Genomic DNA, 136,617 nt, shown 5'->3' with positions numbered 1-136,617 from the left:
TCCCTTACATGAGGCTCATTCCAAGGCCCTGTAAGCAATTTTGAATGTACGATTGTGTATTGCTTTTTATTTAAAGAGGTCCTCCTTACCACTACTTCCACCTTCTCAATGGGATGAGCTTCAAGTTCCACAAAGCCTGGCTAATTCTCTGGGTAGCTTTGTTAGTTTGTTTTTACAGATGTGGAAATTGAGGCTCAGAGAGGTCAAGAATAACTTGCTGGAGGTCACAGCTAGAACTTGGTAGATCTGAACTCCCTGCTAGCCAGATTTTTTTTTTTTTTTTTTTTTTTTTTGTCTGAAGCCTACAGCTTGACTATTATACTACTTACCCTGAAAGTTTCTTAATGCTGGTCCTACCCTGAAAATTTCTTGTCCTGATCAACTGAAACACTTGCTGTGATTTGAGAGGCGTTATTCTTGTCTGGCACCATTACATGGCAGTATTCCTGGTCTGTGAAGTAGCAGGCTGCATCTGTGACCTGCTCATTCACAGCCTGAAATTCCACAATTTAAATTTATAATCTCAGATTTGAAGTCACAGGTGGAGCTCTGTGTTCCTGCTAGAGCATGATCAGTAAATAAGATTGTCAAGGAGCTTGCTATGTTTAGATATGAGCTAGTTCTTGCCCTCCTCTCCACATTGTGAGAAGAACACTGAGTTACCTTCAGACCTTTTGGAAAGGGGTGGCTGGAATATCAGTGTTTGGCCAGAGCTCTTCCCAGGCATTGTCAGTGAAAAGAAAGCTTGTAGGGTGGGACTCTAGACCCTAACCACCTGTCAGCAGGCAAGAGATCTTCTCCCAGGGTGGAGATACCCAAAATAAGCCCTTCTAATACGAGTGGTCCAGGCACCTGAAGCCCTGGGTTCCACCGTGGCTCTAACCATGAAGCTGTGACAACCCTTGGAAAGATATTGGTCCCCTTTGAGCTCCAGTTTCCCCTTTGCGAGACGGACACTAGTTTGTTGATGACTTTCGAAAGCATGAGGACCCCTAGGGCTTGGGTGGGGTGTTCGGTAATGCTGAGTTGCAGGCCGGCTTTTCTTGAGTGGGTCAGGCAACCTGTGAAAGGACAGCCTGCTCACTGGACAGCTCCAAAAAGGGTGGAGCAAATGGGATGTAAATAATGATAATGATCTCCTATGATCCTTTAGAGTAAACACAGAGCCTTGTTCCTTCCATGGCTTTATGGCAGTTTTGAAACGTGGGGAGTATCAAAGCATCTGAAGAGATAATAAAGAACAGAGACTCAGACTTGTTGAAGCAAAACAGATTCTTTGCTGTGGTATTTTTACCAAGTGAGGCCCTGAAATAGGATTAGTGTCCTTGTAGGAGACAGCAGAGCATTCTCCTCCCCACCTTCAGTAGCTATTAGATAAACTTGTTTCAGTAGCTATTAGATAAGCTATTAGATAATCCTTAGGTGATTCCGATACAGGCTGAAGTTTGAGTCCACTGTTCTATGCAGTGGGAATAACTGCTTCCTTTTTAATAGATTAGAGGACCAAGCCAGAGAGCTGGGAAATGATTTGCCTGAGGTAGTATAATCTGGTAGATATGATCACTAGTACTCTTTTGGGCTAGAAGTTGGAGACTCCACAGACAGAATGAAACCTCTACCCAGATGAAAATTCATCACCCTATCCTTGCTCCCCCAGGTATCTCCTCATAGTCTGTGGCTGGTGACTGTGACTCCTCTTACCCTCACATAAATAATAATGATAATAGCTACTCACATGTATTGAGTCTGTTCTATGTGCCAATCTCTAGATGAAGTGTGTTACATGAGGTAGGCACTATGATTACCCCCATTTTACAGATGAGGAAACTGAGGCTCAGAGGGGTTACCTCACTTGCCTAAGGTGACCCAGTGAGTACTAGTGGCATAGCTTTGATTGGATTCCAGGCCTCTTGGAATGTGCTCTGAAGCTGTAGTTGAGTTACCCCTGTGTTCCTCTGCTATGACTAGTGCATAGTAGAAACTCTGAAATAGTTGAAACCCCTTTCCTGTGCATAGTTCATGTCATCCAAGCCTGGGACTTTATGCATCAGTCAAATTTCCAAATAAATGTTAGGGACTGGTATAGATGGGCAAATTCTCATTTCTCTCTATAAAAACCTTTAAAATATCACCATTACAAAAAAAGAGACTATTTCAACCCCCTAAAGCTGGAATAACATAGTATCAGGATAAAGGACAATAGGGGTTTTTTTGTGTGCATGTTTTTTGAGACGGAGTCTCACTCCATTGCCCAGGCAGGAGGGCAAGGTGCGATCTTGGCTCATTGCAACCTCCACCTCCCGGGCTCAAGTGATCCTCCCACTTCAGTCTCCCAAGTAGCTGGGGCTACAGGTGCATGACACCATACCTGGCTAACTTTTGTAGTGATGGAGTTTTGCCACGTTGCTCAAGCTGGTCTTGAATTCCGGAGCCTGCCTTGGCCTCCCAAAGTGCTGGGATTAAAAGACAATATTTTTAATGCTAAAAATACTGCTCTCTTTTAGATGGCCACTACCCTGTGCCGTGATGTTTCTCAACTGTAAAATACTAATGAAGGTGTCTTTAGACAGTAGTGACGATTACATGAGAAAAGAAACAAGTACAATGCCTGGGTCATGGTCACTGCCCCAGAGAGGAAAGCCATTTTTATTATATCATTTTATTGCTGGAGGGAACTTGAAAGGTCATTTTGTTGACTCATACTGTCTCACCAATTGGGGAACTGAGGCCCAAATAGGAGAAGGAATACAGTGAGTAAACAGGGATTCAGTGACGAGACAGGGACTTTAACCCAGCCCAGGTTTCTTTTTTTTTTTTTTTTTAAGACAGAGTCTTGCTCTGTCGCCAGGCAGGAGTGCAGTGGTGTAATCTTGGCTCACTGCAACCTCCGCCTCCTGGGTTCAAGCGATTCTTCAGCCTCAGCCTCCCAAGTAGCTGAGACCACAGGCATGTGCCACCACGCCAGGCTAATTTTTCGTAGAGACAGCGTTTCACCATGTTGGCCAGGATGGTCTTGATTTCTTGACCTTGTGATCCATCCACCTCGGCCTCCCAAAGTGCTGGGATTACAGGCATGAGCCACAGCGCCCAGCCCAGCCCAGGTTTCTTGATTTCCAAGTTCTGTTGCTTTCACCACTTCCTAAGTGCCTAGAAACACAGTACAAATGGAAAGATTCACTAATTCAGGTAACGAACATTTACCAAATCCCTATCCTGTGCTGAGTGCCATCACCGGAAGTGGGGAGGAGGTGGTGAACAAGCAAGTACATGTGGCCCTGCCTGGTCTGCTAGATCTGTGTAACAAAATGCCAGGGGCTGGGAGGCTGAGATGAGATACTTATTTTCCCATCGTTCTGGAGGTTGAAAGTTCCAGATTAAGAGCTGGTGGGGTGAGTTTCTAGCTGTACCTGGCTTGCAGATACAGCCTTCTCTCTCTGTCGTCACATGGCTTCTCTGTGCATGGGGTAGGTGGGGAGGAGAATGCTCTGCTGTCTCCTACAAGGACACTAATCCTATTTCAGGGCCTCACCTTATGTCCTCATTTAACACTAATTACTTCCTTAGCAGCCGCATCTCTAAATACAGCCACACTGGGAGGTTAAGTTTGCAATTCAGGAATCTTAGGGGGAACACAGACATTCAGTGATGACTTTTCATTTGGCTCATAGTCTAGTGGAGGAGATAGCAGGTACCTAGTGAAGAACACAGCTTTGTAGGGAAAAGTGACAATAAAAGAGAAACAGATAACTGCAAATTGTGATAAATGCTGTTGAAGTCAAATAAGATAAAGAAATGACTCTAAATTTAAAACTTTTATTTGGGAAGGAAGAATTGCAGTTTGAGGTATATACACAAACTGGGTGGTCTTCTGTATGTAAAAAGAACAAAGAGAATGTTTTAGTTTTCATAAAAAGGAGAAATGTTATATATAGCTCTTTTAAAAAAGCTCATTGGTACTAGTAGAGTTCTGGGGCACTGGAAAGCTCTGACTGGTGAGTGATTGCAGTGGGCAAAACTATTCAGAGTTGTGCAGGTTGTTTCAGTAGCTATTAGATAAACTGGTTTCAGGTTACAGCATGCAGTTTCAGCAGCTAGGCTTGCAGAGAATTACATTCTTGGAGCAATGCTATCTGCCCTGAGTACTTTTTCCCCCTGGTTCTTCAACATTGATTTAATTGGTGATATGGTTTGGCTGTGTCCCCACCCAAATCACGTCTTCCCATAACCCTACGTGTTGTGGGAGGAACCTAGTGGGAGGTAATTGAATCATCGGGGTTGTTACCCTCATGCTGTTCTCATGATAGTGAGTTCTTACAAGATCTAATGGTTTTATAAGGGGCTTTTCCCACATTGCTTGGCGCTTCTCCTTGCTGCCGCCATGTGAAAAAGGACATGTTTACTTCCTCTTCTGCCATGATTGTAGTTTCGTGAGGCCTCCTTAGCCCTGCAGAATTGTGAGTCAACTAAACTTCTAGCCTTTATAAATTACCCAGTCTAGGGTATTTCTTCATAGCAGCATGAGAATGGCTAATACAGTTGGGTAGAACCTAATTTGTCTCATCAACTTTCACAAACATGATGCAATAATAGAAAATGATGGAGATGAGAGGGAAGAGGTGATTTAGATAAATTTGTCAGCGAAGAACTTTGAGGAAGTCTCTCCCCTTCAATTCTTGGTTCAGGAGCCAGCTGTGGGAATACTGATGAATGTAGGTGGGGGTGAGGAGTGAGTAGCATGTCCCAGAAGGCAGAGTGGTGGAGAATTTCAGGAGCTGAAAGAGGCCAGGGTGGCCTGAGGAGTTAAGTTAGTATAGGGAACGGAACCCAGATGAGGGCAGAAGCAGGCCAGGGCTGTGCAGGTCATGGGAAAGAGTTGGGCTGTGATTTGACATGTACTGGGAAGTCAGAGTGGCTTCGGAAGGATCTGTGTGAAGAATGGATGACAGAAGGGCAAGAGAGGAGGCAGACTAGCTAGTGAGGAGGCGATGGCTGACAAAGTGACAAACGGGGGCTTTGGTGGTTTAGGTGCTGGTAATGACAGAGAGAAGTGTATGTGTGTCTGCATGCATCTGTGTGCATTCACTCATGTGTGTTTGGGTGTGCAGCCAGTGCCCATGTGCACACGCATGTGTTTCTCTGTGCATTCATACAGGCACGTCTGTCTATGTGTGTGTGCCTGCAAGTCTTTATGAATGTGTACCTGTGCACACATATGTGTACATGCACGTGTCTGCGTGCCTGCATGTTTGTATATGTAGGTGTGTGGGGGGTGGGTATGGCCAGGTGCACACATGCGTGCTTGTGTGTGTGCAAGCACACAGGCATGAGAGAAACAATGACAGAGACAGAGACAGACACAGATGGAGAGCAACAGAGAGAGAAAGGCCCAGTCAACGATCTCTTAAGGAGTTTGCATGCAAATACTACATTAGATCTCATCTCCAAAGAGACATCTGACCTACCACAGCTTTGTAAAATTAAAAGCTATTTCTCAGAACCCCTAAGTGGCCTAATCACATATTCATGTATGTAGATATGGGCTGTGACCCATTTCTAGGTTTCTGAACTTGTTGGGGAGAGTGGATTGGGGATGAGGAGTGGTCAGTGGCATCACCAAGTAGCTTCTTCTGGTGAACGAGAATGGGGCCTCTCACTTGTTGCAGGTGTCACCTCAGGTCTTATGACCGAACTGAGTTTCATTTATCTGTTTGTTTTTTTTTTCAGCAGAAGCTAATAATGACAATGACAATTATTATCATCATCATCATACCATAATGAGAGCTACCATTTATTAAGCATTTTATGTTATACAATGCTCATAGCAATCCTTCATCCTCACCACCTCCATTCTCATCCAAGCCAGCATCATCTCTCACTTGGAAAACTAGCTTCCTAACTAGTTTCCTGGCCTCTCCACTTCCCTGTTTAAAATCTATTTCCTCACAATAGCAAGTGCTGACGTAACTTCCCTTCCTGAAACCTCCTCCTGCTCCAAATTGCCCTGAGAACATATCAGGATTCCTCACCACAACCCACAAGGTCCTGTATGACCCAGCTCCTGCCTGTCTTCCAGCTCATCTTGTTCACCCCTCTCCCTAGAGTCACGTGGACCTTTTTTCCTGCAATAAACTTTGTCCTTTGCCTCCTTGGATATTGCATTTGCTGCTCTCTGTGCCTGCACTTTTTATCCTCTGCTTTTTGTTATGCTAGTCTTAGGTCAAGATTTTTCTGCTCCAGCGACCTCCCTTGACCTTCCTATCTAAAGGAATCCCCTCTGCTTGCCTAGTCACGCTCAGTCATACCCCTGCTTTTTTCGTGTTGCTTTTCACAATTTGTATTTATCTTGATTATGTGTGTGTCCCCGCATTGTTGTTTATCTCTTCCCACTAGAAATTAAGCTCCGTGAAGGTGGGAAGTACTTGGTCACCTTCCCAATTCTTAGGCCTGGCTCATGGTAGGCTCTCAAAAAATATTCCATGAACCAATGTGTTATTGCTCCCATTTGACAGATGTGGAGTAAGCCTCAGAGGTCAAGTCCTTTCCTTTGCCTGCATTGGATTTGTTTGAGTGCTCTAACAAATTACCACAAAGTTAGTGCCATAAAAACAACATACAAATTTGTTCTTAGAGTTCTGAAGACGAGAAGCCCTAAATCAGTTTCAATGAACCAAAGTCAAGATGCCAGCAGGGCTATGCTTCCTCCAAAGGTATAGGGAGAATCTGTTTCCTGTGTTGTTCTTCTTCCCAGCTTCTAGAGCACTCTGTGCATCCCTTGGCTCATGGCTCCTTCCTCGATATTCCCGAAGTGTCTGCTCTCTCTGACTCTGCTTCTACCCCATGGTCTTCTTCTTTCTCGTCTGCAGTGAAATCTCCCTTTGTTTCCATCCTATAAAGATACTTGAGATTAAACATAAGGACGATCCAGGATAAAACTCCCATCTCAAGATCCTTAACTCAACCACATCTGCAAAGTTCTGTGTAAGGTAATATTTGCAGTTTCTGGGGATTAAGATGTGGATGTATTTGGGAATCATTATTCATCTTTCACAGTCTTCTTTCTTACCCCTAGTGATTCATATCCATCCCACATGTGAGATACATTGACCTCATGCTATAATAACATCTCCAAAAGTCTCAATCCGTTGTATAGTCAATTCAAGTCCCAAATCTTGTATAAATACTATCAGCTAAAAAGTCCCAGATCCCATCATCTAAATTACCTAAATCAGGTATGGATGAAACTAGAAATATAATTCATTCGAAAAAAAAATCTACTTCATGTGTTGATCTGTAAACTAGAAAACAAGTTTCTGTCTCTAAAATACAGCAGTGGGACAGGCATAGGATAACAGTTATAAATGTTCTCATTCCAAAAGGGAAAAAATAGAAGAAAGGATTCATCAGCCTCATGCAATTTAAAAATGCAACCAGACAACCCCATTAGGTTTCCAGGCCTGGGAATAATCCTCTGTGCCTTGAGGCTTCCTCTGGGCTCCAGGTTCTATTTTCAGATTCATCTTCCTTTTTCCTTGAAGGATGGCATGTATTTGGAGCTGAGTAGCTTTATCCACCTGTTTGTGCCTACAGGATTTTGAGGAATCCAACAATCTTCATTCATTTTGTCCTCTCTCTGTCCCTTTCAGTCCAAACTGAAGGTGTTTCTGCTGGTAAAACATTTCTCAAACCCTTGTGGGTCTCTCATGTATATCACATGGATTCACCTCATTGGATAAGAGGGTCCCACACAGATGCTTCCTGGAAAAGTCCATCTCTATTTCTGGTTTCTGCTGAGATGGCTGAAGGGATCCATGAGTCATACACTGGATCTCTTCAAAGAGCTCTCTGTGTGCATCAGTAGTTTGGTTTTTTGCTCCTTCCAACGTACTAGCAAAACTTAATTCAGCTGCAACCTTGGCTTTCTCTCCAGAGCACATTTTCCTGACAGTGAACCTTATGATTTTAGTGTCTTTGGCAATATGGATAGGCTGAGAATTTCTCAAATCATTAAGCCCTGGTTTCTTTTCCTTTTTCTTTTTCTTTTTTACACACAAATGATATGGAAGGCCTGGTTTCTTTTTAAGAGCTCTCTCAGTTGATCTCATTCCTCTCACATTTTACTCTAGGTAACAAGAAGAAACCAGGCTATAATTTCAACATTTTGCTTAGAAATCACCTCATCTAAATATCCAAGCTCATCACTTACAAGTTCTGCTTCCTAGAGAATTACAGGATACAATTTAGCTAAGTATATGGGTATGTGGGCATGTGAGAGAAAGATGTGTGTGGGCATGTGAGATAAAGAGAAAAACAAAACAAGTTATATTTCCATTTAAAAATATCACTGCAAATGTGTAAATCCAGTAAATGAACCTTTACACATTTGAAATTTTCTATCAGTACATCGTACCATAAAAATAAATACATTCTTCCCAGCCATACATAGTCAAATAGACATTCCTAGTTTTAAGACATTCCAATTATACCTATAATCTAACAAGCCACAAATAATCACATTTCTGCAATATGCCTTTTAACCAATTAGCTGCCATTTCTCTCATCTGAACATGCTACTTTAAAAGGTGTGTATTGAGAACAGTATAAGATGTACGTTTACTACGGCTAAATACTGTCATTATAGCAATGCAACATTTTCTGGCAAACCAGAGAAATGAATTGTTCACAAATTTAAAAATAAAGAATTTTTCACAGCAAAGCCTTGAGGCTATGATAGAACAGGGGTTGCGCGAAAGAAGAGTCAGAGGAAATGATGAAAAGCAAATAAGATGAAGGGACGTGAAGAGAAGTTAATTCGGTGGAAACTCATCTGTGGGAGGGGAGACTTAAGAAGAAAACTGTCCAAGTATGTTTAGAAAATTAGGCACACTGACTGCTAAAGGAAATTTTCATCACTCAACTCTTCAGTTAGAGGGCAATCCCTGCCCACAGCCTATTTAACATCATTTTTCATGCAGGGCTACTGAAAGCCAATTCTCAACGTGCGATTGGTCTTCACAGAGCCAAATTCTTCAGGGGCATCTGATGGTAGAGATTTCTTCTCTAGACATTACCAAAGGCATGTGATAGAAAGACAGTTTCCCCAAACAGAAGAAAATAAAATGCACAGGAAATATACCAAACTAAATATTAATGAGATGTAAATGAAATTAGATGTTGATGGAAATATTAGAATAAAAGCTTCGGGTGATATTAGTATGCATTATCAAACTTACTAAATTGCTTTGTGGGCAATTATGCCTGGCCTGGTTGAAGAAATAAAATACTTTCTGCCATCAGGTTAAATAATTAAAAGACATCATTACTGTTTTTATAGAACAAATACAAAATTCCCTAAAACGCTAATATAGTATGAAGATCATGAGAGAGGTGAATCCATCATTGTCTCTAAGCACGTATTTTTAAATAGTTGAAACTCATTTTCTTTGACATCTCCTTAATATCACAAAGTTTTTGCCTTTTGAATTCAACTCAGAAATACAGAAAGTGTAAGCTTTGGTTTATTGTTCATGTACCTTACGGATAAAATTTGTGTCTAATTCTGGCTTACATTTTTTGCCAGAGTCCTTTTTTTAAAAATTGCAGCAAATTTGGAACATATGGAAAACTAAGAAGGAAAAAAAAACTTACTTATAAGCCATCACTCAGAGATGAAAGTCTTACTTTCCAATCTTTACATATTTTTAAAACCATGATTAATGGTTGCTCCTTAATATTTTGTTGAATTAAAAAACAGAATTTGTCTAATACACAACTTAAAAATGTTTTGTAGCATCTTAACATCACCTTTGCAATGTAAGTATGCCCATCTCTGATGGTTGTCATAAAAGAAATTCTTACAATTGAATTTACAGAGTCAAAGCTGTGCATGTTTGAAAATACATTCCAAATTGCTCTCCAGAAAATGTGTACTAATTTACATGGTCTCTAGCAACATTTGAGCATGCTTTTTAACACCTTACTAGTTTGATTAATAAGATATTTTATATACTTATAGCTACTACAGCTCCAAACTAAATATATTTCCATCTACGCTTGGAATAGCAAATGAATCGCAAATGCCACCCCACGCCTCACAGAAGGAAATGTTTCTAATCAAGCACAAACAAAATCGTTTGCTGTTGACATGAGCTCGCCTTCCAAATCCTTCCCAAGATGATGGATTCCCTAGGCAGCCACTCGCAATTAGTATGAGTTGGTGCTAGGATGAAACCCTTCGCCATTCCTGGGATTTGAGTCCTCAGCACTTCTCACGTGAGCTGCTCGCTCTCCGATAGGAGATGAAGCTGTGAGTTCATGCAGCATGAACTGAGCTGCGTTCACCTGCTGCCTGAACAATCTTCTCCCAATAGACACCCCTTCCTTCACCTGAAAACCCAGACCCTCATGGGATTTCAGGTTTTTCACTGTGCCATCCATTCAGACCTGACCTCCTTGGCTGGCACTCCATGCCCAGATCTGTTTGTTGAGCTGACATTCCCCTGGCTCAGTTGCTATCACTACCGGTACTTGACCTTTCGGATAGCAATTAACTTTACCAGTTCACACTAAATATTATCTACAGTGAATGGCCTGATGTATTGATGTCTTAGAAAAGGATTCTAAGAACTCCCAGAAATAATAACTAATTACCAGTTCTCTAATGTTTAGCTCCTTATTGTGTGGATCTGGGAGATGTGAATACGGTAGGTGCCTAAGCTGTCCCTCATCTGTCTTAAGAACGGTCCTCTGCAGGGCTGCTCTCTATCCAGTCAGTCTGCCCTCTCTGGAACTCACTGTAAGGCCTATTTGTGTCTTCCTGCTTGAGGTATATCTCCTGGTTGAGACAGACAGACAGACACACATACAGGTATATATAGGCATATGACCATATTATGTGTGTTATACTAACTAAATGCATCTAACATATATCTGTAAGTGCTTATACACATGCATGCATAATTACCCAATTATGAAGCATCTGTAATGAATATCCTGATATTAACTTGCAGTTCTTTCTTGTAAAAATAGAAGAAAAAAAAATCCTGCAACTGTGAGGGCTTAGGGATTATGGCCCATGTCCTCTTTCTCACAGATGCTTGTGGTTCCACACCATCCTTTGGCTTCTCATCAGCTGTGAATCCCTTGAGGCTTTGCATGTCAGACGGTACTGCTAGCTGGTTCACACCAGTCTAAGACAGGTCACTTTCCTGTGTCAGTGGGAATACAGCTCTAGAGAAAGCATGTGACCTTTGTGCCTTTGACACCAGTCACTCTGCAACGTTGAGTATCTACACAGCAACATCTCTCTCAACGTTTTCACTGAATTCCTCAAGACTCTGGCTTTCTTAACTGCAAAATGTTTGGAAGCTTCTGCTTCGGCCATATCTCTTTCCCTTGTCCTAGAACTCCAGGAACCGGAGGGTGTGGAGGAGAGGTGTTTTTTTGTATAGCCTCACACTACTCACGGGGAGGCTGAGGCAGGAGAATCACTGTGTTTGCCCTGCTAATGCCACTGCTTCCTGCGGTTGAAGTTGGATCTGATGTTATCCACACACTTGTCAGCTCAGGATGACCCTACCAGACCATGTGGTCTCTCCAGGGAGGAAAGCCCCATCCCCCATCTCTTGAGATGTTCACCCTGAGGTCTCAACAGTTAAGCCCAGTTTCCTGGTCCTGGCAGCAGCTCCTTCTGGTTCTATGTAGAGCATTTCTCAGGGCAAAAGCGAGCCCTGGAAGGAGAGGCAGCATCAGACACCACGCCCCCACCGCACAGTGGTAATGCCAGCTTCTCTTTCCTCTCTAGTGACCATCCTCCAAGAAATAGAACATCTACTCTTTTAAATCCTCAAAAACTAAAGTAGTTGGCTGCACACTTGTTCAGAGTCAATTGAAACTGCTTGTGTTACTCTTCCCTTCTAAGAAAAAGCTATTCTCATCTCTAATAAGGGGTTTCAGTCTAGGTTACATATCAAGGATCTGGCATTCCCTCTGTAAATATAAGAAAAGTACAAATGTCACCTTTGGGAGGGTGTCTCTTAGGTCAGGCACCCCACTACATTAGCATGGTTAAAATTTAGTCTTTTGCATGCAAATGTAATGGTTTTTATTTTCTATTGTTTTAGATAATTCACTCCATATTTGTTGCCCCAAAATTTGTAAAATATGCATTGTTAGAAGGTCTGTGAAGATCTGCAGAGAAAACACACCCTGAAGAATTTCTTCTACACATCGCTGTGGTGCTGTTCCAAGAAGTGGTGTCTTTTAGTCTGTAACCTGTCTGACCTGCAGTGACATAAATAACTTCTTAGTTGCATAGCAGTTTTTCTCACTGGGTGTTTCTGAAAGCCACGTGCTATCAGATACCCACTCCCTGGCTGCAGGAACTGAGGTTACAGGTTGGAGCTTGGCCAGAATTGGTGTCTCATACCTGTAATCCCAACACTCTGGGAGGCCGAGGCGAGTAGATCACCTGAAGTCAGGAGTTCGAGATCAGCCTGGCCAACCTGGTGGTAGGCACTTGTAATCCCAGCTACTCGGGAGGCTGAGGCAGGAGAATCACTTGAACCTGGTAGGCGGAGGTTGCAGTGAGCCAAGATTGTGCCCCTGCACTCCAGCCTGGGCGACAGAGCGAGACTCTGTCTCGAAAAATAAATATGTAAATAAAAAGCTGCAGCTCATCGCTTTATTTTTTGTTTGTCTTTGTTGCATGGTGCTGCTGTTTGCTCTTTAAACACACCCTTCCCTCTTGCATATGGGCAGGAGATGAATAACCTATAACCAGGCAGTCGTTTCTGGGGTAGGGAAGCACTGGCTGGCAGACAGTAGACAGGCTCAGAGCTGGGCTGCAGTTAGCTGCTCTCTGCTCCAGAGCCAGCAGGAGGAATAAGGCCCTGCTATCTTCCTTCTGTTCCTTCCGCTGCCCTCCCCGCTCCTTGTGGGTGGCAGCAGGTATGAGGGAAAGAACTTTGGGAACAGCAAGCCAGTGATCCGCGCATTCCAAAACAGAGTTTCCGTTAGAATGCAGCCTCCTGACGCAGGTGCTGAAGTCCTAGGAATGATGGAAGCTCACTGTCTATTGAATAAAGTCATAATTGCATGCATCCCAAGGATTCTCATTTTACGGACAAACAAAAGTGTCTGCGGAGGCCTGCCTGTCTCTACACAGATGCTTCCTGGGGAATTTGCTTGGTATTTGAGGTGAAAAAAAAAAGAAAAAAGGAATCCCACAGAAGCTCTCTGTGCACAGATCTCCTAACAAACAAGACATGGCCAGGGAGCCTGGGTCGAAGGGGAGGCCCGCTCCTTCGGATGCCAGGACACAGTGAAGTGTGCCAGCCAAGATGTCAACTAATTGCTGTTAGGATCATAGCAATATTCTAATAATGTTAGGATCTAGGGTGGAACATTTCTTTTTTTTTTTTTTTTCATTGCATTTTAGGTTTTGGGGTACATGTGAAGAACATGCAAGATTGTTGCATAGGTACAGACATGGCAGTGTGATTTGCTGCCTTCCTTCCCCTCACCTATATCTGGCATTTCTCCCCATGCTATCTCTCCCCACCTCCCCGCCCCCCGTCCCTCCCCTATTTCCCCCCAACGGACCCCAGTGTGTAGTGCTCCCGTCCCTGTGTCCATTTGTTCTCAATGTTCAACACTCGCCTATGAGTGAGAACATACGGTGTTTGATTTTCTGTTCTTGTGTCAGTTTGCTGAGAATGATGGTTTCCAGGTTCATCCATGTCTAAGTAGTATAAAGCAGGCTGCCCTGCCATCTTGTGGCTAACACAGAGAAGAATTTCCTGTTCAAAGTGGATACAAACCTGATCTTTATGGTTTGAGTGTTGGTATTTCAAATGAAATTTCCGAAGAATCACAAGAGAGTGGCAGAGGCCTTTCACTTGGCCCAATTCAACCACCCTCATGGTGTTCATTGGACACACACCTGGAACTCGCAGTAAAAATTCATGAGACACATTCCCTTCATCAGAGTTGCTGATTCACATATTTCCGGTGCATGTAGTGCAATAGGTTTTGAAAAATGCAAACAAAAATGTGACCCCACTGCAAATAACAATTTCCTTCACCTCAGTAACTCCCCTTATGCGTTTGGCCATAAACTCTCACCCACCCCGTGGCAACACCGCTAACTACTGGCACATTTTGTTTCCTGTATGACTCCTCTAGAATTTTCTGAGTTGAATCATACAATATTTTCTCTTCACTTCCTGACTTCCTTCACTCAGCATGACATCTGTAAGATTTATCCATATTGCCATATCATAACTTAAACATTTTTACTGCCAAGTAATATTTCCTTGTAGAGATATATCACAATGAATCCTCATCAACTGAGGACATTTGAGTTGTTACAATTTGGGGCAAATATGAAAAAATCATTCTGAACATTTGCATATGAGCCTTTGTGAGGACATAGTTTTTTGTTTTTTTGTTTTTTTCATTTATGTTGGTAAATAGCTGTGAGGAAATTCACACGGTCATCTGAACATATACATGTGTGATAACTTTTAACAAAGCTGTCACATCTTTTTTCCAAGAGGTTATCTTATTTTATATTCTACCAGCAATGTGCAACTATTCCTGTTCCACCTTATCCATGCCAACACTTGGTACTAACAGTCCAAATCATTTTAGCTGATAAGTACGTGTCCTTTAATGTCTCACTGTCATTTTAATTTGGATTTCCCTGGTTAATAATGAGAAGCATCTTTTCATATGTGCATTGGCTGTATGTATATACTATATGTGTATATAGATAGATAGATATAAAATGTATATATATATGTACCTGCAATATTACCTTTTATGAGATTTGTTCAAATTGTTTGCCCATTATTGAATTTGCTAAATTTTCTTGTTATTATTGATTCGTTGGACTCGTTCACATATTGTGAATATTAGTCCTTTGTGAGATATCTGTGTTGAGAGTCTTCTCCTCTAAGTCTATAGATGGTCATTTTCTTTTAAAGACTTAGGATTATTATGTCATCTTGGGAACTGAATCCTTTGTCGTTAGGAAATGCTTGTTATTAACTCTAGCAACAATCCTTCTTTAAAAGTCTATTTTATCTTATATTAACATGGACACTCGCAGCTTTCTTTTTATAGTGTTTGCATGGCATGTTGTCTTCCCATGCCTGTGTATTTGAAGGGAGTCACTGGTAGATGACATTTGGTTGAGTCTTGTCTCTACTTTACGTCTTTCCGTTGGAATGTTTGGGTCATATGCATTTATTGGAATCTCCTTTTCAGTGTAGTCAGGTTTATACCGACCATCCTGCTATTGGTTTTATAATTGTCCCATGTGTTCTTTGTCGCTGTCTTGCTATTTTCTGTGCCTTTGTGGAATTTGTATATTTTACCTTTATGTTTTACATTTTTAGTGGTGTCTGTATGGAATATAATACACACCTTTCATAATCGCAGTCTACCTTCAGATGCTATGATGCCACTTCACTCATGGTGTAAAAGCACTTTAATGCAATGTACTTTCATTTCCCTCCTATTCTCTGGGCTCTTGTGCTTTTGAACTTCTGCAAATGTGATAAACTCCACCATATATTGCTATTATTTTTGCTTTATTAAACAGTCAGTTATCTCTTAAAGTGGAAAATACAGGAGAAAATAAAATGATTTTTACTTCACCAAACCATCACCATTTCCAGGGTTCTTTGTTCCTTTATGTAGAAGCAATTTCCATCTAGTGTCACTTTCTTGACCCAAAGAACTTCCTCCCACATTTCATGTGGTGCAGCTGAGCGATAATAAGTACGTTTGTTTTTGTTTTTCTGCAAAATCTTTACTTGAAAATATTTTTACTTCATACAGAATACAGATTGACAGGGTGATTTTTTCCCCAGCACTATCAGCATTTTTAAGATTCTCATTGTCTCCAGCTTGCATATTTTCTGCAGATAAGTCTGTAATGCTTCACATATTTGGTCCCCTGTCTATGTCCTTTTTCCACCAGCTCCTCATAAGATTTTCTCTTCCTCATTTATGTCAGATGGTGTTTTTAGCTTCATAAATCTGTGAATTTACAGATTTTCCTCATATTTTAACAAATTATTATCATTATTTCTTGGACTATCTTTTTTCCCCTCATTTCCTCTGATCCTTCAATTTTATGAATGTTAGACTGTTCACTACAATCGTCCCACACTAAGGTTCTATTAAGATTTTTCGTTTTAGTCTTTTTCTGTGTGTGCTTCTATTTCAATATTTTCTATTGCTTGCCATCAAGTTTACTAGCGTTTCATTTTGTTTACTGTGCTGTCATTTAATCCACTTTAGAAATAACATTGGGTTCCTTTTTATGCTTTTTATTTCTCTCCTCAGTGTTTTGCTTTAATTTTATGAACATGCTTGTAATATTTATAATACCTATTTTAAGGTCCTTGTCATTTCTGGACCTGTGTTGACTGGTTTTACTCTTCTAGTTCACTGTTTGTTGTTTCTTTACGTGCTGATGACATTATAGGATGCTGGACATTGTGAATGTTAACATTATTATGTGTTTGGTTTGTGTTTCCTCCCTTTTGGATGTGTTTTGTTTCCTCATTTGTTTGTTGTTATATTTTGTTCTGTTTTGTTTTATTTTAACAGACAATTGTAAATCCAGTTGATCCTCTGAAATTATATGATTCAGGAAAGTCAGTTCTAGAGTAGTCTTTACTTTTGGGCAATTTAGCCCTACTTCTAGGGTGTCACTGCTATATAAGTGGTTGCCAAAGGATTCAAAAGTGATTTACTCCAGCTGAGTGAGGTTTAGCTGTCTCCCGGCCCCATCCCTGCGTGGGATATAAGAACCACTCCCCTTTCAGCTCCCCAGCTGCTGCTCTTCATGTGGCTCCACAGAATCCCACACTACCCACGTGGGCAGATTGGCATTCAGCACAGGCTCAAAGAGTCCCTGAGGTACGTTCCTGGAGCTGGTTCTCTGCATAGCTCCCAACAATTCCGTACTGTATCCTGTCAATTTTGGCAACTTTTGACTCCCCACCAGTCACTGTGTCTTTAGCTCTGTAAAGTTACTGACCCGTGACAACCGTCTCTGCTCTAAGGAGCATCTTGCTGGTTTCTTTCTCTCAGGGAACATCATACCACACTGTTGTTGAATATCTGAAAGTAGTTATTTCATAATTCTGTCCAATTTTTTATAGCATAGGGGTAAATCTAACTCCAGATTATCCACCAATTGATAAAAATAGAATTTCCACAGAAGTTAGCTTTTAATATACAGTGAAAATCACTGTGTATTGACTCCCTGTGGCGCTGCAACAGATTTCCACAACCTTGGTTTAAAACAACAGAAAATTACTACCTCCTGGTTCTGGAAGCCAGAGTCTGACATGAAGGATCTGGCAAGTCTGTATTCCCAGCACAGGCTTCAAGAGGGATTCTGTTATTTGCCCCTTTGAGCTTCTGGGGCATATTGGCCTTCCTTGACTTGTACCTGCATCACATGGGGAAAGTTCTGAAAATAAGAACTTCCAGTAAGATTCCAGTCTAATGTCCTAATTTAAAAATATATGATTAGAAGCCCAAAAATATGAAGAAGACATTCTCATTTATAAAGCTGATGAAATGCATAGATTCCCAGACCATACCATCAGAAACTGATTCAGTAACTTTGGACTAAGAAGAGAGAATCTCAATTTTCCAAAATCCAGAAAAGACAGTGATGCAAGTAGCCAGTGAACCACTCTCAGAAACAGCATTCAAAGAACTCTCACTTGGTCAGCAAAGGTAACCAACCAAGTCCGCAAATCAAAGGAACATAATACAACCTCCAGCTAAAGAGCTTGTTAAACCTGCAAGCTTAGTACCAATTCTTCCGGATTTTGCTACATTTTTTGGACTCCAAGAGCAGAAAGTGATACAATATTCTCTATAAGACTTAATTCTAGCCTCCCTGGCGACATTATCACTAGTGTCTTTTTTTTTTTTTTTTTGAGACAGAGTTCCGCTCTTGTTACCCAGGCTGGAGTGCAATGGCGCGATCTCGGCTCACCGCAACCTCCGCCTCCTGGGCTCAGGCAATTCTCCTGCCTCAGCCTCCTGAGTAGCTGGGATTACAGGCACGTGCCACCATGCCCAGCTAATTTTTTGTATTTTTAGTAGAGACGGGGTTTCACCATGTTGACCAGGATGGTCTCGATCTCTTGACCTCGTGATCCACCCGCCTCGGCCTCCCAAAGTGCTGGGATTACAGGCTTGAGCCACCGCGCCCGGCCTATCACTAGTGTCTTTGCTTGACTTCCTGCTGAGATGGACCCCATCTTCTCTAAAGCAATTCTTCATCTACTGTGAATCTGCAAATGGTATTTTGAGAAGGAAAAGCAGAATGCTGTTTGTTTCTTTCTCTTTGCCCTCCCGTGCTGGCAGTCGTCCAGGCAAGGAGCCAAGAGGAGCAATGCTCACGAGGAACTCCATGCTTGATAACGGATGTTTGACGTGCCTCACTTTAGTCAAGATGCAACCTTTACAAACAGGCACTGAAGCAAGACACGTTTCAGGACAGCAGGGAGCTGACACACGCAGTCTCAGAGCCTCAGTGGGCTCGGGTACATACCCCTAAATCCTCATTTACCAGCCACTGAACCTCTCGGCCTTTCATTTTTTTATATATATTTAAAAGAGGGACACCAATACGTATAATTCATAGAACTGTTGTGAGATTGAGCTGGGATGAGTAGAACTCAAGAGGGTCTGCAAATAGTAAGTGCTTAATGGATGTTAACCTCTATTACCACCTGGGTGGGGTGCACCTCACAACTCAAGAAATGTGAATTCCCCAGGATCGAGCCACAGGCCATGGGAGGCAGGAGGTCACCTATCTTCCATGAGAATTGTATGTGACATATTCTAAAGGACATGGGATGCTCAAGGAATGGTGTGACTTTCCCAGGATTGAGCCACAGGCCATGGGAGGTAGGAGGTCACCCGAGTCCCAGCTGAGGCACTTTAGCAATGTGTTATTTTGTACCTTAAGGAAGGACCCAGTAGAAGGCTGCTGGCAGTTTTCTCAGGGGAGCATGTCAAGAATATCGCAGGTGCCTTAGCCAACTTGCATTTTAAAGCAATTAGAAAAGATGAGGTTGAGCGTGAGGAGGCAGGATAGCCTTCAATTAACTGGAAGATTGTCAGGTGCAAAGGAAGTAGACTTCTCTTCTTTTTTGCAAAGGAAGTAAACTTCTCTTCTTTTTTTGTTACCCAGGCTGGAGTGCAATGGCGCGATCTTGGCTCACCACAACCTCCGCCTCATGGGTTCAGGCAATTCTCCTGCCTCAGCCTCCTGAGTAGCTGGGATTACAGGCACGTGCCACCATGCCCAGCTGATTTTTTGTATTTTTAGTAGAGACGGGGTTTCACCATGTTGACCAGGATGGTCTCGATCTCTTGACCTCGTGATCCACCCACCTCAGCCTCCCAAAGTGCTGGGATTACAGGCTTGAGCCACCACGCCCGGCTGGAAGTAGACTTCTCTGTGTGGCTGCAAGCTTGGAACTAGTGCGTTGGAATAGAAATCATACAACAATAGGTTTCAGCCCAACTTTGGACAGAACTTCCTGGCAACTACAGCTGTCAACAAGTGGTCTGGGTTGAATCATGGTAGAATGTTATCCAATTCAGGAATGGTTTGTTGAATAAACATCTATTAGAAATGGTAAGTAAGGAATTTTGCATTGGCTGATGGGAGGCTGTGCCTGACTTCTGAGTCCAACCCCTAACATCCTTCATTTCACAAGCGTAATCCAGTTATGCAGGAGACTTAGGAAACAGCGTGGTCTGATACTTGGCTTTTTTAAGATAATGCAAAATAAAGCAGGTAAATGTTTTCTTAATGTATATCAATATACATATGAGTATGTTTGTGTACCTTAGTCATTCTGCATGTTAAAATGTTTGAATCTATTTTCATTTTAATGACGACTTACCATGCTCCAAGGTCATCCTTTTGAGCAAGAGTTCTAATTAGTGACTTAGACATCACAAAAAACCTAGACATTATCTGAATATACACAATTGCCAGCTAAGAATTTGGAAGTTGTTATTTCAAATAAATTCCTGATTTTCAGTCACAATCTGTTGCTCTTCACTGCAGAGGAAACGTCTAGCTCTGTCTGCCGTGGAAGGCGTCTTTGATAGTGGGTGAAGAATGCGGGAGAGGAGAAAGCTGTAGACAGGCAGGGGCATGCTTCTGTTTGGTTTGTCTCATCAAGCTTAGTTTCTCTTATGAGAATGGCATCAATTGTGGGCTTTTGTTTGGTAAGTGTTGCTTCTGGGGATTCTTCTTGCATTAGGAAATACATGTGATGGAGAAATGTTACTCTCCTCAACGCTGTTGCATTACAGTTGATGGAAAAATCAAAGATATGCATAGTTATGATGAGGATTCAGATGGATTCAGATCAGCTTTACAGAGGGCCAATCTGCAACTTAAATTACTAATTTTATGGATATATTAGCTCAGGAAATTTATTTTTTAGCACAGCATTTTATTGTTTTGCAGGGAATGAATATTTACAAAAATCCTGTCTACCATGTGTATAGTGCTATGGATCCAGAGGGCACTCCATTAGTAAGAGTTTGGTATTGGAGATTTCCTTTTCCTTCTAGTTCACTGTGGACATTCATAGATTTAAGCTCTCTTAAAAACCAAACAAACAGGAAACCTCTCACATTTACCTCTAATATGTTTAAGGTTAGGGAGGATCCAGGGATAAAATTTAACTTTTTGATCTTATATATTTACCATTTGCCTACTTGTCTGATGGCAAGCAGAGATAGTCAAAACAAAAACATAATTTCTTTACCAAGTGTTTTTTGTTTATTTTATTTATTTTATTTATTTTTTTGAGACAGAATCTCACTCTGTCACCAGGCTGGAGTGCAGTGGCACCATCTCAGCTCACTGTAACATCTGCCTCCTGGGTTCAAGCGATTCTCCTGCCTCAGCCTCCCAAATAGCTGGGACTACAGGTGTGCACCACCATGCCCAGCTAATTTCTGTATTTTTAGTAGAGATCGGGTTTCACCATGTTGGCCAGGATGGTCTCAATCTCTTGACCTCGTGATCCGCCCACCTCGGCCTCCCAAGGTGCTGGCATTACAGGCATGAGGCATTGCGTCTGGCCTATCCAGAGTTTTTAAGGAATGGAAGAACGGGCTGATTTATATTTTTTCCAATGTGTTTGCTTCTCTCTTCCTCTCTTTCCTTCTGTCTCTCATCCATGTGTGTATCATATATACACATATGTATATGTCTACATACATATGAGTGTGCATCCTATATACATCTATGCATGTGTTCTATGTATATTACATCGTTTTATATATATATATATATGTGTGTGTGTGTGTGTGTGTGTGTGTGTATACATCTAGCCACAGTGATATTTCTCTTTCTTTAGTTATTACTTTTTATGTCATAGTGTATAATTAAAATAGCAAATAGAGCTCCATGTAGGGAAGATGGCAACTTTCAGAAGCCCAGAAGAAAACTGAACACATAGTGTTAATTTAAAAATAAGACCAGTGCTTACGTAGAGCCAACTCTGCACAACATAAATAAACCATGTTGTAGAAGCCTCTGATTTAATTTTGCACAAACCAGGCTCATCTGAACAAAATGCCTATGGTATTAAATATGTAGAAGGATTATTTAAATTTTATTTTATTAAAAGTGATATTTCCGTTTCCTGCCATGTGAAAAGTAAGTTACCTGTTATGATTGGCCTGTCACTTCCTGAGTGAGTTTCTGTCTGATTCCTTCAGGTTAGAACAGGGTTGGAGGTTACTGTGCCATTGTGCTTAAAATCTTTTTTTTTTTTTTTTTTTAATTTTTTTATTTTTTTTTTTTTTTTTCCTTTTTTTTTTTTTTTTAATTGCATTTTAGGTTTTGGGGTACATGTGATGAACATGCAAGATTGTTGCATAGGTACACACATGGCAGTGTGCTTTGCTGCCTTCCGTCCCCTCACCTGTATCTGTCATTTCTCCCCATGCTATCTCTTCCCACCTCCCCACCCCCTGCCCCTCCCCCATTTCCCCCCAACAGACCCCAGTGTGTAGTGCTCCCCTCCCTGTGTCCATGTGTTCTCATTGTTCAACACCCGCCTATGAGCGAGAATATACGGTGTTTGATTTTCTGCTCTTGTGTCAGTTTGCTGAGAATGATGGTTTCCAGGTTCATCCATGTCCCTATAAAGGACGTGAACTCATTGTTTTTGATGGCTGCATAATATTCCATGGTGTATATGTACCACATTTTCCCTATCCAGTCTATCATCGTTGGGCATTTGGGTTGGTTCCAGGTCTTTGCTATTGTAAACAGTGCTGCAATGAACATTCGTGTGCACGTGTCCTTGTAGTAGAATGATTTATAATCCTTTGGATATATACCCAGTAATGGGATTGCTGGGTCAAATGGGATTTCTATTTTTAGGTCCTTGAGGAATCGCCACACTGTCTTCCACAATGGTTGAATTAATTTACATTCCCACCAACAGTGTAAAAGTGTTCCTATTTCTCCACATCCTCTCCAGCATCTGTTGTTTCCCGATTTTTTAATGATCGCCATTCTAACTGGTGTGAGATGGTATCTCAGTGTGGTTTTGATTTGCATTTCTCTGATGACCAGTGATGATGAGCATTTTTTCATATGTTTGTTGGCCTCCTGTATGTCTTCTTTTGTAAAGTGTCTGTTCATATCCTTTGCCCATTTTTGAATGGGCTTGTTTGTTTTTTTCTTGTAGATCTGCTTTAGTTCTTTGTAAATTCTGGATATCAGCCCCTTGTCAGATGGGTAGACTGCAAAAATTTTTTCCCATTCTGTTGGTTGCCGATTCACTCTACTGACTGTTTCTTTTGCCGTGCAGAAGCTGTGGAGTTTGATTAGGTCCCATTTGTCTATTTTGGCTTTTGTTGCCATTGCTTTTGGCGTTTTGGTCATGAAGTCCTTGCCTACACCTATGTCCTGAATGGTTTTGCCTAGATTTTCTTCTAAGGTTTTTATGGTATTAGGTCTGATGTTTAAGTCTTTAATCCATCTGGAGTTAATTTTGGTGTAAGGTGTCAGGAAGGGGTCCTGTTTCTGCTTTCTGCACATGGCTAGCCAGTTTTCCCAACACCATTTATTAAACAGGGAGTCCTTTCCCCATTGCTTGTTTTTGTCAGGTTTGTCGAAGATCAGATGGTTGTGGGTATGTTGTATTTCCTGTGAGGCCTCTGTTCTGTTCCATTGGTCTATATCTCTGTTTTGGTACCAGTACCATGCTGTTTTGATTACTGTAGCCTTGTAGTATAGTTTGAAGTCCGGTAGTGTGATGCCTCCCGCTTTGTTCTTTTTGCTTAGAATTGACTTGGCTATGCGGGCTCTCTTTTGGTTCCATATGAAGTTTAAGGTGTTTTTTTCCAGTTCTGTGAGGAAGGTCATTGGTAGCTTGATGGGAATAGCATTGAATCTGTAAATTACTTTGGGCAGTATGGCCATTTTCACGATGTTGATTCTTCCTAACCATGAACATGGAATGTTTCTCCATCTGTTTGTATCCTCTCTTATTTCGTTGAGCAATGGCTTGTAGTTCTCCTTGAAGAGGTCCTTTACGTTCCTTGTTAGTTGTATTCCTAGGTACTTTATTCTCTTTGTAGCAATTGTGAATGGCAGTTCGTTCTTGATTTGGCTCTCTTGAAGTCTATTACTGGTGTATAGGAATGCTTGTGATTTTTGCACGTTGATTTTGTATCCTGAGACTTTGCTGAAGTTGTTTATCAGTTTCAGGAGATTTTGGGCTGAGATGATGGGGTCTTCCAGATATACAATCATGTCATCTGCAAATAGAGACAATTTGATTTCCTCCTTTCCAATTTGGATACCCTTTATTTCTTTTTCTTGCCTGATTGCTCTGGCTAGAACTTCCAGTACTATATTGAATAGGAGTGGTGAGAGAGGGCATCCTTGTCTAGTGCCAGATTTCAAAGGGAATGCTTCCAGTTTTTGCCCATTCAGTATGATATTGGCTGTTGGTTTGTCGTAAATAGCTTTTATTGTTTTGAGATACGTTCCGTCAATACCTAGTTTATTGAGGGTTTTTAGCATAAAGGGTTGTTGAATTTTGTCAAAAGCCTTCTCTGCATCAATCGAGATAATCATGTGGTTTTTGTCTTTGGTTCTGTTTATGTGGTGAATTACGTTTATGGACTTGCGTATGTTGAACCAGCCTTGCATCCCCGGGATGAATCCTACTTGATCATGGTGGATGAGCTTTTTGATATGCTGTTGCAATCGGTTTGCCAGTATTTTACTGAAGATTTTTGCATCTATGTTCATCATGGATATTGGCCTGAAATTTTCTTTTCTTGTTGAGTCTCTGCCGGGTTTTGGTATCAGGATGATGTTTGTCTCGTAAAATGATTTGGGAAGGATTCCCTCTTTTTGGATTGTCTGGAATAGTTTCAGAAGGAATGGTATCAGCTCCTCCTTGTATGTCTGGTAGAATTCAGCTGTGAACCCATCTGGACCTGGGCTTTTTTTGGGTGGTAGGCTCTTTATTGCTGCCTCGACTTCAGACCATGTTATTGGTCTATTCAGGGTTTCGACTTCTTCCAGGTTTAGGCTTGGGAGGTTGCAGGTGTCCAGGAATTTATCCATTTCTTCCAGGTTTACTAGTTTATGTGCATAGAGTTGTTTGTAATAATCTCTGATGATGGTTTGGATTTCTGTGGAATCTGTGGTGATATCCCCTTTATCGTTTTTTATTGCATCAATTTGGTTATTCTCTCTTTTCTTTTTTATTAATCTGGCTAGTGGTCTGTCTATTTTGTTGATCTTTTCAAAAAACCAGCTCCTGGATTTATTGATTTTTTGAAGAGTTTTTTGTGTCTCTATTTCCTTCAGTTCTGCTCTGATCTTAGTTATTTCCTGTCTTCTGCTAGGTTTTGAGTTTTTTTGATCTTGCTCCTCTAGCTCTTTCAATTTTGATGATAGGGTGTCAATTTTCGATCTCTCCTTTCTTCTCATGTGGGCACTCATTGCTATATATTTTCCTCTAGAGACTGCTTTAAATGTGTCCCAGAGATTCTGGTATGTTGTGTCTTCGTTCTCATTGGTTTCGAAGAACATCTTTATTTCTGCCTTCATTTCATTGTTTATCCAGTCAACATTCAAGAGCAAGTTGTTCAGTTTCCATGAAGCTGTGCGATTCTGAGTTAGTTTCTGCATTCTGAGTTCTAACTCGATTGCACTGTGGTCTGAGAGACTGTTTGTTATGATTTCTGTTCTTTTGCATTTGCTGAGGAGTGATTTATTGCCAATTATGTGGTCAATTTTAGAGTAGGTGTGATGTGGTGCTGAGAAGAATGTATATTCTGTAGATTTGGGGTGGAGAGTTCTGTAAATGTCTATTAGGTTTGCTCGTTCCAGGTCTGTGTTCAGGTCCTGGATATCCTTGTTGATTTTCTGTCTGGTTGATCTGTCTAATATTGACAATGGGGTGTTAAAGTCTCCCACTATTATTGTGTGGGAGTCTAAGTCTCTTTGTAAGTCATTAAGAACTTGCCTTATGTATCTGGGTGCTCCTGTATTGGGTGCATATATATTTAGGATCGTTAGCTCTTCTTGTTGCAGTGATCCTTTTACCATTATGTAATGTCCTTCTTTGTCTCTTTTGATCTTTGTTGCTTTAAAGTCTATTTTATCAGAGATGAGAATTGCAACTCCTGCCTTTTTTTGCTCTCCATTTGCTTGGTAGATCTTCCTCCATCCCTTTATTTTGAGCCTTTGTGTATCCTTGCATGTAAGATGGGTTTCCTGGATACAGCACACTGATGGGTTTTGGCTTTTTATCCAATTTGCCAGTCTGTGTCTTTTGATTGGGGCATTTAGTCCATTGACATTTAGGGATAGTGTTGTTATGTGTGAATTTGATGCTGTCATTTTGATGCTACCTGGCTGTTTTGTTGGTTAGTTGATGCAGATTCTTGATTGTGTTGATGCTTTTTTACCATTTGGTGTGTTTTTGGAGTGGCTGGTACTGGTTGTTCCTTTATATGTGTAGAGCCTCTTTCAGGAGTTCGTGTAGAGCAGGTTTGGTGGTGATGAAATCTCTGAGTGCTTGCTTGTTCACAAAGGATTTTATTTTTCCTTCACTTATGAAGCTTAGTTTGACTGGATAGGAGATTCTGGGTTGAAAGTTCTTTTCTTTAAGGATGTTGAATATTGGCCCCCAATCTCTTCTGGCTTGTAGGGTTTCTGCTGAGAGATCTGCTGTGAGTCTAATGGGCTTCCCTTTGTGGGTAACCCGACCTTTCTCTCTGGCTGCCCTTAGCATTTTCTCTTTCATTTCAACCCTGGTGAATCTGACGATTATGTGCCTTGGGGTTGCTCTTCTTGAGGAATATCTTTGCGGTGTTCTCTGTATTTCCTGGATTTGAATATTGGTCTGCCTTGCTAGGTTAGGGAAGTTTTCCTGGATAATATCCTGAAGAGTATTTTCCAGCTTGGATTCATTCTCTTCATCACATTCAGGTACACCTATCAGACGTAGATTAGGTCTTTTCACATAGTCCCACATTTCTTGAAGATTTTGTTCATTCCTTTTTGCGCTTTTTTCTCTGTTCTTGCCTTCTCTTTTTATTTCATTGAGTTGGTCTTCGACCTCTGATATCCTTTCTTCTGCTTGGTCAATTCGGCTGTTGAAGCTTGTGCATGCTTCACGAAGTTCTCGTGTTGCGTTTTTCAGCTCCATCAATTCACTTATTCTCCTCTCTATGCTGTCCATTCTCGTCAGCAGTTCGTCCAATCTTTTTTCAAGGCTCCTATTTTCTTTGCGATGGGTTAGAACATGTTCTTTTAGCTCATTGTAGTTTCTTACTACCCATCTTCTGAAGTCTGATTCTGTCATTTCATCACCCTCCTTCTCCATCCGGTCTGGTTCCCTTGCTGGTGAGGAGTTGTGATCACTTTTAGGAGGAGAGGTGTTCTGGTTTCGGGAGTTTTCATCCTTTTTACGCTGGTTTCTACCCATTTTTGTGGGTTTATCCACCTGTTGTCTGTCTCTGTCCCAGGGAGTTGGAGCTTTATGAGTTTCCGTTGCACTACTGCCTTTTTTGATTTTTTTTTTTTTCAGGTCGGACCCGCCCAGCTAGCAGCACGCCTAGCCTCTGCCTGCCCGCAGGGGCTTTGCTGAGCTGCTGTGGGCTCCGCCCAGCTGCCCTGAGCTCTTCCCTGTAGTACTTTTTATATGGGCGTAGTTAGAACTGTCTGGGCAATGGTGGCCCCGCCTCTGTTATGGCGGACTCTCTCTGTTGTGGCAGGTTGCCTCGGCAACGGCGTGTTGCCTTGGCAACGGCAGCCTGCCTCCGTAGCGGTGGAGAGTCTCAGTAATGGCGGAAGCCCCTCCCCCACGGAGCCGGACCGTCCCGGTTCAGCTGTGCTTGGTTTGAAGGGCTCAACCCAGGAGGTTTCCAATTACTGTTTTTGTTTTCGTTGTTGTTGGGGGTGGAGGGGTGGGACCAACCGAGCCTGATCACCTGGCTCCCTGACTCAGAGTCTTTTCTTTTAAGTTGAACGACCCCGCGTTCCGGTCGCTTGTTGAAAAGGCGCCGGGATCTCCCGTGCTGCGACTCACGGAGTCGGCTCGAACCGCGGCGCCGGCTCCTGGCGGATTTTTTGCCTAGGAATCTCCTGGCCTGGCTCGCTATTTCAGATGAATGGGCTATTCTGCCGTCTCAAGGCTCTGCTCGCCAGCTAAGAGGGCTCCCAGACCAGTGGCTTTTGTACGGAGAACCGCAGCAACAGGGAGTGGTCACAGCAGCCGCGCGGGCGGAATCAGCCCCGCGGGGGCCAAAACAGCCGCACCGGCTGGGACTGCAACGCTGGCGACCCCTCTGCCTGGGTATCTCCTGGTCTGTGGGCAATAAGAGTTCGTCTGGAAATGCGGCGTCCACTCACCCTCTGCACTTTCACTGGGAGCTGAAGTCCTGAGCTGTTCTTAGGCGGCCATCTTGAAAGTCGCTTAAAATCTTTAAAGTATTAATATGCACCAGAAGTGACTACCTTATAATCTCTGTAGGAAGGGGTGCAGAGTATTACTTTTGTATTGTTCAAAACACTTACACTGTACAGTAATACTAGTCAACCAAAAAGCTGTATAGAAGAAACCACAGGTTTCTATGGAGTGTAATTGCAAACCTAATAAAAGGCAAACTACTCCTGGAACCTGACTGCAGTAAATGCCTAGCAATATAGAAAAAGTAAAAACCAGAAAGAGCAAATGGGAACACCAAGAATTGTGTGTCAAAATGTCTTCTACATACACTTGAATTAAATAATTCCTATCAGCTCAAAAGCAAACAGCAGTGCTCTGAAAAATTACATGGGGTGGAACCCTGCCCCTCCCTTGCTGTGGGAGGACTGTTCGGTTCCATGAATGAAGAGTAGTTTGCACATTATAAAAAATTAATTGCTAATCTTCTAACTCAGCCGCCTCCACAAACAAGATAGTATTGTGTTGCAGCCTCAGAAGTTAAATGCTTCCTCTCCCAAGTAATTACTACTCTTACTCTACCTTGCAGAGAGCCTCCTCCCACTGAAAACCAAATCCCAGAACCTGCCAGGAGGTGCTTGGCTCCCAGCAAAGGCAAGCAGGTCAGCCCTCAGCAGGCTGATAGGTCTGTCTTGCCAAAGTTCAGCTGGGAGCCATCAGGTCTGAAAGAGAAGCTATCAGCTGATGGGCTTCATGCCCACACATGTGCTGAGTTCTGCTCAGGGTAAATGGATAGCAGCTCCCAACAGATTCCTTTCAGTGCCAGCATTGGGCTAATCAGCTCACAAAGACGCAGGATCCAGCTGCATGGCACCATGTGGCCAGCCAGATGGATGGAGGTTATTGAGGGCAGAGCCCACCACGCTCCAGGATCAGCCAAGCATTCCAGCAACAAGGCCACAAATTCACTGGATGCCCTCGTGCCAGTCAGCCGCTCTCAGAACCCAGCTTAGTGCCCAGGGTTGTGAGGAAGAAAAAATGAGACACTGATTATCAATGGGCTTTGTAAACTAAACAGTGGCTCTATGGAGCAACCACCAGCATGAACAGTGCCATCCTGCCAGCAAAGTGAAGACCCTCTTGAGAACAGGGTCTGTCTTTAAACAAACTCTAGAGGCTCTTATAAGCCACCTGTTTCCAAACCAGAGAAAACATATGGCCTTCATTCCCACCAGCATCATTCACATGCAACAAGGCTGTCTCACTAAGCCCACGCAACACACCGCAGCCAGGATCTGCAGGCCAGGGACAAGGAATCCAAAAAGTATCACACCCCAGAAAACATGAGCTATTTATTTTTCTAGGGCCTAGGAGTGTGTGTGAATAAACTGCATGAGGTCGGCGGGGGGAGGGGCTAGACAAGTCCACCAGCAAGAAAGGGCACAGAGGCCAGGGAGACTCTCCATCCAATGCTCTGCCTGAGCCTTGGCAGCATCCACAGCTGATCAGCACCTACTGAAACCCTGGCAAAGTGCTGTTAATCAAAGCAGAGGAGATCCGCACATTCGGTGGAAACCTAATTCCCTCCCCAAGGACAAGGAGCTTTCCCTACTGCCCTGGGCAAGCCAGGAGCAACACCCAGCTGCCACTGAGGCCGGCACTCTTTGCTACAGCCCTCCAACCCAAAGGCCTAGCATGGACCCAAGACCCCATTCCACCCCGTGAGCTCCTAAGCCTGTCACTCCTAAACCACTCGGCATTTCTGCCAGACCTGCCTTCCAGTTCTTCCAGAGGGAAGAGGAAACCAGGAGGTTTCTCATGGCCTGACAGGTACCATGCACAGCCCCCTTGCTCCCAGGGACTGGGTTCTGATTTCCTACAGCCTGGTAGGTACTCTGCACAGCCCCCTGTCTCCCAGGGGCTGCGATCTGATTTCTTACAGCCTGGCAGTTACCGTGCAGTCCCCTTGCTTCGTGGGGCTGGCTTGGCCAATGCTCACCCCACCTGAACCCACCTCATAGTTCCTGGCACTGGTGCTGGCCGCTCTCTCCAGCTCCACTCGAGCCCTCTTGTGACTCAGCTCCATCTGCATCTTCTCCCACTCCACCTGGATGAGGTGGGACTTGGAACGGATCTGCTCTGCTCTTTCCTCCAACTGCGCAGGTCACACCCAAATAACAAAGAATCTTAGTGACTGTATCAAACAAGGTGAGTGACTCCATGCAACAGACACACTCCCTGAGCACCCGTTCCTGCAGGGCCCAGGCTAAGTCTTGATGTCGCCCAGCCACTGGGCCCCAGGCTGGGGAATGGGAGAGGGACAGGGAACAGGAAGGTGAAAAAGCCTGGGAGGAAGACATCTCTTGAGATGACCTAGAGCATATTAGTGAACTCAATGGCCTCGAATGCCACCTATTTATTTACCAGCCAATGGCTCTATGGGTCAGAAGTTCAGACATAGGTGGCTTCGTTCTCTGATCAGGGTCTCCCAGGCTAAAAATCAATGCAGTGAGCCAGGAAGTGTTCTCATGTGGAGCTGAGGATCCTCTCACAAGCTCACAGGGATGGAGAACAAGGTCTCCTTCCTTGCCAGCTGCCAGCCCAATACAGCCGTCAACTCGTAGAAGATACACACATCCCTTGCCATGTGGCCCTCTCCATCTCCAAAGTCAACCACGACCGATCTCCCTCGTCAAACCCTCTCCTGCCATGTCTCTGACTGCTCTGCCTCAGACATCTGGACTCAGACTTCAAGGGCTCACATGAGTAGATCAAGCCTACCCGGGTAATCTCTATCTTAAGGTCAATAGATCTGAGATCTTAATTATATCTGCAAAATCCCACAGCAACGATACCTAGTCAGTATTTGACTGAACATCTGAGAGACGGTAGAGAACGTGAGTGTGCACCAGGAGCCTGGAGTCTGGGGGCCTCTCAGAAGTGGGCCTACCACACACGGCTAGTGATTACAGGTCAGCTGAGTCTCAAAGGGCCCCAGAGACTTGCCAAACAGTTCCAGAGCCAGCCTTTGGGTACGACCTGCTTAGTTGGAGGAAAAGGCAGAGTCACCAACTCTTCATGTGGCCCAGAGCTTTGCAGGGCAGCAGCACAGCATCTCCCGGCACTTAAATGCAGAGTCTCAGGCTACACCCCAGAACTACTGAATCACAATCTTCTGTTTAGGTCGGGCGTGGTGGCTCATGCTTATAATCCCAGCACTTTGGGAGGTCAAGGCTGGTGGATCACTTGAGGCTAGGAGTTCAAGATCAGCATGGCCAACATGGGGAAACCCCATCTCTACTAAAAATACAAAAATTAGCTGGGTATGGTGGCACACACCTGCAGTCCCAGGTACCCGGGAGGCTGAGGCAGGAGAATCGCTTGAACCTGGGAGGTGGAGGCTGCAGTGAGCCAAGATCACACCACTGTACTCCAGCCTGGGTGACAGGGTAAGACTTCATCTCAAAAAAAAAAAAAAGGAATCTAGGCTGGGCATGGTGGCTCACGCCTGTAATCCCAGCACTTTGGGGGCAAGGGGGGTATAACACCTGAGGTCAGGAGTTTGAGACCAGCTTGGCCAACATGGTGAAACCCTGTTTCCCAAAACTACAAAAATTAGCCAGGCATGGTGGTGCATGAGATTACACCTGTAATCTCAGCTACTCAGGAGGCTGAGGTGAGAGAATCAGTTGAACCCAGGAGACAGAGGCTACAGTAAGCCAAGACTGCACCACTGCACTCTAGCCTGGATGACAGAGTGAGACCCTGTCTCCAAAATAAAAAAATAATCTTCTTTTTAAACACATTCTCAGGGCATTCACAAGCTCATGAAAGTTTGAGAAGCACCAGAGTAGAATGGTGGTTCCCAAAGGGGCCAGTTTTGCCCCTGGAACATCTGGCACTGTGTGGAGACACTTCTGATTATCACAGGGGGTGGTCGTATGTGTGTGCTGCTGGCTGACATCAGCGGGTGGAGGCCAGGGATGTTGCTAAACAGCCCACAATGCACAAGAAAGTCCTGAGGAAAAAGAATCACCCAGCCCAAATGTCAAGCATGCCAAGGCCAGGAAAGCCCAGGACGGCGAAGGGAAGTTTCTCCGTCTTCCCACCTGTGTTCTCTGGTGGCCCAGGCCCACACATTCTTTATACCTGTGTTACCGTGTTTCAATTCCCAACTGCTGCTGTTTGGGGGTTCCCAAGACTGTCCAAACTCAGCAGCCTTCCTGGTCTCATTTCTGAGCCTCTCCAGAAGGGCAGGCACCCTGCCTGCAGGGGGCACCACCAGCAGGCACTAGGAGTCCCAGACACACCTGATCCGTGTGCCACCTCTGCCTGGAGCTGACTACAACTGAGACAAGAACTGAAAGCTCGCCCTTACATTTAAATAAACACAGATACGTGAAAAGCAGACAGCACACATTCCCCCAGCCTGCTGTGTTCTCCAGGCCCTCCCTGCCACTCCAGGGCCTCAGCAGGAGAAAATGAACCATGACAGAAGTCCAGGAATGGGATGTGACAGGGGCCAGGGACCAAGGCTGGGCTCGTGGTCATCACTGCGCTAACCACCTCGCTCTGACTACCGCACTCCACCACTGATCCCCTCGCCGAGGAGGCCCTTATCAGTGTGGGCTCTGGGGGCCTCCCAGGTCCAAGTGAGATTCTAGAATCCCACAGCTTTGACAGGTAGGACAAGAGGTCAATGAAATTACAGCATTTCAGACCAGACTTGCCAATCTTTTTTTTTTTTTTTTTTTTTTTTTTTTAATAGGGAGTCTTGCTCTCTATTTCCCAGGCTGGAGTGCAGTGGCATGATCTCGGCTCACTGTAACCTCTGCCTCCCAGGTTCAAGCAATTCCCCTGCCTCAGCCTCTGGAGTAGCTGGGATTACAGGCATCCATGCCCACCTAATTTTTGTATTTTTAGTAGAGATGGGGTTTCACCATGTTGGCCAGGCTGGTCTCGAACTCCTGACCTCAAGTAATCCACCCACCTCAGCCTCCCAAAGTACTGGGATTACAGGCATGAGCCACTATACCCAGCTCAGAGTTAGCAACTTCTAATTTTGCCAGTGATGAAAAATAACTACCATCTATTACCGTAATTTCATAAAAGAGCATTTTAACAATAAAATATCTATATATATAAAAGACCTTATCTCAGAATAAAAAACAGTCCTCATCAAGAAAGGGCAGTGAGCAAGCTAAGATTCTAAAAAACACATGTTAATTCAATTATGCAACAAGACGAATGCACATACACACAACACAGTTTCACCAAATGCAGCAGGGCCTCGACTGGGCTCCGAAAGCAGCAGGAAGCCAGAGCCTCCTCTAACAGGGACAGGACTACAGAATGCTTCTGATGCCTGCAGCAGGGACTGCAAAAGAGGGCCCAGGCAGAGGAGCCTATAGAAACCTGTGCAGCCGCAGGGCCCAGGCAAGGCTGGAGACACCATTCCCCACCACTTCCCAACTGGGACTGGGCCCATCACTCTTTGGAACCTGAAGTCCTTCAGGATACCTGAGTCCTCTGCAGCCGTGTCTACAGTAAGCAATCCCAAGAACTTGTAATGAAGTAAAATACAACTATTTATAGAAGAAAACTATAAAAATCACCCCAAAATCTGCAAATGGCCCTCCACAGTCTGAGACCACAAAACACCCGGTCCTTCGGCTCACTGCCGTGGCTTTCTCTCTGAGCTCACCGGGCACTGTTTTCAACACAGCTTTCCCACGCAGTCCTGGTGCTCACACTCCCAGGCAGTTTGGGTTCTGTCCTCAATCAGACGAATGAACTGGCTTTCCGATCCTGTCACCAGAGTCTGTGGGTGCACTTGTGTGAACGCAATGCTGAACGCCAGGCCCACTCAGGCTAACAAGGCAGGCCTTTAAGCCATGATGGCTCAGGGCCCCAAACGGCCTCCAGCTACTGCCCCAAAATGAGGAGTGCCCACAGTGAGACCTGGAAGACGAGTAACTGGTCTCTGGGCTGAGCTAATACTGACCCACGTCAACTACAAAAGACTTGAGCGGGTCCTGCCTGGGCCTAGGGGTCTCCCCAGAGAAGACTCCCACCCAGGCACATGCCACTCACCTGCATGCTCTGCTGGTATTGCATCTGCAGAGAACCTGGGGCCAAGGTGGGAATATCCAGTCCAGATCCTCCCTCCACACGCTGAGAGATGAAGTTGTTCAAAGACCTCAGGGTGGATAAAACCGTGGTGTTTTCCCCTAGGTCTTCCATGGTTGCTTTCCTTCTGGAGGCGGACAAAGACTGGTCGGATACAGTCTTGCCACGTGCCATCAGCTGTGCAGTCAGGGGCCCTCTGGGCAGCCCCACTCCCCTAACGCACGTTGGAGCCCATGACACACCAGTGTCTGTAACCACATTCTTCAGAGGCAACTGGGAGCCGCGCTGCCAACTTACCAGACAAAAAATGAACACAAGAAAGCATCCCACCAGACCTCTGCCGCCAAGCCACCGACTAAGTGTCAACTGCACAGAAGGACAGCTGGTGCCCAGGAGGCGGTGCTCAGCACTCAGGTGACACGTTCCCCTCAAAGCACTGTAAGAAGATTCTCCAAAGAGACAGAGCCAACAGGACACAGAGACAGACACACGAGAGGGGCTTTATTAGGGAAACTGACTCACACAGTTAGGGAGACTGTCCCACAACAGGCCGTCTGCAAACCAGAACCCTAGGAGCCTGGCAGCGTGGCACAGTCCAAGTCTGAAGAGCCAGTGGAGCTGATGGTATAATTCTCAGTCCGAGGGACTGCCAGGACAAGTCCTGGGGACCAAAGGCCAGCAAGCCTGGAGTGCTGCTGTCAAGGAGAGGAGAGGAAAACTGCATCCCAGGCAGATGGACACATTTGCTTTTTCTCTGTCCTCTCCAGGACCTCAGGCTCTTGAATGATGCCCCCAACACTGAGGGTGGATCTTCCCCACCCGATCCACTCAGACTCCTAAGCACATCTCCTATGAAAACACCCTCACAGGCACACCCAAAAACAAAAACAATGCTTTCTCAAGTTTCTAGGAGTTCTTGAATCCAGCCAGTTGACACCTGAAATTAACTACTAGGAGCACTCACTATGTTGGTCAGGGTGGTCTCGAACTCCTGACCTCGTGATTCACCCACCTCGGCCTCCCAAAATGCTGGGATTACAGGTATGAACCACTGCACCTGGCCCCCTTTCTGAATTTTGAGGATCTTTACGGGTCTTCTTGTCTCCAGAGAACACCCCCACAACCATGGGAGGACAATTTCAGGTGGCCTACAGATGTTGGCCCCAAAACATATCTGCAGACATCCTGAGATTTCCACTGACTGTCAGTGAAAGAGCTCTCTCTGCCTCTGCCTAGACTGACTGGTGAAGTTTTATTTTCCTTGGGGGAAGGGATGGAGTAATACACTTCTGCAAGAATTGCATTGAAATCAAGGGCCCTTTCCTACAGAAAGTCACGTCCACCCTGCATTATAAGTGCCACAGCCTGGGGTTCAGAACCTAAGTCCAAAGTATGGGAGATAGGGCTGGGTTCACAGCCCTACCTGGGTACTGGGCAGGCAGCGGCTTTTCAGCGGAGGGAGAAGCCTGTGGTGGGGGCTGCACTGCCTGCCCAGAACCCTGACCCTGGGCCCAGTATCCTGTGCTGGTGGCAGAGCCCCCACCAGCCTGTGTCTTCCCACAGCACAGAGCCCCCACCAGCCCGTGTCCTCCCACTGCACAGAGCCCGCACCAGCTGATGCCCACCCACTGCAGAGCCCGCACCAGCCGGTGCCCTCCCACAGCACAGAGCCCCCACCAGCCCATGACCTCCCACAGCACAGAGCCCCCACCAGCCTGTGTCCTCCCACTGCAGATCCCCCACCAGCCCGTGTCCTCCCACTGCAGATCCCGCACCAGCCCGTGTCCTCCCACTGCAGAGCCCCCACTAGCCCGTGACCTCCCACTGCACAGAGACCCCTCCGGCCCGTGTCCTCCCACTGCACAGAGCCCCCACCAGCCCATGTCCTCCCACTGCAGAGCCCCCACCGGCCCGTGACCTCCCACTGCACAGAGCCCCCACCGGCCCGTGACCTCCCACTGCACAGAGCCCCCACCGGCCCGTGTCCTCCCACTGCACAGAGCCCCCACCGGCCCGTGTCCTCCCACTGCACAGAGCCCCCACCAGCCCGTGTCCTCCCACTGCAGAGCCCGCACCAGCCCGTGCCCTCCCACTGCACAGAGCCCCCACCAGCCCGTGTCGTCCCACTGCACAGAGCCCCCACCAGCCCGTGTCCTCCCACTGCAGAGCCCGTACCAGCCTGTGTCCTCCCACTGTACAGAGCCCCCACCAGCCCGTGCCCTCCCACTGCACAGAGCCCCCACCAGCCCGTGTCCTCCCACTGCAGAGCCCGTACCAGCCTGTGTCCTCCCACTGTACAGAGCCCCCACCAGCCCGTGCCCTCCCACTGCACAGAGCCCCCACCAACCCGTGTCCTCCCACTGCAGAGCCCCCTCCAGCCTGTCCTCCCATTGCAGATCCCCCTCCAGCCCTTGCCCACCAACCACAGAGCCCCCACCAGCCCGTGTCCTCCCACTGCAGAGCCCCCACCGGCCTGTGCCCTCCCACTGCAGAGCCCCCACTGGCCCGTGCCCACCAACCACAGAGCCCCCACCAGCCCGTGTCCTCCCACTGCAGAGCCCCCACCGGCCCGTGCCCTCCCACTGCAGAGCCCCCACCGGCCCGTGCCCTCCCACTGCAGAGCCCCCACCAGTCCGTGCCCTCCCACTGCACAGAGCCCCCACCGGCCCGTGCCCTCCCACTGCACAGAGCCCCCACCGGCCCATGCCCTACCACTGCACAGAGCCCCCACCGGCCCGTGTCCTCCCACTGCAGAGCCCCCACCGGCCCATGCCCTCCCACTGCAGAGCCCCCACCGGCCCGTGCCCTCCAACTGCAGAGCCCCCACCGGCCCGTGTCCTCCCACTGCAGAGCCCCCACCGGCCCATGACCTCCCACTGCACAGAGCCCCCACCGGCCCGTGCCCTCCCACTGCACAGAGCCCCCACCAACCCGTGTCCTCCCACTGCAGAGCCCCCTCCAGCCTGTCCTCCCACTGCAGAGCCCCCTCCAGCCCGTGCCCACCAACCACAGAGCCCCCACCAGCCCGTGTCCTCCCACTGCAGAGCCCCCACCGGCCCGTGCCCTCCCATTGCAGAGCCCCCACCGGCCCGTGTCCTCCCACTGCAGAGCCCCCACCGGCCCATGCCCTCCCACTGCACAGAGCCCCCACCGGCCCCTGTCCTCCCACTGCAGAGCACCCTCCAGCCTGTCCTCCCACTGCAGAGCCCCCTCCAGCCTGTGCCAACCAACCACAGAGCCCCCACCAGCCCGTGTCCTCCCACTGCACAGAGCCCCCACCAGCCCGTGCCCTACCACTGCACAGAGCCCCCACCAGCCCATGCCCTCCCACTGCAGAGCCCCCACCGGCCCGTGTCCTCCCACTGCAGAGCCCCCACCAGCCCGTGTCCTCCCACTGCACAGAGCCCCCACCGGCCCGTGCCCTCCCACTGCACAGAGCCCCCACCGGCCCGTGACCTCCCACTGCACAGAGCCCCCACCGGCCCGTGTCCTCCCACTGCACAGAGCCCCCACCGGCCCGTGTCCTCCCACTGCACAGAGCCCCCACCAGCCCGTGTCCTCCCACTGCAGAGCCCGCACCAGCCCGTGCCCTCCCACTGCACAGAGCCCCCACCAGCCCGTGTCGTCCCACTGCACAGAGCCCCCACCAGCCCGTGTCCTCCCACTGCAGAGCCCGTACCAGCCTGTGTCCTCCCACTGTACAGAGCCCCCACCAGCCCGTGCCCTCCCACTGCACAGAGCCCCCACCAGCCCGTGTCCTCCCACTGCAGAGCCCGTACCAGCCTGTGTCCTCCCACTGTACAGAGCCCCCACCAGCCCGTGCCCTCCCACTGCACAGAGCCCCCACCAACCCGTGTCCTCCCACTGCAGAGCCCCCTCCAGCCTGTCCTCCCATTGCAGATCCCCCTCCAGCCCTTGCCCACCAACCACAGAGCCCCCACCAGCCCGTGTCCTCCCACTGCAGAGCCCCCACCGGCCTGTGCCCTCCCACTGCAGAGCCCCCACTGGCCCGTGCCCACCAACCACAGAGCCCCCACCAGCCCGTGTCCTCCCACTGCAGAGCCCCCACCGGCCCGTGCCCTCCCACTGCAGAGCCCCCACCGGCCCGTGCCCTCCCACTGCAGAGCCCCCACCGGTCCGTGCCCTCCCACTGCACAGAGCCCCCACCGGCCCGTGCCCTCCCACTGCACAGAGCCCCCACCGGCCCATGCCCTACCACTGCACAGAGCCCCCACCGGCCCGTGTCCTCCCACTGCAGAGCCCCCACCGGCCCGTGCCCTCCCACTGCAGAGCCCCCACCGGCCCGTGCCCTCCAACTGCAGAGCCCCCACCGGCCCGTGTCCTCCCACTGCAGAGCCCCCACCGGCCCATGACCTCCCACTGCACAGAGCCCCCACCGGCCCGTGCCCTCCCACTGCACAGAGCCCCCACCAACCCGTGTCCTCCCACTGCAGAGCCCCCTCCAGCCTGTCCTCCCACTGCAGAGCCCCCTCCAGCCCGTGCCCACCAACCACAGAGCCCCCACCAGCCCGTGTCCTCCCACTGCAGAGCCCCCACCGGCCCGTGCCCTCCCATTGCAGAGCCCCCACCGGCCCGTGTCCTCCCACTGCAGAGCCCCCACCGGCCCATGCCCTCCCACTGCACAGAGCCCCCACTGGCCCCTGTCCTCCCACTGCAGAGCACCCTCCAGCCTGTCCTCCCACTGCAGAGCCCCCTCCAGCCTGTGCCAACCAACCACAGAGCCCCCACCAGCCCGTGTCCTCCCACTGCACAGAGCCTCCACCAGCCCGTGCCCTACCACTGCACAGAGCCCCCACCAGCCCATGCCCTCCCACTGCAGAGCCCCCACCGGCCCGTGTCCTCCCACTGCAGAGCCCCCACCAGCCCGTGCCCTCCCACTGCACAGAGCCCCCACCGGCCCGTGCCCTCCCACTGCACAGAGCGCCCACCGGCCCGTGTCCTCCCGCTGCATGGAGCCCCCACCGGCCTGTGCCCTCGCACTGCAGAGCCCCCACCGGCCCGTGCCCTCCCACTGCACAGAGCCCCTACCGGCCCATGACCTCCCACTGCACGGAGCCCCCACCGGCCCGTGTCCTCCCGCTGCATAGAGCCCCCACCGGCCCGTGCCCTCCCACTGCAGAGCCCCCACCGGCCCGTGCCCTCCCACTGCACAGAGCCCCCATCAGCCCGTGACCTCCCACTGTAGAGCCCCCACCAGCCCGTGACCTCCCACTGCACAGAGCCCCCACCGGCCCATGCCCTACCACTGCACAGAGCCCCCACTGGCCCTTGTCCTCCCACTGCAGAGCCCCCACCAGCCCGTGTCCTCCCACTGCACAGAGCCCCTACCGGCCCATGACCTCCCACTGCACGGAGCCCCCACAGGCCCGTGTCCTCCCGCTGCATGGAGCCCGCACCGGCCCGTGACCTCCCACTGCAGAGCCCCCACCAGCCCATGCCCTCCCATTGCGCAGAACCCCCACCAGCCCGTGTCTCCCACTGCACAGAGCCCCCATCAGCCCGTGACCTCCCACTGTAGAGCCCCCACCAGCCCGTGACCTCCCACTGCAGAGCCCCCACCAGCCCGTGTCCTCCCACTGCACAGAGCCCCCACCAGCCTGTGTCCTCCCACTACACAGAGACCCAACGAGCTGGAGCCCGACTCTGGGCTGCATGAGGGACAGATGCAGTCCTGAATCCTCAAGACACAGGCCTAGGGGATCAAGCCCACCTACCCTCAGAGGGGATGGGGAGAGACAGGGAAGCCCTGCCGTGGGAGCCCCGAGCCCCCTCAGCCTACCGCCTATCCCCTCACCCTGCCGTCATGGGTCAGCAGGATTGAGTCACTCTTGATGTCCCGGTAGATGATGCCCTGGTTGTGGGGCACTGACAGGGCCTGCAGCACTGCCAGGCACACGGCCAAGATCTGCTCCTCCTTCATCCTGCAGATGGGGGTGAGCAGACTGGTGGACAGCCCCCCAGCGGCTGAGGGGAATGAAGCCCTGCCTTGGGCTGGGAGGAACCTGAGACAGCTTGACCCCACTCTGGAGCTGGAGGAATGGAAGACACGACCCCATACCCGGGGGAGGGGGGTCGAGGGGGACGCAGCACAGCTGGTTTGGAGCTGTGGCCCCACCCCAAGCGGTCTGGAGGGGACCTGGTCATGTCACAGGAGTCTGAGGCCCCGGCAGTACATGGTGTGGGTGACAATGTCGGTGAGGGTGCCTCCTTCCAGGAACTCCATGACCACCCAGAGCTCGTCCCCCACCAGGCAGCTGCTGTACATCCCCACCACGTTCTCATGCTCATAGTTCCGCATGATCACCGCCTGTGCAGGGGCCGGGTCAGCAGTGGAGGGGGCTGGAGGGGGCGGGAGGGGGCGGAGGGGACGGGAGGGCTGCCCAGGCCTGCCTCAGACTCAGCCACTGCCGCCCCCGGGGCCCCTTGCAGTACTTCTACATTGAGCTTGTGCTCATGGGGCCACCTGGACTGCCCTCCCCTACTACTGCCACAGCCACAGGGGCCTCAGAGGCAGCCTAAAGCCCACACCTCCCTTCTGGTGCACTCCCCTGTCACAACGCCCATCTCAGGTCAGTCCTGGGCTGGTGCTGGGGGGAGGTGGGAAGAGCATTCGAGCTCAGGGTTGAGACCCTGGACAAGCAAGTATTGGGCAAGGATGAGAGAAGAGGCATGCACGTGGGGGCGGATGAGGAACCCAGGTGGGGAGCGCCTGGTGCAGCTGGGTGCTGTGATGCATGACAGGTCGAGAGGGGCCTCATACACCCAGCAAAGGGGTGCAGGCTTCCTCTTGTCAGGGTGCTGCAGAGCAGTGCCAGGGTCTCAGGTGGAATGGGGATGGGGTGGGCCTGAACATGAGAAACTTCCTCTTGGTGGTTGTGTGTGCTGTGCTGAGGATGCCCGAGTGGAGGCCGGGGCGGGGCCTGGAGTGGGAGACAATGGGCTGTGCAGACAGTGGGAGGAGAGGCTGGCCCGGGGCTGGCAGGCTGGGGTGGAGCATGGGGAATCCAGGAGGAGCAGGTTTGGAGGACACTGTACCCTGGAGCCCAGGTGGGCCTCAGTGGGTATGAGGGGCCTGGTAGACCCTGGGTGGGGGGTCAGTGGGCCGAGGAACACTGGGTCTGGGGCTCAGGGACAGAGACTTGGGTGAGGATGCTGTGAGGACAGAGGCAGGGACCTACCTGGGGTGGAGGAGATGGCCTGGGGGTGGGGAGCAGTGAGGGGAGGAGGGGGGCCTGGCCCAGCACAGAGGAGTGCAGGGAGAGGAGGGAGGGTGGGGAGGGAGGACGGCAGGGAGAGGAGGGAGGGCAGGGCGGCAGAACGGCAGGAGAGGAGGGAGGGCAGGAAGGGAGGACGGCAGGAGAGGAGGGAGGGCGGGAAGGGAGGACGGCAGGAGAGGAGGGAGGGCAGGAAGGGAGGACGGCAGGAGAGGAGGGAGGGCGGGGCGGGAGGACGGCAGGAGAGGAGGGAGGGCAGGAAGGGAGGACGGCAGGGAGAGGAGGGAGGGTGGGGCGGGAGGACGGCAGGAGAGGAGGGAGGGCGGGGAGGGAGGACGGCAGGAGAGGAGGGAGGGCAGGAAGGGAGGACGGCAGGGAGAGGAGGGAGGGTGGGGCGGGAGGACGGCAGGAGAGGAGGGAGGGCGGGGAGGGAGGACGGCAGGAGAGGAGGGAGGGCAGGAAGGGAGGACGGCAGGAGAGGAGGGAGGGCGGGAAGGGAGGATGACAGGAGAGGAGGGAGGGCGGGGCAGGAGGACGGCAGGGAGAGGACGGCAGGGAGAGGACGGCAGGGAGAGGACGGCAGGGAGAGGACGGCAGGCAGCAGCTCCTGCACCTCGTTGAAGAGCAGCTCATGCCTCTGCTGCTTGTGCAGGTCCATCTTCTTGACGGCCACCAGCTTGCCCAAGCTGTGCACGGCGGCGATGCACACAATGCCTGTGGAGCCCTCGCCAATCTTGATGAAGTTGTCCAGGTAGAATCAGGGGTCACCTGGGTCCACCACCAGCTGCAGGGCAGCCCAAAACTGCTCATGGGATACGTGCTGTGGCTCCTGCTGTGGCGAGCGGGGGGTCAGGGGGCCCGGGAACAGCAGGGGCAGTGGGGGCGGCAGGGGCTCGGGCTGGAGGGGCCAGCTGGGGCTCCAAGGCATGAGGGCCTAGTACTCCAGGGCTGGGGGTGCCTGGGGCTCAGGCAGGAGGCCGGGAGGAAGAGTAGGACTGGGGGACGGCCATGCCACCCACTGATGGCCCATTAGGGGCCACATCATGAGGCTCCCTGTGAAACAGAAGAGAGAGGTAACTGTCAGTGAAGGGTGCCTGGGGCCAACTCTGCTCCCTAAGCAGGGGAGAGGCCCAGCGATGGGACAGACACATGGGTGGTCAGGGTGGGATGCACGGTGGGTGGGGCAGGGCTGGAAGGTGGGGGCAGGAGAGCAACAGGCAGGGAAGCTTGGGCACCCTGGGGTGGGGAATGCGTTACCTGGGCACCCCGGGATGGGTGGTCGGTGTCAGCCCTCGGGTAGATGTTAAAGGGCCAGCCAGCTGCCAGTTTCGCCCCACTGGCCAGACCAGCAGGCTGAGGGATGCCTATAACAAGCCCAGAGAGGGGGCGTTTGTCCCAGGAAGACTCCAGGGGGCCCCCTGAGCCCTCCCTGGAAGGCTTGGGCCTCTTCTCTGGCCCCATCTGTCGCCTGTCACCACTGCCACCACCCGCCTCGCTGAGACCAGTGATCTGGCCTCGACTGCCTGCCTTCCCCAGGACCACTCTGGCCATGGTGGCCGGCTCCTCTGGTATCCCATTTTCCTGGCGGGCACGGGCAGGCGGCGGCAGGCTGTCTCTCCGAAGGGAGTTGGAGCGTGTCACCGACATGTTCTCAAACTCGCCCAGCAGCAGCGTGAGGGCCCCATCCCTGGCATTTTTGCTGCCCCACATGATGGTCTGGGGTCCCCGGCAATGGTGGGTGGGGGCGCAGCAAGAAGTGGGGCACACAGGATGGGCATCCAACATGCAGGGACAGGACAGCACGACACACACAGAGACAAGACAGAGATGCAATGAGGAGATACTGTGGAGCAGGCGTCCCCAAACTACGGCCTGCAGGCGGCATGCGGCCCTCTGAGGCCATTTATCCGGCCCCCCGCCGCACTTCAGGAAGGGGCATCTCTTTCGTTGGTGGTCAGTGAGAGGAGCACAGTATGTGGCGGCCCTCCAACGGTCTGAGGGACGGTGAACTGGCCCCCTGTGTAAAAAGTTTGGGGACGCCTGCTGTGGAGTAAGGATGGCAAGGGCGGTGCCCCTCCCCTGCTGGGACGCAGCTGCAGGGTCAGAGGAGTGATGGCCAAGGCCAGGCTGCTGCCTCCCTGGGCTGGGTGGGACCCCGGAGAGGCACCCCTTGTTTTACTCCTGTTCCCCAGATGGGCGGCACAGTCCTACCCTGTGGGGTGGAAGGGAGGGAGGGCAGAAGCCAACCCACCCCATAATCAGGCCGAGGGCTACAAATTACAGAACACTGGGGCCAGGCCTGGGCTGGCACTTCCTCCCCTGTGGGTGCCAGTGTTCATGAGCCCCAAAACCACACTCTCTGCTCCCATGAAGGACAAGGGGTGGGGGACATGGAGAGTCACAAAGGCCTGGCCCCAAAATAGAGGGCAAGGGGGTTCCAGGAGCTGGGTGCCAAATACAAACCCATGTGGGAACCAGGCAGGGCATCCAGTTCATTCCAAGTCCCCCCCCTCCGTCCCCACCCTCCATGGTCTGAGTTGTGTCATACACGGCCCCTCTGCCCCCTGCTCCATTTCCAGGCACACAGGTGTCCTCAATGCTCTGCCCCCTCCTGTCCTGCTTCAGGGCCTCTGCGCTGGCTGCTCCCTCTGCCTGGAACATCAGCACCCAGGGCTGTGGCTCTCTCCCTCCACTCTTTCAGGTCTTTGCTCAAGCTTCTGCTGGCCACCCGTCCTCTAAAATGCCAGCCCCTGCCCTGCCTGTGTTCCACCCAGATCGCCTGACTGAGGCCGACATGGAACATGCAGGCATCTCTCTGCTCCCAGCTCTGCCCGGTGCATGCTCCTGGGTGCAGGGATTGTTTTTTCCTGTCTGCTTTGGGTCCCACCATATCTCAGCACCTATCAGCATCTGGCGCACAGCAGGGGCTCAGTGAACTTTTGCTAAACCATGGATTGATGATGTGGTTGTGCAGGGGCCACAGTGAGCTGAGAACAGGGGCCCTGCTGACAGGGACCCTGCCCTGGGCTGCCAGGCATCTGCAGCTGGAGGCCTGCCTCTAATGTGCAGGAAACACTGATCCCACAGAACCCGTGGCCTGCTGCTGCCCCGTCTCTCCTGGTCATCGCTATCTGCCTGAAGCTGGGCCTTGCCCAGGGGCCTCAGGAAAGCAAAGTGGACACAAGGCCAGACTTTGCTGTTAGAACAGGGGGTTGAGGGTGGGTACAATGGCTCAACCCTATAATCCCAACACCTCTTGGGGGCTGAGGTGAGAGGATCACCTGAGGTCAGAGTTCAAGACCATCCTGGCCAACATGGCGAAACAGTCTCCACTAAAAATACAAAAATTAGCTGGGCATGGTGGTGGGTGCCTGTAATCCCAGCACTTTGGGAGGCGGAGGCAGGAGGATCACCTGAAGTCAGGAGTTCGAGACCAGCCTGGCCAACATGGTGAAATCCCATCTCTACTAAAAATACAAAAATTAGCTAGGCATGGTGGTAGGAGCCTGTAATCCCTTGGGAGCTACTCCAGAGGCTGAGGCAGGAAGGAGGCTGAGGGAGGAGAATTGCTTGAACCCAGGAGGCGAAGGTTGCAGTGAGCCAAGATTACAGTGCCATTGCACTCCAGCCTGGGCGACAGGGCGGAACTCTGTCTCAAAACAAAATGAAACAAAACAAAGCCAGAGGGTGGAGAGGGCCCTGGAAATCAAAAGATCTTTGAGTTGATGCCATCAGCCTTGGCCAATCGGAGAATGGAATCATCTGACTCACCCATCCTACGTATGGCCCCGCAGATAGCGTTAAGTTTTAAATTGGCCGTTAAACCGGCCTGTGACCTTGTCAGCCTCGGCCACGTTCATCTGGATGGATGCATGGTCCTTGGCACCGATGATGCAGGGCCTGGCCAAGGGCAGCAAACACGAGCACCCATGGGGCCCCAGGTCAGCGCTGGCCACGAGGCCCTGTGTGTGAATTCAGGTGCCCTATTTCCTGGTGGGAGAGTCACAGCCAGGCTTCACATCTGGCGAGCCAGGCAGGGGCTGGGATTTTGGAGACACATGCCAGTGGCCACGGAGCCAGGCAGGACATGGAGCAGAGGGGGTCGGGTGCGGCCTATGGCCCGCAAGAGCCAGGGCCACACCTGCGGAGGCAGCTGCCACTCAGCTCTAGCTGGTCTGTCACCAGAAGCCAACAGCTTTGAAAATGAAGTCTGTCACTTTTTAAGTGGTGGAAAGAAGTCAAGGCATTCAAAAGCGCCCTGCGTGGGCCACACGGACCCTTCCATGGGCCGCCACATTGAGGCTGCACTTGTGTCTATGGTCAATTTGCAGATCTTGGCACTCCTCCCTGCCAGGCTGGGCATCAGGAGAGGTGAGTCCAGGCACACCCATCTCCACCCACTGGAAACAAACCTGGCGAGCTCCCCCTGGCCTGCGACCCTTCCCAGTCCCCACTGACCATGGGAGAGAGTCCAGGCTCCGAGGCTGGCTTCCTGAGGCCCAGCACAGGCTCCTGCCAGGCCAGCCTCATGCCAGGCCACACCCAGACACCGGCTCTGCAACTCTTATAATTTCACATGGAGGCAGGAGAGGGGTTTAAGAGCATGGGTATTGGAAACAGCCATTGGTTCAAATCCCAACCTTGCCATTTTGCTCTAGATGGCAGGAAAAAAAAAAAAACCCAAAACCAAAAAGCCCGCAGTGTTCCACAGGGGTGATTTCATCCACGAAAGCCCGGCTTCCCCCGAATCTGCTGCCATCCCTCCTCCTCCTCTTCAGCCACGGTGTCCCCTCCTCCCCAAAGCTTGGCTGGACCCCTGGTCTGGGTCAGGTGCCTCCTCTGGGCTCCCCAACCCAAGACCTGACCACTGGAGACTGTCACTCTCTGGGAATGGGTCTGTTCCCCACTTCCAGGAGCTCTAGAAAGGCTCAAGGGTGGGATGGGTGTGGTCCGGTGACAGGAGCATAGTGCCCAGGGCATGAGGCTCAGGTTGGAGGCTGGTGTGGGGGCTGTCAGATGGGTCATGGAAGCCTCAGGTTGGGGTGGCATGGGATTCTCAGAACTTGGAGCCAGTGGGTAGAGGGTGGGTGAAGGGCCAGCCTTGGACCCAGGATCAGGGTGGAAGTCGGGGTTGTGTCTCTGTTTCCATGTGAGAAGGTGTTGGTTACAGGGTCGAGTGTGGGGTGAGGGACAGGCCACTCTAGGGGTGGGGGTCGGCTGGGGGAGGTGGTGGTGGATGCCGCATACCTCGGGGGTCCTGGGCTGGATGGAGGTGATGCAGGCAGGGTCAATGAGGGGCTTGGGCCGGTGAGCCGACTCCTCCATCAGGCTCTGCCACTGGCAGGGCAGCCCGGTGAGCTTCTGCTCGTGCTGGTCGAAGCCCATGTGCACGCGGTGCTCAAAGTTGGATGGTGCAGAGATCTCCACCTGCTTCTTCCTCTTCCCAAACATGGTGCCGGGGTCTCAGTGTGGCCTTCACGAGGGAATCATGGTGGCTGAGTGGCAGCAGTGAGCCTGCCTGCGTCTTCCTCCTCTGCCCCTAACCTGTCCCTTTCACCCTCATCTTCCACCGGGACCCACAGGAGGCAAAGCTTCCTTCCGGTCTCCCTGTTCACCCCTGCCCCATCTACACGGCACACACAGCCAGAGGGCACCTGTGAGCACCCAAGGGGCCATGTCCCTTTGCTCAGAACCTTCCTGCATGTCTCTTATGGGCCCACAAGGCCCCATTGCCTCTCTATTCTCATCCCCTGGAGACCTCAGGGCCTTTGCAGGGGCTGGTCCCTCTGCCTGGAGCTCACTTCCCAGTGTCCGCACAGGGCTGCCCCTCCACTCCTTCAGTTCTCAGAGCAGCAAGGACTCCTTTCCTGACCACCCCAAGTTCGAGACCAGCCTGGCCAGCATGGTGAAACCCCATCTCTACTAAAAATATAAAAAACTAGTGGGGCATGATGGCATGCACCTGTAATCCCAGCTGTTTGGGAAGCTGAGGCAGGGAATTGCTTGAACCCAGGAGGCGGAGGTTGCAGTGAGCTGAGATTGAGCCACTGCACACTCCAGACTGGGCGACAAGAGTAAGACTCCGTCTCAAAACAAAACAAAATAAAACAAAACACCACAAAGGGGCCGAGGGGACATGCTGGTGGAGGCGTCCCACAGAGAGCCGGGAGAAGGACGGGAAGGGGAGCCAGGTGGCTAGAGTTCCACTCTCCACCAAATGCTGCCGTGACCTTGGACAAGTGACCACCTCTCTGTGCTGTGGATGAACCCCCACAGGGCTGCTGTGAGGGGTAGTGGGTGACTGGGAGCAAAGAGCTCGGGGTGAGGCTGGGCATATGCAGTGGGGCCTGTCTGTGGGGGCCACTGTGGTGGCTGGGGCGGTCCCCGCAGTGCCTGTGGGAGGAGGGGCTCAGGTCCTGCTCTCCTGGAAGGCCCCATGCCAGCTGTTCCAGGCCTGGGCCCTGGAGTTGCACATATCTGGTCTGATGCTGCTGGGACAGAAGTGCCCTCAGGCAAGTGACCTCTCCTTTGGGGGCCTCGGGTTACTCATCTGTAAAATGAGAACAAATCCATTCACTCATTCATTCATTCATTCATTCAGTAATCACTCAGCAATGGGCCTCCTCTGTGGCCGGTGTAGTGACCCAGCCAGCCTTTCACCTCGTGGCAAGTTCACGTGGGGCACAGACCTGTCCCCATGCAGCAGCAGCCCAGAGTGGTCAGGGCTGAGTGGTGGGAGCACGGGACCCAGGAAGGATGTCAGGGTGGGCAGCAGGGAGGTCTTCCTGGACGAGGGGAAGGGTGGAGACCAATGGATGAGGGAACACGCAGGTGGAGTTCTGTCTTGTTCCCAGCTGGCTCCCCTGCACCTGGCATGGTGCCCAGTCCAGAGACTCCTATGGCCCTGGTGAGAGGACGGAGGATGCGCAGATCCACGTGGCCCCTCCACCCCTGCTCCTTCTTCCAGCTCAGGCTGCTTTCCTGGGAGCAGCTGGGAAGGTGAGGCTCTGAGGTAGGACCATCGATGGGAGCCAGCCAGGGGAACTGATTTGGCATCGGGAGCCCCGTGGGAGGTGGGTGGGGACCCGGCAGCCAACCTGTCTCAACTGGTCCCAAGAGGCCAGCGGGTGGTCAGAGTCAGGCCTGGCCAGTGCCCCCGGGGTTGGCCCAGTTTCCCTGCTTGCCCTGGGGCCTAGGATGGAGGACAGGCAGTGGGGAGGGGCTCCTTTGTCTCTGCCCAGCCCCTTCTCTGAGCCCAAATGCCAGTGCCCTGAGAGGTGCCCACCCCTCCCTCACAGCCTTCTAGCCCTGCCCACCCCCTGGTGGCCCTAACCTATTCTCTCACAGTTTTCCAGGCCCAGCTCCTAGGGTCATGCACACACCCCGACCTTCCCCATCTCCGCACGCTGCCTGCTGTCTCTCCAGATCTGCGTGCTGTGTCCTCCGGCCTCACTGTCCTCCCAGAGGTCCCTCCACCCCCTTTGGCCCCATGCCCTTCATCATGAACTTGTGGCCCCGCCCACCCTCCTCCCTCCCCACTTTGGGGCACTAGGCAGTTCCCACAGCCACAGAAACAGGATCAGCCATGTGACCCTTCGATAAGCCCAGAGAGTGGAGAGTGGGACAGATCCTGAGGTCCGGGCACCTGGGACTGGCGGGAGCAGCCTGGAGGGTGGGCAGCCGACCCAGCTGGCAGCACAGGGGCTGGGGATGTCCTCCGAAGCCTGGGCTCCTGCCTTCCCACCCATAAACCCCCAAGGGAAGGGGACCAGAGACACACCTCCGGATGTTTGCCTGGGGCCACCCCTTCCCTCTGGGCACTGCACAGAGGGCAGGACAAACAGAGGAACTGACCGTGTTTATAATGACCAGGCAGGGGCCCCATGCCGGCCCCTCCTGGGCAGCTCCGAGTGCTGCTAGCTTCCCCAGCAGGTGCTCCCTTCCTACCATAAGCTCCTGACCTCATGGGGGCCCACAGAGGCAGTGCTGGGCCTAGGAGGAGGGAGAAGAGCTGAGCAGAAAGCCTGGGCCTGCCCAGGTGGCAGGGAGGGAAGGATAGGGGCTGGGCTTCCAGGCCAGCTCCAAGCTTGGCAGTTAGGCTGCCCGGGGCTCCAAACCTCAGCAGGGCTCCTATGCCCTGCCCTGTGTGACCTCGCTTTCTGTGTCTGTGAAATGGGGATCTAACCCAATCCGGGACCTCAACGTGTGGCCCTGCATGAGCAACTCAGTCACGCTGTGCCTCAGTTTCCTCCTCCGTTCAAAGATGGTGATGACAGTAGCTGCTTTCTGGCATTTTTTAAGGAAATTAGGGAGAACACAGGGCATGGAAGGCCTGGGCCAGGGACTGCGGCTGGGATCAGAGTGTAGGCAAAGCACACACAGCGAGTGCTCAGTAAGCGCGGTCACCATTACAACAGCAGCCAGCACTTACTGAGCACCTACTGTGTACCAGCCCTCTTCTGGGCACTTTACCCGGAGTCCCACATCTGACTTTGGAGGGAGAGGCCATTATGAGCCCCGGATTACAGACATGGAAAACAAGGCACAGAGAGGGGCCTCATTAACCAAGGTGGCCCAGCTAGAGTGACAGGGTGGACACCAGACTCCAGGGGCTGTCTGCAGAGATGCGCGGGTCCCCACCCTGCTGTGCGTCTCATCCTGTTCCATCCTCACAAGCATCCTGATCCCAATTCACAAGTGGGGAAACTAAGGCCCAGAGAGGGGAAGGCCCTTGTCCAGGGCACCCAGACAGTGAGAAGCAGCGAGGATTTGCACCTGGATGGTTGCATGTGGAAGGCACTGAAGGCTGAGCTCTTACCTGCCCGTCCTGCTGCCCCGGAGGGCTGGGGTGACGCTGCTGGTTTTGCTTATTACTATTTATTATTATCATCCTCCCAAGGCTGATCCTGGCTCCCCTCTCCCTCCATGCCTCCCCATTCTTTCTGTCCACGCTCAGACCTTGCCTTTCCTCTCCTGGCCTAGTCTCTGCTGAGTGAGGGTCCCTCCCTCCTGTCCGACCTGTCCTGGACCCCACGGGTAATGGGAAGGAGCACCAAGAGGACTCCCGGGCTCCCGCCTCCCTCATGGCTGTTCATCACACCTTCCCACAGGCCTCTGCAGCAGGAAAGATGCTTAAAACCAATCCCCACCACCAAATGTGGCCTGAGGCTCAGCTTGATACCCTGACCACCATCGCTGCCACCACAAGGGACCCATGGCCCAGAGCAGACGCTGACACTGAGCTCACCGGCTCCCTCAACCTCAGTGGAGTGGCCATTCTGAGTCCCATTTTGCAGATGTGGAAATGCAGGCTCACAGAGGTAAAATCTCTCACTAAGTTCACCAAGCAGAGTTGGGCCCGGAAGCCAACTCCTGCCCACTCTGGAGTCCACAGCCTGAAACCCTTTCCTGGCCCCCATGATGCCTCCTTGTGGCCTGAGAGCCCCCACAGGACACACCCATCACCAAGCTGCCCTCCTCTCCTCCCAGGCACCCCTGGGCTCTCTGTGCCCCACATGGGCCCCCCTGCTGTTTCTCAAATCCGAGACATGGTTCCACCTCAGGGCCTTTGCATGGGTGAGTGCCCTGCCTGAACTCTCCTCTCACTGGTCCCTAGGCGGCTCTCTCCTCCCCTGATTTCCCAGGCTCGCCTGTGCTCACAGACTATGCTCCTGTCCTGTCGCCCTGTCACCTGTCTCTGCCTTATCTTCCCTCAGGGCTCTTACCATGTATATGAAGCGCACTGTGTGTGTGTGTGTGTGTGTGTGTGTGTGTGTGTGTGTGTGCATAAAATTCTTTTTTTTTTTTTTTGATACAGAGTTTCGCTCCTGTTGTTGAGTGTAATGGTGCGATCTCAGCTCACTGCAACCTCCACCTCCTGCGTTCAAGCGATTCTCCTGCCTCAGCCTCCCAAGTAGCTGGGACTGCAGGTGTCCACCACCACCCCTGGCTAATTTGTATTTTTAGTAGAGATGGGGTTTCACCATGTTGGCCAGTTTGGTCTCGATCTCCTGACCTCATGATCTACCTGCCTCGGTGCCCCCCAGTCCTGGGATTACAGGCGTGAGCCACCACGCCCGGTCATGTATGTAATTCTTTAGCATCTGCCTCTCCCCCTAGAATGTGTCAGCTCCGAAAGACGGGGACTGTCCTCTGTCTTGCCCCCTCATAGCCCAGGGCAGCCCACAGTAGGGACTCGGTGAGATGGTGATCCCTGCCTGCTGCACTACACCCCTGCTCAGAGGCCCGGGATGAGGCCTGGCAGCACCCGGGAATCTCTCAGATAAGCAGCTTAGACCTGGGGACAGGAATCCCAGAGCAGCGGGAAGATGCCACCTTCTGCCCCAGCCAGGGCCCAGCTGCCTGTGAAGTCCAGTATTTAATCCCCAAAATGCAGGCACATTTTGTATCCTACTCTAAAATGTTTATTTCGCATTTAAAAAAATCTTTTGAATTGTATAACGTGTGGGACAGGCAGCATTAACCCGGCCTAGCAGACACTTCAGATTTTCCAGTCTCCTCTGCATCCCCTGATCTTTTATGGGAGGAAGAGGGTACTACCGCCCCCATTCTCCCCCACAAGATAATCGGCTCAAATGGAAAAGCAAGATCCACTGTGTGACAAAGCCGTCGGTGTGAGCAGACTCACCTGCAGAACCCCTCACCTCCTGCCCTGCCCGCTCCAGGCTCTGATCAAAGCTGCAGTCCCTGGAAGGGATGGGGCTGGCTTAGCTGGAATGCAGGGGAGATGGCCAGGCCTACATCCTTTCATCATCGCCAAAATGAAACCCGAATCAGGAAGGGAACACAGAGCGCTCATTTGTCCCCAGCCTACACTCAGGCTTCCACCATTGGTCCCCACTCACCACTCTGCCACAATCTTCACCTACCAGATCTGGGAGGGCCCCTCCCTGCCTCAGTTTACACTCTACCTTCTGCAGATGCCCTCTGATGGTGGAGGCGCTGGGAGTCTGGCCTCCTGTCCTGGCATAGCAAGCTCCTCAGTGTCCCAAGTCCCCCACGCCAATCCGGCCTCAAACCGTGGCTCAGCTCTTACCCCCATCTTGCACAACCCCTGACCCTCCTCTATCCACATCTCTCTTCCGGCCTCCCACACTGAGCCTCATTCCTCCAAGGAGTCCCCAGGCTTTGAGACTGACACATCCTCAGGGTCCTCCTTAGCAAACATCTACTTCACCCACAAGTGACCCCATCACACCCACCCACGCATCGACCCATGCATGAGTCAATATCTATCAGGAACTGACTCTGCTGGGCCTGGGGCCCTTGCCAATGCACCCAACAGTCAGAAACATCCCTGTCCTTGCAGCACTCACATTCTAGAAGGAAGGAGGCACTCAGTGTGTGAGATAAATAAAAAAATATCTAAGTCGGGTGAGAAATGCTGAGATGGAAAATAACGCAGCGATCAAAAGGGAGCTGAGGGGAGGGGAGGCTGGAATTTCCAATAAAGTGGTCAAGACCGGGCACGGTGGCTCATGCCTGTAATCCCAGCACTTTGGGAGGCAAAGAGGGAGTATCACTTGAGCCCAGAAGTTCAAGACCAGCTTGGGCAACCTAGTGAGACCCTGTCTTTACTCCCAAAAATAGAAAATTAGCCGGGCATGGTGGTGTGTTCTTGTGGTCCCAGCTACTGAGGAGGCTGAGGCGAGAGCATCACCTGAGCCTGGGAGATTGAGGCAGTGAGTGATCAAGCTACTGCACTCCAGCCTGGGTGACAGAGACCTTGTCTCAAACATAAGAATAATAGGCTGGGTGCACTGGCTCACACCTGTAATCCCAGCACTTTTGGAGGCCAAGGCAGGTGGATCACTTGAGCTCAGGAGTTCAAGACCAGCCTGGCCAACATAGTGAAACCCGGTCTCTAATAAAAATGCAAAAAGTCAGCCTGGCGTGGTGGCACGTGTCTATAATCCCAGCTACTTGGGAGGCTGAAGCAGGAGAATCACTTGGACTTGGGAAGCGGAGGTTGCAGTGAGCCAATATTGTGCCACTGCACTCCAGCCTGGGTGACAGAATGAAACTCTGTCTCAAAATAATAATAATAATAATAATAATAATAATAAAGCAGCGATCAGGCAGGCCTTGCTGAGAAGGGACACCTGAGCAGGGACTTGCAGGAGGAGGGATAAGGGAGCCATGTAGGGCTCTGGAGGAAGGGCAGCCCAGGAGGAAGAAACAGCCAGGGTGGACGCCCTGCAGTGGGAATGTGCCTGATGTGGTCAAGGGGCTTCAAGGAAGCCGTGGGGCTGGAGCAGGGTGGGCGAGGGGGTGAGTGGAAGGACAGGCCAAGGAGGTCATGGGGCAGATCAGGCTTTGGGGCCACAGGGAGAGACCTGGTCCTTTCCCGAATGAGATGGAGTTGTGGGAGTCCCTGAGCCCAGGAGGGCCACCGCATGACTCTGGAGTTCGCAGGCTCCCACTGGCTGGAAACAGTTTATGGGGGCAGAACAGAATGGGGGACCAGGGAGGAGGTGGCTGTGATGGTCCAGTGGAAATCAAGGGGACAGGACCATGTGGGAGCTGCAGAGGGGGCAGCATGAGCGGGTTCCGGGCACAAGGTAAAGGTAGAGGTGGCAGGACTGGCCGAGGGCTGCAGCGTGAGCTCACGGGCAGGGGCTCCGCCTGGTCTTGCTCCATGTGGCACCCCAGGGTGTCGTCCTGAGCTTGGCACATGCCAGCCTGGCTCCATTCCCTGCAGGCCCTTCAGCGTCACCTCACATGGTACGGTTGTTTGCCTGTCTGTTGCTGTCTTCCTCACTACGTCAGGGGCTCTCACAGGCAGGGACCACATTTTCCTTTCCGACAGCTGCGTCTCGGTGCCTAGAACCGGGCGTGGCCTCAGCGGGGCCCCCCTCATGGCTGTGGACTCGCCAGGCCCATGCCAGGCATGCAGACCAGGCCACATGGAGCCCTTTAAACGGTTCTGGGGGGTGAGTGGGGAGTCCTCTTCCTTCCTGTTTCCCAAACTGGGAAACTGAGGTCTTAAGATGGGAAGTCACTGCCCAGGGACGGCCAGTGCTAGGTCACCAAAGTGGCCACTCTGTCCTACAGAGAAGGAAAGTCAACATCCCCCAGCCTCCTCTTCCTCAGTGGCCCTTGCTCCAGCCAAGGCCTCCACTCTAGAGAAAGGACCCTGGAGTATTACGGGACAAAACAGGGAGGGACAACGTCCCTGACAATGACCAGACCAAGACCAGAAAAGCCACCTTGGTTAGAAGGGAATATGAAGGAATGTCTTCTTTTTTCTTTTTTTTTTTTTTTTACTTTTGAGACAGAATCTCAGTCTGTTTCCCAGGCTGTAGTGCAGTGACACGATCCTGGCTCACTGCAACCTCTGCCTCCCTGGTTCAAGTCACTCTCCTGCTTCAGCCTCTCGAGCAGCTGGGATTACAGGCGCGTACCACCATGCCCAGCTAATTTTTGTATTTTTAGTAAAGATGAGATTTCACCATGTTGGTCAGGCTGGTCTTGAACTCCTGACCTCGTGATCTGCCCGCCTCAGCCTCTCAAAAGTGCTGGGATTACACGCATGAGCCAACTCGCCTGGCCAAGAAACGTTAAACAAATGCACACACACAATTCTACATGGCTTCCCACTTTGGTTCAAACACTGTGATTCAACATGGCCCTGACTGGGAGGGCCCCGCCAACCTCAAAAACCTAATCTCTTCCCCTTGCTTCCTCCAGCTGCGCTGGCCTCTTCCGTGTACATCACAGCTGTTCCAGCCTCTGGGCCTTTGCACGGATTCTTCCCTCTGCCAGAACTTCACTGCTCAGCCTTTCTTGCTATTCAGGACTTAGTGCAAATAAAACCTCCTTCGAGAGGCTGTCCCGATCTCTGAGCAAATCTCTGCCCTGCTTTTTCTGTCTCGGTGGCACTTATCATCCCCTGGCATCATACACCTATTGACTGGCAGTCCCTGCTTCCACCTGCCCCCAGCGGAATGTCAGTGCCCTGAGGTCAGGGACCTCTGTCTAGTTCTTGCTGGCATCTAGAGCAGTGGCTGGCACACAGTAGGTGCTCGGGACATATCTGTGGAACAAATGAGTGATGCCATGACCAAAGTAATGAGCCTGGTCCCTGAGGAGGCGCAGGGCAGGGGGATGGGGCCAAGGTAGACACAAGTCGTTCACTCACTGCCTGGCTTGACCCCTGGGGGGAAAGTGGGTCTTCAGAGACTGAATCTGGCTATTTCAAAAGTAACCTGGTATGTGTCCCAACACCAAAAAAGGTCCCCACGCTGTGAGTGCCCAGGTCCTCCCCACTGCAGGGGCCCACCCAGACACGTGGCCTAGGCCGGGAATCGAAAGAAGTGGCAGTGTATCTTGGTGAGAGTCAAATCACATGGGGGGTGCCTCTGGAAATCCGTGAGTCCCCACAACAGGTAAGCTCATAAAGAGACAGATCCGGGGAGCACCCTGGCCTTCTGAAGCCGAAGTGGAGCCTCGGTGGAGGGAGCCGTGCTGCCTCCTTCATTCCACCAGGTAGAGTGCCATCCCTGCCACCAGGCTCTCAGGCTCTGCATGGACTATGCCCTTGGCCTGGGTCCTGAAGTGCTGCCACCCACGACCCAACCACAACCTCTGTCTTTTTTTTCTCGAGATGGAGTCTCACTCTCGCCCAGGCTGGAGTACAGTGCCGTGATCTCGGCTCACTGAAACCTCTGCCGCCTGGGTTCAAGCAATTCTCCTGGCTCAGCCTCCCAAGTAGCTGAGTTTACAGGCACCTGCCACCATGTCCAGATAATTTCTGTAGCTTTAGTAGAGGCAGGGTTTCACCATGTTGGCCAGGCTGGTCTTGAGCTCCTGACCTCATGATCCACCTGCTTTGGCCTCCCAAAGTGCTGAGATTACAGGTGTGAGTCACCATGTCCAGCCATCCTTCAATTTATTATCCCTTCCTCTTCCTTCAAACTGCATGTCCATGGCTGGGCATGGTGGCTCATGCCTGTAATTCCACCACTTTGGGAGGCCTAGGCAGGTGGGTCATCTGATGTCAGGAGTTCAAGACCAGCCTGGCCAACATGGTGAAACTCCATCTCTACTAAATGTACAAAAATTAGCTGGGCGTGGTGGCATATGCCAGTAGTCCCAGCTCCTTGGGAGGCTGAGGCATGAGAATCACTTGAACCCGGGAGGCAGAGGGTGCAGTGAGCCAAGGTCTTGCCATTGCATTCCAGACTGGCTCCCAGCGACAGAGCAAGACTGTCTCCAAAAAAAAAAAAGAAAGATTAGGTGAAACTTCCCTGTGGCAGGGACTGCTTCTGGCTCATCTGTGCCTTGTGCTGGAGACACAGGACAGCAGCGAGACCACTGCAAAGTGTTACGTGAAGGAAGGCTCCATCCTGGTGCAAAACAAGGCGGCGAGGAGGATGCTGTTCACACCCTACTTTGCAGAGGAGGAGAGTGAAGCGCAGAGAGAAGACGTGCCAGCCCTCAGTCACACAGTGAGTGTATCAGAACCAGGATGCCACAGCAGGTCTCACCTGGGCCAAAGTCCACTCACTTAACCACGTCCATTTTCCTGTTCTCTCTCTCTCTCTCTCTCTCTCTCTCTCTCTCTCTCTCTCTCTCTCATCTCCATCTGTATCTATCTCTACCTTATCTATGTCTCTATCTCATCTCTCTCTCTCTTTCCTCTATATCTATCTATCTATCTATCTACCTACCTATCTCTACTTACCTACCTCTCTATCTACTTACCTATCTATCTGGAGAGAGTCTTGCTCTGTTGCTTTATCTTATCTATCTTTCTCTATCCATCCATCCATCCATCCATCTCGAGAAAGGGTCTTGCTCTGTCACCCAGGTTGGACAGCAGTGGTGCAATCATAGCTCACTACAGCCTCCAACTCCTGGGCTCAATCAATCCTCCCACCTCAGTTTCCTGAGTAACTGGGACCACAGGTACATGCCACTATGCCCTTTCAAATTTTAAATAATCTTAAAATTATTTAGAAACAATCATTTTAAAATCGTTTTGTAGAGAGGTCTCACTACAGCCCAGGCTGGTCTCAGACTCCTGGGCTCACGTGATCTCAGCCTCTCAGCGTCCCAGAGTGCTGGGATGTGAGCCACTGTGCCCAGTCACACTCCTTCTTTCATTTGCTCATGCACTCAACAATTCTTTTTTTTTTTTTTAAGACAGAGTCTTGCTCTGTCACCCAGGATGGCATGCAGGGGTGCTATCTCGGCTCACTGCAACCTCCACCTCCTGGGTTCCAGCAATTCTCCTGCCTCAGCCTCCCGAGTAGCTGGGACTACAGACACCCACCACCATGCCCAGCTAATTTTTGTATTTTTTTTTCTTTTGAGATGATGTCTCCCTCTGTCGCCAGGCTGGAGTATAGTGGCAGGATCTCTGCTCACTGCAACCTCCGCCTCCCAGGTTCAACCGATTCTCCTGCCTCAGCCTCCCAAGTAGCTGGGATTACAGGCCCCCGCCACCACATCCAGCTAAATTTTTGTATTGTTATTAGAGGATGGGGTTTCACCATGTTGGCCAGGCTGGTCTCGAACTCCTGACCCCGTGATTCTCCCACCTTGGCCTCCCAAAGTGCTGTGATTATAAGAGTGAACCACTGCACCTGGCCAGGCCCCACCATTCTTATGGTAACCCTTATCTACCTTGCAACTTGGATCCTTCCTGAGAAGGGTGTGCCTTACTCATTTCCGTATTCTCCTCCTCTCCTCCTCCCACCTCTGCCCAGCCTTTGGCTTCCCTCTAACAAGGTGCTGTTCCTAAGGGTCTGCAACAAATTTTCCTTCTTCCAGAGAAGACTTACAAGTTGTGTGCCCCAGGAATGAAATGGGATGAGAAGAGAATGAAGTGGAGTAGGGCAAGAGTCATTGGACTTAACTACCTGACTGCAACCAGAAATAAAATGAAAAGTAAAAACATCTAACCTGCAGCTTCCTTCCAGGAGCTGGACTGAGCCCCAGATCCCTGATGGAGATTCCTGAGTTTCTAGACTTTCACCACTGGTTCTTGGAATGGTTTTTTGTTTTTTTTGAGATGGAATTTTGCTCTTGTTGCCCAGGCTGGAGTGCAATGGCTTGATCTCGGCTCACCGCAACCTCCGCCTCCCAGGTTCAAGTGATTTTCCTGTTTCAGCCTCCCAAGTAGCTGGGATTACAGGCATGCGCCACCATGCCTGGCTAATACCGTATTTTGAGTAGAGATGGGGTTTCTCCATGTTGGTCAGGCTGGTCTCCAACTCCCGACCTCAGGTGATCTGCCCACCTCGGCCTCCCAAAGTGCCAGGATTACAGGCGTGGGCCACCACACCCGACCAGTCCTCGGAATTTAATCAGAGTTACAGTCAACAAACTCTTCTTGAGGGGCAAGCACACCTCCAGGAAACGGCTTTGAGGAAGTCAGTTTTAAAAAACAAAACTTAAAGGCATTAGTCTCTATAATAAAATAATGCGGTCTCTATTATTTTATTAAATACAAAGCTGCATCAAGTTCCTAGAAGAGTAAAAGAAAATAAACACATCACATCACTGCCTGCTTTGGCAATTACCTTTATGGTCTTGGGAGCCCAGGCACCAATAGTTATTTCCAGCACAAACCAAAGCACACTCACCACATGCATAAATTCAAACGATACGTCTTCCCTAATTGCTCTGGGAACTCTTGCTGCTTGAAGAATGCATGAATTTCTAGATTATTCACCAGAAAGACAGAAGTTCATCCCCCAGATGGAAATTTCAGATTTTTCTTCTGGTTTGGTTGTTTCTCCATTTTTGTAGAGGTGGGGGGCACCTGCGGTCAGGCTGGTCTCGAACTCCTTACCTCAAGTGATCCCCGTCTCAGCCTCCCAAAGCCCTGGGATTACAGGCATGAGTAGCCTCACCCAGCCCCCAGATTTTTCTACTTTACACTAAACAGCCAAACGAAGAACTGGAAACCTGTGGATGGTGTTCTTACGCCTGTTTCTGTGTGACAGTTTAACAGTCTATAAGACGAAGTCACACGAAGGCACACATGGGCACACCCATCCCTGCCTCAACGAATCCCTTCCGATCCTTCCCATAGTCTGTCTTTCTTCATCCTTCTATCCTCACCTATCTCTTTTTCTTGGTAACTTTCTCTTCACAAATCATGATATAGAGGACTTTTTCATTTTCCACAGGCCCTGAATTTACTTTTGTCATCTCTTTTTGTTTAAAGAGAGAGAGAGGGAGAGAGAGAGAGAAAAACTCCCCGCTTGTCCTGCTCCATCTCCCAGATCAGCTCAGATCTCCCAGGAACTCTTCAGGAAGGAGCTCAGCCTACATTTAGAGCTTAAAAGGAGCTAATAACCACTATGAAAATGGCACAGGAAGTCCTCACTGCCTCACAGCGCCCTTCCTTCCACGGTACTGTGTGGCCAAGAAGTACACTTCCGATGATTCTTTCCTGCTGGCTTCTGGTTTGATGATCCTTACGCTCTGGAATTCCTCTGTCAGTCTCCTCTGTAACTGACGGCTTTGACTTCCAGCCCATGTTTTACAAAGGAAGGTTCCCCCAGGGTGGAGGATGTCTGGGGTCATGCCCAGGAGGGACAGGCACAGGCTGATGAGCCTGTCGTGATCGAGGTCCCGGACCCCTGTGGCATTGGGCGCCATGTCGCTCAGAATCACATCTGCTCTCCCGCCAGGAAGCAGCTCTAGGATTCTCTGTGAGGTTCTTGGGTCAGTCACATCAGCAGGACACAGAAAAGTTGCTCCTTCCAGGGGGAATATGTGAAGAAGATCCACCCCAAGCACGAAGCCAACAGGAGAGCTGAGATCTAAGGAAGAAATGACGAATGTGTTATTCATTTATACCCTGAATCTTTTCACAAAAATACAGTACATGCAACAAAGTGATGAAATAAAAATAAAATGTCGACCAAGGCAAAGAGCTAATGTGCAAATAAATGAACAAATAGGCCTTCTCTCACTATCTATACATACTATAAAGGCACAGTGGGGGAGGTGACTGTTCTTAACATCTGAGAAGCTGAGGCCTAGACAGGAAGTGACTATCCTAGAGTCAGCATCAGTGATGGGCCGACCTGTGCCAGATGCTAGGACTTCTGATTCCAAATCTGCTATCATTTCAGTACCCAGGGCTCACTCTCTACAAAAGGGTTCTTATCTCTGAGTGGTCTTGGAAAATAGACCAGGCGCAGTGGCTCCCACCTGTAATCCCAGCACTTTGGGATGCTGAGGTGGGCAGATCACCTGAGGTCAGGAGTTCGGGACCAGCCTGGCCAACATGGTGAAACCCCGTCTCTACTAAAAATACAAAAATTAGTCAGGCTTGGTGGCACGTGCCTGTAATCCCAGCTACTCAGGAGGCTGAGGCAGGACAATCGCTGGAACCCAGGAGGCGGAGGTTGCAGTAAGCCAAGATTGCACCACTGCAATCCAGCCTGGGTGACAGAGAAATACTCCATCTCAAAAAAAAAAAGAAAAAAAAAGAAAAAAGAAAATAATATACTAGTACATACAAGTGCCTCTGGATTAAATCAATAAATCCATTATCCAGCTTAATCCAATTGCTTTCAATGTAGAAACTAATAGAAACAAGTCAAAAGATGGCAAAAATGAACAGATACAAAATAACGTACAAAAACTGATATTGGCTGAGTACAGTGGTTCACCCTAATAAATCCCAGCACTTTTTCAGGCTGAGGTGAGAGGACTACTTGAGCCCAGGAGTTTCAGTCCAGCCTTGGCAACATAGTGACATCCTGTCTCTACCAAAAAAACAACAACAAAACAAAACAAAACAAAAAACATAAAAATTAGCTGGGTCTGGTGCCATGTGCCTATAGTCTCAGCTACTCAGGAGATCCAGCTAAAATGAGGCACGAGATGTTCCATTTTCCTGGGCTGAAGATTGAGGGTTTTTACCTTTGAAAAATGAGGTACTCTTCAAAATACCTGGATTTCCAATGTTTAAGCCAGGAATGAAACACGAACCCTTCCTCTCCCCCTAACATTGGAACAGCCTTTCTGTTAAGCAGACTGAACAAGAAAATCTGTGACTGTGCCCTTAGCTTATCAACTCTGACGTTTCTCAACAGTACTACGCCCCTCCTCAGTGGAGGGGACTGGAGAGATTGGGGCATTGAGCTTGTGTAGGGGGGGCTTTGAATGTAGGTGGAGAGGGAGAAGAGGGGAGGTAGACACTGAGATCAGTTACGGGCAACAAGTCTTGTTTTAGGCAGGCGAAGCAATGGTGTCTTTTTAGTTTTATAATGGGTATTACCTAAATATCAGCAAGTCGGGCAGGCATGGCGGCTCATGCCTGTAATCCTAGCACTTTGGGAGCCTGAGGTGGGCAGATCATGAGGTCAGGAGTTCAAGACCAGCCTGGCCAAGATGGTGTAACCCTGTCTCTACTAAAAATACCAAAAAAAAAAAAAAAAAAAAAAAAAAAGCTGGGCAAGGTGGCACGGGTCTATAATCCCAGCTACTCGGGAGGCTGAGGCAGAGAACTGCTTGAACCTGGCAGGCAGAGGTTGCAGTGAGCTGAAATCACGCCACTGCACTTCAGTGTGGACAAGAGTGAGACTCTGTCTCAAAAAACAAACAAACAAACAAACAAACATCAGCTTTTTGTGTGTGTGTGAAACAGGGTCTCACTCCATTGCCGGGCCTCAGCTCACTGTTGCCTCAACTTCCCCAGGGTCAAGCGACCCCTCCCACCTCAGCCTCCCAAGTAGCTGGGACCACAGGCACATGCCACCATACCTGGCTAATTTTTTTTGTATTTTTTGTAGAGAGAGGTTTTCACCATGTTGTCCAGTCTGGTCTCTAACTCCTGACCTCAGGTGATCCTCCCACCTCAGCCTCCAAAACTGCTGAGATTACAGGCATGAGCCACCGCACCTGGCCTCATCCCTCACTTTATGCTCCGGAGCTTTTGCTCCTGTAACATCCCACATGTTACAATCTTGGGAAGTTTCCACCGAAGGCGGCTTTGGCCGCATGCTTGTGACTTACGGGAGGAAAAGAACAGGCAGATCACCCCACGTGCTCTGCTTCTGTCACTTCCTCCGACAAGGCAAACTTTCTTGCTTCATCTCAAGAGCACTTAGGGGAACAGAAACCACGGAAATCAGTTACTCAGAGGACTCCACAGTGATAAGCTCAGCAATAAAAGAAGGAACTGACATTTCCAACACAAATTCACTCATTTAGACAATAATTGTTGAGCTAAAAAAACAACAAAAAGACTGTTCAGGACAAGTACGGTGGCTCACGCCTGTAATCACAGCACCTTCGGAGGCTGAGGTGGGTGAATCACTTGAGGTCAGGAGTTCGAGACCAGCCTTGGCAACATGACAAAACCCTGTCTCTACTAAAAATACAAAAATTAGCTGGAAATCCATTGAACTCAGGAGATAGACTGCAGTGAGCCAAGATCACGCCATTGCACTCCAGCCTGGACAACAGAGTGAGACTGTATCCCAAAAAAAAAAGAAAAAAAAAGGGGTGCTGTTCAAAACCCTGAAGAGGCATATCCTGGCCTAAGTATGGGCAGGGACCACCCAGGAGATGCAGGTAGACAACAAGCGTTCATGGCAAACCTGTAGCAAACCAGCAGTGAGGCTGACCTGCAGACCCAGCGGGCTAGCATTCCAGGTCTGCGCTGTCAACACATCACACAACTCTTGAGCCTCAGTTTTCTCACCAACAAATGGGTACCAGTATCCCTCCTGTAGGGCATCTGGGAACGCTCTGGGTGGACTGTCTTACCCTTTTCAAATGCCAGTGCATGTAGGTACCCTGGCTTGACAGCAGGGAACATCAGTGGCAAGGATATTCACCACAGCACACGCCTCCCAGCAAAAAGCCACAAGCAACCTTGATGCCCACGGTGAGGGAACTGTTAAAGAGCCTAACGTACACGCATATCATGGAACAGGATGTAACTGTTCCCAGTGATGACAGTTTCTTAAGTTGTATGGGTGGCTGGTTGATCTCATTATTCAGGGGAATCTTTTTATATAGAAAATCTTACTCAAAACCCTAAGATATAAACAGATGAAAACTGTGTCTCAGCTTCTCCCAGAGTGGAAAATCCATAACCCTGGCCACAAAGCCTCTTCTAGGCTCCAGAGGCAGCAGCCCCAGTGGGGTCACCAGGAAGCCCTAAGGCTTACAGGACTTGGAAAGCTCTGGAGTTGATTCAGCTGTGCTGTTGGGGAGAGAGGTCAATATATCATTAAGAGCAGCCAGGAACAGTGGCTCACACCTGTAATCCCAGCACTTTGGGAGGTCAAGGTGGGCAGATCGCTTGAGTTCAAGAGCTCGAGACCAGCCTGGCCAATATGATGAAACCCCATCTTGATTAAAAAAAAAAAAAAAAAAAAATTAACTAGCTGTGGTGGCAGGTGCCTGTAATCCCAGGTACTCTGGAGGCTGAGGCAGGAGAATCATTTGAACCCCGGATGCAGAGGTTGCAGTGAGGTGAGATCATGCCACGGCATCCAGCCTCAGCAACAGAGCGAAACTCCATCTTGGGGAAGGTGAACAAAAAAATATATACATATGTGTATTTTTAAGCAAAAATAGCTCCAGTAAGGCTGAAAATTAGCAAGAAGAGTATGACCCGACATTGCTTTTGAACACGTGAGGGATCTATGCAAACGCAGGCCTGGAAGGACACACACAGCAGTGCTGGGGCCATTACCCACAGGAGGTATCATGCGAGGTCATCTCCATTTTCTCTGCACCTTTCTACCTTGTCTTTCACTTTGAAAATGGCAGGATCCTGTTTTTATCATTACCACTACTGAACCACCAACTCAGAAGTGGGTGCTTTCAGAAAAGGGCTCAACCATCCCATATCCACTGGCAGAGGCAGCTTGCCTGTGCCCACTCAGCCTCAGGGTAGCCAGAAGGTGCCAAGAGCCGTGCAGAGCTCCCACCTGTGCCTGTGGCATTGACCTTCCGCACTGCCACCTGACTCCACGCCCCAGGAGCCGCCCCACAGTCTAACACCCGAAGGCCAGGCCGCAGAATCTGGTGCTTCTCGTTCATCTCCAAGAGCTTGAAGGCGCTTCGACATCGATAACTCTCCACCTTCGCAGCCTTCACAAATGGGTCCCTAAGATGCCGAGTCAGCCACAGGTGCTCAGCACCTGTCCGTTTCTTGCAGTGACTCCTGGCAGTGTGGAACCCTTTACGCTGAAAGGAAGCACAGACCAGCTTCAAGAACCTGGTAGGAGAGAAAAGGAGCAGGCAGGTTGGCATCACACGGATCGGCAGGTCATGAGCTGGGAGGGCCCTCGGTTCAACTCATTCGTTTCTAGAGATGAGGCCCCAAGACCCAGGAGGGGAGGTGAACTGACAAAGCAATACAGCCAGAAAGCAGGCATTGCAGGCCGAACTGTGTCCCTACAAAATTCATATATTGATGTCCTAACCCTCAGTACCTTAGAATATGAGTGTATTCGGAGACAGGGCCCTTAAAGAGGTGACCAAGTTAAAACAAGGTCATAGTGGTAGGCCCTATTCCAACAGGACTAATGTCTTTATAAAAAGAGATTAGGGGCCGGGCATGGTGGCTCATGCCTATAATCCCAGCACTTAGGGAGGCCAAGGCATGTCTTGGATCATCTGAGGTCAGGAGCTCAAGACCAGCCTGGCCAACATGGTGAAATCTTGTCTCAGCTAAAATTTAAAAATTACAGGTATGGTGGCGGGCGCCTGTAATCCCAGCTACTCGGGAGGCTGAGGCAAGGGAATCGCCTGAAACTGGAAGTCAGAGGTTGCAGTGAGCCGAGATTGTGTCACTGCACTTCAGCCTAGGCAACAGAGCAAGGCTCTGTCTCAAAAAATAAACTAATTAATTAAAGTAATATTCTTTTCTCATCTGGCAAAAAATGTTCATTGGGCTGTGAGAGACTGCAAGAAAACCTCCTAAGGACAGGTCCTTGCCTGAGTTACCTAGTTCCAGGGCTTTGGCAGCTGGCACAGAGGATGGCCTGTCACATTTTTTTCTTTTTTTTCTTTCTTGAGACATGGTCTCGCTCTATAGCCCAGGCTGGAGTGTAGTGGCGAGGTCATGGCTCGACACAGACTTGAAGTCCTGGGCTCAAACAGTCCTTCCACCTACATGTCTTAAATAAAATTGAACTAAACCCGTGTGAATTGCTGAAGGACAATTTCCAAGAGTCTCTGGACAAGCTGTGATGTAATAATTTATTCACAGACCACAATTGCTAAGCAGTTGAAAGCTATACACACTTGCCCTGTTTAACTCTGAGAACAACCTCACCAAGTAGGTTCTATGCCCTTTTTTCTTTTTTTTTTTTTTTGAGACAGAGTCTCACTCTGTCACCCAGGCTAGAGTGCAGTGGTGGCTCACTGCAACCTCCAAGTCCCGTGTTCAAGCAATTCTCCTGTCCCAGCTTCCTAAGTAGCTGGGATTACAGGCACCCACCACCACATCCATCTAATTTTTGTACTTTCAGCATAGATGGGTTTCACCATGTTGGCCAGGCTGGTCTCAAACTCCTAACCTCAGGTGATCCACCCACCTCGGCCTCCCAAAGTGCTGGGAATACAGGCATGAACCACCTTGCCCGGCCACTTTTTGGTTGTTTGGTTTTTAATAGGCAGAGTTTTGCTATTACCGAAGCTGGAGTGCAGTGTCGCAATCACAGCTGAGACCCACATAACCTCTGGGTCTAAAGGGAACCTCCCACCACCTCAGCCTCCTGAGTAGCTGAGACTACAGGTATGTACCACCGTGCCTAGGCTTTTTTTTTTTTTTTTTTTTTTTTAATTTTTAAAAACTTTTTTTTAGAGCTGGCATCTCACTATATTGCCTAGGCTGGTCTCGAACTCCTAAGCTCAAACGAACCTCCCACCTCAGACTCCCAAAGTGCTGGGATGACAGGTGTAAGCCACCAAGCAGGTCTCCATGTCCATCTTTCTAATTAAAAAAAAAAGTTACTACCCCCATGGCTCCAAAACCAAAGCTTCTAGTTTCTGCAACACCAAGTGTGCCAACCAGCCAGGAGGCACCGGCTGGTGACCATGAGTCGCTGTCTTCACCCGGCTGAAGCGGTCTCCCGGGAGAACGGCACAGGCCGGTCCAAGGGGCGACAGCACACTCGGCAGCCCCGGAAGCGTGGGCCGTGGAGCTACTCCGCCACGAAAGGAACCCCCGGCGCGGCCCCGGGCGCCTCGGATCTGGGCCCCGGCGCTGCTCCAGCACCTGGACTTGGCCCCCGCCGCCTCGGCCTCCCCACGGCTCCGCCGGCCCTTGGAGACCTGAGGGTGCCCTCCTCCCGGGGATCTGCGACCCGGAGCCCCGGCCTCGCTCCTGCCGCGCTCGCTCAGTGCAGCCACGGTGCCCAGCGCCTGGGATCCAAACCCGAGGCCAGGACCGAGGAAGGCGACGGGGCGGACCCACGACCACTCCCTCCTCCCGCACGCACGCCACTGACGCCCCTCTCACCCCGCCATGGCTGGCCCCCGCGCCTGCAGCAAGCCGCCGGAAATGCCTCGCCTCACTTCCGGTCAGAGGCCCCGTCCCCGGAAGCGGCGGTGAAAGTACGAAAAGTGCGCGCGGGGATTCTAGCAGCCGGGTTGGCCGGGGAGGGGAGCCGAGCCAGCGGGCTGCAGGAGACCAGGTAAGCCTAGTCCATGGGCTTGGAGGAGACCAGTGGAGCCGAGGGGGGTAGGTCGGGGAAGACGTGGAGAGCGGGGTAGGGGGCTCGGGGGACACCAGGAGAGCGGGGTCGGGGGCTTAGGGGACACCGGGAGAGCGGGGTCGGGGGCTTAGGGGACACCGGGAGGGCGGGGTCGGGGGCTTAGGGGACAGCGGGAGGGCGGGGTCGGGGGCTTAGGGGACACCGGGAGGGCGGGGTCGGGGGCTTAGGGGACAGCGGGAGGGCGGAGTCGGGGCCTCGGGGGAGACCGGGAGAGCGGGGTCAGGGGGCTTCGGGGAGACCAGGAGGGCGGGACGGGGGCTCGGGGACACCAGGAGAGCGGGACGGGGGGCTTAGGGGAGACCAGGAGGGCGGGGTCGGGGGCTCGGGGGAGACCGGGAGGGCGGGGTCAGGGGCTTAGGGGAGACCGGGAGGGCGGGACGGGGGCTCGGGGACACCAGGAGAGTGGGATCGGGGGGCTTAGGGGAGACCAGGAGGGCTGGACGGGGGCTTAGGGGAGACCAGGAGAGCGGGGTCGGGGGCTCGGGGGAGACCGGGAGAGCGGGGTCGGGGGGCTTAGGAGAGACCAGGAGAGCGGGGTCGGGGGCTCAGGGGAGACCAGGAGAGCGGGGTCGGGGGCTTAGGGGAAAGACCGGCAGTAAATCACAAAAATTCAGTTGGAAACCATGGCTTCTGGCAGGAACAGATCAGTGTCAGGACAAAGCACACGGGCCTCGTGAGCAGCTCAGCCACAAACCCACTTACCCTGTCCGACCTGCCTCCACCACCAGGACCCAGTCTCAGTGAAATGGGACAGGTTTCCTTGTCCTTGAAGGGCGTGCGATAGGGATGTCACTCACTTCTACAGTGCCCCGCTGCTCAAGCCTCTAGGGGAGCATACAGACGGGCAGGCTGTGGGACTCCGACCCCACAGCAGTGTCTAGGGGTGAATGTTTGCAGCTCCTGAAGCCCCACTGGGCATGTATTACAGGGTGCTCTTTCAATTTAGCCGTATAGGTGGCTTGTGTCGGCTCAATTGGCCTCCTTGCCTCATCGCAAGGACAGAGGGCTTTCTGTATCCCGGGGTTTCTTGCCTTGGTGTACTGGAGCAGTCGGATCACAGGTGGGCTTGGAGAATGAGTGCAAGGTTTTATTGAGTGGAAGTAGCCCTCAGCACATGGGGGAGCCAGAAGGGAGTTGGAGCAGGAAGGTGGTTTTCTCTTGGAGTCAGGCTGTCAAGCAGCCCAGGCTGTCCTCCTACCACCCCTGCCAAACTCCCTGTGGTTCCACCAGTTGAGCCCCTGCCGGCCTGCTGCTGCTGCCTGTTGGTGTGCTCTTCCCATCCTCTTGATGTCTAGCGGCTTGTGTCTCTCTGCACACTAGGGTCTGGGGGGTTTTAAAGGCACAGGATGGGGTCCTGGCGGGCTTGGGAAATACAACATTTGGGCAGGAAAACAGAAATGGCTGTCCTCACCTAGGTCCCTGGGCACAGGCCTGGGGGTGGAGCCCTAGCCAGAAATCACGCCCTCTTCTACCCAGCCCTTCCCCGCCCCCCTTCCTTATTGTCCTATCCCTTTTCTTAGACACCACAACTTCTAAGGAGGATCACTGGTCCTGAATCCTGTGTTTGAATCCTGTCCTGGGGGCCAGGTGTAGACCCCAGAAAAGTTGGTCCTGGCTGGGCACAGTGGCTCATGCCTGTAATCTCAGCACTTTAGGAGGCTGAGATGGGTGGATTGGTTGAGCCCAGGAGTTCAAGACCAGCCTGGGCAACATGGCAAAACCCCATCTCTACTAAAAATACAAAAATTAGCTGGGCATGGTGGCTCCTGCCTGTGGTCCCAGCTATGCTGGAGGCTGAGGCAGGAGGCAGCTTCAGCCTGGGAGGCTGAAGTTGCTGTGAAATGAGATAATACCACTCTCCTCCAGCCTGGGCAACAGAGCAGGCTCTTGGCCCTAAATAATACATAAATAAATAAAGGAAAGTTGGTCCTGGTCCTCCAGCTCTTGTCTCGAAAGAAAGGAAGGAAGGAGTCTTAAAAGAAAGAAGGAAAGAGAGAGAGAGGAAGGGAAGGTAAGTTGGTCCTGGTCTTCCAGCATTTCTCCAGGGTCCTTTTTCCAGCAGGGACTTGGTGGAGGCATCACCCTCAGAGTCCTTCTCTGGACCTGGACCTGCCCACCTGTGGGAGCAGGAAGGGCCCTTGCTTCCAGTGGCATCCCTGGGTGCCAGGTCCCACAGTGGCCACAGTAGGAACAGAGTGGGGTATAAACTCCTGTCACAGGAGGGAGGACTAGCCAGGCCCGGCTGAGTGGACCTGTGTCTGCAGTCACGCATTTCCTGTGACTTGGGAAGCCTGCTACGAGAGAGGCAGGCCAGGGCCCACTAGGCTGGAAGAAGCTCCTGTTAATCAAAAGGCCAGTGTTGAAGCCTGACCTGAGAACCACAGGATATATTGTGTGGTTCTTTTGGTGTCAGTCAGGCACAGAGACTATTCTGCCCCACTGCTGTGCCTATGGCCAGGGGGTTCCTGGGGGCAGATGCAGGAGCAAGAGTCCGCTCTGGAAAGGTCACATTGTCCTTTGCAGCTGAGTTAGGGGAAAGGAAGTTAGAGCCGGCAGTCATGGCATCCTCTCCCCGCCTCCCAGAGCACAACCCCTTCCTCCTGGGCCTTGGCACCTGCTTCCTCCACGAGCCCCGTCACCACCAACTCTGCCCTCTCACCTTCCTTTCAGAACCCAGGGACCATGGGTGCCTCCAGGCTCTATACCCTGGTGCTGGTCCTGCAGCCTCAGCGAGTTCTCCTGGGCATGAAAAAGCGAGGCTTTGGGGCCGGCCGCTGGAATGGCTTTGGGGGCAAAGTGCAAGAAGGAGAGACCATCGAGGAGGGAGCCAAGAGGTACGAATGGGGCGGGGCTGGCCGTGGAACCGGCTTTCCCAGGGCACAGGGATTCGGGCTGCAGGGCCAAAGCCTTGGCTTCACCACTTAGAACTAAGTGACCTGGAGCACGGGTTAACCTGTGAGCCTCAGTATCTTCACCTCAGAATGGGAGTAAGAAGAGCATCCAGACCTTAGAACTCTTGAAGATTAAATGAGAGCAGCATAAAGGACTTAGAGCAGTGCCTGGTGTGGACTGAGTGTTGAGTGTGTGTTAGGTGCTGTGTGTGGTGTGTACTGAGTGTTGAGTGTGTGTTAGGTGCTGTGGTGTGGTGTGTACTGAGTGTTGAGTGTGTCTTAGGTGCTGTGGTGTGGTGTGTACTGAGTGTTGAGTGTGTGTTAGGTACTGTGGTGTGGTGTGTGGTGTGTACTGAGTGTTGAGTGTGTGTCTGCTGCTGTGGTGCGGTGGTGCGTGGTGTGTAGTAGGCGCTGAGTGTGTGTCAGCTGCTGTGGTGTGGTTGTGTGTGGTGTGTAGTAGGCGCTGAGTGTGTGTCAGCTGCTGTGGTGCAGTGATGCGTGGTGTGTAGTGGGCGCTGAGGGTGTGTCAGCTGCTGTGGTGTGGTGGTGCATGGTGTGTAGTGGGCACCGAGTCTGTGTCAGCTGCTGTGGTGCGGTGGTGCATGGTGTGTAGTGGGCGCTGAGTCTGTGTCAGCTGCTGTGGTGCTGGGGGTGCAGGGTGATTCTGGGAGCTACTGGACCTTCTGGCTTAATTGAACACTCCTGGCATCCTCACTGTCACTGGAGGCCCATCAGTCAGTTGGTAACTTTGTGCAAAGGAGTTGATGATCGCATTTATCTCACACCCTTTGCACACAAAACCTCATTGCATCCTCAGCTTCACTGAGATAGGAACTGAAGCCCAGAGAGGTTAAGCATCTTGCCCAAGATCACACAGTCCTCCAGACACCCCTCACCAATCACAGCGTAAATGAGACCATCTGTGTAAACATCACATAGTCCTGCCCATATGTAGCCCCTGTTCACGTTCCTGTTCTGAGAAAGGTAGGTCACCTTCCCTGGAGAGGAGAAATATAAAGAGGGTCCTGGCAACAGGGTACGGTGGCTCACGCCGGTAGCCACAGCACTTTGGGAGACTGAGGCAGGCGGATTGCGAGGTTAGGAGATCGAGACCATCCTGGCCAACATGGTGAAATCCATCTCTACTAGAAAAAACAAAATACAAAAATTAGCCAGGTGTGGTGGCACACACTTGTAGTTCCAGCTACTCGGGAGGCCGAGGCAGGAGCATTGCTTGAACCCAGGAGGCAGAGGTTGCAGTGAGCCAAGATTGCGCCACTGCACTCCAGCCTGGCGATACAGCAAGTCTCCATCACAAAAAAAAAAAAATAAATAAATAAATAAAGAGGGTCCTAGCACGGGGGAAAGCCAGGACACTGCAGCCCAGGGGCTTTCCAAATTTTTTGTCACAACCTGCAGTGAGAAATACATTTTATACTCTGATATACACGCTCAGGTTTACAGGTACAGCTAAAATAAACTGCAGAAGCCACCCTTATTACATTAAAGGGCATCCTACTATTTCCGATTCATTTCTTTTTTTTTTTTTTTCCCTCCAGAGACAGGATCTCACCCAGGCTGGCGTGCAGTGGCACACTCATGGCTTACTATAGCCTCAAACTCCTGGGCTCAAATGATCCTCCTGCCTCAGCCTCGCGAGTAGCTGGGACCACAGGCTCATGCCACCATGCTCAGCTAGGTTTTTAATTCTTTGTAAAGATCGGGTCTCATTCTGTTGCTCAGACCGGTCTCAAACTCCTGGGCTCAAACGATACTCCCACCTGGGCCTCCCTGAGTGCTAAGATTGCAGACATGAGCTACTGTGCTGGACCCTTTTTTTTTCAGTTGCAATCCTGATTTCATAGGGCACATGGGTCCCAACCCTCAGTTTGGAGAGCCCTATGTGTGACACACTGAGCATGTGCATCCCCTCCAAGGCCCGGGACCCTGGGCTGCCGTCACAAAGACACATTTGATCTGTGGCAGGTGCCAGTGCAACGGGCTCTGTGCTGGGGGCTGCAGCTGGGGAGGAGGCCCAGTGAGTGAGTTGGGCATCCAGTGTACCCATGCCTATAGTGTGTGCAGAGCAACAGCAGCACAGGAAACAGGCAGGAAATGTGCCCCAGGGGTCCTCCTGCCCAGCCCTTTGTCTTAGATCTGGTAAGACCGCCCATCAGTAGCACTGCTCTGTGTGGGGACTGGGGACATGAGAGGAACAGGTCAGTCCCTGCCTCTGTGGGCCTCTCATGTCATACGGCTGCCAGGTTCAGAAGACATGCAGAAAGAGGTCTGGTCCACAGCTGGCGGCCAGGGGTGTCCAGGACAAAGGAAGGGTGAATAACGGCACCAGGAAAACACCCTGAGGATCTGACATTCACTGGGAGGACGTGGAGGGAGGGAGGAAGGAGACATTTGCAGAAGCACAGAGGGCTGGAGGAACACCAGCTGTGCAGGGAAGTGGGAGTGTGAGGGGAGCAGGCAGCAGGGCTGAGGAGGCTGGACGGAGGAGCTCCAGGTGACTTGGTTTCTGCTCCTTGTCCTGCCGGTGACAAGCAAAGCACAGGCCGCCTCATCAGCCCTGATGTATTTTCTTCTGAACTTTCTCACGGTCCAAGGAACTTCCCTCCTGCCCTCTGTAAATATTATGTAGAGGGACCATCACTACAGACCCTCAGTGCTGAGTATAGCGGTGGCTTGCTCTCAGGGTTTGAGGGGAGAACTAAGGCACAGAGCAGGCAGCCTGTGACTTCATCCTTAGGTGTAACCTGGATCCATGGATATCCCCCCACCTGGACAGATGCAGCAGCCCTGTAGCTGGCCTGGCCACCTCCACCCTCCCCTCTGCAGTTCCCACTCCACACAGCTACCAGGTGACCCTTCCCAGACTGCATCTGGGTCTCCCCCAACCCCCCCCACACAGACACACACTCCCACATTAAACCCTTAACACCTCCCGATGCACTGAAAGCCGCCCTCCTGTGTCAGCCACTGAGTTCCCCACAGGCTTGCCCTGCCCTTCCCTCCTGACACTCTGCCCCCCAGCACCCCAAACTGTTGCCCACCTTGCTCTTCATCCGGCTGAGCCCCCATCCCACCCTCCAGCAGCTTTCACAGCCAAGAAGGTGCCTTCCCCAACCCCATTGTTCTCAACAAGTCTCATCCTCTGTCTTTCACGGCACTCTCACCCTTTCTGATTATATTTAATGATTTCCTATCTGTCTTTTCCCATAATCATTCTATAAGGTCAAGACTGCCCAGGCAAGAGTGTGGTGACACGATCATAGCTCACTGCTGCCTCGACCTGGGCTCAAGCCATCCTCCCGAGTCGGTGGGACTACCAGTGCACGCCACCACACCTGGCTAATTTTTTTACTTTTACTAGAGACAGGGTTTCGACATGTTGCCCGGGCTGGTATCAAACTCCTGGCCTCAAGCGATAATCCTGCCTCAGCTTCCCAAAGTGCTAGAATTACAGGCGTGAGTCACTGCGCCCAGTGTAGCTTGTGCTTTTTTTGAAGTGTCATGCATATATAGAAAACTGCCCAAATCTCCATCAGCAGTGAGTTTTTAAGAAGTGGGTTCACCTGTTTCTTTTTTTTTTTTTTGAGATAGAGTCTTGCTCTGTCACCTGGGCTGGAGTGCATTGGCACAATCTCAGCTCGCTGCAGCCACCACCTCCTGAGTTCAAACAACTCTGCCTCATCCTCCTGAGTAGCGCACCACGCCCAGTTAATTTTTGTGTTTTCATTAGAGATGGAGTTTCACCATGTTGGCCAGGATGGTCTTGATCTTCTGACCTCATGATCCACATGCCTTAGCCTCTCAAAGTGCTGGGATGACAAGCGTGAGCCACCTCACCCAGCCACCTGTTTCTTTTTTTGAGATGGAGTCTTGCTCTGTTGCCCAGGCTGGAGTGCAGTGGCATGATATCTGCTCACAGCAACCTTCACCTCCCAGCGATTTTCCTGCCTCAGCCTCCCAAATAGCTGGGACTATAGGTGCGCACCACCACGCCTGGCTAATTTTTGTATTTTTGGTAGAGACAGCGTTTCACCATGTTAGCCAGGCTGGTCTCAAACTGACCTCAAGTGACCCGGCCGCCTCGGCCTCCCAAAGTGCTGGGATTACAGGCATGAGCCACTGCATCCAGCGGGTCCACCTGTTTAGCCAACTTGTAGATCAAGAAATAGAAGTGGACTGTGGACCTGGCCCTACGTCCTGACTTCCAGCACAGTTGATGACTTTGGCCTGTTTCCAGTGCAGGATCTCAGAGGCTGTGCCCTCGTCCAGCTTCTTTCCAGCGTCACATGTGCCACAGCAGTGGCTCCTCCTCCAGCTGCTGGGTATTGCCCTGCAGAGGTACGCGCTGCAACTCACCCGCTCTGCCCTGACTCACCCGCTCTGCCCTGGCTCACTCACTCTGCCCCGGCTCACCCGCTCTGCCGCAGCTCACTGGCTCTGCCCCGGCTCACCCGCTCTGCTCCAGGTCACCCGCTGTGCTCTGGGTCACCCGCTCTGCTCCAGGTCACCCGCTGTGCTCCGGGTCACCCGCTCTGCTCCAGGTCACCCGCTCTGCTGCAGGTGTGCATATGGGCCTTCCCCTTGGGAGCTGTTTCGGGCGACTGCCAGGAACGGTCCTGAATGTGTCTTTTGGTGCCTGTGTGCACCCCTTCCTGGTGAACAGTTACCTTTTAGGAAACCTGTAGATATTCAGCTTCAGCATAGATTGCCAAACCACTTTCCACAGATGTTTCACTGATTCAAACTCCCACCACGGGTGTGTGAGTTCGGCTTCCCCTAAAGGCTCAACAGCACTTGGTACTTTCTCCATTCTGGTAGGGGCAGTGAGCTCACTGAGGTTCCGTGTGCCCTGATGACTGAGGAGCGGGAGCACCTCCTCAGTGTCTGTGGGCCGCTTGGATCTCCTTTGTGACGTATCTGCTCAAGCCTTTTGCCCATGTTTGAATTTAGTTACCTTTTCCTTTTTTTTTTTTTTTTTTTTAAGAGACTGGGTCTCACTATGTTACCCAGGCTGGTCATGATTTCTAATTTATTTGTAGTTCTTTAAACATTTTGGATGTGAGTTATCAGATACAATATATATATTGCAAATATTTTCTATTCAGTGGCTTCTACTCTTAGTGACATTTTGGTAAACAGAAGTTTATTATTTTAATATAATCTAAAATGTAATTTTTATTTTATGGTTAGCATTTTTCACATGCTTTTAAAGAAATCTTCCTATCCCAAGCTTAAGATGTTCTCAGGCCAGGCACAGTGGCTCGCGTCTGTGATCCCAGCACTTTGGGATGCTGAGGTGGGAGAATCACTTAAGCTCAGGAATTCAAGAACAGCCTTCTCTGCTAAAAATTTTAAAACTTAGTCAAGTCTGGTGGTGCAGACCTGTGGTCCTAGCTACTCAGGAGACAGAGGTGGGAGGATCGTCTGAGCCCAAGAGGTTGAGGCTATAGTAAGTTGTGATTACACCACTGCACTCCAGCCTGGGCAACAGAGTGAGACCCTGTCTTTTTTTTTTTTTTTTTTTTTTTTTTTAATGGAGTCTCGCTCTTGTTGCTGAAACTGGAGTACAGTGGCGTGATCTCAGCTCACTGCAACCTCCGCCTCCCAGGTTCAAGCAATTCTCTTGCCTCAGCCTCCCATGTAGCTGGGATTACAGGTGCTCACCACCACACCCGGCTAATTTTTTTGTATATTTTTAGTAGAGACAGCATTTCACCATGTTGGCCAGACTGGTGTTGAACTCCTGACCTCAGGTGATCTACTCACCTTGGCTTCCCAAAGTGCTGAGATTACAGGCGTGAGCCACCGTGCCCTGCCATGACCCTGTCTTAAAGGGGGAAAAAAATCCCTCATTGGGGAGCATCTGCAGACGTGAGGAATGGGAGACACTGGAGCCAGACAGGCTGGTGCTTAGGGGTCCCAGGGCCCTGGGAACCCAGCAGTAAACGGCCTCGCCCCCCCAGGGGATGACACACTGGCAGCCCCAGGCCACCAGCATGGCCCTGGGCCTCAGTACCTGCGAGTCTGAATGGATTTGGCCCTGGGGCCACCAGGCTCTTGCTGCTCAGTAGGGGGAGGTAGGGAGGAGCCTTGGCAGCCCACTCTCCAGGGAGGCTGGTTCCTGCTTTATCCTCACTCACCGGCAGCGGGTAGGCCTGAGCACTCATCCCCAGTCCAGAGGGCTGGACTTAGACCGTCTGTGGGGCAGGGGACATGTACGTGGGGAGTACTGGGTTATGGGGGGGGTGTGCAGGTTTGGGCTTTAGGTGCACAGTGTGAGACGATCTTTCTAGGCAGCATCCCTAACCCCAAAGACCAGTGAGACCCAGGACACGGGAGCAGGACCAATGAGAAGCAGGCCTGTGGAGACCTCCAACTCCTGCCTCCCCATACCACCAAGGCCTTGCCACCTGTATTTTTGTTTAATGTATTTCTCATCCTGTTCCCCGTCTGCTGTCTGGGGAACTGAGTAGCACGGATAGAACAGACACTTGAGCAGAACTGAAACATCATCATCTTTGCCTGCGTGGGGCTCCCCGCCTGTAAAATGAAGCTTCCGCGCTGTCTCCCAGAAGATTCTTGATGCTTCCTACGCTGCCGTGTGCTGGGGAAGAGTAACTGAAATCAGTCACAACATTGCATCGGGAGGTGACGCTTTTTTAAAATTTATTTTTATTTTTATTTTTTTAATTATATAGACGGGGTTTCACCATGTTGGTCAGGCTGGTCTGGAATTCCCAACCTCAAGGTGATCCGCCCACCTTGGCTGCTTTTTGAGACAAGTAACAGCTGGCCACCAAGAGGCTGGTGAGGCCCCACTGAGCATGTCTGTTGCATCTAGCTGGGGAGCCATTTGCACCCTGCAAGGACAAACACACATGTTAATCGTTTAGCTCAAGTCCGGCTTTAATTAGCCATCTCCCTGAATAAATGTTGATTCCAGGTCTGTTTCCTCTCCAGTCCCTGCAGCTTACGCTGAGGAGGCATCACTTAAATCAGACCATGTAGGCCAGGCATGGTGGCTCACACCTGAAGTCCCAGCACTTGGGGAGGCCAAAGCAGAAGGATCGCTTGAGCCCAGCAGTTCGGGACCAGCCTGGGCAACATAGCAAGACCTTGTCTCTACAAAAAAAAATAACACAGACACACCCACAGAAAAATTAGCCAGGCATGGTAGGAGGAGCAGACTGCAATGCCTGGGGGCCACCGCCCGTGCATCCCCAGGGTCCCAGCACAGAGTAGGTCTTCGAGAAGTGTCTGCTGAAGGACTAAGCAAGAACCCAACTGAGCACACCCAGCAAATGCTCAGAACGGAATGTCAGCAGCACCACTGTATCCAGCATGGGTTTCCACGATAACCCAACATTGGAACATTTTATTCTTTCATAGCAAACAGGAGTTGAGAAGCCGGCTGGATTCCTTGAAGTGTGGAACGTCACACACTCCTCCTTTCTTGAGTAGAAAGCACAAGGTATAAAACGTGTATAATTTTTTTTTTTTTTTTTTTTTTGACAGGGTCTAGCTCGGTTGCCAGGCTGGAGTGCAGTGGCATGATCATAGCTCACTACAGCCTCTAACTCGAGGGCTCAAGCGTTCCTCCCATCTCAGCCTCCTGAGTAGCTGAAACTACAGGCAAGTGCCACCACGCCCAGCTAGTGTACAAACAGGGTTTTGCCATGTTGCCCAGGCTGGTCTCAAACTCCTGGGCTCAAGCAATCCTCCCACCTTGGTGTCCCAAGGTGCTGAGATTACAGGCATGAGCCACCATGCACCCAACCTGTTTGCATTTATTTTATTTATTTTTATTTATTTATTTATTTTAAATATGGGGTTTCACTGTGATGGCCAGGCTGGTCTTGAACTCCTGACCTCAGGTGATCCACCCACCTCGGCCTCCCAAAGTGCTAGGATTACAGGCATGAGCCACTGCACCTGGCTGCATTTTTATTTTTTAACCTTAAACGATTAAGGGTGAATGTTTGCATTTTTTAAGGGATGTACAGAGGAGAAAGAGCCAAAGGAAAAACACTGATATGGTGGCATTCCTGGGTGATGAGTTTATGGTGTTTTGTTTCCTGGTAGTCTACAACATATATGTAATTTTTAAAGTATTTTTGAGTTAGCAATAGCGTTAGATTACTTCAGAGAAGCCTCTGGCTCTGTGTGTGGTGAAGCAGAGAGAATGGCTTGTTCTCAGCCACAGCAGCACTTGGGCACTCCGTGGTAAGGTCAGCCCCTTTACTCCTTCAGGAACAGCTGTGGATAGTGGGTCCGGAGAATGTGCAGCAAGAGGCCCAGGGCACATGTCCTGCGTGGTCAGCCTGGGGGCCGGAGTTAAAACCAGAGCTCCTCCTTCAAGAAAGAGGTCATAGAAGGCTGTGGTTTCATCCTGTGTTCTCAGAGAAGTGGCGCCAGGCTAGAAAGACATTTCTTTCAGCAGGCAGGCCCAGCGTACAGGACCCAGGTTCCCGGAGCAAACGTCGCAGGGCTCTGGCAGCCATAACTACAGCTGCCTAGGCTCTGATGCTCAGCCATGGAAAAGTGAGCAACCAGGAATGAAGGAAGTGGTATCGGTCCCAACCCTGCTGCCCCTCGGGTCTCAGGACTGTGGAAAAGTGGCTGGACTCCACTGGGCTGTCACTGGTACACAGAGGACACTGGACTAGAACTGCGATCCTCCCACCAGTGGCTCCACACCATCTTCGGGCCCCTCTCCACCAAACTCAGTGTCTTCAAAGTTCAAATTGATTGTGAAGCTCAGGCAGGTCAGGACAAGCTAATGCATTCTGGGTGACATCATCTTGGGTTTCCCATCCGCTCCATTGGCTCCCTGAGCTCTGCAGATGCCCAGCTCCTCCTCCCCTGCCATCATGTGGGCATGGTGGCCTGCCTGACGCCCTCTCTCCTCCCTCCCCCATCCACCTTTGCCCACAGGGAGCTGCAGGAGGAGAGCGGTCTGACAGTGGATGCGCTGCACAAGGTGGGCCAGATCGTGTTTGAGTTCGTGGGCGAGCCTGAGCTTATGGATGTGCATGTCTTTTGCACAGACAGCGTCCAGGGGACCCCCGTGGAGAGCGACGGTGAGCCTCATGGGGCCTGCTCCCCACTCCCCACCATGCATGTTCCATCTCCTGACTGGGAGAAAGGTCATCAGCTCAAACCAGCTCTGAGTGCCAGGCAGCCTGCATCCCCTCCACCTCACAATGCCAGCATAGGGCCCTGAGCCATGGTCACTGCACCCATTTCCTACCCCAAAATGAGAAACATGGTCAGAGGATTAAATACAAACGATCGTTAGGTTCCTCACGATCACTCAGGGTACTACTCAGAGAGCCAGTTTGTTTGGGCTGGCCAGATGCAGGTGGCTCACAGCTGTAATCCCAGCACTGTGGGAGGCTGAGGCAGGAGGATCCACCTGACCCAGGAGTTCAAGACAAGACTGGGCAGCAGAGCGAGACCCCGTCTCTACAAAAATAATAATAGTAAGCATTAAATTTGGGTTGCATGTCAGTGCCTCCTCTTCTCCCCTCGGTACAGAAATGCGCCCACACTGGTTCCAGCTGGACCAGATCCCCTTCAAAGACATGTGGCCAGACGACAGCTACTGGTTTCCACTCCTGCTTCAGAAGAAGAAATTCCACGGGTACTTCAAGTTCCAGGATCAAGACACCATCCTGGACTACACGCTCCGAGAGGTGGACGCGGTCTAGCGGGAGCACGGGGAGCCCCTGGGCAGGAGACTTGGCTGCTGAACAGCTGCAAATCGGCTGTTCACCTGGGCGCAGCAAGTGGATCAGAGCTGGATTTTGTCTGTAGTGTGATTGGACGGAAAGGAAAATAAAGGTCTTCAACCTTTTTTTTTTTTTTTTTTTTTTGGAGATGGGAGTCTTGTTCTGTTGCTCAGGCTGGAGTGCAGTGATGCGATCTCGGCTCACTTCAACCTCCGCCTTCCAGGTTCAAGCGATCCTCCCATCCATCTCGGCCTCTCAAGTAGGTGGGATTACAGGCGCACACTGCCATGCCCGACTAGTACTTGTATTTTTAGTAGATACAGGGTTTCACCATGTTGACCTGGCTGGTCTTGAACTCCTGACGTCATGTGATCCGCCCGCCTGAGGCTCCCAAAGGGCTGGGATTACAAGCATGAGCCACCACGCCCAGCCGGTCTCTTTTTAAACTTCCTTCCCCAGACACCAGCACAGCCTGCCGGGTCCTGTCCACAGGAAGCTGCCAGATGTGCTGGGCTGTGACCCGCACTGCTGCACAGAGGTGGTAGAGGTCAGAGACTGTCCCGGAGGTGGGCAGCTGGCAGAGGGCAGGACACACATGCTAAGTGCCACTAGCTGGAGGTGTGTCCTCTCAAAACTCCCCTGCACAGTGTGGGAAACTGAGGCTAAAGCCCAGGCTGAATGCCTCATAGGTTCATTCCCCTCCCCTGCCCAACTTTCATACACGTTTAATAAAAGTTGTTTGCACACAGTTATCCATAAACCATCCAAAATGTAGGTTGTGTATAAACAATTCCAGTTTATTGGGTGTATTCGGTATTGATCCCGGCAGCTTCCTAAAGTGCTCTGGACATGAACTGACCCCCAAAGCAAGAGCAAAGGCCTCAGGTGCACAGAGCCACCCTGACATCCCTCAGCTCGGAGTCCCCGTGCCCGTCAGAGCCCTATACCTGTCTCCCCTGTCTGCGCTGCCTCTATGGCAGAGGGCAGCTCTCTACATGGTGACCCCGAGTCCACAGGACAGGAGGATCCAGTGAGAATGTTCCCTTTCACTGCGATCTGCAGCCCCCCTCCCGTGGCCCCGCCAGCCACCTGTCCTCCAAGGGCAGATGGCATCTGGCATCTCCACCTGCATCATGCGCAGCTGTCCCTGCCAGCTGGGCAAGGCTGCAATGCCCAGCACAGTCTTGGGCTTGGGCCATGGGCAGCAGGAGGGCTGCAGAGATGTGGGGAACCCCACTCTCCCAGCACGGGGCCTCCACTTGCAGGAAGCAGCCTCTCATCCCCCAGGTCAGCCCCTGGGCCTGGGTACCTGCCAAGGCAGCACAGGGCCAGGGCCGGGGCCAAGAAGTAATTGTAAGAAGGAAAGTGGCCTCTGCCATCCCCTGCCTTGCAGGCCTCTACTGCCCTTGAGAAGGCACAGGGTGGCAGAAGGAGGGAGGAAGGGAAGTGTTCAAAGCCAGTGTCCACCCCTCCACAGAGCCAACACCAGGGCATGCAGGAAGCGGCCAGTCACACGAAGGAGACAGGCTGCCCTCCTCACACCTACCTCCCCTCACCCCTCACCCATTCCCCTTCTCCGTCCTCACCCCTGCCCTCTTCTCCTCCCTCCTTACTCCTACCCTCCTGCTCCCCCTCCCCTTGCCCTCCTGATCCCTCCTCACCCCTGCCCTTCTGCTCCCTCACCCTTGCCCTCCTGCTCCCTCACCCCTGCCCTGTCCCCTCACCCTGTCCTCCTGCTCCCCCCATGCCTCCCCTCCTGTCTCCCACTCACCCCCGCCCTCCTGCTCCCCCCTCCCCCTGCCCTCCTGCTCCCCCCTCCCCCTGCCCTCCTGCTCCCCCCTCACCCCTGCCCTCCTGCTCCCCCCTCCCCCCTGCCCTCCTGCTCCCCCCTCACCCCTGCCCTCCTGTTCCCCCCTCACCGCTGCCCTCCTGTTCCCCCCTCACCCCTGCCCTCCTGTTCCCCCCTCACCGCTGCCCTCCTGTTCCCCCCTCACCCCTGCCCTCCTGCTCCCCCCTCACCGCTGCCCTCCTGTTCCCCCCTCACCGCTGCCCTCCTGCTCCCCCCTCACCGCTGCCCTCCTGTTCCCCCCTCACCCCTGCCCTCCTGTTCCCCCCTCACCCCTGCCCTCCTGCTCTCCCCTCCCCCTGCCCTCCTGTTCCCCCCTCACCCCTGCCCTCCTGTTCCCCCCTCACCCCTGCCCTCCTCTTCCCTCCTCACCCCTGCCCTCCTCTTCCCTCCTCACCCCTGCCCTCCTGCTCTCCCCTCCCCCTGCCCTCCTGTTCCCCCCTCACCCCTGCCTTTCTGCTTCATCCTCACCCCTGCTCTCCTGTTTCTCTCACCCTCACTCCTTGCCCCTGCCCTCCTCCTTTCTTCATCCTCAGCCTCTGGACACAAGGACCCCAAGACCCTGGTCCTGAAATTTCCACCACAGGGAGATACTGCCAGGCATGTGGCCTCCTATCATACTCACGGACCCCAGAGTCCCTGCCAGGAACGCTCCTTCAGAAATGCTCATTTTGAGTCTTGCTCTCTCCTTGGAGGGCTGTATTGGGAGCGCATGCCTTGCCTACCCTGGAGACACGAGGCCCCCATGCCTGATGCCCACCACAACTCTGCCCACAGCCTCTATGATCCTGCAGCTGGACAGGCCCCAGGCAGGTGCAAGCAGATGGCGAGGCCTTGCAGCCTTCTGCCCACACAGGGTCACGCTCCATGGCTTAGCTGTCACAGCACCACTCACGGAAACTGTGAATCTTGTCTCTGCAGAGGGGGTCAGATTCGCAGCACAACCCAAGACTTGGGTGGGCTAGGGACTCACAGGATAGCCCACCCATCGGGCTCCAAAGGGAACGCTGCCCTCTGCTCCTCTGGCCAGAAGGGAGCAGCCCGCCCCACAGCAGGAAGGCACCGACAGAACCCAGAGGGCAGGGCAGGGTCTGAGCGCTACAGGCACCAAGTCGGCACAGCCCACAGGGCCAGAAGGCGCAGCCATTCCCTCTGGCCGGCTCACAGTGAATGATGGATCACCTGCTTGTGGGACACGAACCGGAGTCTCCTCCACCCTAGGGCCATGAGATCCCCGTGGGTGCAGGCAGAAGGGAAGCAAACTCGGTGAGTGGAGGGAACACCTGGAGGCCAAAGAGCATCTGGAGAACAGAGGGACCTCGGAAACCCTGGGACCCAGGATCCTCTTCCAGCACCTCTCCCCGCAGGGAGGGCCTCAGCCTCTGGAGAAGCACAGGGGTCCAGGAGACCCCCAAGCTCCATGTGCCTTCTGCAAAAGGGGTTTGGGGCAGGAGCAGACCCAGGCCTGAGACAGACATTCCAGCCCCACAGAGCTCAGGAGAATGGCTTCTTAATCCAGAGAAGGGAACGGTCCCCTCTGTATGGGTGGCTGGGCCGGCAAGTGCATGGCGGGAGGCTGAGGCGGGACTCTAGCTGCCTCAGAGAAGGAAATCCATCTAAAAGGGGGCTATCCCTCCTCTAATGCCCCGGCTGGAATGGAACACATCCCCCATGCCCCCACCTGTCCTCTGCCGGCCCATCCAGCCTCAGTGCCACATGGTGAAGACCCCAACACTGGCCACCAGAAATGAAGGGAGTCCAGGGGACAGGAACAGAGCCACTGTAGCGCCCACTCTCAGAGCCCCAGCTCTCCGTCATGCCTTTGTCTTCCAGGCCTGCGACCACAGGCACACACAGGGTCATGGTGTGGGCAGAGGGCACACATGGGGTCATGGTGTGAGCAGGGGGACATGGGAACACTGGATCCTGGAGGCCACTCCCAGACCAGGGCTCCTGGTGTTCACTGCAGCGAGTCCCCTAGAAAATTCACAGTGCACGCCCCATGCCCAATGGCCAGCCCTCCCGGCCTTGCCACCACAAAAAGCCATGACAGCGTCCACACCATCGGCTCACTGGCTGTCCCCTTGCTGTCCATGGCCAGTCCCATGCCTGGCTGCAGGGCGGCCCTGCCCTCCCTCTCTCCTCCGCTGACCAGCACCATGAGGACGCCCCGCCTGACTATTCCAGCATCTGGAGGCCCCACCCCATGCTCCCCCAGGCACAATCTCTGTGAGATGAGAGATCCCTGCCTTCCCCCATGGCTCTGGGTGTCTGGAGGAATCCCACCACCCCTCTCCACCAGGCTAGCAGGCCACGGAGTGGAGGACAGCATGGCACAGCTGCCCTGTGGTCCATGGGTGCCCTCCCGGCCTGCGGGCTGAGTGCACCTGCTCCAGCTGCAGCACTGGTGGGAAGGAGAGCTGCCGTCCAAAGGGAATTACACGGGACACACCGTTTGGAAAGAGGTTTTAGTGTGGCCGCAGGGAGCACCGCCTTAGCCTCATGCTAGTGAGGACACAGGCCATCCTCCGGCGGGGACTGCGGCGGGGACCGCGGTGGGGTCAGGACACTGTGTGGTCCCACAAAGAGGCAGCTGAGCTTGGGTCTCAGGTCGTTCCACACCTTGCTCATCTGAAAGGGAACACAAAGTGAACAAGATCAGCAGGCGGGGCCCGGGCTCCCCACCACCCTCGAATCCCAACTCCTTCCCCTGCCAGTGACAGGGACAGAGGGGCACGCGGGTGCGTCAGCTCCTCAAACCTCCGACAGAGCCAGTGCTGCCCATCCTGCACAAAGGAAGTCCAAATGAGGAGTGGACCAGTGGCCTCATGTGACCTGTGGTCACAGATGCCCACGCCTCGGACCCTGCACCCAGGACCAAGGGCCGCAAAGCTGCCTGCCGTGGAATCACGGGAAGTGTTACTGTCGGGTCACTGCCAGTCCGTGCTCTAGCTACCGTGTAGACACTGGCTTCATGGACGCTTTGGCAGGTCAAACACCAAGGCCAGCCTGGGCCACAGAGGGACACCCAGTCTCCACAAAAAATCAGAAATCTTGGCCGGGTGTGGTGGCGCATGCCTGTGGTCCCAACTACTCGGGAGGTGGAGGCTGCAGTGAGCTGTAATTGCACCACTACATTCCAGGCTGGGCGAAAGAGTAAGACTCCATCTCAAAACAAAAAGGCAAACCAAAAACACAAAGACCACATCCATCAAATCAGTAACACACAAACCGGAATGCAAACGGTGGCCCCACTCACCAACACTTTTGGAACCAGGGCAATGAACAGATGCTGTGGACGTGAGGAGGGGAGCATGGCAGCAAGGCAGGGGTCAGGACAAGGCCTGCCATGCAGGGGATTAGGTGGCCAGAAACAGGCAGGGCGCAGCCCTGGGGTCCTGCAGGGGAGGCTGAGTCACTGGAGCACAGCACACTCATCTCAGCATCACAGGACTAGGAATTCCTCATCGCCACAATAATGGAACTGGTAGGACTGGGGTGATGGCATCATGCCCCAGGCAGGACAGGGCCCCACCTGTTGGTCATGTTTCTTCACTGAGGACACGCCCAGCCACTCAGATGTTCAAGTCCAAGCTGGTCCCCTGAGACCCTGGCCATCTCGAAGTGATGCTCCTAAGGGCAGCTGTCTCCGCCTCTCCAGCCCCACCACTGCCACCTCCGGCCTGCCATTCCCAAACTGCCAGACGGCACCCAAGGCACCAAACACCTCCCAGGGAGAGCGTGAAACCTTATGACCATCCCAGACACTCGGCACCATTCAACACATGCCACAGACCACAGCTTCAAAGCTGCTTGCAGCTACGTAATAAACTCAATCTCAACCAGGCACAGTGGCTCATGCCTGTAATCCCAGCACTTTGGGGGGCCTGTCTCAGGACTGCGAGGGCATTTCTTCTCAAAGGCTGAAGGAAGCACAATCTGGAGAAAGCTGGCCCGTGCTCTTTGGAAAAACACCCCACCTACAGCGCTCCCAAGGACTCAGAACCCTTATCTCAGCCACAGGGTGCGGGAGCTCTGCAGGCTTTACCTCTGACTTCTCAAATCCCTCCAGAAGGCAAACTGTCCCTGTCTGTTCCCCCTTCCGCCCCCAGGAATCACAGGGACACCCTCATGATTCTAACACTTTGGCTACAAAGAAGACTAGATCTGGGTGAGCACCGTGTTCCATGTGGACCCCAACTCCACTAAAGAACCTCTCAAGGATGGCCGGCCACCGTGCTGCCAGGCTTGAGGGAAGAGCGTCGGGAAAAAAGGAAAGCCGTGGCCAAGACAGTGTCCCGAGCAAGGGGGGACTCACCTCCTTGTGCCCTTGGATCTGGGAGTTCACGAAGGCACGGAGGATGTGGGAGGTGAGGGGCAGGTAGACATGGATGAGCTGTGTCTCCTGGTGCAGGCAGTACAGGGAGAAGTAGTTCCGCAGTTCCATGGTCTGAATCGCATTCTCCTGCTGCAAATTCAACAGCTACCTTCGCACCTGGCCCAGCCAGGGGCTGGAGGAGCATCAAGGCCTGAACACCAGCGTGCTCCCTAAGCCAAGGCGGCCCCTCCTCCTTCAGCCTTCACCAGGCATTTGGAAGGTGGCAAGGTAAGAGAGAGCCAGGGAGGGAGCACCGGGCAGGGAGCCACGTCACTCTGGGTACCTGGGGCAGCTCCCAGCCTCCACCGCACCCCCAGCTCTGTTCCAGAGGCATGGGGCCAACCCAGGAGAGCCCACCGGGACAGCTCCGGGACCCACCCGGGCTGGGAGGGGAAAGGCTCCCACGGGCCTGCCTGGTCATTCCGGCCACCCACCTCCACAATGCGGGACTCCAGCTGCTCCACGGACTCCGGCTCACGGTTCTGCACGGCGGCACTCATCATCTGCCTCTTCATCAGGCTGTATTTGTGCAAGGCCCGCTGGTGCTTGTGCAGCACACCCTTCTCGTGCCGCTCACACAGGTCCTGCAGGGTCAGGGAAGGCATTCAGCCTTGGCCCCCAAAGCCCGCGCCAGGGCCCTGCGGAGCCAGCCGAGGGCAGCACACCCGAGAGACGGAAGGTCCCATCTCCCGCTGCAGCCCTGGCTTCTCAGCTCCTCCCATCCCCCGAGTTACACCCTTGAAAGATCCTAAGATCATTCCCGAAAGTTCTGCCCCCAACCAAGGAGCAGCCAAGACTCACCTTATACGACTGCAGCAGATCCAAGAAGAGGTTCAGCTTCTCCACCACGTCATTCTCCTCCTGCTTACCCTAGAAGGTGAGGGGGAGAGGAAGCTTACCCACGAGGACATACACAGGACCGGGAACCCTGCCCGGGAGCTCAGACCCAAGCCTGGCCTGGGCCGGTTCCTTCCTCCCAGAGTCAGAGGGGCTCCCCAGGACCACCAGCCAGGTCTGCAGGGGGCTCCCTTCCCCACCGGCCCACCCAAGACTGGGCGGAGACACCTCTGAGCCCAGCAGTCTTGATGGGCACAGGGCCTGCGATCCAGCAGGACAGCTGCCCGACCTCCTGCTGATCAGCCCGTCCAGCCTTCCTCTGGGCTTCAAAGAGCTGGTATCTCTCCCAACATACATGCTGGGAGAGCCAGGCACCCTGGACCCCCCAATCCCGGGCGGCTCCATCAAGCACCGCAGAAAACCTGAGCTCCCCCATCTGATGCTGTGAGCTGTGTCGAAAACAGGCACGCCCGGGAGGGATACGGAGGAGAATGAGGCCATTGTCTCTGCATCAGTAGAAGAGAGAGAAATGCAGGCCTAGGGGTGCAGGGTAGGAGGGACAGCAGCTGCAGGAAGGACGTGCTGTGAAGCCACGACGGCGGGGCCAGCAGAGGTGTTTCGTGCCTGGGCTGAGGAGCCAGGAAGGGAGGCGGCCGCCTGGGGCTGCACACAGAAGTGTCACACTGGTGGATGGCAGGGACGGTGGTGGGTGCAGGCTCCTCTCTGGCATCACACATGGTTTTGTGCGCGCAGCACAGCCGCAGACACAGCCCAACAGGGCAGTGAACGCACAGCAAATGGCAGGCAGCTTTGTAGTGGAACAGGGGCCCCATCATGGCAGAGGGATGACCAGCCCCTAGAATCACATAGCACCTGGGGACACGGGGCAGCCCCCACGGGCCAAACCCCATGCAGAGACTGCCTTGGCTGCTCCGCTCACACTGGTAGCAGCTCTTGGTGGGGGCACAGGCCAGGCCACGGTGCACACAGCTGGACCCCATGGTCAGAGGCACCTGCAGTATGAAGGATCAGCCCAAAGCCCTGGGCTCTGGTTGCCACTGAGAAGAGCATCCGAGCTCTGGAGACAGCAGGGGGCTGGGGATGGCAGTGGAAGGGGCAGCTTGTCCACCCCTGAGCTGAGCAGCTCACCATAGACCCCCCAGCCACAACGGCAATGAAGCCAGCCCGATGGCAGGGATCCTGGGGAAACCCCTAACACTGATGCCTTCAGTCACACCCCAGCCCTGACGGGCTCCGGCACAGCTCACTGAGCACCTCGGGGACACGAGGCTCCCTCCACAATCCCTCGGGCTCCACCCGCAGCAGGGGGTGAAAAGCTCACAACAGGAACCGCACGTGAAGCTCACTCAGCAAGGGACAGCACAGACAGAAGTGACTGGAAGGAGTTTTCTGGGACACAGTGCTAGAATGGGAGCCGGTGATGCTGCCCAGGCTCTGCTGCACCCCAGGGCACCCTAAGATGCCCTTTCCACCCTCCAGACTTCAGGCCAACTGAACAAGGAGGCTCTCCGGCCACCAAGCCCACATCCACAGCGGCTGGGATTCCAGCCAGGAAAATGTGCCAGAAGAGATGTGCTAAGAATTTCTAACACTCTAGAGGGAAAATGGCAGCTGACCGCAGGTGCCTAGCTCCCACCTGACCAGGCAGGGGCTCAGGAAAATGAAGGCTTATTCCCTGACCCAGCAGAAGAGGAGGATCTCGGGGGTCCCCCTGCTCATGTCACTTGCCACCAAGTCCCGTCTGTGGTTCGCTGCTGCACAAAACCCTAAACCAGGGGTGGTGTCTAACGTTTCGGCTTCCGTGGGCCACACTGGAAGAATTGTCTTGGGCCACACATAAAATACACTAACATGAATGATAGCTGATGAGCTTAAAAAAAGAAGAAGAAGGAAAAAAAAGGTCTGTGCATAAATCTCATAATGTTTTTAGAAAGTTTACAGGTTTTTGTTTGTTTTGAGACAGAGTCTCGCTCTGTCACCCAGGCTGGAGTGCAGTGGCACGATCTGAGTTCACTGCAACCTCAGCCTCCCTGAGTCAAGCAATTCCCCTGCCTCAGCCTCCTGAGTAGCTGGGATTACAGGCGCGTGCCACCACGCCTGGTTAATTTTTGTATTTTTGGTAGAGATGGGGTTTCACTATGTTGGCCAGGCTGGTCTTGAACTCCTGACCTCAGGTGATCTGCCCACCCCAGTCTCCCAAAGTGCTGGTTGGACAAATGTGCCCTAACCATCAATGCATGTGTCTTTAACCAAGGCGAAGGCCCCTTCACCATGGAAAACACAGACCAGTCTCATGTGTCTTGCTGGGATATGGCTTCCTACAGCTCCTAAGAGGTCTGGGGAGAATAAAACTAGTGTAAATACAAGCAGAATTAGGAAACACAGTCCTCGCTGTCTGACTGTACAGCAAGGGTGAGATGGAACTTTTGCTGTATCAAATGAAAGGCCTTGAGGTTTGTTTCATGAAAAAGCTCAATTTCACTACAATCAAGGACAGTAAGAGATATTCAGGAAACAGCACTTCTCCAGACCTCACAGTCCCAAAACAGAACTCATGAAATGTCAGTCACAGAGCTGGGCAAAACCTCAAACCACAAACTCCTACCACACCAGAAGCCTGACCCTTCTCTCTCTCTTCAGGGTGGAAATGCAGCGTCATCCAGGGCTAAATCAGTAAAAAACCCTGGGAATCACCTCATGAGTATGTTCGTCCTATGCTCTACAGAGCCCAGGGGCAATCTGGGCACCCTGCTGGCCGCCACCTGCTGCAGAGGAAGTGGGCCGCGGCAAGGGTCTGGGTCCCTGTGACAGCAACGGCTTTTATGTTTTGCACACCAAGCTTGGAGGAAAGGGTCAGCAGGTTAAAGAAACAGCTCTTTTGGCCGGGCGCAGAGGCTCCTGCCTGTATGCCCAGCACTTTGGGAGGCCGAGGCAGGCAGATCACTTGAGGTCAGGAGTTCGAGACCAGCCTAGCCAACATGGTGAAACCCCATCTCTACCAAAAATACAAAAATTAGCCAGGTATGTTGGTGCATATCTGTAATCCCAGCTACTGGGGAGGCTGAGGCAGGAGAATCGCTTGAACCCAGGTGGCAGAGGTTGCAGTGAGTCAAGATCCCACTACTGCACTCCAGCCTGGGGGATGGAGTGAGATTTTGTCTCCAAAAAAAAAAAAAAAATACATAGCTCTTTTAATAATCTAGTTCAACCCCCTTGTATTTAATTGATGGAGAAACTGAGCCCCAGAGACCAAAGTGGCTTGAGCTCGGTCACGACACAGACACACAACGCGAGTGCAGGCAGCCCTGAGCTCCTCTGCCTCTATCCTGACAAGGCCCAGCCCCACGTTCTTGGTCCTCTTCACCTGGGGGAAGTGGGCACACAGACCTGGAGATGGCATGGACACAGCCCCAATCCACAGACACCAAGAGTGCCCTCCCTCCATTTCTAAAGGGAACACACAGGCCCGGGGGTGGAAGAGGAAGAAAACCTAGGACTTTCCACACCAGCAAAGACATCAAATTTCCTCTTCAGCACGAAAAACGTCACGGGCACCTGAGTGCCCTGTTTCCAACTTGAAAAGCCCCAACTCCACAGTAGGTGGGTTCACAACTCACCAAGCCATTCAGGAGCTCTGGGGCTCAGTGGGGGGCACAGCCTTCACGGGCACTCTGATCACTTAACTTCAATCTAATATGAGTAGCCTGGAGGCCACTTCCCCAAGAAATAGAAACTAGGCAGCAAGCTCTCACCTTCACACCTCTGGAAGCTTTTTGTTTTTGAGACAGGGTCTCGCTCTGTCGCCCAGGCTGAAGTGCGGTGGCACCATTGAGGCTCACTGAAGCCTCTGCCTTCTGGACTCAGGTGATCCTCCCACCTCAGCCGCTTGAGTAGCTGGGACTAAAGGCATGCACCACGACCCCTGGCTAATTTATTTATTTTTGAGACGAAGTCTCGCACTGTTGCCCAGGCTGTAGTGCAGTGACATGATTTCGGCTCGCTGCAATCTCCGTCTCCCGGGTTCAAGCGACTCTCCTGCCTCAGCCTCCCGAGTAGCTGGGACCAGAAGCATGCACCACCATGCCCAGCTAATTTTTTTTTAACATTTTTAGTCAAGAGGGGGTTTCACCAGGTTGGCCAGGATGGTCTCAATCTCCTAACCTTGCGATCTGCCCGCCTCGGCCTCCTGAAGTGCTGGGATTACAAGCATGAGCCATCACGGCCGACCAATTTTTAAATTTTTTATAGAGACGAAATTTTGCTCTGTTGTCTAGGCTGGTCTCAAACCCCTGGGCTCAAACAATCCTCCTGCCTCAGCCTCCCAAAGCACTGGGATGTCAGGTGTGAGCCTCCATGTCTGGCCACGTAACAGTTTTTTAACATAAAATCCCCCAGATGAGCCTTTCAGTTTGACAGTAAACACTTATCTTCAAACTGACCCCAAATGACTCCAAGATCTTGGCGGATTTCTAAGAACAGCTTATGCCCATGCAGCAGAAGCACTTCCTGAGGTTGTGTGTGGAGTGGGAGGCGGGAGTCTCCTGGGTGCTGGGGCTTCCTGATTATTCTGATGAGTTAAGTCTCAGTGCCAAATCCTAGTGGACTCAGACAGCAAAGTGGTAACTATCTGCTCCACCCAGAACTATGCCTGGAAATCCAAGATTATCTTTCCAAAAACAGAGTCTATCTTCCAACCTCAGCAAAATCAACACTCAAGACTAGAACCCAATCTGTTTTGTCGCTGGAAACCCCCTCTCAAAAGTGTAAATGCTCCTAGGGAGCAACCAGGAACAAATCGGGATGAGCAGCTCCCAGCTAGGCCACAGCTGCTCATTCACTCGGCTCAGAACTATGAAGCCAGCCAGGCGCACTGGCTCAAGCCTGCAATCCCAGGACTTTGGGAGGTCGAGGCGGGTGGATCACCTGAGGTCAGGAGTTTGAGACCAGCCTGGCCATCATGATGAACACTCGTCTCTACTAAAAATACAAAAATTACTCGGGCGTGGTGGTGGGCACCTATAATCCCAGCTACTCAGAAGGCTAAGGCAGGAAAGTCGCTTGAACCCAAGAGGCAGAGGCTGCAGTGAGCTGAGATCAAGCCACTGCACTCCAGCCTGGGCAGTGACAGAGCGAGACTCTGTCTCAAAAAAAAACACAAAAGAACTGTGAAGCCCATCTGAGGAGGAGGTGGTCCTCCATGCCGGGCCGAGAGCGTTCTCTGGAGCAGGTGCCTGGGAGGACCGATCCACTCACCTGTTGTGCAGCCTTGTCGGCGAGCAGCGCGAATTCCACAGACAGGCCTTTCAGAGCCTGCTTCAGGGACCCCCACGTGCTGCTGTTCAGAGCGGCCAAGGAGGGCAGCGGGGTCGTGTCAGACCCTATGGCACTGAGGGAGCAAGCACACAGGAGAGGAGACACTCAAGGCCCTGGTGCTCACCCCGCGGTTGAGTCTGGCATCCCCCGCCACGGATGCACAGGCCCCCACAGCAACCTGTGTGCCCCCTACCACCCCGCCCTCCTAGGCCCCTGCTGCTCAAAGAGAAGCCTGCGGGAACCCTGGCAGTCTGGGAGAAAGGATGGCCTTGGAGCTGTACCCCAAGCCCTGCTGCGTCCGTTCTTCCTGACCAGCCCCCAAGTGACATGTATGCACAGGTTAGGGGCACTGCTCAGGGGAGCAGAGTCCCAGGTGGGGTCTCCCTGCCCCTCAAGCAAAGGAAGCACTGCCAGTCCATGGTCTCTTCTCCAAGTCAAAGGGATCTTTTCTGTTTATTTACTTTTTTGAGACGAAGTTTTGCTCTTGTTGCACAGGCTGGAGTGTAACAGCTCAATCTTGGCTCACTGCGACCTCCGCCTCCCAGATTTAAGCTATTCTCCTGCCTCAGCCTCCCGAGTAGCTGGGATTACAGGTATACACCACCACGCCCAGCTAGTTTTGTATTTTTTTTTAGCAGAGACAAAGTTTCACCATGTTGGTCAGGCTGGTGTCAAACACCTGACCTGAAGTGATCCACTCACCTTAGCCTCCCAAAGTGCTGGGATTACAAGGATGAGCCACCATGCCTGGCCCGGGATCTTTTTTAAAGTCTCATCCTAACAGTGGGAAAACTACCACACTAGAAACTGGTGAGCATTAGAACAGGCACAGTGGCTCATGCCTGTAATCCCAACATTTTAGGAGGCTGAGGTGGGCGGATCACCTGAGGTCAGGAGTTTGAGACCAGCCTGGCCAACATGGAGAAACCCCATTCCTACTAAAAATACAAAATTAGCCAGGCGTGGTGGTGCACACCTGTAACCCCAGCTACTCGGGAGGCTGATGCAGGAGAATCACTTGAACCCAGGAGATGGAGGCTGCAGTGAGTGGAGACCATGCCACTGCACTCCAGCCTGGGCAACAAGAGTGAAGCTCTGTCTCAAAAAAAAAAAAAAAAGAAACTGGTCGATATTGACACGTGCTCAGGAATCCGCATTTCTGGGCCGAAATTCTCCCTCATTTCTTCTAAATATGACCCTCCATGTGCCTGACGCACTTTTTGCCCCTTCTGGAGTGAAACAGGTCAGGATGCTGGTTATTACGGTAAACGCATTTTCTGCCCAAGCCCTTCACCAGCGTGAATTCCCGGCCCACCGCGCCTGTCCCTGCAGAAGCTGAAAGGTCACCTGCCTTAGCTCCTTCCCGAATATGAGAAGATCTGCTGCGTTGTCGATGGCCCTCGACGCGATCCGCTCAGCCCTGTCCCGAAGCTTGTGAAAGCTGTTGTAGATGTTCCGGATCAGCTCCCGGCTGATGGCAAACTGAGCTTGGATGTCAGCTGGGAGGAAGTCCTGACATGATGAGAAGAGGGAGAGATACTGTGTGTTACTTGCTGTCAGATGGCAGCAGCTGACCCCCCAAAAGCTGAGCCACAGGAGACCCCGCAGGTCCATGAGCCACCCCAGGAGCCCCACTCCTCCAGGGATCACTGCAGGGATCACTCTGCGTGTCCAAACAAGAAACGAAAATCATCATCACCTGCATGCCGCAAACACAAAGACAAAGGACCCCGTAGGATTAGGACCAAAGAGTCCACTGAAATGTCATCACACTGGAGGTACTATCAAAAAACACTCAAATGGCCGGGCACAGTGGCTCACACCTGTTAATCCCAGCACTTTGAAAGGTTGAGGCAGGTGGATCACCTGAGGTCGGGAGTTCAAGACCGGCCTGGCCACTATGGTGAAACCCCATTTCTACTAAAAATACAAAAATTATTAGCTGGGTGTGGTGGTGGGCACCTGTTATCCCAGCTGCTTGGGAGGCTAAGGCAGGAGAATTGCTTGAACCCAGGAGGCCGAGGTTGCAGTGAGCTAAGATTGCACCACTGCACTCCAGCCTGGGCAACAAGCAAGACTCTGTCTTGAAAAACAAACAAACACTCAAATAATTATCTTTAGGGCCAGGCGCAGTGGCTCACGCCTGTAATACCAGCACTTTGAAAGGCCAAGGCAGGCAGATCATGAGGTCAGGAGTTTGAGACCAGCCTGACCAACATGATGAAACCCTGTCTCTACTAAAAATATAAAAATTAGCTGGGTGTGGTGGCATGCACCTCTAATCCTAGCTACTCAGGAGACTGAGGCAGAAGAATCACTTGAACCCAGGAGGCAGAGGTTACAGTGAGCCAAGATCACACCATTGCACCCCAGCCTGGCCAACAGAGCAAAACTCCATCTCAAAAAAAATAATAATAATAATAATAGTAATCTTTATCTGGATGCAGTGACTCATGCCTGTACCCCAGCACTTTGGGAGACTGAGGCAGGAGGATGCTTGAGTCTGGGAGTTTAAGAACAGCCTTGGCAACATAGCAAGACCCCATCTCCACAAAAAAATTAAAAAATTAACCAGGTGTGGTGGAGCACCTGTGGTCCCAGGCACTTACAGAGGACTGAGGCAGGAGGATCACTTGAGCCCAGGAGTTCCAGGCTGCAAGGAGCCATGATCACAACACTGCACTCCAGCCTGGGGATCCTGTCTCCAGAAAAAAAACAAAAGCAAAAACCAATAAAAATCTTCACATTAAACACAACAAACAGGCCAGGCATGGTGGGTCACGCCTGTAATCCAAGTACTTTGGAGGCCTAGGTGGGCAGATCGCCTGAGGTTGGGAGTTCAAGACCAGCCTGACCAACATGGTGAAACCCCGTCTTTAAAAAAAAAAAAGAAAGAAAGAAAAAGACACAACAAACATAAATTCCTGAAAGACTCTCCACATGGGGGGAAGGCCTCTTGTATGCCTCATTTATTCCCAAGGATTTTTTATAAGCTTTGATACTATCAGTGTTCAGAAAACAGAAAGCTCAGAGAGCAAAATGAAGGGAAAAGTTTCGGCCAGGCATGGTGGCTCATGCCTCTAATTCCAGTACTTTGGGGGGCCATGCCAGGAGGATTGCTTGAGGCCAAGAGTTTGAGACCAGCCTGGGCAACACAGTGAGACTCCATCTACACCAAAAACAAGCTAACAAATTAGACAAGTGTTGTGGAGCACGCCCGTCATCCCAGCTACTCTGGGAGGCTGAGGTGGGAGAATCACTTGAACCCAGGAGGTCGCGGCTGCAATAAGCCAGGATTGCGCCACTGCAATATAGCCTGGGGGATGGAGCAAGACCTTGTCTCAAAAAACAAAATAAAATAAAATAGATTTTTTTATTTTTGCATCAAGAAGCAGTTTTTTTGTGTTTTTTGTGTTGTGTTGTTTTTTGAGACCAAGTCTCACTCTGTTGCCCAGGCTAGAGTACAGTGACAGGACCTCAGCTCACTGCAGCCTCTGTTTTCTGGGTTCAAGCGATCTTCTTGCCTCAGCCTCCCAAGTAGCTGGGATGACAGCTGCCCACCACCACATCTGGCTTTTTTTTTTTTTTTTTTTTTTTTTGGTATTTTTATTAGACATGGGGTTTTGCCATGTTGGCCAGGCTGGTCTCAAACTCCCAACCTCAAGTGATCTGACTGCCTTGGCCTCCCAAAGTGACTGGATTACAGGCATAAGCCACTGCACTGGCCTGAAGAAGAGGTTTAAGAAATAAAAATCGGGTGGGGCGCAGTGGCTCATGCCTGTAATCCCAGCTCCTCAGAAGGCTGAAACAGGAGAATCGCTTGAACCTGGAAGACGGAAAAGGCGGTGAGGGGAGATGGAGAATGCGGTGAGCCAAAATCGTGCCACTGCACTCCAGCCTGGGCAACAAGAGCAAAACTCGATCTCAAAAAAAAAAAGAAAACAGAAAAAATCAAAAACAAAAAAACTACCAAATAGCTACCTTAATCCTTTCTGGAAAAAGACCAGATTTTAAACATTTAATAATAAACAAATGCAACAATGAATTCCCTGAAACCTGAAAAGGTGGTGACACAAGCGTCCGTCCATCTGAGTCACAGACAGGGGCAGAGGGCACGAGGTGCCTGGAGGGCCTGAGGTCAGCGCTCAGCCGCACCCCAGCCCTGCCGCTTAGAAGCTCAGGACGTTGGCCAACAACAGCCTCGATGAACCTGTTTCTCCATCCATAAAAGAGGCCTCCCAGCCGTGGCAGGGCAGCTGAAACAGGGTTAAATGAGGAAACTGGCCAGGCACGTTGGTTCACACCTGTAATCCCATCACTTTGGGAGGCTGAGGCAGGTGGATCACATGAGGTCAGGAGTTCGAGACCAGCCTGGCCAACATGGTGAAACCCCGTCTCTAGTAAAAATACAAAAATGAGTCGGGCGTGGTGGTGCATGTGTGTAATCCCAGTTCTAAGGAGGCTGAGGCATGAGAATCGCTTGAATCCAGGAGGCAGAGGTTGCAGTGAGTCGAAATCGTGCCACTACACTTCAGCCTCAGCAACAGAGCAATACTTTGTCTAAAAAAAAACAATGAGAAAACCATGCAAGGGATTGCCGCACAATCCCTGCCACGAAGAGGAGGCAAAATCAATATGAAGGTTAAAACTATTGTTTCTCTGATGAAAAAGGGAAGTACTGGTCCAAAATAGAAAAATACCTTGGCCCTGGTAGCCAGCTTACAGTTCATGAATTCGTCCCCAACACACTGTGCTGATTCCTTTAATTTGTTCTGCACGTCCTGCAAAAGGAAAAGAGAAAACTTCACCCTCTTCTACTAGCAACGAGGAAGCTGATGTGAGGCAAAGGTCACCATGGAGCAGGGTGTCATCCTTCCTTAGGAGAAATATATTTCTGTGTGTTGGCTTTGACTTTAGGATGTCACAGTGTCTTGACTCTCCCTTAGATGTCTTTCTCCCTGAACAGGACAGCCTGGCTTGGTTGCGGGAGCAACACAAACCTGCAGCTTCTCTCCAGAGGCACGGCCCTCCATCCACAGACCTGGGGGTGACTCTCCAGAGGCACAGTCCCTGTATCCACAGACTGGGGGCAGCAGCAGCCCCAGAGACAGATGGCAGATGCCCGAGACCCTGGTAGATTCCAAAAGCGCAATAGAACAGGGCAAAGGTGTCTTCCTTCCTAGGAATGCATCCATAGCACCAGGACCACCAGAGCCCAGGGAGCTGCTGGGCAGAGCGAGGACAGGCTGAACCCCCAGCACCGGAGCCCTCTCACCTGAACGAGCCTTCAAATCAGGAGGCACCCAGGAGATACAAAGGGAAACCCTAATATGCAGCTGTTCACACATCCAGGAATTCTAGAATTTCAGAGATGCCTTAAACATCTGACTCGACTCTCATTTCACAAAAAACAAACAAACAAACAAACAAACAAACAAAAAACACCTGAGGTCAAGCGTGTAGTCCCAGCTACTCAGAGCCTGGAGCGGGAGGATTGCTAGCCTGGGTAACATAGTGAGACCCCATCTCTAAAAAAAGAAAGGAAGCAAGAAAACTGAAACCAGGAAGTGACAGATAATGCTATGTATGGAAAGGCTACAGGGAGCGTCCTGCCCCTAGAACAGGAGGGTTGCCCACCTGTGACCCACCACACCCCTCCTCACCTGGCTCCTCTGCTGAGAGCCTCAGCCCCACCCAGGTCCTGCCACATTCCTCTGACAATCCAGATCTCCTTCCAAAGGAACGTTTCCACCCCCAGGGCTCAAAAGATCCTACTGCCTGCTCCAGGTATCCCCAGGGGCATCCCAGGGACAGGCCACCCTCCTACAGGGGGAAGGTCCCTCTGCCTCGAGGGAAATGAAGACAAAAGGAACCAAGACTTGTGTGTAGTCAGCCTGGTAGTGGTGGTGTCTTCCTGCAGCAGTGACTCAGGTTCCCATTTAAGAAGGGGTTTCCCTAAAATAGAAGAGAGTCTGGAAACCTCTATTCCAGTGGAGCCCCCACCCCTCCCCGCACAGGGAGAGGGTCCTCTAGGCACAGGCGGAGAGGGAGCACAGAACCCGACTTCCCTGGAGGGCTAGCAGCTGCCTCCTCCTCAGGAAACAACCTCCTGGGTTCAAGCGATTCTCAAGCCTCAGCCTCCTGAGTGACTGGGTTTAAAGGTGTGCACCACCACGTCTGGCCTCAGTTCTGTTTTGTTTTAGTTGAGAAGTCTCCCTATGTTGCTCAGCCTGGTTTCAAACACCTGCGCTCAAGGGACTTTCCCACCTCAGCCTCTCAAAGCATTGGGATTAGAGGCATGGGCCACTGTGTGCCCAGCTGAGCTATAGCTTCTTCTTTTTTTTTTTTCTTTTTTAAATGGAATTCGCTCTGTCACCCAGGCTGGAGTGCAATGGCACGATCTCAGCTCATTGCAACCTCTGCCAGCAGGTTCAAGCAATTCTCTGCCTCAGCCTCCCGAGTAGCTGGGCTTACAGGTGCCCACCGCCACAGCCAGCTAATTTTTTTATTTTTAGTAGAAATAGGGTTTCACCATCTTGGCCAGGCTGGTCTTGAACTCCTGAACTTGTGATCTACCCACCTCAGCCTCCTAAAGTGCTGGGATTACAGGCGTGAGCCACCACACCTGGCGCTACAGCTTCTTGACAACCAGTAAGGCTGTGCGGCAGCCGCTGGGAGGAAGGAACCCCACTCAGATGTCTGACTGAGCACATGTACAAGAAGTTGATTCCCAGATGCAGGTCTGTGCTGTGGCTCTGACATGGAGGCTCAGCGTGCTTTCTCAGTGCTCCACAGTCAGACAGGGCCTTGTTTTAAGTGAACACTTCATCCCATCTAGAGTCTTGCATCTCCCTAAACCCTCCAAACCATCCAGCCTAAAACCTCAAAGTGACCGCAGAGACCCAGGATTTCCACATAGATTTACAAAATCCTGCCAAGTCAACAGCAGGAACACCTCTGAAAATCACATTCGGGCTGTTATCTGGACAGGAAAGAAGTGTTGTTCATGTCATTCCTACTGGGCATCCAAACGAGGGATCAGGAGGATAAGAAACCAAACCCGAAAAAGGAAAGAGCAGCTTCGGAGGCTCGGGGGCTCCGGGGACAGGGACACGCCGGGGGCAGACATACTCACCGAGCCGCTGAAGGACAGGAAGAGCTTGAGAACCACATCTTCGGAGAACAGGGGGTGCCGTGCCACCAGGTTGACAAAGCGCTTCAGAGCTCTCCTCCTGGCCTCGATGAACTCCCTGTCAGCTGGAGGAGTGCACAGGGTCACTGGACAGAGTCCAGGGTGCCAGCCCCCATCTTCTGCTCTGAGTGAGTTCTCAAAGCTCTCCCTAGAGGCGGCGGAGCAACGAGCAACTAGTGGAGGGCACTGGCTGGGCCCCCAGTGCTACCCAGATAACGAGCCTGCAAAAGCTGCCCAGAGCAAGAGCCCCACCCCCAAACCCTGCCTCCAGCCACACACACTTGGGTCCAGGAGCTGCCAGGGAAAACCACAGATCCTTTCCATCAAGGGTCCTGTGAACCAAGTGAGTGGTCACCTGATCACCTCCATTAAAGACACCTTCCATAATCCCTTCCTGGCACTTCTCTCCAGGGAAAAAATGGATTTTGCTAGCTCCAACACTAACACAATGCAGGTTTTCTTTTCTTTTTTTAATTTTAATTTTTTCTTGCTGGCACCATCTTGGACTTTTTGATGTCCATGTATTTTTGTTGTTGTTGTTGTTGTTTAAGACAGAGTTTCACTTTTATTCTCCAGGCTGGAGTGCAGTGGCGCGATCTCAGCTGACTGCAACCTTTGCCTCTTGGGTTCAATCTATTCTCCTGTCTCAGCGTCTGGAGTAGCTGGGATTACAGGCAGGTGCCACCACACACGGCTAATCTTTGTATTTTTAGGGGAGATGGGGTTTCACCATGTTGGTCAGGCTAGTCTCAAACTCCTGACCTCAGGTAATCGTGCCTTGGCCTCCCAAAGTGCTGAGATTACAGGCATAAGCACCATGCCCCGTCGAGATTTTCTATTCACTGTGCTTATAACTCACTCTGCAATGGATCCAATTACTAATTGCTTCCTTTCAGGTTAAATATTTTCATTCCAAAGGGAAAGAAAGTAAAAGCATATATTGATGCATTCAGGACATTTCGATCTGAACACAAACAAAAATGGTATTTAAATACCTTTTTTTTTTTTTTTTTTTTTTTTTTGAGACCGAGGCTCGCTCGTCAGGCAGGCTGGAGTATAGTGGCACAATCTCAGCTCACTGTAACCTCTACCTTCTAGGTTCAAGCGATTCTTCTGCCTCAGCCTCCCAAGTAGCTGGGATTACAGGCATATGCCACCATGCCCAGCTAATTTTTGTAGTTTTAGTAGAGACGAGGTTTCACCATGTTGGTCAGGCTGTTCTCAAACTCCTGACCTCAGGTGATCCCCCTGTCTCAGCCTCCCAAAGTGTTGGGATTACAGGTGTGAGCCACTGGCTCCGGTCTTTAAATACTATTTTTAAGTTATTAAGAAATACAGCCGGGTGCAGTGGTTCACGCCTGTAAGCCCAACATCTTGGGAGGCAAACGTGGGTGGATCACTTGAGGTCACAAGGCTGTACAGCAGCCTGGCCAGCACAGCAAAATCCCGCCTCTAAAAAAACAGACTAAAAGAAAGAAAACAAATAATACAGTTGCTGAGGCCGGCCTCCTGGCTTAGGAGTGGCAGGCTCCTTCCGATTAGGCTGCGCTTCCATAAACGCCAGCATGAGTGGCACAGTACGTGCGTGCAGTTTCCAGGCACCCAACACCGGCCAGCGCTCACGGACTCGGATGCCCAGGATGGAGCCAGCATCATGCATCCCTGTCGCATCCTCCGTTCTCTGCTTCCCTGAGCACCCCGTGTGCCCTTCAGCATAAGAATGATCTGCTCTGTGGTGTTCACATGGGGCAGGGAGAAAATCACATCATCAGGCTCTGGGCTGCTTGCTCAGTGACCCACGAGAGGCAGAAGCATTTATGCACCATCACACGATTTCACACGCAGGGAACTGGCCACTGTGTTAGCTCCCACACTGTATCCCATCCAGGACACAGTGACCGTGGAAGGGTTGGGAATGGCGGAAAGCCAGCTGATCCGCTCTAAGAACTCGCCTCCCCAGCATGTTTTATCCAGAATTTGAGGAAAGGGCTGATGGAGTGACCAACAGCGAGACTGGAGCTGGCAGCCACCATCCCTGTGCTCTGCAGCCCTGGGGGACACAGGCCCCGGGAGGGGTTCCAAGGTAGTCAATCATCTCCCACTGGCCCGAGGCCATCTTCAGGCAGGGAGGTGAAGGTGTGGCAGCCATGTGTTTTTTGTCTCCTGCAAGATGCAGCTTAGACTTCCTGCTTGCAGAATGTCTGTTCTCTTCCGTGAGGTCACCAAGCGCTCCCATGGTGCCCATGGCTCAGGCTGTTCCGATGGCTTGGCAGATGCGGACAGGGCAATCCCAGGCAGGTGAGCGCACAGTGTTCCTGGCAGCCCTCTTGGGAGCTCTGCGGAGCCCTGGTCACTGTGCTCTGGAGAGGGGAACTGGGGTTCTGTTTCATGACTGCACAGCAAGGGCTTTCCCACATGTCGGTCATCCAGCCAGAGGCTCCCATGGGCCCGGGGTGCCAGGTGCCAGTCTCCCGGCCTACACCAAGGCTGGGCTCAAGCCATAGCTCTGCCCCAGATGGCAAAAGGCTTGAGCTTCGCCACAGCTCTGCACCTACCCGGTACAAGACGGGGTCGATTCCCGAGCCAGGACCACTGGGTCCAGGAGGTGGGCTGGCTCCCCCCGCCCCCAATGGGCAGCATGCCCAGCTTTACCTCCCAGCATCCTCTTGGGTGGCAGGGCAGGCACCATCCGGTAGGGGAACTTATGCAGGAGCATCTCTTGGAAGACCACGAAGTCATTGTACCGTCTGTACACGGAGGACTTGAAGCGCTGCAAGAGAAGGGCTTGGTGCTTACATCCGACAGTGGAAACTCTGCCGCTTCATCACTTCCCTCAACAGAACCCGGAAAACAACAGCAGCGAGCGCATCTTCTCTCACCAGGCATCTACTAAAGGAGGAACCCTGTAATGCCTTCATCTATGGCAATGTCACTTTTAAATTTTGTATAGCTCTTAGGCTGGGCACAGTGGCTCAAGCCTGTAATCCTAGCACTTTGGGAGGCCAAGGTGGGCAGATCACCTGAGGTCAGGAGTTCAAGACCAGCCTGGCCAACATGGTGAAACCCCGTCTCTAATAAAAATAAAAAATAAAAAATTAGCCAGGCTTGGTGGTGCATGCCTCTAATTCCAGCTACTCTGGAGACTGAGGCACAAGAGTTGCTGGAACCAGGAGAAAGATGTTGCAGTGAGCTGAGATGGCACCACTGCACTCCTGCCTGGGGGTGACAGAGGCTGGATAAGAATAACACATTCTTCACTTCCTTCATGCTATTGCAAGCATCACTGTTGTCTCCTGAAATAGCCCCAACTCTCTTAGAACAGACCAAGCGCTGATTATAAACTAACATGGAGCAGACGCTTGATCCAAACATATTTGCTTACAAACTGCATTGTGAACACCACCATGAATACAACTTCAGACTCCACAAGGCTAGCATCCTGTTCACTTGAGTAGCCTAATCTGGACCTAATGAAGAGCTTACCCAGGCTCCAGCATGGAGGATGAGCAGGCACATGACTGGAGAACGCACCTGGCAGAGGTTTCCCACCTGGTTGGTGGTTGGCAGGGTGGCCCGTGACAGCATCGGGGGTGGACCAAATTGCCCCCTTAACAATGTTCCCTACATGGCGATGAATTTACATAAGGGACAGGCAGCTTAGTAAGACTGGCGGAAAGGCCAGCTGCTGGCTCCCTGACAAGGAACAGCGTGTCTCACACACTCAGAGCTGCCTCCCCATAGGCTGCCAGGCCCCAGAAGGAAGGGCTAGCTCACTCCGCTCCCCTGTAGCATCCTGTCAGCTGGTCCACATCCCCAACTGTGGCCCAGAGGGCCAGGAACCACGGAAATGCCAGGCAGCAAGGCAGCTTTGACATGGTCCTCGAAGGGAATCCTCCCCTCTCTGACCCCCTTCATCCTTTGCGAGCATCAGACAACCATTGGAAACGTGTGGCCACAGGCTCTGAAACACAATGAGGCATAGCTGAACAGACGGCAGGGAAGGGAGACCTGCTCGCTCGTCCTTAAGGCCAGGTACGGAGGCTTATGCTTGTGAGCCCAGCACTTCGGCAGGCCAGTGTGAGAGGAATGCTTGAGCCAGGAGTTCGAGACCAGCTGAGACAACATAGCAAGCATCAATTTGTAATTTAAAAAAAAAAAAAAAAAAAAAAAAGCAAGTTTGGACATAGTGGCTCTTTCCTGTAATCCCAGCACTTTGGGAAGCCAAGGTGGGAGGACTGCCTGAGCCCAGGAGTTCAAGACCAGCCTGGACAACATAGCAAGATCCCATCTCTACAAAAAATTTAAAAATTCGCTGGGTGTGGTGGCATACACCTGTGGTTCCAGCTACTTAGGAGACTGAGGTGGGAGGATTGTCTGAGCCCAGGAGGTTGAGGCTACAGTGAGCTATGATTGTGCCACAGCACTCCAGGCTGGGCAACAGAGCAAGACCCTGTCTGTTTAAAAACAAAAGCTGGGCGCAGTGCCTCTTGCCTATCATTCCAGCACTTTGGGAGACCAAGGTGAGCGGATCACAAGGTCAGGAGTTCAAGACCAGCCTGAACAACATGGTGAAACCCCATCTCTACTGAAATTACAAAAATTAGCCAGGCATGGTGGCACATGCCTGTAATCCCAGCTACTTGGGAAGCTGAAGCAGAAGAACTGCTTGAACCCGGAGACGGAGGTTGCAGTGAGCCGAGATGAGCCACTGTACTCCAGCCTGGGCAACAGAGACACTGTCTTAAAAAATAAATAAATAAAAATAAACAAAAACAAACAAAAGACACACCTTCTACCCAGGACCATTTGCTCATGACGCTTTTCAAACAAACCCCTGGTAGTGCTGTCCGGCCGGAGCTGGGCTGGGGCCACCCTCTACCACACGGGAGTGTGCTCTGCTCTGTCTGTGGGAATCTCCCAATCCCTGCTGACTCCGCAGCTCCCAAGGACAGTGTTGGCTCATCAGTTACTCAATGCCCAGGACGAACAATGAAAACTCTTTATCAGAATCTGTCCTAACGGAACTGAGATAACAAGCAAAGGACAGAGAGAGCCACGATTCCGACGCCAGACAGGCATCAGGCACTCAGTGTCTACGTCTGATTTGCCCAATATGGGAGTACCCAGCAAGAGGAGGGCCGTGTTATTAAAGGGGATTAGAGTGACACATATTGATCCTGCCAAGCAAATCTGATTCACTGTTTGGGGTCCACATTGGATGGGGCTGACATTCTAATCCTCGGGGGTTCCCCAGTGTTACAAAGCTAAGCTAGCATGGATCCTGCTTTGTGCTCTGCGGACTATCCGCAGGAGATTCCTAAGAAACAAGACTCTAGAGCAGAGTGGTGGGGAGGACGAGCTGGGCCAGGTGGGGATGCGGCTGGGCCAGAGCAAGGTGCAGGGAGCAGATGCGTGGAAAAGTCTCTGCTGTAAGTTCTGGATCTCGCCTGTAAGCCAGGGGTAAACTCACCCTTCAGCCTTCTTCTGTCGCACCGCCCTTGCCTGGAGGTTTTGAGATGTGACCCTTTCGTCCCCTCCTCCCCCGACACACGCACGATTTTCCAGTTACCTGGCTGGAAACCTCATACTCCACATGCTTCAGGAAGAGGCCCTTCTTCTCCGGAATGAGCTCCACCTGCACGGTGTCCCTGGCCAGCAGCTCCTGCAGGCTGTGGGTCAGCATCAGCGGGTTCCCCTGTGGCATCTGCATTCGACTGGGGGCTGGGGCCCGCTGCACAATGGCCTGGGGCTCGACGGCCTGGGGCGTTGGCAGGTCTGCAGGAGAAAGGGGGAATGACCAATGAGAACGGCAGCTCAAGAGGTGAACCTTGGCCGGGCACAGTGGTGCGCCCCTGTAATCCTGGGACTTTGGAAGGCCGAGGAGGGAGGATCACTTGAGCCCTGGAGTTCAAGACCAGCCTGGGCAATATGGTGATACCCTATCTCTACAAGAAATAAAATAAATTGAAAAGTAGAGGCCAGGCACAGTGGCTCACACCCATAATCCCAGCACTTTGGGAGGCCAAGGCTGGCAGATCATGAGGCTACAAGATCGAGACCATCCTGGCTAACAAAGTGAAACCCCGTCTCTACTAAAAATACAAAAAATTTAGCCGGGTGTGGTGGCACACACCTGTTAGTCCCAGCTACTAGGGAGGCTGAGACAGAAGAATCACTTGAACCCGGGAGACGGAAGTTGCAGTGAGCGGAGATTGTGACACTGTACTCCAGCCTGGGCAACAGAGCAAGACTCCATCTCAAAAAAAAAAAGAAAAAAATAGAAAAGGGGAGCCTCCCTCTGCTGTGTGCTGGCTCAGCGTGTGGACTCTGGCCCAGCAAATCCCATCGTCAGCCAGACACACTCATTCTTTCACACTACAAAGTCAACACTGGGGGTACGTCCTTCTCTTCAAAAGAAATCATGGTGGTCAGGCGCCATGGCTCATGCCTGTAATCCTAGAACTCTGGGAGGCTGAGGCTAGAGGATCACTTGAGCTCAGGGGTTGGAGACCACCCTGGGAAAGACGGCAAAGCCCTGCCTCTACAAAAAATACAAAATTAGCCAGGCATGGTGGCTCACTGGCTAATTTTGTAGTCCCAGCTACTCAGGAGGCTGAGGTGAGAGGATCGCCTGAGCCTGGGAGGTCGAGGCTGCAGTGTGAGCCATGGTTGCACCACTGCATTCTGGCCTAGGCAATAGAGTGAGACCCTGTCTTAAAAAAAAAAAAAAAAAATGACTGCCCTGGGAGGCTTCCACCTGTTCATGAATCAGCAAGTACACCCACATTTCTGTGACCAAATCAAATCTAGTCTTAACCTTGAGGAAGGAAAACAAAGTGAAATATGTACAAGTTATATGTGAAACACAGTCCTCCTTTTCTCTAGAGCCAGGAGAAGGGACTCAACTCAAAGAAACTGGCCACAGGATCTTCTCTATGAACCAGTGTGTCCACAGTGAACACGTTACTTTCTATGCCAAAAAATCATCCGGACAGGAGGGAGGGAAGGAGGAGAGGGAGGGAAGAAAGAGAAAAAACTCCAGGCCTGCTTACAGCTCACACTCCCAACCATATGCACTGAAGAATTAAGCCTGAAAACTCCAGCCGCCTTACAGACAATAAGCCACTGTGCACCCGCACAAAGCAGCACCAGCAAACCAGAGATTCCATGCCCAGCAATTTGCAAGGAAATAACCAAAACAGGCCAGGCGTGGTGGCTCACGCCTGTCATCCCAGCACTTTGGGAGGCTGAGGCAGGCAGATCACGAGGTCAAGAGATCGAGACCATCCTGGCTAACATGTTGAAACCCTGTCTCTACTAAAAATACAAAATTAGCTGGGCATGGTGGCACGCGCCTGTAATCCCAGCTACTTGGGAGGCTGAGGCAGGAGAATCGCTTGAACCCAGGAGGCGGAGGTTGCAATGAGCTGAGACTGCGCCACTGCACTCCAGACTGGCGACAGAGCAAGACTCCGTCTCAAAAAAAAAAAAAAAAAAAAAAAAAAGGAAAAAACCAGAAAAAGGAATTATGTTTAAAAAGTCAGTCAGTTTGGTTTTTAATACAGAGTTCTTTTTTTTTTTAAGATGGAGTTTCATTCTTGTTGCCCAGACTGGAGTGCAATGGCACTATCTCAGCTCACTACAACCTCTGCCTCCCAGGTTCAAGCAATTCTCCTGCCTCAGCCTCCCAAGTGGCTGGGATTACAGGCACCCACTAGCGAACCCAGCTAACTTTTTTTCTTTTTTATCTTTTTGAGATGGAGTCTTGCTCTGTCACCCAGGCTAGAGTGCAGTGGCACGATCTCAGCTCACTGCAACCTCCGTCTCCCAGGTTCAAGCAATTCTCCTGCCTCAGCCTCCCGAGTAGCTAGGATTACAGGCACCCGTCACCATGCCTGGCCAATTTTTGTATTTTTAGTAGAGACAGGGCTTCACCATCTTGGCCAGGCTGGTCTTGAACTCCTGACCTCGTGATCCACCCACCTTGGCCTCCCAAAGTGCTGGGATTACAGGTGTGAGCCACTGCACCTTGCCTGTTAATTCATTTTTAGTAGAGACAGGGTTTCATCATGTTAGCCAGGTGATCTCGAAGTCCTGACCTCAGATGATCCACCCACCTCAGCTCCCCAAGGTGCTGGGATTACAGGTATGAGCCACCACATTTGGCCAGAGTGAGTTCTAAATAGAAAAACAACTTTTTTTTTTTTTTTTTGACATGTTAGCACATGCCTGTAATCCCAGCCACTCAGGAGGTTAAGGCAGGAGAATCACTTGAACCCAGGAAGCAGAGGCTGTGGTGAGCCTCTGCACTCCAGCCTGGGCAACAGAGACTCCATCTCCAAAAAAAAAAAAAAAAAAGTTTAAAATAAATTTTCTCTATTAAGCATGTATTAATTTTCATAATTTTTCTTATTAAAATGAGATAATCTTCCTAGAAAGAATGAAAATTCAGTAATGATTACCAAGTAGTCACGTGCTGGTGAAGGATTTGAATTTTGCATGAGAATCTGAAAGAACTCAAAACACATTTTAAATCAAAGACACTACTTTAACTCTCAATTGATCTCAAACATCTTAATACCTTCTATGTACAAGCTTCAATCATTAGAAAGCTATGCTTTCAAATATCAATTTAACAAACTAGCATGCCCATATCTTTTTTTTTTTCTTTTTTTAGACAGAATCTCGCTCTGTTGCCCAGACTGGAGTGCAATGGTACGATCTCGGCTCACTGCAACCTCCGCCTCCCAGGTTCAGGTGATTCTCCTGCCTCAGCCTCCCAAGTAGCTGGGATGACAGGCATGCGCCAATTATGTCTGGCTAATTTTTGTACATTTAGTAAAGATGGGGTTTCACCATGTTGAACAGGCTGGGTCTCAAGCTCCTGACCTCAAGTGATACACCCAACTCAGCCTCCCAAAGTGCTGGGATTACAGGTGCTACCTATTGCACCTGGTCTTCTTCCTTCTTTTTCTTAATTAAAATACTGCATTACTAACAGAAAAACATCAAGTAAGACTTTTTCAAAAGTATGTTCACAGAGTGTCTGTGGTACTGCCGTGGCAATCTAGTGAATGTATCCTTGCAGCATTAAAAAAAGAACAGAACCAAAATTTTTGCTTCCTCACTGAGGATTGGGAATATAGAACAGTGATTATAACGTAAAGGGAAAAGCATCTAGATGGAACAGTGAATTAACTGATCGCAACTATGTTAACAGAGGCACAGGCCTCCCGGGATGATGGAAAACAGGGCGGAAAATGTTGAATGTTGGCCCGCATGCGAGGCAGCTGGAACTCTTGCTGGTGGGAGTGTGAATTGGCTCAGTCACTTTGGAAAACTGAAATATTTACCAAGCCAAACATATGCAGATCCCGTGATCCAGCAATTTCACTTTTAGATATGTTATGGAGCCAACAGAAAGGCGCACATATGTCCACCAGGAGACACGTGCTGGAATGTTCATACAGTGCCGTGTGGAACAGGGAGGTGCTGGAACCTCCCAGGGGCCCCACAGCAGAGAGAGGAGGAGGCGACGAGGCCACAGTCACCCAGCGCTGTGTACAGCAGGGGCAGCCAGTGCCCCACAGCCCCATGCTCAGCACCGGTGGGTCTCACAGCCCGATGCCGAGAGAAAGACGCCAGGAGCTAAGGAACTGACTGTACACTGAGGTTATATAATATAAAAACAGGCTGGGCACAGGGGCTCATGCCTGTAATCCCAGCTATTTTGGAAGCTGAGGAAGGAGGATTGCTTGAGTTTGAGAGTTGGAGACCAGCCTGGGCCACATGAGGAAACTTGATCTCTACATAAAATACAAAAATTAGCTGGGTGTGGTGGCATGTGCCTATGGTCCCAGATACTTATTCAGGAGGCTGAGGTGGGAGGATTGCCTGAGTCTGGGAGGTCAAGGCTACAGTGAGCTGTGATTGCACCACTTTACTCCCGCCTGGGTGGCAGAGTGAGACCCTGTCTCAAAATCAAAAACCCCCAAACAGGCAGATCCCCAAAAAACTCCTAAACTGTGAGAAGTAGTGACTGACGAGGCCTGAGGGGGTGTGGGCACTAAGTCTGCTGTTGCTTATCTGGGTGCTATGGCACTGGTGTGCTCGTGTAGAAAAGTCACCGAGCTGAACGGGAGAGAAGAGCAAAGACCTGCCTGGAAACAATGCCCGTCAGCTCTAAAACAGCACGAGTAGGGAAAGGGAGGGGAGGGGAATGGCGTGTGTCTGTAATTGTGTGTGTGTGTGTGTGTGTGTGTGTGTGTGTGTGTGTGTGTGTGTGATTTTCACTGTAAATTTAATATATCCATGATAGAAATTTACCTTTGGATACCATAAAAATGTCCACTAAGATTTTCTGCAAAAATAATATCTGAATTTTGTTCTTTGGTGTTTATTTTTTCTTTTTTTTTTTGGAGACAGTCTCGCTCTGTCGCCCAGGCTGGAGTGCAGTGGTGGGATCTCGGTTCACAGCAACCTCCACCTCCCAGATTCAAGTGATTCTCCTTCCTCAGCCTCCCGAGTAGCTGGGATTATAGGCATGTGCCACCATAGCTGGCTGATTTTTGTATTTTTAGTAGAGATGGTGTTTTGCCACATTGCCAGGCTGGTCTTAAACTCCTGACTTCAGATTATCTGCCCCCTTCAGCCTCCTAAGTGCTGGGATTACAGGCATGATCCATTCTACCCAGCCAGTAACTGAATTTTGAATTGTAGGCTCCACGGATGGGGCAGAGCACATGACAACACCATCAGTTTATTCAAAAGCACGGTGAGCTATACAGCCACACCGAGGAATGTAGCCAAGTAAAAAGGTTTCTCCCAGAACACCACGAAGCGTGAAGCATAGTTCTTTTTTTTTTTTTTCCCCTGCTTGCTCAGGCAGGAGTGCAATGGTGCAATCCTGGTTTACTGCAATCCCAGGGTATTGGGATTATAGGCATAAGCCACTGCGCCCAGCCTCTGTATAAAGTTTTTGTTTTGAGACACAGTCTCACTCTGTCGCTCAGGCTGGAGTACAGGGGCACTTTCTCAGCTCACTGCAACCTCCACCTTCCGGGTTCAAGTGATTCTCCTGCCTCAGCCTCCTAAGGAGCTGGGACTACAAAGTGCGTGCCACCATGCTCAGGTAATTTATATATATTATATATATACACACACACACACACACACACACACACACACACACACGTTAGATGGAGTATCGCTCGTATTGCCTAGGCTAGAGTACAATGGCACGATCTCAGCTCACCACAACCTCCGCCTCCTGGGTTCAAACAATTCTCCTGTCTCTGCCTTCCGAGTAGCTGGGATTACCAGGCATGTGCCACCACACCTGGCTAATTTTGTATTTTTAGCAGAAATGGTGTTTCTCCATGTTGGGCAGGTGGTCTCAAATTCCTAACTCAATGGATCTGCCCACCTCAGCTTCCCAAAGTGCTGGGATTACAGGCATGAGCCACCCAATCTGGACAATAATTCTTTTAATATTTTTTTCATTAATCTTTTTTCTTTTTTTTTTTTTTGAGACAGTCTTGTTCTATTGTTCAGCCTGGATTGCTTGAGCCCAGGAATTCGAGACCAGCCTGGGCAACATAGTGAGACCCTATCTCTATGAAAAATTAATTTTTGAAAAATATAAAACCTTTAAAAAATTTAAATAAAATAGTCTATATGGCACATTACAACTTTATGCACATGGAAAGTAATATGCAAACATGAATAAAGATGTATACAGGTTGTAGGGATGGAGTGACTTTATTTCAAAATATTTTAATGTTCTATTAAGTAAGGTATTAAAAATAAACCTTAAGGTTAATGAAATTGAGGCTATCAAAAGTTTCTGTTTAAAGTAAATGACCTAGGCTGGGTGTTGTGGCTCCTCCCTGTAATCTCAGCACTTTGGGAGGCTAAGGCAGGTGGATCACCTGAGTTCAGGAGTTCAAGACCAGTCTAGCCAACATGGTGAAGCCCCCTCTCTACCAAAAATACAAGAGTTAGCCAAGCATGGTGGCATGTGCCTGTAATCCTAGCTACTCTGAGGCTCAGGCAGTAGAATCGCTTGAACCCAGGACTTGGAGGTTGCAGAGAGCCGAGATCATGGCACTGCACTCCAGCCTGGGAGACACAGAGCAAGACTCCCTCTCAAAAAAGTAAAAAAAAAGTAAAAAGTTACTTTTTAAAGTATACAACCTAGACTGGGTCCTATGGCTCATGCCTGTAATCCCAGCACTTTGGTAGGTTAAGGCAGCAGGATTACTTGAGTCCAGGAGGTAGAGGCCAGCCTGGGCAACATAGTGAGACCCCGTGTCTATGAAAAATACAAAAATTAGCTGGGCGTGGTGATGCGTGCTTGTAGTCCCAGCTACTTGGGAGGCTGAGGTAGGAGGATTGCTTAAGCCCAGAAGGTTCTGGCTGCAGTGAGTGGTAATCATGCCACTGCATTTCAGCCTAGGAGACAGAGAAAGACCCTGTCTCAAATTTAAAAAAAAAGAAAGAAAAGAAAAAGAAACAGTAGGCGACATATGGTAGTTAGTATAGTAGTTAGGGGAGGCACGTTTGGCATGAAAGGATGGTGGGTGAAGTGTGCTCCCTGTAACAGACGCATCTCTATTTCCCCACATTTGAGGGGTGATCCTGCTGTTCCCTGGCCACAGAGCTGCTGAACTCTCATTTCTAACCCCATGGCTATAATACGATTAGGAAACTTCTGCTTCCACTTCCTGAGAACAGTTTGTTAATTTCAGAATAACAGTAGGTTAGAGAAGTTTTTATTTATTTATTAGCTGATTCAGAATCTGTAAGTAGTGAAGTGTTTTTTTGGAGACAGAGTCTTGCTCTGTCTCTCAGGTTGGAGTGCACTGGCATGATCTCAGCTCACTACAACCTCCACCTCCTGGGTTCAAGCAATTTTCCTGCCTAAGCTACCCGAGTAGCTAGGATTACAGGCATGTACCACCATGCCTGACTACTTTTGTATTTTTGGTAGAGACGGGATTTCTCCATGTTGGTCAGGCTGTTCTCTAACTCCCAACCTTAGGTGATTCGCCTGCCTCAGCCTCCCAAACTGCTGGGATTACAGGCTTGTGCCACCACACCTGGCTAATTTTTATATTTTTAGTAGAGATGAAGTTCCTCCATGTTGGCCAGGAAGGATGGTCTCAAACTCCTGACCTCATGTGATCTGCCTGCCTTGGCCTCCCAAAGTGCTGGGATTACAGGTGGGAGCCACCCCACCTGGCCTATTTGTACATTTTGAGCAGGGTGTGGTAGCTTATGCCTATAATCCTAACACTTTGGGAGGTCAAGGCAGGAGGATCACTTGAGACCAGGAGTTTGAGGGCAGCCTGGGCAACAGAGGGAGACCCCATCCCTATTAAAAAACAAATTTATGACTGGGCACAGTGGCTCACACCTGTAATCCCAGCACTTTGGGAGGCCGAGGTGGGTGGATCACCTGAGGTCAGGAGTTCAAGACCAGCCTGGCCAACAACAAAAATATAATAATTAGCCGGGCATGCTGGTGGGTGCCTCTAATACCAGCTACTCAGGAGGCTGAGGCGGAAGAACCCAGGAGGTGGAGGTTGTAGTGAGCCAAGAACATGCTACTGCAGTCCAGACTGGGTGACAAAGCAAGACTCTGTCTCAAAAAAAAAAAAAAAAAAAAAAAAGATTTGTGCATTTTATGGTGATTGAATTATACTTCACAGTATTGTTTATACAGTAGACGCAATCCACCTGAACCATTCTGCCCCATTCTTCTCCCTTCCATGACAAACTTTTTTATTTTTATTTTTTTGAGATGGAGTCTTGCTCTGTTGCCAGACTGGAGTGTAGTAGCGCAATCTAGTCTCAATGCAACCTCTGCCTCCCGAGTTCAAGTGACCCCCACTCCAGCCTCCCAGTAGCTGGAATTACAGGTGTGTGCCACCATGCCCAGCTAATTTTTATTTTTAGTACAGTCAGGGTTTCACCATGTTGACCAGGCTGGTATCGAACTCCTGACCTCAGGTGATACACCTACCTCAGCCTCCCAAAGTTCTGGGATTACAGGTGTGAGCCACCACGGCTGTCTAATGACATACATTTTGGTAGTAACCTCCTGATGAACAAACTTACTTTATTTCTTAAAAATTTATTTTTTCTTATTTATATAGTTTTGTTTCTTTTTTCTTTTTTTGATTCTGGCTCTCTCCAGAAACCAGAACCTATTTTTCTTTAACCACAGTATCTAGAACACTATCTGCTGTGTAGGAGAGTCTCAAATATTTGAATTACATTTTTATAAATTTTTATAAGAGATTATCACATTGCAGTTTGACCACACTGCAAATACGTTTTATTACTGGTCTTTAAACCCATCCCCGCCTTCTCTCTCTCACTCACATGCACACACACACATACACAATTTGCAAGGTAAAATGCAGCAATTTGAAGAAAGAGGAACTAACTGAATCACTGTTATGTAGAACAGAGTTTGCCAGAATTTGTGGTTAGCAAGAAAGTGATGTGTTCCGGGTAGGGGAAGTCTGTTTTGGTATTATTTTGTCTTTCCAGAGAAAAACACATTACAAAAAGAGATGTGTGCCTGTCCTGTTTGCTGGGGTGTTGAGAAGAGACCTGGAGTGATCATGGTGCTGGCTGGACGTGGGTGGCTTCTCAGGACCTGCTGAGTCTGAGAGGAGCCATGCAGTGATTAGAAGCTTGAAGGATGCAGGCAGGAGGCCCAGAACCCGAGAGCAGTGGAGAGCCTGGCTGTTGGTCATAAGCATTGTCACCCTCTTTTTTTTTTTTTTTTTTTGAGACGGAATCTCACTTGTTTCCAGGCTGGAGTGCAGTGGCACCAACTCAGCTCACTACAACCTCTGCCTCCCAGGTTCAAGCAATTCTGCCTCGGCCTCCCAAGTAGCTGGGATTACAGGTGTCCACCACCACACCTGGCTAATTTTTGTATTTTTAGTAGAGATGGGGTTTCACCATGTTGGCCAGGATGGTCTTGAACTTGGGACCTCAGTGATCCACCCACCTCAGCCTCCCAAAGTGTTGGTATTACAGGCATGAGCCACTGTGCCAGGCCCATTGCCACCTTCTGAGAAACTGGAGCGCCCTCACGTTCTGCATATTTCTACTATAGAATCACGAAAAAAAATTACATAACCGGACTTAAGGGGCAGAATTGCTTTGTGAGAAGTGTTTTTGGGAAAACATTGGCATTAAAATATCAGGTAGGGTCCCCTTTGGGGGGACTGAGGTGGGGCGTGTGTTCAGCCCCAGGAGAAGCTGGTCCACCCTTCATGCTATTTCCTGTTAACTGGGTTGTCAGATGCCCTTGCTGTTTCTGCTGTGTGCTGTAGGGGTTTAATGGGGGTCTTTTTAGTTCCCTGTAAGCATTTTGAAGTTTGTGTGTTATGCAAATTTAAAGTGAAATTACACAAAGTTTGATTAATCCCCGGAAGATGCCCTAGGAAAAGAAAGAAAGTCAAGTTAGGTAATACCTCTCAAGAAGCCCAATTACGTTATTTTCCAGAAATCTTCCAAAACCTGATGTGTGCTGGTGTCCACTAGGAGCCTGATGAGTGAGTTGTAATCAGACCCAGTAACAGGTTTTAGTATGAACTGGCGCTTTCAGAAAATTCTGTTATACAAATGATATAACCACAAGGGCAAACATTTTTAGATAAATCCCCTGTAATGCCACCCCTTTAACACAGCTGGTGCATTTTAGTATATTTCCTTATTTCCTGTTTATTGCTTTTTACGTAGTTCTCATCATAGTGAATATGCGTCTTTATAGTTAGTTCTTTTCACTTGACATTTTTCTACACTGCTAGTTTTTATAATTTTCTACCTAATGTCTATATAATAATGCATTAAGGAACAAAAATTTGTGCTTCGAAAGTGCTAATATGATAAAATATCAGTTAAAAAAAAAGTTTCAGGCTGGGCGGGGTGGCTCATGCCTGTAATCCCAGCACCTTGGGAGGCCGAGGCAGGCGGATCACCTGAGGTCAGGAGTTTGAGACCAGCCTGGCCAGCATAGCAAAACCCCATCTCTACTAAAAATACAAAAATTAGCAGGGCATGGTGGCGCATGCCTGTAATCTCAGCTACTCAGGAGGCTGAGACAGGAGAATCACCTGAACCCTGGAGCCGGAAGTTGCGGTGAGCTGAGATCATGCCATTGCACTCCAGCCTGGGCAACAAGAGTGAAAGTTTGTCTCAAAAAAAGAAACAAAAAAAACCCACAAAATAACACAAAATGTTGGGAGGCCAAGTCAGTGGGATTGCCTGAGCTCAGGAGTTCAAGACCAGCCTGGACAACATGATGAAACTAAAATACAAAACAAAAATTAATCCATCATGGCAGTGTGCACCTGTAGTCCCAGCTACGATCTCAGCTCACTGTAGCCCCCGCCTCCCAGGTTCAAACAATTCTCGTGCCTCAGCCTCCCAAACAGCTGGGATTACAGGTGTGTGCCACCATGCCCCGCTAATTTTTGTATTTTTAGTAGAGATGGGGTTTCACCATGTAGGCCAGGCTATCTCCTGACCTCAGGTGATCCGCCTGCCTCAGCCTCCCAAAGTGCTGGGATCACAGGCGTGAGCCACTGTACCAGGCCAGGCCCCATTTTTATAAGCAGTCACGCAAGAGAAAGAAATAAAGTGTATCCAGATTAGAAGAGAGGAGGTCAAACTATCTTTGCTGATAATATGATATTATACCTAGAACACCCTCAAGACTCCTCTAGAGAACTCCTAGACTTGAGAAAAGAATTCAGTGAAGTTTCAGGTTACAAAATCAATGTACACAGACCAGTAGCACTGCTGAGAATCACCCACCAAGCTGAGAATCAAATCAAGAACTCATTCCCATTTACAATAGCTACAATAACAACAACCAAACTCAGGAATATAGTTAACCAAGGATGTGAAAGATCTCTACAGAGAGACTGACAAAACATTGATGAAATAAATCATAGATGACACAAACAACTGGAAAAAATCCTGTGCTCAGGGATTGGGAGAATCAGTATTGTGAAAATGACCTTCCTGCCCAAAGCAACCTATAGATTCAGTGCGATTCCTCTCAAAATACCAATGTCATTTTTCACAGAATTAGAAAAAAAAAAATCCTAAAATTCACATGGAAACAATGAGCCCAAAAAGCCAAAGCAATCCAAAGCAAAAAGAATGAATCTGGAGGCATCGAATTACTTGACTTGAAATTAAACTGTAAGACCGTAGTAACCAAAGCAGCGTGGTATTGGCGTAAGAGTACACACATGGACCCAGGGAACAGAATAGAGAACCCAGAAATAAAGCTACATTTTTACAACCAACAGATCTTGGACAAAACATACCAAAACATAACACTGGGGAAAGACACCCTAGTTAATGAGTGGTGCTGGGAAAATTGGATAACCGCACTCAGAAGAATGAAACTGGATTGCTATCTCCCACCATATGCAAAATCAACTCAGGATGGATCAAAGTCTTAAATCTAAGACCTGAAACTATACCAACTCTAGGAGATAACACTGGGAAAACTCTTCTGGACATAGGCCGAGGCAAAGAATTTATGCTTGAGACCCCAAAAGCATTTTCTGTTTTTTGGTTTTTGTTTTTTTTAAGACTGGGATTACAGATGCCTGCCACCACACCCAGCTAAGTTTTGCCTTTTTAGTAGAGACAGGGTTTTATCATGTTGGCCAGGCTGGTCTAGAACTCCTGTCCTCAGGCGATCCACCTGCCTCGGCCTCCCAAAGTGCTGAGATTGCATGAGATTACAGGTGTGAGCTAGTGTACCCAGCTTTTTTTGTTTTTTTAGATGGAATATCTCTCTGTTGCCCAGGCTGGAATGCAATGGCATGATCTCAGCTCATTGTAGTCTCTGCCTCCTGGGTTCAAACAATTCTTGTGCCTCAGCCTCCCAAGCTGGGATTACAGGTGTGTGCCACCATGTCCTGCTAATTTTTGTATTTATAGAGATGGGGTTTCACTGTGTTGGCCAGGCTGGTCTCGAAGTCCTGACCTCAAGTGATCCACCTGCTTCAGTCTCTCAAAGTGCTGGGATAACAGGCGTGAGCCACTGCGCTTGGCCATTATTTTCTGTTTTGAATTCTTGCGGCCAAACAGTGAGGTGGGTGGTCTTGTCTTTTATTATTTTGTTTTATTTTTACATTTTATTTTATGAGACTAGATCTTACTCTGTCACCCAGGCTGGAGAACAGTGGCACAATCATAGCTCACTGTAGCCTTGAACTCCTGGGGCTCAAGTGATCCTCAAACCTCAGCCTCCGGAGTAGCTTGGACCACAGGTATGCACCACCATGCCCGACTAATTTTATTTTTTTGTAGAGATGGGGTATTGCCATGTTGCCCAGGCTGGTCTCCAACTCCTGGTTCAGGTGATCATCCCGCCTTGGCCTCCCAAAGTGCTGGGTTGACAGGTGTGAGCCTCGCTTGGCCTTGGCCTTATTTTAGAGAAGGAAATGCTGAGTGCAGAGCGGTGAGCTACTTGTTGACAGTCACAGACAGACCTGTGGCTGCAGCTCCTGCTCACAGGTTTTGGGTGTTGAATTAGGCCGCCAGAGAGGGAGCCCAGGCTTTGGTAACATTGGGTAGCCTGGTACGGGTGCTGTCCCCACAGCCACCTTGCTGGCTCTTTGGCCTTGGGCAGGTCATCACCAGCTGGGCCTCCAGTTTTTGCATCTGTAAAATGGGATCACAAATGAACCTACTTACAGCGTTTTTAGGAATAAAGAGATGGTCTCTGAAGTGCCCGGTAGACTTCCAGACACCAGCACTCTATGAGGGCTATGATCCCGATGTCCTCGCCAGTACTGGTGACCACCTGTCTGTGTGATTATAGCCATCGCGATGGGGATGGTGACATCTCAATGTGGTTGAGCATCTTTTCTTTTCTTTCCTCTCTTTTTTTTTTTTTTTTGAGTTGGAGTCTCGCTCTGCCGCCCAGGCTGGAGTGCAATGGTGAGGTCTTGGCTCACTGCAACCTCTGCCTTCTGGGTTCAAGTGATTCTCCTGCATCAGCCTCCTGACTAGCTGAGATTACAGGTTCCCACCACCATGCTCAGCTATTTTTGGTATTTTTAGTAGAGATGAGGTTTCACCATCTTGGACAGGCTGGTCTCAAACTCCGGACCTCAGGTGATCGACCCGCCTCGGCTTCCACAGTGCTAGGATTACAGGAGTGAGCCACCGTGCCCAGACAAGCTTTTTTTTCATGTGCCTACTGGCCATTTCTGCATCTTCTTTAGAGAAGAGATTATTAAAATTTTTTGTGCTTCTTTAAAATTAGGTAATTTGGCCTGGTGCAGTGGCTAACACCTGTAATTCCAGCTCTTTGGGAGGCCAAGGTGGGTGGATCATTAAGCTTAGGAGTTGGAGACCAGCCTGGGCAACATGGGGTGACCCCATCTGCACAAAATAAAAAAATTACCTGGGTGTGGTGGCCTGCACCTGTGGTCCTAGATACTTGGGAGGCTGAGGGTGGAGGACTGCTTGAGCCCACAAGTTTGAGGCTACAGTTAGCCGTGGTCACACCACTGCATTCCAGCCTGGAGGTGTTTATTAAGCATCTATTACGTGCTGAGCACTGTTTTCTTTTCTTTTTCTTTTTTGAGACGGAATCTCGCTCTGTCGCTGAGGCTAGAGTGCAGTGGTGTGATCTCGGCTTACTATAACTTCCACCTCCCGGCTTCAAGTGATTCTCATGCCTCAGCCTCTGGAGTAGCTGGGATTACAGGCGCACACTACCACACGTGGCTGATTTTTTTTTTTTTTTTTTTTTTGTATTTTTAGTAGAGACCAAGTCTCACTGTGTTGCCCAGGTTGGTCTCGAACTCCTGGCCTCCAGTGATCTGCCCTTCTTGGCCTCCTAAAATGCTGGGATTACAGGTATAAGCCATCTCACTGGCTTATTTTTATTTTTAATTATTTTTATTTATTTAGTATTATTATTGTTTTTTTTTTTTGAGATGGAGTTTTTCTCCTGTTGCCCAGGCTGGAGTTCAGTGGTGCAGTCTTGGCTCACTGCAACCTTTACCTTCCAGGTTCAAGCGATTTTCCTTCCTCAGCCTCCTGAGTAGCTCGGATGACAGCACCCGCCACCACACCCCACTAATTTTTGTATTAGTAGAGAGGGGGTTATACCATGTTGGCTAGGTTGTTCTCGATCTCCTGATCTCAGGTGGTCCACCCACTTCAGCCTCCCAAAGTGCTGGGATTATAGGTGTGTGCCATCATGACGGCCTTATTTTTATTTTTTGAGATGGGGGTCTCGCTCTGTTGCCCAGGCTGGCCTCCAACTCCACCCACCTCGGCCTCCCAAAGTGCTGGGACTACAGGAGTGAGCGATCATGCTCGGCCTGGAATCTGCATTTCTAACAAGTTCCAGAATGCTGCCACTGGTCAGGGACAACAGTTTGAAAGCCCTTGTTACAGGGCAACAGAGAGAAGGAATTCAGTCACTTGCCCTGACCCATACCCCGCAAAATAGAAATCAGGACTTTGTGAAGCCTGCTTTTATTTCTTCATCAGGATGGGGAAAATGAATGACATGTCACACTACAAGTTTTTCACTGAAATCAAATGAAAGAGACTCAGCAGACGTCCTCAATTTTCAACATGAATATTCCTTCTCCAGCTCATGAACACTTTTTACCCTGGATTTAAAACTTCTCTTCTGGCTGGGTGCAGTGGCTCACGTCTGTAACCCCAGAACTTTGGGAGGCCAACGCAGGTGGATCATGAGATCAGGAGTTCAAGACCAGCTAAGATCACGCCACTGCACTTCAGCCTGGGCAACAAGAGCAAAATTCATTTCCAAAAAATAAAAAATAAAAGGAATCACTAGGACGTAGGAGGCAGAGGTTGCAGTGAGCCGAGATCACACCATTGCACTCCAGCCTGGGCCACAGAGCACGACTCTGTCTCAAAAAAAAAAGTATAAATCCTAAGTGACAGTGCAATGAATTTTGACCAACATATTCACACAGAACATACCGGCATGAGATAGCAGCTGCAGGTGAGGGCCGGTGGGAGCCCACGGTGCATGGAAATTGCCCAGGCAAGAGGGGAAGGCTGGGGGCGGGGGTGACGGAGCTCTGGACCTGACTCAATGTCACTCAAGGAGTCATCCCCAGGTCTCCACAGACAGCGCGGAGTGTCCGAACAAAATGGAATGTATGGAATGCCACTGGATGAGCCACACAGACACAAGTGAGGCGTGACTCTCCCTTATTCTAAAGAGTCCACGTAGGCCTGCAGGACTGTATACAGCAGAGCCAGAATATGCCCTGGTCATCTGCACATATTTCGATCCATGTATTGATCAGTCCTGAGAAATCAGGTCGGATGATTGAGCACAGATACCACACTCACTGCTGTTCTCACTCGTGTCATAAGCATCGAGCTTCATGACCTGAAAACAGGCCCTGAAATAAACCCTTCTCCTGCACAGTCAGAGGACAGAATGCTCCAGTCAATCAGGTATTTTGATAGGAATAGTGTCAATATAAAATCCAACCAGGCACGGTGCCTCATGCCTGTAATCTAGCACTTTGGGAGGTCCAGGTGGGAGCCTGCTTGAGAGGCCAGGAGTCTGAAACCAGCCTGGGCAAACATAGCCTGGTTCACTGCAACCCATCTCTAAAAAAAAATTTAAAAAAATGAGCCAGGTGTGATGGTGCATGCCTATAGCTCCAGCTACTCAGGAGGCTGAGGTGGGAGGATCACCTGAGCCCAAGAGTCTGAGGTTGCAATGAGCTGTGATTGGTGCCACGACACTCCAGTCTGAGCAACAGAGTAAGACTCTATCCCCCGACTCCCCAAAAAAGAGAGAGAGACTACACTGAACACCGTGGCTCATGCCTGTAATCCCAGCACTTCAGGAGCCTGAGGCGGGTGGATCACCTGAGGCCAGGAGTTCAAGAACCAGCCTGCCCAGCATGGCAAAACCCCGTCTCTACCAAAAATACAAACATTTGCCAGGCATGGTGGCACATGCCTGTAATCCCAGCTGCTCAGGAGGCTGAGGCAAGAGAATCACTTGAACCTGGGAGGCAGAGGTTGCAGTGAGCTGTGATCATGCCACTGCCCTCCAGCCTGGGCGACAGCGTGAGATTCTGTCTCAAATAATCATAAATTATAATTTTTTTCTTTTTTTTATTTAATTAATTTTCTAGTTTTTTCTTTTAAATTAATTTTCTAGTTTTCTTTTCCTTTTCTTTATTTTATAAATGAAAAAACTAGAAAATTAATACACTAGCCTAGGGAAACGTGAACACACTTATATAAGGAGGTATATATTTTCTGAGTAAACATAAGAATAAAATGTGAAAACAGAATTGAAAGGATCCATCCCGAACTGAAAACAATGGTTACCTCTCAGGTAAGGCAGGAGATGACTGCAATTAGGGTGGGACTTTCACTTATTCTACAATGTTCTATTCTTTCACAAAGAAAATACATTTGTCCACGTGTGACATTACTGAAAGTTAAGAGTTTTTTTACTTTTTATTTTTATTTTTTTTAGACGGTGTTTCACCATGTTGGTCAGGCTGGTCTTGAACTCCTGACCTCAGGTGATCCGCCCGCCTTGGCCTCCAAAGTGCTTGGATTACAGGCGTGAGCCACTATGCCCAGCCGAAAGTTAAGTTTTTAAGGAGGGAGCTGCCCTAAAGAGCATTCACAGTGTAAGCTTCAAAGAATTAGAATAGAATGAGACTCTTAATGCAGAAAAGTACAACAAGCACTTTTTTTTTTCTTTTTTTTTTTTTGGCAACACCAAAGACGGAGGAGATGTCACAGTCCCCACATGAATAGCACTGGTGGGCTGTGGCTATGTGACCAAAACCCTAGAGAAGAGGAAATTCACCGCATACCCATAAGGCACAACTACTCCTTCAAACCAACCATAGTCAAAGTGTAGGTCATAATAATATAGTCTCCAGACAAAATTCAAAGACTTAATTTTTTTCTTTGCTGTTTTTGTTTTTGTTTTCTTTTTTAAAAAATTTGAGATGGGATTCACTATGCTGCCCAGGCTGGTCTCAAGCTCCTGGGCTCAAGCAATCCTCCCTCCTCAGCCTCCCAAAGTGCTGTGATTGCAGGCATGAGCCACAGTGCTTGGTCTCAAGGCCGACGTTTTCTGACTCCAGCCCATCCAATCAGGGTCCCCACCAACACACATTCCCTTGACGCTGCCTACTTTGGGCAAATTACTTACCCCTGGATTTTAGTTTTCTCTCTCAATGTAAAAAGGTCTGCTATACCACTTCTCCCCACAGCCAGGATGAGGACCACATTTCACACAGAAAGACAGGCTACGTCCCAAGTCTGTGAGCTCCACTTTCAGATTCGCCTGGTTCCAGGAAAGGGCACTGTGAAGCATACCTTGTCCCAGCACTACTAGCCTGTGGATCCCATTAGCACTCCTGATAAAATCACCACTGCCCCCAAGAAAAGCCAAGTACCTAAAGGAATTCCAGGCCACATCAAAGAGAGGGCAGTCTCAGAGCTCAGACGATCTCTAAATCACACCATTATGGTAGCCTCTGGAGTCTACCTCTATGAGTCCTGAAGGAAACACCGTCCCTACACCTGCAGAGGAACCCTGAACCACCAGGCCCTCCAGCAACGCTGAATTGCTTTACAAACTAAGGTAGCAGCAGCATTGCAATCCAATCACAGCCTACTGTTTCCAAGTGACCCCCTCGGAAGGGGTTGGGCCTGGGGCCCACGCTGGCCTCCAACATGCGACCTCATGGACAGGATGTTCTAATCAGTGAGCCTCCCCTTACACTGATAAAAGGGAAAGGAAAAAATAACTGAAGATCAATTCTGGAAGGATCTTCTTTCTAGATACAGGGTCTTCACATGGAGGACCACAACCAAATGCAACAATGCCTCTCCTGCTCCCCGATGCCGTTTCTCCCCAGTGAAGAAACTACCCATCCTCCAGAACTCACTTCACTCATCACCTCCTCAGTGACACCGTGCCAGACTTCCCCTTAAGGGGATTCCCCAACCTTGCGCCACCCCCCCAACCAAGAAGAAACCATAACTCACCAACACCCACCTATATCTATTATTCTCCGGCAGCTGGGACGACAGGAAGAAACATCCAGAAATAAGGGGCACCCTCCTGTACTCCTTCTAATGGTTATCCTCTTCATTAACCCAAATGCCTTAAAGAGAAATACCGGAGGCCGGGCACGGTGGCTCATGCCTGTAATTCCAGCACTCTGGGAAGCTGAGGTGGGCCGATCACCTGAGGTCAGGAGTTCAAGACCAGTCTAGCCAACATGGTGAAACTCCATCTCAACTAAAAATACAAAAATTAGCCAACCGTCATGGTGGGTGCCTGTAATCCCAGCTACTCGGGAGGCTGAGGCACGAGAATCGCTTGAACCCAGGAGGTAGAGGTTGCAGTGAGCTGAGATCCCACCATTGCACTCCAGCCTGGGCAAGAGTGAAAATCTGTCTCAAAAAAAAAAAGAGAAATACAGACTAGGAACCATGGTGGCTCATGCCTTTACTCCTAGCACTTTGGAAGTTCAAGGCATGAGGATCGCTTGAGGCCAGGAGCTCCAGACATAGCAAGACCCCATCTCTCTCTCTCTCTTTTTTACTTTTTAAGACGAAGTTTCACCATGGTGGTGAACTCCCGACCTCAGGTGATCCGCCCGCCTTGGCCTCCAAAGTGCTTGGATTACAGGCGTGAGCCACCACGACCAGCCACAAGACCCCATCTCTACAAAAAAAAAATTAGTGGGCATGATTGCATGCGCATTTAGTCCCAGCACTTTGGGAGGCTAAGACGGGAGGATCACTTGAGTTTGAGGCTGCAATGAGCCACGATCCTGTCAAGGCACTCCAGTGTGGGCAACACAGCAAGACTCCATCCTCTAAAAAACAGAAATAACAGCTACACATCTATAGATCTGGTTCACAGATGAGAAAACAGAGGCCCCGAGAGGCGAAATTACTGGCCCAACATCACACACCTGACGAGCTTGAGAGAGGGTAGGTGGTTGGGAAAGGCATCCAAGTCCAGGAAAGGTGCCCCCAGGGCCATGGCTCAGCGTGACCGGGCAGGGCACAAGACCAGGGCACCAGGACAGGGGCGAGGAGGAAACTGCCACCGAGGACGCCTCTGAGAGCCCCAGAAAGGCGCCTCGGAACGCGGCCAGCTGTAACCTGGACAGGGCTTTCCCGGCGCATGAGGGCAGGGGACCCCTAGGGACGGAGGCGCGAGAGGCCACAGGGACCCCCCCAAGGGACGGGGACGCGGGAGGGCAGGGGGACCCCCGAGGGACGGGGGTGCGGGAGGGCAGGGGTATCCCCAACGGACAAGGGCGCGGAAGAGCAGGGGGATCCCCAAAGAACAGGCGCGCGGGAAGGCTGGGGGACCCCCGAGGGACTGAGGCGCGGGGGCTAACGCCGGGCGCGGGGGCAGGAAACGAGTCGGGGACCGCGCACGGCGGCTGAGCCCCTCCTGCCGAGAGTGGTCGGGCCGCGGGACCAGAGCAGGTGGGGGCTGCCGCAGCCCCGCGCCCTACCTGCCGCCTGGGGATCCGCCTCCTTGCCAGCCTCCGCCTCAGCTGCCGCCCCGACTGCCGCCGCGGGAAGCGGGTCCATCTCGCGGCCAGTCATGTGAGCCCGCGCGCCCACGTGACTTCCTCCCTCGCCGCCCGGCCGCGCCGCGCCCGCGCCCCGCCCACACACGGCCTGGTCTCACGGCCTTCCCGGCGCGCCACGCCCACAGCCCGCCCCTGCTGGGCCCGCCGCCAGGCCTCGCCCCGCCCACATCCCCCTAGTCACGCCCACAGGCCCCTCCCCGTCCACGTGGACACAGCCGGCAGGCTACGCGGGTTCCTTCCGCCGCAGGACCTCAGAGCTCGCCAGTGGGCCGCCTTGGACGCAAACCGACACCCGCCGCACCCTTGTTCACTCACATCTCCCCTTGCCCAGTCACGCCCTCGTTCCCTCATTCACTGATCACACCGGGTTTCCGTGACGCGCGCTTCCTCATTCATCCACCCACCCACTCATTCGCTGACCCATGCATTGCATCCTACATTCATTCATTCAGACATCAACTCACCCACTCATCACTGCATCCTGCATTCATTCATTCACTCACCCACCCACTCCCTCACTGCATCCTGCATTCATTCACCCACCAACTCACTGCATCCTGCATTAACTCGCTCACTGCATCCTGCATCATTCATTCACCCACCCACTCACTCACTGCATCCTGCATTCATTCATTCACTCACCCACTCACTCACTGCATCCTGCATTCATTCATTCACTCACCCACTCACTCACTCACTGCATCCTGCATTCATTCATTCACCCACCCCCTCAATCACTCACTGCATTCTGCATTCTTCCACCTACCCGCTGGCCCACTCTGGTTTGCTGGTTGCCACCTGAAGGTCAGGAAGCCCTGGCTGGGTGCTGAGATTACAAAGATGCTTCCTGTGCATTCCTCGATCTGGAGGAGGCACAGATGGCCAGAGTGGAGTAAGTGTACTGACTGTTTCCAGACGGAAGCAAGGCTGTGGGGCACACCGTAGAAGAGGGTGAGGGTGAAGGGTGATCCCTTCCCTACATGGGTGAAGGGATCTCTGGATGGATGGTGCCGGAGTTGCGGCTGGAGGAATGAGGAGTTAAGCAGGAGGAGGGCATGAAGGCTCTGAGACATCAGCTGTAGATGCTGTGGTCATTCCAAGCTAAAAGTGTTGGAGGTGGCATGGAGATTGGTAGGCCTACATCAGGAAGGGGCTTGTTTCCTAAGGAAGGATCCTGGACCTTCTTTTTCTTTCTTTTTTTTTTTTTTTTTTTTTTTTTTTGAGACAGAATCTGACTCTGTCGCCCAGGCTAGAGGGCAGTGGCATGATCTCGGCTCACTGCAACCTTTGCCTCCCAGGTGAAGCAATTTTCCTGTCTCAGCCTCCTGAGTAGCTGGTATTACAGGATCGTGCCACCATGCCAAGCTAATTTGTGGGGAGGAGTTGTCTTTTTTTTTTTTCCTTTTTGTGGAGAACCGGGTCTTGCTATATTGCCTAGGCAGGTCTCAAGCTCCTGGGCTCTCAAGCTATCCTCCTGCCTCTGCCTCCCTTAAGAGCTGGGATTACAAGTGTGAGCCACTGTGCCCGACAATTTTTGTATTTTTAGTAGAGACGGGGTTTCACCATGTAGGCCAGGCTGGTCTTGAACTCGTGACCTCAAGTGATCCTCTTGCTTTGGCCTCCCAAAGTGCTGGGATTACAGGCATGAGCCACCATGACAAGCCATCCTGGACCTTCTAAAACTGATGCCACACAATGTCCGGGGACTTGATTACAGAACCAAGAGCCCAGAACCACGTCAGGTCCTAGGAAGCGTCCCCTTCTCACCAGGTAGTTCCTCTGGCTATAGCTGCTGGACCCTCCCTCGGTTACAGATGACTGCACTGAGGACTCCATAAGGTCTCAGCACACCAGGACCTCCATGAGAGCAGGCGCGCCCACCATAACCTGGGAGGCGGAGGTTGCAGTGAGCCGGAGGTTGCAGTGAGCCGGAGGTTGCAGTGAGCCGGGATCGAGATGTTCTTCTGCTGATGGACATGTAACAGCTTTCCCAGGGTGGGTGCAGTGGGACACGGCAGGTTCCTGTGACCTCCCACCCACATCTGATAGCTGCTTCCTTCCTCCACCCTGCACTTCCTTTCAGCTGCTGTTGCCATCAAATAGTGTACTCAGCACTTTCCCTGATGTCACACACACATATATACTCTGTCCACTTCCTGATGATATATTCATTAGAGACAGGGTCTTGCTGTGTTGCCCAGGCTGGACTCTAGTGGCCCAATCATAGCTCACTGTGGCTAAAACTCCTGGCCTCAAGCAGTCCTTCCACCCCAGCCTCCCAAGTAGCTGGGATTAAGGCACAGGCCACCATGCCCAACTGTTTGCTACATATTTTTGGTCTCAAACTAGATTATAAGATATTTATTTATTAAATTTTAAAAAATTCATTGTACTCAGCTGGGCACAGTGGCTGAGGCCTATAATCCCAGCACTTTGGGAGGTCAAGGCAGGAGGATCACTTGAGCGCAAGAATTCAGGACCAGCATGGGCAACATAGTGAGACCCCATCTCTACAAAAAATAGGAAAAAAATTTTAGTCAGGCATAATGGCACACACTTGTGTCCCAGCTACCCTGGAGGCTAAGGCAAGAGGATTGCTTGAGCCCAGGATGTCAAGGCTGCAGTGAGCTGTAATTGCATCACTGCACTCCAGCCTGGGTAACAGAGTGAGCCCCTGTGTCTAAAAATAAAAAATAAAATTGGTGCACTGAAAACTGCAAATTGGCCAGGCACGGTGGCTCCTGCCTGTAACCCCAGCACTTTGGGAGGCCAAGGCCAGCAGATCACCTGAGTTCAGAAGTTCAAGACCAGCCTGGCCAACACAGTGAAACCCCATCTCTAATAAAAATACAAAAATTAGGCCAGGTGTGGTGGCTCATGCCTGTAATCCCAGCACTTTCGGAGGCCAAGGCCAGAAGATCACCTGAGTTCAGAAGTTCAAGACCAGCCTGGCCAACACAGTGAAACCCCGTCTCTAATAAAAATACAAAAATTAGGCCAGGTGTGATGGCTCACGCCTGTAATCCCAGCACTTTCAGAGGCCAAGGCCAGCAGATCACCTGAGGTCAGCAAGACTCCGTCTCAAAAAAAAAAAAAGTCCTCAAATCCTGGCCACATCTCAAACCAACTAAACAGAACCCCTAGAGATGGGCTTCAGGCAGAGTATATTTTGAATATGATTAGAAAGTGCAGCCAGGCCAGGCGCAGTAGCTCACCTCTGTAATCTCAGCACTTTGGGAGGCCGAGGTAGGCAGATCACCTGAGGTCAGAAGTTCAAGACCAGCCTGGCCAACTTGGTGAAACCCCTTCTCTACTAAAAATACAAAAATTAGCCAGGCGCGGTTGTGGGTGCCTGTCACCCCAGCGATGTGGGAGGCTGAGGCAGGAGAATCGCTTGAATCCAGGAGGCAGAGGTTACAGTGAACCGAGATTGCGCCACTGCACTCCAGCCTGGCAACAGAGTAAAATTGTCTCAAAATAAATGAGTAAAATAAAAATAAAAAAACAAAATGTGTGTGGCCAGTGGGAGGCAATGCAGGGCCAGCCAGACAAGCCCTCTGTCCTGCAAAGCCTCCTGACAGAAGTAGGTGGAGAGGAAAACAGCAGAATTCTCACACACACAGAATAAAGGCAGGGCTACAGGTAGAAGCATGAGGGCTGTGTTGGGAAACGGCGGGGAGAATAACTGGCTCTAATTCAGAATGCCTGCTGGAGAGGAGATGCGGTCCTAGCAGGTCGTGAGCTCTGTTGCTGGACGCCTCTAGTGTTTGCAGTTCCTTGGGAATATGACTGACATACATCTGCCTTCAGGAGATCCTCCCTAAAGAATACTATTCCTGTTTACTCAGGGAACAGTAAAAAGAAAACGGAATTCCTCGTTTCTTTTTTGAGAGGAGTCTCGCTCTTATTTCTCAGGCTGGTGTGCAGTGGTGCAATCTCGGCTCACTGCAACCTCCACTTCCCAGGTTCAAGTGATTCTCCTGCCTCAGCCTGCTGAGTGGCTGGGATTACAGGCACCCACCACCATGTCCGGCTAATCTTTGTATTTTAGTAGAGGCAGGGTTTCACCATGTTGGCCAGGCTGGTCTTGAACTCTTAACCTCAGGTGATCCACCAGCCTCTGCCTTCCAAAGTGCTGGGATTACAGGCATGAGCCACCGCATCTAGCCTCCATTTGTTTAAATTGTCCAGAATTATATTCTGTTGTTTGCCTCCAAAGAACCTAATTGATGTGCTCCTCTTAGGTTCAGCTTAATTCTGCAAACTTTTACTATGTTTAGAATTTCGCACCAGCTAGGTCCATCTGCCTGTTAGGTACAGGTGGCCTAACACCTGTAAATTCCTGGGCCCTGGTGGAGGGATAGAAAAGAAGCAAGTCTTTCTGCCTTTTGCTCACGTGTCTGCCAGAGCATGGCAGAACCAATGCTGAGTTCTACCACGAGGGGTCAGCACTTCTACACCCAGGAAACAGTGAAGGGCACAGTGACCTTGGCAGAGACACAGAACTGCAGGGTGAGGCAGTTACCACCCAAGTAGAGGAGCTCAACAGAATGGTACAACCTGTGGAAGGCAGAGGGGATCAGGAAACATCCACGCAGACATCAGCAGCCTCTGGAGAACCCATGGGGGTTAGTCAAGAGATCTCTCAGGCCAGAGCATGAGGCAGAAATTGGGAATAAAGTTGCTTCCAATAACCCCCTAATCGTCAGAAAATACAGGAAGGTGCTAAGAGGCTATATAGTAGAAACAACTGTATGCATATCTTTAGGCACTAGAGTCTCATTCAAGCGACAAGAGTCTCACTCTCTATGAAGGGCGTGAAGGTGCTAAGACCTACGGAGAAGATGGTGGATTCATGTTCTCTGTCTCAGCTCTTTCACAGACATCTATTCAATGAGTGGGGTGCTGGGTGAAACTACCTGAGCTATTTATTTCTTTATTTTTAGAGACAGGATTTCGCTCTATTGCCTGGGCTAGAGTGTAGTGGCACAATTCTTGCTTGCTGTAGCCTTGAACTCTTGGATTCAAGTGATCCTCCCACCTCAACCTTTCAAGTAGCTGGGAATACAAGCATGTGCCACCATGCCTAGCTTGCCTGCTCTTTACTTATTTTTTTATTTTTTGAGACGGAGTTTTGCTCTTGTTGCCCAGTCTGTAGTGCAATGGCACGATCTCGGCTTACTGCAACCTCCACCTCCTGGGTTCAAGAGCTTCTCTTGACTCAGCCTCCCGAGTAGCTGGGATTATAGGTATGTGCCACTGTGCCCAGATAATTTTGTATTTTTAGTAGAGATGGGGTTTCTCCTTGTTGGTCAGGATGGTCTCGAACTCCCAGCCTCAGGTGATCTGCCCACCTCAGCCTTCCAAAGTGCTATGATTACAGGCATGAACCATTGCACCCAGCATGCCTACTCTTTAAGAACTCTTTGTCTTTTTGAGGACTAAACTCTTACCTTTTTTATTTTCTTGTTCAAATTCCTATCTAAGGGGCCTGGGAAGCCACGCCCTATAGACCATATAGTCTCATCAGAAGGGTTTTATTTAACCTTACATAATGTGGCTTGTTTTCAGACCTGACTCTGGCATAACATCGCATAACAGATCAGGAAATCAAAATATCTTAACCTCAAATATATTTTATTTGCCATCTCTTGAAATAGCCCTGCAAAGTTGTTTCTTGTGGGGGAAAAAAAATCTACATTCTATAGAGAACCCCCTTCCCTTTCCAGGCCTTTTGCTCCAGATCCAGGAGAGAATCAACTAAGTCTGTCCTCTTTTTAAGTCTGATAAGAAGCATTTACAGTCTATTCTCTCTGAAACCTGCTACCTGGAGGCTTCATCTGCATGGTAAGAACCTTGATCCCTACAGTTTTAACACAGAAAATGTATAAAACCTAGTTGTGGCTCAACCACTCTGGACACATGTTCTCAGCATCTCTTGAGGGCTGTGTCATGGGCCGTAGTCACTAGTATTTGGCTCATAATAAATTTCTTCAAATATTTTACAGAGTCAGGAAAAGTCCACACTGAGACAATGGATCACTCAGCAAGGCTAGTTTAATTCCAGCAGGAAGGGTGCAACTGGCAGTCTTGCCATGAGCACACACCTGAACAGGAGAGACAGGGACATTTGTACCTTTCATAACCTGACACAATCGCCCTACTGCCATGTCTAGTTTCCATTGGCCAGAACGGAGCCTCATGCTCTATGCTTGCCCTGATTGGGTAAAACTTGGAAATTTCTTGAATAGATAAGGGGAACGAAGATGAGAAAAAAGACAGGAAGGAGAGGAATGTAGTCAGGAGACGGTGATGAGACTTTGCACATAAGGAATGGCATGCACTAGTGTTTGGAGCTTTCCCAGTTCTGTTCAGACATGCCAGAGTGAGTCAAGGTAGAGGATTTAAGACGTAGCTGATTTAGAGAATATATATATATGTATATGTTTACCCTAATAGTGGATAATGGCCATAGAGCAAGAGACTGTAACTCCTTCTCCTTGTAATGTAGTCTAAGATAAAAACTTTGAAGAACTTTCCTATCTCTCACACCTGCTAAAAGGTAGGGGCTGGATCTGATGGTCTTTGAAAGTCTACAGTCACAAAACACTAACCAAATGGAACTAATTTTTATCAAAAACAGGGAAAAAAAAACCCACTGCTTTTAAGGGACGTAAGGCAGAAGAAAGATTAGTTCCATGTTACTCCAATGCTCAAAAAGCCCTTAATCATATCTCATTGCCTACAGGAAAGAGTTAGAAACTTGAGCCTGGGATTCAAAGTCCATGGTATTTCAGGTCCAGTGGTTCTGCCTGGCTCAGTTACAATGTGGAGTGTGTTTCCCTCCCTCTGCCTCCACCTTCCTGTGCTTGATGCTGTAACCATTCCAGAGAATGTCTGAAGCATGCAATTCACCTTCAAAATCAGTGCCTTTCCATGAGCTGTTCCTTCTGTTAAGAAGGCCCTTTCCCTCCCTTTGTAATCTGTTATATTTCTGTTCATTGTTCAAGTCAGAGGCTTCTGTCATGCCTCCTGTCCCCTGGTCATAATTAATCCTCCTTCTTTTGAGTTCCTATAACCCCAGTCCTCATCCATGTCACAGAGACTCTCACGGAATGTGAGTTGGTGTGTGTGCATCAGCGTTTCAAGAAGCTAGAGATTGTGGCCAAATCATGTCAGGATTCCTCGTACCCGGTATTCGGTCTTCAAGACAGAGTGGTAGATGGGCTGTGATAAGGATGAGCTCAGGTCTGAAAACCACTTATGACATGGGAAACACTCAGTGAATACTTGCTATTCTTCTTTCTTATTTTATTTCTTTATTTTGAGACAGAGTCTTGCTCTGTCACTCAGGTTAGAGTGCAGTGGCATAGTCTAGGCTCACTGCAACCTCTACCTCCTGAGTTCAAGTGATTCTCATGCCTCAGCCTCCTGAGTAGCTAGGATTACAGATGTGCACCACCACCGTTGGTTAATTTTTGAATTTTTACTACAGATGGGGAGGTCTCACCATGTTGGCCAGGCTGGTCTCAAACTCCTGAGCTAAAGGGACCTGCTCACCTCGGCCTCCCAAAGTGCTGGGATTACAGGCATGACCCACATGTACCCAGCCTATTGTTTCTCCTCTTTCTTCTCCTCCTCCTCCTCCTCCTCCTCCTCCTCCTCCTCCTCCTCCTTCTTATTGAGATAGAATCTCGCTCTGTCACCCAGGCTGGAGTACAGTGGCATGATCTTGGCTCAGTGCAACCTCTACCTTCTGAGTTCAATTGATTCTCCTGCCTCAGCCTCCCAAGTAGCTGGGACTACAGGCTCGCGCCACCACACCCAGCTAATTTTTGTATATACATATTTTTTAGTAGAGACAGGTTTTCACCATATTGGCCAGGCTGGTCTCAAACTCCTGACCTTGTGATCTACCCTTCTCAGCCTCTCAAAGTGTTGGGATTACAGGCATGAGCCACTGTGCTGGGCTTTCTTTATAAATTAGATCAAGAATGTAAATTTCTGGCCAGGCGCGGTGGCTCACGCCTATAATCCCAGCACTTTGGGAGGCCGAGGCGGGTGGATCACGAGGTCAGGAGATCGAGATCATCCTGGTTCAGCAAGGTGAAACCCCATCTCTACTAAAAATACAAAAATTAGCTGGGCATGGTGGCGCGTGCCTGTAGTCCCAGCTGCTCAGGAGGCTGAGGCAGGGGAATTGCCTGAACCCAGGAGGCGGAGGTTGCAGTAGCCGAGATGGCGTCATTGCACTCCAGCCTGGGTAACAAGAGCGAAACTCCATCTCAAAAAAAAATAAAAATAAAAATAAATAATAATAATGTAAAATTCTGTTCTTTAGGGCCACTGAATTCTAGTAGCCAAAAATTAGTTAAGGGTCACACACAACAAAAAATAAATATGTTGGTTTAGAGTTTTTATTTAAAGAAAGAGGAATGACATGTATGGGATTGCGTTTCCAGGGGGAAGATAATAACTTGGTGACAGGCACTGTGCTAAACTCTTTACTCGGATTTATATTGTTTGACTACAACCCTATGAAATAGGCACTGTTATCCCATTTTACAAGTAAAGAAGCTGAGCCTTTGATAGGTTAAGCAATATTTCCAAGTTCAGGAAGCTAGCACGTGAGGAACATGAACTTGGACCCGTCTGACTGACTTCCGAAGTCACGCTCTTAAGCATTCTGTAAAGGGTTAGCTAGGCCACCTCTCCTTTCTTCTGGGTTCTCTGTTACCCACCATCCCTGTTAGTGATGTGAATCGTGTGCTTCTGTGAACCATAACACTCTGGACAGAGCAGTGTGAGTTCACACAGACTTCTCTGTGGGCCTGGTAAAATTCACAGCGATTACCACCCAATCACATTTGTGTAGTTTACAAAGCACTTTCATACCTGATACTGCACGTGATCCTGATACCAGCTCCTGGCTCCACATAGACAGCTCTCAGCTGAATCTTACCACTTGAAACTTCCCACCTCCACCTTTAAGGTCCTAACACTCTCTGTTGTATTCACCCCATGCACACACAGGGAGCTCATTCCCAGTGAGGACGTTAACAGAGGAGCGCAAAGTGGGGAGCGGAACAAAGAGGGTTGATGTGCCTGAGAACCCGAGTGCTTTCAGAAAGTCAAGATGGTCAGCAAAAGGCAGAAGGAGCTGCTAGCCTCCCTGTAGTGATATCCCACTCACCACCCTTTTCAATGAATCCACATCTTGCCTGTCTTACTGAGAAGTGGTAAGAATGTCAAATGGTGCACAGTGACATGGGCCTGTCATCCCAGCACTTTGGGAGGCCGAGGCCAGTGTTTAAGACCAGGGCCAACATGGCGAAACCCCATCTCTACTAAAAATACAAAATTAGCTGAGCATCGTGGTGCATGCCTGTAGTCCCAGCTACTCAGGAAGCTGAGGCAGGAGAATTGCCTGTATCTGGTGGGGGTGGATATCTGGGGGGTGGTGCACTACAGCCTGGGTGACAAGAGCAAAATCCCATCAAAAAAAAAAAAAAAAAAAGTCAAGTGATCTGTAGTGATCTGTGGTCTCCAGATTTAAGTGAAATTGTTACATGTGGCTGGGCACAGTGGCTCAGCACTTTGGGAGGCCCAGGTGGAGGATCACTTGAGTCCAGGAGTTCGAGGACAGCCTGGACAACATGGCAAAATCCATCTCTATGAAAAATTATAAAAATTAGCCGGGCATGGTGGCACGTGTCTGTAGTCCCAGCTACCCAGGAGGCTGAGGCTGGAGGATCGCTTGAGCCTGGGCGGTCGAGGCTATAGTAAGCCAAGATCACCCCACTGCACTTCAGCCTGGGTGACAGAGTGAGAGCCTGTCTCAAAAGAAAAAATCAAATATGGACAGTGGTTGGATTAACTGACCCAGCAACCATTGCCCCCTGAGTTAACAGGAATCACCTTATACCCACTCTCAGTACACTAGGTTCAGGGAACCCCTCACCCCAGCAAAACGCATGATCCAGGCCCAGCCAATCAGCATATGTCATCTACAAACCATAGATTCAGGAACGAACCCTAGCCAGGGAGATCTGAATTAATTTCCAAGATTTTAAAAGGACCTTCTGGAAAAGGTAAATTTTCTTTACACTAGGGCTGATGAGAGAAAGGCCTGTAACCAAGGAGCTTCTGGCTGTCACCATGTCACTCTGTGAATAGGAAGAGTTGGATAAAGTCAACACAGAGAAAAACACACTTGAGAGTTGGAGATAAACTGAGTCCTGATGATACCACTTACTAGCTGGATCCAGCCATGCCTGAAGCTAGATATATACATAGATTTCTCTTTTTTGTTTTAAAATTTAGGCCAGTTTAGATTGGACTTCAGTCCCTTGCATGTGAAAGAGATCTGATACATCTGTCAAAGTTGAGAGAATATTTAGAAATTACTTATTCTAATCCTATTGTTTTAAAGTTGAGGAAACTGGGGTGTACAGAAGAAAAATATGTTGCCCAGAGCACAGGAGGATTAATGGCTTTGTTGAACAAGAAACTGGGTCTCTTCATTTATCTGCTCCACCTCTTTCCATGGCGCAGTTTCCTGGCCCCTCTTCTCCATGCAGAAGACTAAATGACCACTCATGGCCTTTCTCCTCTCCTCTGATAAGGGGAAGTTAAGCCAGCCCTGCCACACATTATCCTAGAGCCACCCTACGGTGATGTCCCTCTCACTACCCTTTTCACTGATTCGCACACCGTAAGAACTTTTGACTCTGAGGCCTGAACGCACCAGCAGTTGGATAGGCTAAAGGTCCTGCTCTCCTGGCTGGTGGCCCCAAACTTGAGGAAACCCAAGGCCTGAGGCTATGTACCAGGTGACAGTCATGAACTTCCCCTATACAGGACAAGCGAAAGCTGGGCACGATCCTGCATCTTCTTTTCCAGAGACAAAACCTGCAAACTGACGGCCACAGGCAATTACACGGTGTTTCCTACTTATGTAAAGACCTAATTCACCCATTGTTTTTAATTCTATATTCATACATCACAGTCATGAGAAAACTCAAGAGAAAAGAACAAATAAAATATTTCGCCGGGCGCGGTGGCTCAAGCCTGTAATCCCAGCACTTTGGGAGGCCGAGGCGGGTGGATCACGAGGTCGAGAGATCGAGACCATCCTGGTCAACATGGTGAAACCCCGTCTCTACTAAAAAGTGCAAAAAATTAGCTGGGCATGGTGGCACGTGCCTGTAATCCCAGCTACTCAGGAGGCTGAGGCAGGAGAATTGCCTGAGCCCAGGAGGTGGAGGTTGCGGTGAGCCGAGATCGCGCCATTGCACTCCAGCCTGGGTAACAAGGGCGAAACTCCGTCTCAAAAAAAAAAAAAAAAAAAAAAAAAAATATTTCAAGACATGGTTCTAGTTTCAAATCTAGTAAGAAACTACTGAGTTATAACATCAATTATTTAAAAGATCTTAAAGGTTTTCTAGCTCAGCCACTCATTCCTGAGTATCTTCCTTCATGCTCAGGAAAGGCTCTGCCTCCGAGTAGCATTGTGTCCCATGGATGAGGATGATCGTCATTATTATAATTTTTGTCACGGAAAATGGCAATTAGAATGTACAAGCTGGTGTCTTGGCAGGAGTTTAGTTTCTACGCTTA

The 136,617-nt window shown here is 50.7% G+C and overlaps 3 protein-coding genes and 1 pseudogene across 4 annotated transcripts; 1 reads left to right on the top strand and 3 right to left on the bottom strand.

Moving 5' to 3' along the window:
- Positions 1–33,720: 33,720 nt before the first annotated feature.
- LOC141579922 (serine/threonine-protein kinase PAK 4-like) lies at positions 33,721–46,954 on the bottom strand (annotated as a pseudogene).
- An 11,944-nt stretch (positions 46,955–58,898) lies between these two features.
- Positions 58,899–66,914, bottom strand: MRM2 (mitochondrial rRNA methyltransferase 2). Its single transcript, XM_039470281.2, has 3 exons — positions 66,846–66,914; positions 64,306–64,595; positions 58,899–60,168 (listed from the first exon to the last, which is right to left on the bottom strand). Exons 1-3 carry the CDS (start codon positions 66,851–66,853, stop codon positions 59,726–59,728), a joined length of 741 nt encoding a protein of 246 aa, XP_039326215.1. The 5' UTR covers positions 66,854–66,914; the 3' UTR covers positions 58,899–59,725.
- Positions 66,914–79,869, top strand: NUDT1 (nudix hydrolase 1). Its single transcript, XM_010344578.3, has 4 exons — positions 66,914–67,020; positions 69,772–69,935; positions 78,948–79,093; positions 79,551–79,869. Exons 2-4 carry the CDS (start codon positions 69,784–69,786, stop codon positions 79,721–79,723), a joined length of 471 nt encoding a protein of 156 aa, XP_010342880.1. The 5' UTR covers positions 66,914–67,020; positions 69,772–69,783; the 3' UTR covers positions 79,724–79,869.
- Positions 79,870–84,044: 4,175 nt separating this feature from the next.
- Positions 84,045–125,033, bottom strand: SNX8 (sorting nexin 8). Of its 2 annotated transcripts, XM_039470665.2 has the most exons (11): positions 124,918–125,031; positions 104,901–105,106; positions 101,984–102,101; positions 99,275–99,396; positions 96,840–96,920; positions 93,491–93,651; positions 92,080–92,212; positions 86,770–86,838; positions 86,403–86,552; positions 85,909–86,058; positions 84,045–84,221 (listed from the first exon to the last, which is right to left on the bottom strand). In XM_039470665.2, the coding sequence occupies exons 1-11, from the start codon at positions 125,009–125,011 to the stop codon at positions 84,096–84,098; spliced, it is 1,410 nt and encodes a 469-aa protein (XP_039326599.1). In that variant the 5' UTR covers positions 125,012–125,031; the 3' UTR covers positions 84,045–84,095. The 2 variants fall into 2 exon arrangements, with proteins under 2 accessions (XP_039326599.1, XP_039326605.1); XM_039470671.2 differs by lacking the exon at positions 96,840–96,920 and having other exon boundaries at positions 124,918–125,033.
- Between the last annotated feature and the right edge of the window lie 11,584 nt (positions 125,034–136,617).

This window comes from Saimiri boliviensis, chromosome 1, assembly GCF_048565385.1.
Source record: "Saimiri boliviensis isolate mSaiBol1 chromosome 1, mSaiBol1.pri, whole genome shotgun sequence".
Taxonomy (NCBI): domain Eukaryota; kingdom Metazoa; phylum Chordata; class Mammalia; order Primates; family Cebidae; genus Saimiri; species Saimiri boliviensis.
Note: the sequence above shows the minus strand (reverse complement) of the source record. Positions and strands in the feature narration are given on the sequence as shown.

Excerpts from the sequence above, each read along its gene's own strand:
- NUDT1 (XM_010344578.3), top strand. The coding sequence starts at position 69,784 with ATGGGTGCCTCCAGGCTCTATACCCTGGTGCTGGTCCTGCAGCCTCAG. Across the intron at positions 69,936-78,947 it reads ATCGAGGAGGGAGCCAAGAG|GGAGCTGCAGGAGGAGAGCG; the intron begins GTACGAATGGGG and ends CTTTGCCCACAG. Across the intron at positions 79,094-79,550 it reads GACCCCCGTGGAGAGCGACG|AAATGCGCCCACACTGGTTC; the intron begins GTGAGCCTCATG and ends CCCTCGGTACAG.
- SNX8 (XM_039470665.2), bottom strand. The coding sequence starts at position 125,011 with ATGACTGGCCGCGAGATGGACCCGCTTCCCGCGGCGGCAGTCGGGGCG. Across the intron at positions 96,921-99,274 it reads TCCTGTCCTTCAGCGGCTCG|GACGTGCAGAACAAATTAAA; the intron begins GTGAGTATGTCT and ends TTCCTTTTGCAG. Across the intron at positions 84,222-85,908 it reads AGATCCAAGGGCACAAGGAG|ATGAGCAAGGTGTGGAACGA; the intron begins GTGAGTCCCCCC and ends GTTCCCTTTCAG.
- MRM2 (XM_039470281.2), bottom strand. Across the intron at positions 60,169-64,305 it reads GGTCAATGCCACAGGCACAG|ATCTCAGCTCTCCTGTTGGC; the intron begins GTGGGAGCTCTG and ends TTTCTTCCTTAG.